At 43.2% G+C, this 101,944-nt stretch overlaps 2 protein-coding genes across 4 annotated transcripts; both read left to right on the forward strand.

Annotated features, from left to right (window-relative positions):
• The first annotated feature begins 1,589 nt into the window (after positions 1 to 1,589).
• On the forward strand, positions 1,590 to 42,312 carry HDX (highly divergent homeobox). Its single transcript, XM_014888235.2, has 11 exons — positions 1,590 to 1,677; positions 5,310 to 5,455; positions 9,227 to 9,373; positions 11,227 to 12,339; positions 16,070 to 16,123; positions 25,255 to 25,401; positions 28,788 to 28,995; positions 31,910 to 31,989; positions 33,496 to 33,579; positions 35,540 to 35,662; positions 35,872 to 42,312. Exons 3-11 carry the CDS (start codon positions 9,227 to 9,229, stop codon positions 35,995 to 35,997), a joined length of 2,082 nt encoding a protein of 693 aa, XP_014743721.1. The 5' UTR covers positions 1,590 to 1,677; positions 5,310 to 5,455; the 3' UTR covers positions 35,998 to 42,312.
• A 16,533-nt stretch (positions 42,313 to 58,845) lies between these two features.
• On the forward strand, positions 58,846 to 95,696 carry RPS6KA6 (ribosomal protein S6 kinase A6). Of its 3 annotated transcripts, none has more exons than XM_088173084.1 (22): positions 58,846 to 58,944; positions 67,043 to 67,102; positions 70,703 to 70,819; positions 73,332 to 73,413; positions 74,196 to 74,276; positions 74,758 to 74,837; positions 77,618 to 77,739; positions 77,998 to 78,035; positions 79,069 to 79,211; positions 79,968 to 80,038; positions 81,327 to 81,415; positions 81,826 to 81,890; positions 83,370 to 83,472; positions 84,510 to 84,634; positions 84,892 to 85,017; positions 85,470 to 85,559; positions 86,180 to 86,338; positions 87,337 to 87,498; positions 87,903 to 87,979; positions 88,663 to 88,780; positions 89,802 to 89,942; positions 90,800 to 95,696. In XM_088173084.1, exons 1-22 carry the CDS (start codon positions 58,870 to 58,872, stop codon positions 90,923 to 90,925), a joined length of 2,250 nt encoding a protein of 749 aa, XP_088029210.1. In that variant the 5' UTR covers positions 58,846 to 58,869; the 3' UTR covers positions 90,926 to 95,696. The 3 variants fall into 3 exon arrangements, with proteins under 3 accessions (XP_088029210.1, XP_014743702.1, XP_014743709.1); XM_014888216.2 differs by having other exon boundaries at positions 77,628 to 77,734; XM_014888223.2 differs by having other exon boundaries at positions 58,847 to 58,944; positions 77,628 to 77,734; positions 84,895 to 85,017.
• The last annotated feature ends 6,248 nt before the right edge of the window (positions 95,697 to 101,944 follow it).

Below are 101,944 nucleotides of genomic sequence, written 5' to 3' on the forward strand. Positions count from 1 at the left end.
TGTCTCACCATTTTTGTTCCCCAAGCTGCAGATAAATTGAGAAGAAAACGTACCAAGTTTCTCAAACCAATTATTTTCTATAGAAGTGGTGGTGTAGAGGTTTTGTGGCTGCTGTATTTAATTTTTACAGGGCGAGTGTTGATGGCATATAGAGGAAGGGAACATATCCAGGAGACAAAGCAGCACAACAGAAGATTTAAGGTTTAAATATATGGGCTATCCCTAAAATCCTGTTACTAAATTCAGGATGCTCACTACACCATAGGATTATAGAATGGTCTCAGAAGGAAAGGACATTAAAGATCATCTGTTCCCAACTCCCCAAAGGGATGCCCACCACTAGTTCAGAAATCAGTGGTAAAATTTTTAAACAATGTAAACAACTTCTTGCAATTTTAAAATAAACTGTCTGCTTTTCTCCTCTTTACCTACAGAGAACCAGCAGCGATTCTTTTACTTGAGCCCTGCAGAAATATTTACTGGTATTTCTGATTAAAGCATCGTGCAAAATTAATCGCGTTTAATATTTTAACATTGTGACTTTCAGACGAAAGTATTGGGAGTAGGGTATGGCCTGTCTAGAGACTTGGCAGCGAACACAGGTCTCAAATCTGATTCTGATTTCTCAGTGCTCCTGCAGCCAAGCCAATAAACAGTGATTTTACACGATTTCTAGCACACAACCCATCAGAAAGGGTCAGCAGTGTCCTTCCTGCTCCTTTGCTGAGGAGGTTTCCTTTAGGAAGGGAAATGGAGCCCGAAGGGGGGCCGGCACCTGGCTGTACCTGGATCCTGTAAGGACACAGAGAGTGCCTGTGTGTACCCACCGGGTACCTGCCCTGCAAACACCAGCATTTCCTCCCTTCCCAGACCAAACGTATCCATCCTGGGAAATAAAAGGTTTATTTATCGAGTGCCATAATATCGACGCAAATGAAGCCCTGGTGCTTCACGGAGTTTTTTGGGTTTCACTGGGCTCCTTGTGAGCCCAAGCTGCACAATCCAGGGGGGATCACAGGGATGGACATCCACAGAATCAGTGGATGGGGTTGGAAGGGGCCTCTGGAGATCACCTGGAGCAGGTGACACGGGAAGGTGTCCCAAAGGTGAAACACCTTGTCCCACACAGGTGTGTTTGGGATGTCTCCAGAGGGAGACTCCACACCCTCCCAGAGCTATGCCACCCTCATGGAAAGTTCTTCCTCGTGCTGAGGTGGAACTTGTGTTGTAGTTTATGGGCGCTGTTCCTTGTCCTGTCCCTGGACAGAGCCTGGCACCACCCTCTTGGACACATTTACAGGGATTGCAGACTCGCTCCCTCCCTCTCTCCCCGCCAAATCTCAGGGATGGCTCTCCAGGAGCACTCCCGGGGTGATGCGGGCCGGGCCCCGCGGCCCGGGGGCGGTGCGGAGCTCGGGGCCGGCGGGGGCCGGGCCCTGTGGCCGCCCCGTCCCCTCCGGTGCCGGCGCTCCCGTGCGCGCCCCCCCGGCGGGCGGCGGGGGCGGGCGCCGTCCGGGCCGCGCTGATCGCAGCGCGCCATTGGCCGCTGTCTGCGCGCACGTCACGATCATGATGAGAATTAATGATCGGGGCCGCTGATTTCATTGTGTGACGCCGGGACCGACCCAGCCGAGCCCGGCCGAGCCCGGAGCCCCCGCGCCAGCCCCGCGCTACACGGTAAGCGCGGGGGAGCCCCCCCCTTCCGGGTGGGGGGGGGCGAGGGGAGCGCGGCGGGGCCTTCGGGCGGGAGGGGCGCGGCGGAGGGGAGGAGGAGGAAGATGATGATGGTGATGATGATGGTGATGATGGTGGTGATGATGATGATGATGCCGGTGATGCCCCCCTCCCACGCCGGGCCCGGCTGTGGGGGTGGGGGGAGGCCCACGCGGGCTCGCGCGCGCGGACCCGCCCGGCGCGCGCAGGCGCTGCTGCGCCTCCCGCCCCCACCCCGGCGCGCCATGGGGGGGGAGTGGGGGGGGGGGTGCAGCGCCGGGAGCGCGCCGGGAGCTGCCGCCAGGGGAACTGCGCGTGCGCGCGCAGCCGCTCCGCGCGCTCCGGGGGGGGGGCGGGGCGCACCCGCGCGCCTGCGCCCGCCGGGGCCGCTCCGCGCGTGCGCGCCGGGCCCGGCAGCGGCCCCTGAGCCGCGGGTGCCTCCGTGACAGTCACAGGAACATCACAGTCACGGAAACATCGCGCTCACGGAGCCTGGCAGACACCCCAGCACAGCCTGTTACCGAACACCTCCCCGTCTGCTTAACTATGGCACTCAGTCCCGCGACCAGCCTTGTCTTAAACACTTCAGGGATGGAGACTCTGCCACCTCCCTGGGCTCCTCCAATGTCTGAGCCCCCTTTCTGTGAGAAATGTCGATCCTAAACCTCCCCTGGCACAGGTCCTATCTTCGCTGATTTCCTCATTCCCCTGTGCCTAAGTCACAGAATACCAGGATTGCTGAGGTTGGGAAAGACTTGTGAGATCACCGAGTCCAAGCTGTTCCCTGTGCCTGCCTTGTCACCAGCCCAGAGCACTGAGTGCCATGTCCAGGCCTTCCTTGGACACCAGGGATGGGGACTCCAAACCTCCCTGGGCAGCCTCTTCCAATGTCTTATCACCCGTTCCATGAAGAATTACTTCCAGTTGCCCAATCTAAACCTACCTTGGCAAAGCTTAAGAATGTGTCCACTTGTGTCACAGTCCTTAGTGCCCCGGTGTCCCCAGTGCCTCAGTGTGCCTGTGTTGACAGGGATGTGGAAGAACTTTAGTGAACTTTATGGTCCCTTCCAACCCAAACGTTTCTGTGATTCCATGGTGTCGACTTGCTGTGGTGCCAGGCACAGCCAGTCGTGGTGGTTGGACAGGGGCCTTGTGCTGCCACACTTTTATCCCTCAGGGGTTGGAGGATGAGCAGCAGGACGTGTCCTTGGCTGTGCTGTCCCCAGCCCTGTCCCCTGCCCTCTTAGCCTGGGCTTTCTCATTCTGTGGATAAGATCACACATAACTCATCTACAGTAGTGCTGTGTCCTCCCAACCAGAGTCCTAAAGCAGCTCACATGTTAGAGTAACACTGCATTTTCATGTTTCTTCCCTTTTTTCTGACATAGGTCTTACAAAACACGTCCATGCTTTATTTAAAACACGTGGCTGATCTGGCTGCAGTCAGGAGTCTCATTTACATCAATAAAGCAGGATGGGATGCATAAACCTGCAGTGTTGTGGTCATGGGTTATTATGTTATTAGGTTACTGAGGTCTGTCTTAATTTGTCCCTAATAAAGGGCTGCATTTTATAGGTAGGGCTGTAATCCAATCCTACAAATGCTGTACTTAGTGGAGAGGGAAGCAATTATGCTGCAAGTCACGGATATTTAAAAGTAGTTTTACAAGCTGGTCTGTACATTACACTCACCCAAGCATCAGCCTCATCTTCTGCACTTGGAATGAGTGGTTGTAACTGGTTTGGCCTGTGTAGGAAAGAGGCACCAACCTACAAATTCAGATTATTAAAGGTTGTTGCTTGATGTGCATCCAGTATCTCCACATAGCATGTGAGTTGAGGGGTTAGCTGGTTGGTTGATTTCTTTCCATTTGGGATGTGCAAAAAATTGTGAGCTTTTGGCAGCTTTGGAAAATGAATGAGATGACTTCAGTTCAAGTTTCTAAAGCTGGAGGAATAGTGTCACTACTGCAGTCTTGTTTTATTTATGTCTATAGTAGTTTTCTTACTATAATTCCAGTTTTGTCTCAGATTTATATTGGCACTGAGACTTGTTATTTTTGCCACTGGAAATCTGTGGAGGGAACAAAAAAAAAGATAAATTGAGAGTGTGCTGATTTTCTTGTACCTCTTACAGATGGAGAGACTGAAACAGAAATAGTCTTTGTAAGGTGGCTTTTTTCTAGGCAAATTACTTTTTGGAGCTGAAGTTAAAAAAACTGTCAGAAACTGATTGTTTCCTTTTATCACCCTGTGTTAATCCCTGACAGTTTTAGTTTTGGTTATACCATAAATATTTTTATACTTAGTTACTTCCTAGTGGCTTATACTCTTGAGTTAATTGATTTATTTATTATTTATTTGACATCCAAGACTAGTTTCTATTGCTGTTTGAAGTGACTATGGGTTTGTGTCCTATTTTTCAAATTAGTTATTATTAGTATAAAGATTTACCTTGTAAATGTTTAATTGATTCAGCAATCCAAACATTTAAGGACTTTTGGAGACTAAGATCATACTGCTGTATGTTGTAGGCAGAAATTATTTTTCCTTCTTATGCTCCTTTTTTTTGCCTTTTGTTTTTCCCCCCAGATCTCTCAAATAATTGCAGAACATCTCAGTAACTCCTGAATTATTTGACTACATTATTTCCCCCATTTCCTTATAGTCGTTCTTTCTTTTGTGGCACTCGTTGACATCGAGTTGTTTGCATTAGTTGCTAAAAAGGAATGACCTGGCTTCACCAGGTCTCCCTGGAGATATTCCTGATTTTGGAATGTTGGATGAAGTATCTGGGGTGCAGCAGACACTGTGGGATCATGCACTGAGTGCCTTTCCATGAGGCAAACCAAGGCTTCAGGAGCAAACTCTGCTGGAGGGCTGGAGCTCTCCCTTCATTCTCGCTCTCCCCAGAGAGGGGATGGAAGGGAAATACTGGGGAGAAGCTGCTCAAACACTAAAGAAGCCTGAAAACGTTCAGCTGTGAGAACAACCCCCAGTGTCATCTGCTGAGGAGCTGGTGGCAGTCACAGGGTATCCATGGAATTGTCCTTGGGACAAGCTGAAGGCCATGGAGTTCCCATCTCTGTCCTTATCAGTCACCACCTTGGGATCTCCCAGTGTCCCCAGTGCCTGACACCACTTGGACTCCATTTACACCTCCCAAACCATGACACAGCAGAGGGATCATACAATGAGCAGGTTTTTAAATTAACATTCAGTTCAGAAAGGCAGTGAAAACATCTTTACATTGTTGGGTTCACAGCAGGCTGAGGGCTGGGTGACCATGGGAGTGGAGAGTTACCAGTGTTGGTTGGCCTAGAAAAGTAGCAGGAGCGAGGGAAACCTTGGAAAACCTGCTTTCTCAGCTGTCATAGGTTATTTTCTGCACTGCCAGAGACACCAACACACTTGACCAAGGCTGCTTTATTTTATTAGAGCAGGCAGATGTTGAATCCTTAAATACAGCTTTGCCACCTCTGTCTTTTATTAAAGTGAAAATTCAACTTACATTCATGGAATTTGTTTGCGTAGTGCTTTACCTGATTTTTATGAAATTTCACAGAGTTCTTTCCTGTAACAAACTCTCTTTTCAGTGCCTGTGTGTTGCCAACCAGCTGGACACCCGGCTTCCCAAAAGCTCACATGCATGTTTGCTAAGCTTGGCAAGTCAAGATCAAAATGAAATTATGATAAAAATCCATGTGGATTTCTAACTTGGAATCAGAAGTTCAAGACAAAGGTGAGAAATCCTGAAGAGACTGGAGTGCTCTGTAGGTGCACAGATTGGGAAAAGAAGTTTATTTCCTTGGAAGTTGCTGAGGTTGTTTGAATAATAGTCTGTGATGATGGTGTGTGACCTGCTGATTCCTTTCATACTGATGTTCAGTAATTGTAGCACTTTGCAAGTTACTTCCTTGAAGAGAGGTGTTGAAGTGTTAAAGAAAATGTAAGAGTTCATATCTTATTCTAGTTATGAAAACTGATGCTGAACATGTGATACTTCCCACAAAAATAATCAGTGTAATCCTTTGATGAACGTATCCTGTGTTAATTTGTCTCAGGGACAGTAACGTTATGTTCTTTCAGGTTTGAATACTCAGTGTAGGTAAATTCCCATGTGACAGGCATGGGAAATGAGCAGAACTTGTTGCCTGTGCAGGTGGGATATGCAGAGACAGCTCTTCCTGGATTAATGGGATGGCTCTGCACTCTGTGGTTTTCTAGGGGAGCTCCCAAACATCTATCCATTGGTTTATTCAACACAGGGTACTGCTTTAGATACTCAGAATCAGCACTTCAGAGCTGCTGATAGCAAATTGATTTCCATCTGCACTTTAGGGGTGACATCAGAGAGCTTTAAACCTACCAGAGACAGAATATTGCCAGATGTCCTTCACACTGCTGTGAAATCAGTGGAAAATGGTACAGAACTGTCTGTTGACTGAGGATTTGATATATCCAAGACACAAAAAGCTTTAATAAATCTCACCTGCTGATTTGAAGGTTTAGATGTTGGAATGTAAACTACAGTTATGACTCAGTTCATAATTCTCTGACTGGAGGATCCTGTAATCTGTTTATTTAAATCGGTTTCTAATGGTCTCTGCAGGGAGCCTTTGAGCTCTGCTTTACTGGATTCAAAGCAGAGGCTACCAAGGAATCTTACCAGGGCTTTGGTTGGCAGGTGTAGTCCACGAGTGATTAAAACCCACTGCAAAAATGAGTTATTAAAGCAGAGCATGACCTCTCCTGAGCTTAGCTCGGCCAAGCCTGTCATGCAATACTCAAGGGTTTATCTGAAGTTCAAGTGATTTAATCAAAATGCTCCACCCTGTCTTTATCTAAATTACAGATGTCAAGTGCAACAATGAAAGTATTTTAACACAGAAGTGACCTTGGTTACAGAAATCCACATAATTTAAAAATGTGTCAAGGACCTGACACAGGTCTTCCCTCGCAGGTCATCAGGTCTGGCTTTAAAAATTTATCTTGCCATTGGAAGAGTCTTCAGTGCAGTTGGTGAATTGTTTGGAGAACATGATGTGATGAGCCTGTGTATGGAAACACTGGGTCTGGAAAGATGGAAGTTCCAGAATTATTTCTGATGAGGTCATTTGTGAGAACTGAGCTCCACTAAATAAAACAGGAGCACTGGTACTGAAAGAGGAGGAGACAGGAGTGGAAGCTGGGTCCTGCCAATCGTGCAGGAGGAAAAAGAATCACAAAATTAACTCTTCTGTGTTCTTCAAAGTGACGTGAATCAGTCAGTGACCTCGTCATTGTGTATCCACATGGGAGATCTGGAGGCAGTTCTCAACATGAGAAAGTAGATTATTATTAACTTTATTGATTTCTTAATGGACTAATAATTGTCTCCTCTGTTGCTTGCTATAAATTTCTTTAAGGAGGAGATTATTCAGAGCAAGAGTCTTTGGCCAGCTCTAGCTGTGACTGAATAAATGTTCTTGGGGAGGCAGAAATTGGGCAAACCTGACTTGTAATGCAACTGGTGCTGCATTTAATAATGCACTGGATTGAGAGGGTGAATAAGAGTTGAGAACAGAGGTAAAAAATGTGATTGAAAAATCATCTTCTATTTTATCTGTTATTTCAAAGAAACAGTAATTTTTACAAATTGGTAGTTACTGATTTTTCTATTGCCTGTTGGCATAGAGAGGAAAGTAAACTGAAGTCAAAGCTCTGGCCTACAAACGTTTTACTCTGAATTCTAAATATCAATTCTAAATTCTAAATATTACTCTCTTTTTTTATACAGGCCTCTTGAACTCTTAACATCCATTACCATTACATAGTATAACCATCTTGAAGAGTAAAGTGAAAGCAGTTGGATGTCTGCTTATGCTTTTGAGCCCTTCATAATTTTATTTGCTCTATATTAGAAGCAGTTCTTGTGCAAAGATTAGGTAGATCACCCCTCTCCTCCTGTCCATTCAGAATTTTCAAAAATGCTTGGCTACAAAGGGTTCCCTCATCCTCTTTATTTTCCTACTGGATTATGGCAGGTTTCTTGTCCCTTGGTTCATTCTGTTTCATTGTGATGCATAATTAATAATGTACTGCATTAAAAATAACTTGTGGCTGGTGATGTTTTTTTGCTTCCCAAGGCACCACGTTGGATGCAGGTCGTTCCTGGCTGGCCCTTGTGTTGTCTCAGCTTGTGTCCTCCTGTCTGAGACAGGAAAAGGCCCTGTCTCAGAAATCTGTGATGATGGAGCTCTTCCTTTCTGATAGATATCAGAAACCCCAGAGGATTGCATTCTTTGCCTGTGTAGATTGTGTAACAAGAGCATCAAGCTGCAGTTTTGCATTAGGACTTTGTTGTGGGCTTGGTAATATTGATAATATTGGCAATAATGTTTGCCTTTCCCAAGCCAGGCCATGAATTTTCACACATAACAAAGCAAAGTCTGGTTTAATGTGTTCATCAAAGTGCTGCCCTGTCCAGGTCACCTCCTGTGTCCTCACAGGGAAACTCAGGGGAACCCAGTGCTGGGAGTGATAGCATAGGGTTAAAATGTTTCTAAAATCATAGGAATTGCATCCAATAGATTCAGGGAGTGGAAAGGAAGGTTGGGTCTGGTAGGCCTGGGAAAGGGAACTGGGCCCTGGGAATGAATATTGAGCTTTGTCTTTTCTAGATCATGTGAAGCTACACCTGGGTAATCATCATATGATAAATGATCTGGTTGTTAAATGTAATGATTGTTTGGTAATTGAATATGATTATTGTTTAATTGTAACAAGAATAATGAGAAAGGATATTTGGGGGGCTTAATGAAAATTACAAGAATTCATACTTGGATAAGATCAATGTATACAATAGAAAAATATGAGTACAATAATTAATATATAGTTATATAATGAAAAGGGTGTAAGAACATGTTCATCTGGGATCCTTGTCAGAGTCAGATTTGGGTCTGCAACCCTGATTCCCAGAGCTCTTCTATAAAAGCACCTGCATAGAATCATTCTGGGATTATGTGTTCCAACACTAACAGAAGGACCAGCTCTTGAGAAGTGCAGGAATTGCCGAAGTTGGAGACAGTGGAAACTTTACTCGTGTCAGTCACCTTTATTTTATACCAGATTGTGTCTGGTTTTTTGTTGTTAAGGGTGGGAAACAGACCTGCCAATATTGGAGCTGCTGATGTTTCTCTGTTTTGCCTAATGCCTTTATTTCATTTATTTTTTTAAGGGAGAAACTTTTTCTTTCAAACTAGAGCCTCACGGACTTAGCAATATCATGGAATATTTATTTATTTCTGCAAAGCAGTCGCTGTTGTTCCAAACATCACCTGTTCAGCTTGAGTCTGTCACAGCACTGATTGCAGGAGGCTTTCTTGGAAAGTCAGGAAGAGTGTTGGTAAAAGATTCTGTAGAGAAAACATGTCAATCCTCAGCGTTATCACAGGCACAAATGAGAGCCTGTGCCTCCTGCAAGTGTTACAGTTTCCATTGCAGCTTTCAGAGCATCTCCTTTTCCTTTCAGATGAATCTGCGTTCTGTATTTACTGTAGAACAACAAAGGATATTACAGCGTTACTATGAAAATGGAATGACAAATCAAAGTAAAAATTGCTTTCAGCTCATATTACAGTGTGCACAAGAAACTAAACTGGATTTCAGCGTGGTCAGGGTAAGTACTGAGGCCTTCCAAATTTTTTAAGCATACACATTCATTGCTTTACATAAAATATACAGAAGTCTGGAGTCTCTAAGTTTTTCATTGTCTTAAATCAGACTTCAGTGTGCATGTGTGACATTCATTTTTACCCAGGGAGCCTGTTTAAGGTTTGTTTTCACTGAAATATGTTCACATGACTGTTGAATTTAGCAGGGGCTTGGATAGCACAAGGAGTGATTTTTGTTCTTTGTCCTTTGTTGGGATTTTTTAAATTATTATTCATAAAATTATAGGTTAGTTTGCCCTATGGAAACTTTGCATAATGTATTGTATCAAAGCAAGGTCACGTTATCAAGAAACTATTTAAAAGCTAAATAAATTCCTATAAATTAATATCTTTAGAGGAATCAATTGTGAAACTATTTCTTTTGAGGCACTCTTGTCACACTTGTATTCCACATCACAATCATAAATATTGTGGTCCCTTGTTATTTACAGTGAGGACCTTCTTTTCCTATTAAACAAGAATGTCCCAGTGCTGACAGGAGCTCTTCAGAGTCTATGAATTCCACGGGAAGGGAAATAATAATCCCTTTGTGAAACACTAGACAACAAAATGGCTGTTGTCTGAGAGCAGAAATAGAAATCCTGGGGCATTAGATGGAAAAGTAACAAAGGGTAGTGGAGCTCCCAGGAGCTGCTGTGACACTGGGCATGAGGAGGAGCAAGAGGGACCAGTCTGGGTTGGTTTTTAGTTGCTTTAACCGTGGCACATTGACAATAACAGCCCTGCTCCCAAATTCTTACCTGGATTCCCCTCCCTCAGAACACTCTGGAAACATTAAAAGTTTCTTTCTCAGCTGGAGGTGGTAGAAGCTGTGAAAGTCAGCCAGGGATTCGGGCTCCTGGGGCAGGCAGGCAGTTGTAACAGGAATCTGGATGCTGATGCTGCAGCCAGGGCTGGTTTGCTATTTTTGTGCTGATTGAATGTCCTAGAGGAGGCAGCCCAGCTCCCCTTTCCTTGCACTTCTCTCCATCTTCATGTTTCCTTTCCCTCTCCATTTCTCTTCCTGCCATCAAGTGCCATTCCTTCTGTTTTCTTCCCTTTCTGAGCCCTGATTTGCAGCACTTAAACTTCTTCTTACTTAGGAAGTGCAATGGATACAGATCCAGTCATATTTTAGCACCCCTCATTTCTACTTCTCCTAATTGCCCCCTGTTTTCCTTTTTTTTCCTACAAAACTCTTGGTCATTGATTAGTTCTTTGCAAAACGATACTTGAGTTCCAGCTGGCACTTGCAGATAGGATTATAACAGGCACATGAATTCCCTAAATACAATTGGTCAGGAGAATGGGACTCTCAGCAGAAGCAAAGCTGACCAGTTACTGACATTTTACTGCATGTTACAAACTGTGCCTCAAATTGGACATTTTGTAAAATTTGACAAAAAAATTAAGAGTGGGATTGTCGATGGCAGGGATGTTTTGTTTCCCTGTAGGAAATTGGTCACAGTAGTGTCAATGAAATAAATCTTGAGGGTAACTTCAAGACAGGAGGCACGAGAGTCTCGGGATTTTTGAGAAGCTGGGGCTTTGGAATTGAGGCTGGGGTTGTCCTGTGTGTATGAGTTATGGATCCCAAGGAGGAGAGGCCTGGATTTCTACCCTGTATTGTTCAGGCCTGTATTTCCACCCTGTCATGTGCACTGCATAATCAGTGCATGATTTACATATTTGTAAACTTAGATCTCAACTCGAACACTTAACGTGTCATCAGATCTGCTTAAAAATGGAATTGCTAATTTTTTTCTGCCTCTTTGACGCCTTGTTTTGTGTTTGCTGTCGTTGCTGTCGTGCTTTGCAGACGTGGGTTGGCAACAAGCGGCGGAAGATGAGCAGCAAGAGCGCTGTGGAATCTGGGGGCACCCCCCCAGGGACTGCCCCTGCCACTCCCTCCGTGCCCCCGGAAGCAGCAGTGAGAAATGTGGTAAATATTGCTCGATCCCAAAGCCAGCAATCCTCTTGGACCTCTTCAAACAACGACGTGATAGTGACTGGTATTTACAGCCCTGCCAGCTCCTCGGGCCGGCCGGGAGCCGCCAAGCACATGAACACCTCCATGGCAGAGCTCCACAAAACCTCCATCCCACGGCTCCCGGGCAAGAGTGACGCAGACTTCCAGCAGCAGCACATCCCTCTGGGACGGCAAGTACCCCACTGTAAAAACGCTTCCCTCTTAGTGGGGGAAAAGACCATTATCCTATCCAGGCAAACGAGCGTGCTCAATTCTGCCAACTCCATCTACAGCCACACCAAGAAAGGCTCCTCGGTGCAGACGGCGGAGCTGGTGTTACCTCAGAAACCCATGATTTGCCACAGGCCCTGCAAGGCCGAGCCCTTGGGGTGCCAGCGCTTGCACAAACCCGAGCACGGGGCCCTGGTGTCCCACGTGCCCCCGGGGCCGAGGGCTCACCCCAGGGACCCGGCCTGTGGCACCCAGAACCTGGAGATCCGCGAGGTGTTCTCGCTGGCCGTCACCGACCAGCCCCAGCGCCTGGTGGGCGGCACGGCACAGAAACATCCCCATCCCTCCCCGGAGGGCGGCTGCCTGTCCATAGCCATGGAGACGGGCGACGTGGATGATGAGTACGCCCGTGAGGAGGAGCTGGCCTCCATGGGAGCGCAGATCCAGAGCTACTCCAGATACTGTGAGGGCAGCGGCTCCGGCCGCGGGGACAACCAAAGCACGGCCGGGCCGGGCCGCAGTGGGGGCTGTGGGGCACAGCTGGGCAGTGCCAGGGAGGTGCCCGACAATCTCCTGTACCACAGCAGAGAGTTCCACCTGCCCGCACGGACCTCATTGCACACAACATCCAGCACGATTTATAACACCGCCAGCGCAGCCAGAAGTACCTTTTCTCCTCATTTTACGTCTTCGAGTCAACTGAGGCTGTCACAAAACCAAAATAATTACCAGGTAATCCATCAGTTTATCTCTGTCTTCAGACCTCAGAGCCGAGGTTGTAGATCAATGCTGTTTCCTTGCAGAGTTGGTAGCTATTGAGCAGTAGGTTCACCTTTCTGCAGGCTGTGCTCCTGTTATGCCTTTCAGTGGAGATAATTCCTTCTCAAACCCAGTGCAGGCAGCACTGCAGTGTGGTAGCACTTCTGCCTGTCCAGCTGAGCCCCTGGTAGCCATATATAGAAGATCAGTGAGGATTTCATGGATTCCATGGCTAAATTTTAGCTGCAGGAGAGTCATACCTATGAGCTGGTGGTTGCTCAAGCCTGTGTTGTCCTGCCCTGGCTTTCCAGCAGGTGCCTGGGTGTTCCCCTGTGAACACAAGTCACACATGGCACAAGGCGTGTTTTCATGGTGACATTTGTGCATTTGCTCACCCCATTGATGTCAGTTTGGAATCCTGTACCCCCTGTGCAGGTGGCAGTCTCTGGACCTGTGTTCTGTCAGGGATTAGGGTTCCCTCTCAGGGAGTTAACTCAGCTCCTTTCCCACAACCTCTAATTCAAATTATCAGTTTTACACTCAATCCCTTTATTCCTCTTCCTATACTAAAATCCCTTAAGTGATACTGAGGGGAAATTAAATGTAGATCATTGTAGAACTAAAATATATTTAGGGGAAACTGCAACACTTGACACATTTTTTTAGTTTTTGGTATCACAAGGGGAGAGATACTTGTACAGGAAACATCCAAATTGGTATTTTTCATGGATTTTACACCAGCTGGCATGACATAGCCTGGAGACACTGAGGTAAAAGTCTTTTAAGGCTGACAGGATGTGATTGTGTGTGTCACCTGCATGCATTTGCCTGTTATTACACTGCCTTTTTAGTTTATCCTGAAAATAAACCGTGTCGACAGCATATCAGCTTTTCCTGTGCTTTGCTCACCAGGATAGAGAACAAGACTTTGTGAGCCGTGGGTTTTTTTAGGTTTTTTTAGTTTTTCTTTTCCCTTTTCCTGACTTGATCCTATCTCATGTGAACATTTGAAAGAAAGCTTCTAAGTCCAAGTCAGTGCCATTTTTCACCTGAGTTATTACTTTTCTGGGTAAACCAGAGGCTTGATGAGCAGATAATTCTATGGAGAAGATGGCACATCAGATGAGCTGTTCTGTCCTTCACTCTCACAGTCTGTCAGTATTTGCTGTTACTTTTCTTACTTGGTTATAGAATTCCTGAAATGCTTTTCACTTTTACCATCCCAGTTTCACAGAAGAAAAGCTGTAAATATGCAGAACAGTCCAATAAAGGGTTGGTAAAAGTGCTTATGGTTGAGTTAAGGACATTTTTTTAAGTTTCATGAAGAGAAATCCTTTACTGGTGCCTCCATCAGCTGTGTGCTCATGGTGCTTTATTTCACTCTTTAAAAAGCATCAGAGAGGTTGATTTCTTCTATTTTAAATTCTGTTAAAATGAAATTCAGAATAACTTTATTTTGGTGTTTTATGGGGTAGGTATTGAGTTTTTTTGAAGAGCTAGAACAGTTGATGGTAGGTGATATTTTATCTGTCTATGTGGTGTTTTATGGATCAGAATGAGATCTCTGGAGCTTTGGTTTTTTGTTTTTTTTTTTACTTCCCCCTGTTGCAACAACATACCTGTTTTTTTCATAAGTGAGAAATTATCTGAACCCCAGCTGACCTCCCTGCCTGTCTCATACACCCAATTCTTTGGATTTGAAGTGTGGATGGAGGGAGCTTCTGTTTCCTGTCATATCCCTTTTCATTCAAGAGTTTTAAATCTTGGAAAAGCTGAGCAGGATGCTGTTAATTCCCTCATTGCTCACTGTGAGCTCCTGAGGTGACACTTCTGGGTATTAGAGACTTTCTAAGGTGCTGTCTTGAATCCTTTTAGGCTTGTATAGGATGATATTTCATTTTTTGTAGTCAGTTTATGTTAATTTTATTGCCCATGTTTAGCTAATTTATCCATCAGCACAGAGATGAAAATCCTTAAACTTCTTGAATTTAAAAATAGAAAATCTTCTTGAATTTAAAAATAGATTAAACCTGAGCTAAATGATTATTGGAGTAGTTGAACATCCAAGCAGATGCTTCTTCAAAGTCAGGACTGTGTGATTCATGTTTTGATGAAGTAATTACTGTCATATATTGGTGGGGTATCTAATTAGCAATTAGTTATAGCTTCCTTACTGGTTCAATTAATCAAATTCATGTTAGTGTAACTTAAGACTAAATTTAATTAACTGATCAATTTTAATGGCTGAGCAGTTTCAGTAAACAAATTCTTCAGCCTACTTGCTTGTTTTAGTTTGACTTTGAGTGTGTTGAAGTAGAGAGGTTGTCTGTGCTGTCCTCCAGGCTGAATTGGGATTCAGTCTTGGTTTCTTCCCCCAGCCTTAAGAGACAAGAGCACTGTTCAAAATCTGTGTATTTTTATTAACTTTGTTCCCAAGCCCAGTGCCATGCATGTTGTCTTTCAGGGAGTTCTTTTGAGATGAACTTGGCTGGTTTTGGCCTCATCCCTGTCAGAACTCTGTGCATTTTTCTTCCCAGCAACCCTTAATGCTCTGCCACATAGATTTTGCTTTATTCCCATAGAAAAGCACTTATTTTTTTTGAAGTCCCCTTTAAATTAGTGCAGAGGAGCCACCTGGTGCTGCCTTTGCTGTGAATTCTGTGGTGTGAAGCTGTTGTGTGGCATACAGGGTTGTAACAGACATAGCTTTACAAAATTTCAAGAAATGTGTATGTGCAGTGAAAAAAATAATATTTTAGGCTCAAATCCTGGTCGTTGGGAGGGGAGGGTGCTCCTTTCCAGCCCCCCTCAACCCTCTTTGTGCTGTAACTAGAAAGGGTCTGACCTTGGGTGAGCTCCAAGTGCTTCCAGCTAAAAGCTTGAATAAAAGTGTTTGACATGCTTGTACAGCAGACACCTGTACCAGAGCTGCTGTGCTTGTTGTGCTCATGCTGCAGGATCCATCAGTGAAGCACTTTGCAAATGCAAAAACTCCCAGTGCAGTTTGGTTCAGTCAGCAGAAGTGCACAGGTTTTTTCCTCACATACATGTGTGTAATGATTTGAGGTGATTGATCTCTCCAGAGCTGTGTGAACATGGGAATCTTAAATATAAAGCCTAAAATATTCCAGGCTATGACACACCTCAAATGGCCAGGGAAAACACTCTGAGATTTTTATTTAGTCAAGTCTGACCTCTGGGAATGATGGAGAAGCAATAGGAATGGAGGCAGCTCTCCTTTGCCTTCACTCCCCTTCCTTCTCCATCCTGATATCCCTCATTTTTCTGCTGGTACTCCAGTCTTTAACATCAGACATTGAACAGCTCAGTGACAAACACCAGAGCATTTTTTCTGAAGTTGAAGTGATGTAATTGAAAAAAATGTGAGGGCAGCTCAGTCCTCAGCCCTTGTCTGACTGCAGTCTGCTCATCCTGCCAGTTTGGGACAGATGGAAAAGCAAACTGCTGGTGTGAAATACAAGTTTTGGGGTACCAAAAGTACAGAAACACCCAAGTTGTCACTGTGTTATCTTGCCCTCACCCAAAGAAACAGTGTTTTATTCTTGGCAGTAAAGGTGAGTGTGACTTTGGTTTTGGATCTTAACCTGTTTATAGACATTGGTGTCAGAATTGAATGTACAGTGCAAAGTCTCAGTATTGGCTCTCACAGCAACCTAAGCTGCTCTTGTTTTCTGTTCTGCAGATTTCAGGAAACCTTACTGTGCCTTGGATTACAGGTTGTTCCAGAAAAAGAGCAGTAAGTACATTTCCATCTAAGTATCTAATGCATCGAGTGAAGCAATGAAAAAGTGGTAAAAATTCATTTTTTTTGAAAATGTCAGCTCTGTTTACCTTGGGTGGGTTTTTTCCCTTTTTCCTTTGATACAAACATTATCTGCAGGTACAATGTTTCAGTTGAGGTGAAATTGATGTCCATCTTTAAAAGCAGGTCAAGGTCATCACCCAGTGTGAGGTGATGCCCAGGGAGGAATTGTTCTTTTAGCTCAAATACAACATCTGAATTGATAAGGACTGAGAGTTTGGAGCTCAGAATGTGTTTTTTGTGTTGAAAGTGAAGTGGTTGTTAATTCAGGCAACTGAATGCTTAAGAGAGTAACTCCCTCTGCAGCTTCACTGCACATGCACAGAATTAGTCAGTGCTGGCTGTAGGAACTTGATCAAGTCTAATTTTATCCACATAAATGTCATTTCACAGTAGCAGAATCAGCCAGGTTGGTGTCCTCAATTCACAGAGAACTCCAAGCCATAACACAAGGTATGAAACAGCTTTTGTCAGGGGAGGAAAAAAAACCTCTGCCCAACGCTTTTGTTTAGTTGGTGCTCAGCATTTCCAGCTTGTCTTTGAAGAGGTGTCAGTGCTGCCTCCAGCCTCAGGTGGGATGGTCCAGCCAGGCTCTCCAGGGGCTGCTCTAGCACTCCTGCTCTGTCAGAGGTAACAAAACTGGGCAAGTGTCTGTCATGGTAACCAAACTCTCCAGGCTGTGGACATGGCAGAGTCCTGGCAGTGTCCTGGCAGAGCCCTGGCAGTGCCCTGGCAGTGTCCTGCAATGCCCTGGCAGAGTCCTGGCAATGCCCTGGCAGAGCCCTGGCAGTGTCCTGGCAGAGCCCTGGCAGTGTCCTGGCAGTGTCCTGGCAGTGGCTGCTGTGTTGGCAACAAGGTCTAGGTGATAGAAGAGCCTTTCCTTGCTTTCTCCTGCTGTAACCCAAACTTTTTCAATCCTTTATTATTTTCAGTTCTTTAGTCTTCAAAAGGTGAGAGTGTGGCAGTGTTTCCTGTATGAGTAGGAACCTAAGGACCATCACATGAATGTTTTCTTCTCTGAGACTTTTTCTAGGTCTCAACTGAAGCACTTCCAATTTCTGCAGAGTTTGGTACAATCACTTACTCCTTTTTATACAGAGAGCACTTTATAAGAGCATCTCCCAGAGGAACTGATACTTTTATACAAGTCCTGTTGTGCTCAACCCAGCTTTTTTCTTTCCTAAGTGCTAATTCTCTTGAGGAGGCTTTTTAAAATGCAGCTTTTCTCTGGAAGGCTCATCCCCTCTATCACTTAATGACCTTTTAGAGCATCTCACCAAGGAGCTGGGGAGTGTCCTGGGGTAGAGTTTCACAGCTAAATGGGGAGGTTTTCCCTCTCCCTCCCACTGCCCTGCCACCCCATCCGCAGCCAATATCCAGCTGTAAGGTAATCCAGGTTGAGTGTGTGACCTATCAGGTACAAATTCTGCTGCTGAGGTTGTTTTTAGAGTTCAGTGCTGTTCTGGGGGTCAGGTGAGTGCCAGAGCCAGCTCAGATCTGGCAGTGGGAGCACTGGGCTGGGAGTGGGGTGATGTTGGCCCCTGCCTGCAGCACTGGGGGTTGTTGGGCATTGTGGTCATGCTGGATACCTGACCCCAGCTGTAGAAGACATTCCTGGAGTAAATTTTAAACTTTCAAAGATGTGGAGGTGCCTGTTCATTAATCATAGAGTCCCTAAGATTGACAATACCTTTAAGATGATTGAGTCCAACCTTCAGCCCAGCACCAGCATGGTCACCACTACACCATGTCCCCAGGGACCACATCCACATGTTTTTAGAACATTTCCAGGGATGGTGATTCCACCCCTGCCCTGGGCAACCTGTCCCAATGCTTTACAACCCTTTCAGTGATGAAATATTTCCTGATATGCAACCTCACCTCCTCTGGCCCAGCCTGAGGCCGTTCCCTCTCCTGTCCCTGTTCCCTGGGAGCAGAACCCGACCTGGGGCTGTCCCCTCCTGTCAGGGAGTTGTGCAGAGCCACAAGGTCCCCCCTGATCCCCCTTTTCTCCAGGCTGAGCCCCTTTCCACCTCTCTCAGCCCCTCCTGATGCTCCACACCTTGCCCCAGCCCTCCTGTATCTCCAGGTTCTGAATGTCTTTCCTGCAGTGAGAGACCATTAAGGATGGTTATTAGAGAATTCTTTTTCCTTAGACCTTTACTCATTTGTCTTTTTAATCAATAAAGTGCATAAAACCCATTGGTTAATACAGTCTGACAACATCTGTGTCCACATTTGTGGTTGCACTTTCCCAGTCTGGGAGCAGAATCAGCCTCCTCCAGGACACAAGCTGGGGACTTGGCACTCCAAAACTGCAGTGTACACACAGGGGTAAGACAGCAAAGGAGAAAAAGCTCCTACTTCCTAGAAACTTTGATTTCAACTGTGAAATTCTTTTGAATTAAGAGTGTGAGGGGACAGAAATAGAATGGATAGAGTTGTAGAAGTGCCATTATGGCAATTACTGCCATTCAAACAGGAAAAAGGCTAATCTGTATTTTGGTTAAAATGAAGAAGATTGTCTTTTAGATGCTCTGAATTTTTAATCTTCTGCCTTGATGTTTTGTTTCCCTTGCCCTGTCCTTCAACTGTATCAGGAGAGAAATAAAAGCTGTGCAGTTCTGCAGAAACTCTTTCTTGTGTGCTCAGCTCTGCTGTAGGATGATGTAATCCTGATTGTTAATGAATATTAGTCTAGAAATATCACCCTTTCAGTAAGTCATGAGAGTGTCTTTGGAAATGACAGAGTTCTGTGTTCTGCCCTGGTGCATGTGCAGTGGCCTTTATGAATGCATTGATTTTTGGTTTTTCACAGGGTGGTGGAAGGATAACAAGGACTCAAAAATAGCAGTGAAGGTACCAGTTAAGGGGAATTAAAAGGGAGAAAATATCTCCATTTCTGTTCTTGAGTCTTGAGTGTACTGACTGTGCTTCAGATCATCTGAGGTCTGAGCAGAATGCTTTGTGTTTGTGGTAGATTTAAAAGTTCTGGTGTGCTCTGGAGAACATTTGTCACACAGGTGGTGACTCTGGGTGAGCTGTGCCTTAGTGGTGAAGTTTTATTTCAGGGGGCTTGTGTGCCCTGAGCTTCACTTTGGGGTGTCTGGGCTCTCAGTGTGGTGTATTTGGGAACAGGAAAGACCTGAAATGGGTGGAGAGTGTGCTAGATTTTGATTTTTGTATCACTGTTTGCACATTGGCTTTTGAATAAAACTCTGGAGATGGAGGCAATAAAGGTTCCCCTCTGTGTCCTGCCTGTCACAGGAGTGCAGACACACTTTGGGCAGGTGAAAGGGCTGCAGTGTGGGACCTGCCCCCAGCTGTTCTGGGCAGGGGAACACAGCTGGATTTTGTGGGGGGGGGGACACATCAGTACAACTCTAAAGAAAGCTCCTCCTTGGCCTGGGCTCTGCAAGGCTCAGGAAAACCAACGTGAGCTGAGAGCAAACAGCTCAGAGCAGAGAAGCCCCAGCAGGGATTAAAGCTGCCTGCAGTCAGAGGGCACCTCAGCTGTGCCTTTTGGTTTCAAACTATTCCAGGAGGAACTTGGGGAGTTCTCTCCACCTTCCTCTGCTCTCCCAGGAGGGGGGAAAATGTGGTTTAGTCAAGTCAGTGGGAGCAGGTCTGAGTGTGCAGTGAGAGGTGAGCCAGGCTGGAGGTCTCTGGATGGGAACACTGTGATTGTTCCCAATTTTGGCATTTTGAATACTGACTCAAGTGTTTCCTCCTTCTGTGAGATACTTTACTGTGTATCTCAAAAAGATATTTCTACATTGGTAATACCACCCATAGCATGGCCTGGCTGCTGGCTGGGAGCAGCCCCTCCCTGTCCCACAGCACTGCTGAAGGAATGCAGAGGGGGACAAGTCTGCTCATGTTTTTATTTCGTGATGTGCTGCATCTCAGTGCCACAAATCACCTTGGCTTATTGTCTGCTGTGAACCTGCAGGCAAGGAATTCATCCTAGCTGAACTGGAACTGCAAAACTTTCTGGCCCAATGTGAGGAAGACATTATTAGATCAAGTAAGAATCATGATAATTACCATCTAAAAATCAGTTTACTTTGAGGCTGAACATTCATTTTTTCACAAATCAGCTCAAAACCTCCAGAAGGGTGAGTGGTCATTTTGCGTGGTTTGAGGGTTGGTTTGGAAATTAGAATGAGATGACTGGGGCTCAAGAGTGTAATTTCTTTGCTAGATTGTTCATTGCATTGATACCTCTTTTTTTTCATCTTTTTAGTTGAGTTTAATTTAGAAACAGATATTAACAGAATAGCTGTAATTTTGGCTGAGTGCTGAAGCAGTTACAGCTCTTCTCACAACGGGGTGCTATGAAATATTTATCAGTTCTGCCTCCATCACAGCAAACTTCAAGCTTACCCAGCCCGTGGGGAAAGATGCAAAAAGAAAACTGCAGAAACCCAACAGTGTGTGCCCCAGTGGTGTGTGAGCAGGAGTTGAAGGGTGCCTGCAGACACCTTTGTGCCTGAGTTTGTGCAGCTGTGTGTGAGCAGCAGTGTCCAGCCTAAGCTCAGGATGGGTGGCTCTAGTGAAACCTGAAGCTGAAACCTCAGGCTGAAGGAATGTGAAATCTGGCACAGCTTTAATGAGGTTAAATATCTTGGTGTGTTAAGGGAAAATGCAAACCTTCAGGATTTGTTCGTGGGAAATCAAGACATAATAAACTGAAAAGCAGGGATGATATTAAATGGTGCAGATGGGAAAGGAGAAATGTAGTGGAATGATTCAGAAATCACTGTTAATCCATACAAATAAGAACTTGAGGTGGGAATTGATATTCTTCTGAAGAAAGCAGATATTAATTAGTGTCAGGGTTCAGAGAGCTCCATGCTGGTGTCACTGGGAAGGTGAATAAGGCAAAATGACACTGTGCTTGTACAGAAGAATCTGGGATTTGTTCATACTTTGAATACTTTGAGTGCTTCTGATCTTCCCATTCCTCCCAAAATATAACAGAGAAGAAGTGACAGGGATCAAAGGCGTGGAAAATTTGTTTGTGAGAGGTTTGTTTGCTAAAAATAACCATTACCTCAGCCCATTTCATCACCAAGTATCAGAACTGAATGTTGATTTAATATGATTTCACTGCAATTGAAATGAACACACGCAGTGCTCAGCTGCAGCATAAATGCAAGTTATAAAACCTCTAGTTCTTCCATTTTTTAGCATATCTTTGATTAATAATCTGAAATTTGTGTATAGCTTTTGTGCACGTGGCCTGAAACATTTTCAACTGATGCATAAAACCGGATCTAAAAAGGCAGGCTCGAAGAAAAGGCAGGATGAGGACACTCCACTCTGTGTAATTATTCATCCCAATTATAGACACCGGATTTGCACCACAGATATTGATGCACGGTGGGGGGGACCAGGAGCTTGGCAAAGAGCCAGGAATGTCTGACAAACTGGGTCATCTCTTCGAGGGATGTTGTTGTTACACTTGGGAGGCTGGGGATAAGCTGGGTTTAACCCTGCATGCAGCACAACTGCTGATTCAATTTGCTTTTCCTTGGGAATGGATAGGCTGGATTGAGCTGGACAAAGCCTCTCCTGCTTTTTAAACTGTGGCAAACACAAGTGGGAAATGGAAAGGACTCAGCCAACAGCCAGCATTGTCAAGGATAAAGCCAAGCCTTGCATCAGCAAGCTGGGTATCTGAAGAGAGGAAGTGAGAATTGTATTCAGAGCCGAGTTAATGGCATAAAAAATAAGAACTGAATTACTTACTTGCCTTCACCTATAAGTATTGTCATAAACATGAAGCTTGCCAATATTATATTTTGATATTTTTTCCTATCATGGTGAATATTATGATATTTGTAGGGCTCTGAGATTTTCCTCTTGGTCCCTCATTTCCTCTGATGATATTAAGCATGAGAAGGTTATTAACTAAATTGATGGAAGCTTAGTTACATGTACAATGTAGAAATTCTATCCTTTATTTTCTGACAAAAGTCATTATGTAATTTTTAAGCAGTTTATAATGCAGGAGTCAAACTTGGGTATGATCCTTGTCAAGGGGATGATCCTGTAATTGAAGGTAGTTTGTGATTTCCCTAAGAAACTGCTGGTAAGGCCCATGGCACAGCATGTGACACAAAGGCAGCTAATCTGGAGCTGAGATTTGGACATGCTCAAATGTCATTTACATCCCCTGAGCTGACACTGATCCCATGGTGCTGGTGCAGCAGTTGAGAGCAGGGTGTGTAAATGATGATCCTCCAGGATCTCTGAGATCCCATGGAGCTGCTCACTTGGCAGGGCACAGGGGCTCCTCAGTGCTAGGCTTGGCAGAACAAAATGGCTAAAATGAGACAGAGACTCCAAAGTAGAAAAATATAATTTATATTAACTTAATTATACAGCAGTTGTGAGGTGAAAACCACTGAATAGTGATGTATCTAATAAGATTTTTACTGAAACATTTGTAGTAGGTCATCAATATTAACATCAATCCACTAAAATGGAAAAGATCTGACTCTGCTTTTAACGAAAATTTTTGAAGGCCAGGTGCTTTTGCTAAATTTTGCTTTTTCCGTGAAAAAAAAACTTGCTCATTGTTTTGAGCAAGTAAAGGCTGAGCAGGCTCTGCACCTTCCTGAGCATCATCTCTCAGGGAACTCAAGGCAGGCACTGAGTGTCTTTGTCCAAGGCAGGATCCTCTTGCAGATCATTTTTCCTGCTACTGAGCCTTGCTCTGGGTTCTTTGAGAAGAGGAAGCATTTCTGAATAACTGCAAAAGCACGTGGCAAGAAGAAACCTGAGCTTCCTCCAGCAGCAGCTGGGCTTTCTTTGGGTTTTGTTCTAATTTGGCCAACACAACCACTGGGGTGGGAGAAGACAACCTGAGCAAGGCTTCTCCCTTCCCTGTGCTCGAACTCCAGGCACATTTCCTGGTGCTGCACAGAATTTCAGAGAACATTCTGAGCTGGAAGGGACCCCACAAGAATCTTTGTGTGCAACACTGAAGTGAATGGGCTGAAATGAGAGCGTTGAACCTGGGAGGGTAAATTTGGGTGTTCAGGAGGGGTTTAGGCTGTGGATGTTAAATGTGAGGCACTGCTGGGTGTTCTGTCCCTGCCGAGCACTGATCACAGGGAGCTCTGCGAGTTCACTGCCAGGGCTTGCAGCAGTGTGAGCTCTGCAGAGCCAGCAGGCAATGCCAGTTATTTATGTCTGAAAAACACCCACTGTCCTTTAGGAGGTGAGGTTGCCCCGAGCAGTCAGCAATGTGGATAGGCCAGGGTTCCTTGTTTTATTGTGTAGTCTGGGCATTGCTGTCACTCCCCTCTGCCTTCCCTCTCCTGGGCCCTGGGCTGTCACAGAGCAGAGCCCTTCCCAAATGCCAGTCTCTTCTGCCAGCAGCTATAAAAGGAGTTCTTGCTGCAGTGATCCAGGGCATGGCTGTGCTTTTGTTCCTTGAACGAGGCTTGGAGTGAGGAGGAGCTCAGGTCAGGCGTGCAGCCAGAGCGGCGGCAGCTCCGGGTGAACGAGCACCAGGGATTTGGATCTGGCATTGCCCAGGTCTGGAGCTGCACTTGGTTCAGCCTAGAGAAGCCTTCAGTGAGCCAAGTGGATTCCTTTGGGATGAGCATGGCCTGGGACATCGTGCCCAGGAGCATCTCCTGTTCTGGGCCGCCCGGGGCTGTGCAGGGCAGAGCGGCTCCAGGGTGTCCGGGCTGCTCCTGACCAGCCCCGCTCTGCTGTGGATGGGCAGGATGGGAACAGCCCCTCTAATTCCAGGCTGGGATGGTGGAACCACAGCCAGGAAAAACTCGGAGTGCCTGGTAGGCACCCAATTAATCGTGGATTCATTAAAGTTGGAAAAGATCTCTAAGGTCATGGCGTGCAACCAGACTGTATTTGAATTTATCTGGTGCATCTTTTTACCAGAATTACTTTAGGAATACAAAGGTTTAATGCCCCTGTTTTGTGTTCATACATTGAGGAGACTCAAGTGCTTCTAACATTTTGAGAAATAGTAATTTTTAAGAGGAGAAAATTGCAACAATTACAATATTCTAAAGATTAACAAAAGCTAGAAATGGGAACTGTACAAGGTTGTCAAATGATCCTAGTTCTGTAAAATTACTTTTTATTTATTCCACTTAAAATTATTTCTTTCTAGCTTTTAATGGTTTTTAAATGAGCAAATACAGAATTCAGCTATTGAAATCATGAACACAATTCAGCTACTGAAATAATGACACATGTGGAACATGGGCTGCACGTTACCCATGCAGACTTTGTGGTTGATTTTCTGTCCTCTAAAGAGCAGAAGTGAAAAACATGGGTTGGTGTAATGAAACTGTAGATTTCAGATAAAATTCTATGTGAAAAGCTTTTGATAAAGCTTGGAAGCTCTACTAGAGAAATACACTCTGTGCTCACCAGTTCAAACAGCGGTAAGATGTTTAGGAATTCTTTTTCAGTGTTACTCTTTTTATCAGTGATTCACTATCACATGTTTTGATAAACATAGACAAAGGGTTTGGAAACTCACAGATAAACAGTGGAACCAATTTAAACTCAAGCTCACCACATAAACATTAAAGTATTCCCTTTAGGAAGTCAGAATCCTTTGAATTATGCATGTGTTGTAGTTTGCAGTAAGATAAAAGAACTTTATGGGGGGAGGGTGAGAAACTTGAAAAGCCTTTAAGGAGTAATTTGCATAAATTGGGTGGAGAGAGTAAACAGCACGAGGGGGAAAAAAGTTATTTTCAGTAAGGCCTTATAGAATGAGATAAAACAAATTACCAAAAAGATCAGGTGCAGTTGAAACAAAGCTGAAGTGCCTTAAACTTGGTTAATGCTGCCACTGCCTTTACAGCAAATCCCAGGGAATGCTGAAGTGCCCTGGATGAAAAAAAGAAATAAAAAAAAAACCCAAATTCTTAAGGGAGACTTAAAAGAGAAGAAGAGCCATGGAGACAGTAGAACGTGTGTGTTACTGTGTGGGAGACCTCTGGACATGAATGCTCAGGATAAGCAGATTTTTTTTTTCAATCTAACAGTATTTTTTTTTTATCTTGCAGTTACAGGATCGCACACAATTTAGTGACCGAGACTTAGCTACCCTAAAGAAATACTGGGACAATGGCATGACCAGCCTGGGCTCAGTCTGCAGAGAGAAAATTGAAGCTGTGGCTGCAGAATTAAATGTTGACTGTGAAATAGTTCGGGTAAGAAATCCAGAGTCTTCCCTTATCTTGTTGCAGGAGCAGAAATAGGGACAGATGAAAGGCTTTAAAAATTTCATGAGGAAGCTTGAAATAGATTTCACATATTACATAATGAATGACCATGTTGGGAAGTGCTCTCCTGCTCTTTCTGCAGTCTATATTTAGTAAAAGCCCTCAGGTAAGAGTCTTATTGATCAGCAGCAGAAGCAGCACTACGAGCTGTTTGACATTCTCTTGAGTAAGATTTTAAGTAAAAGTGTTACATTTTTGAGGGAGATCCTAGAAGACTGAAAGGTCCTCTTTATATTGCTAATAAGATACCAAAAAAGGGCTTTTCTAAAGATACAGAGAAAATACGTCTCATTCATGCTTTTAGGGAAAATTGTGTGAAAGAAAATGCTCCAAAATAGGAAAAGAAATATTTGACAAGACTGAGGGCAGGTGGAGATGAGATGGAGGAATTCTGGGTCAGTTCAGTTTGATGGTCCCTGTAGATGCTGAGGGAGGCACAGGTGTGCTGGAGGTCACCTGGCTCCAGGAAGCTCTGCACATCACCCCTTCCAGAGGCTGGGGTGTTGTTGTTGCTGTGGTGAGCAGACACCCAGCAGCACCTCTGGGGTCTCATTTGCTCATCCCAGCCTCAGGAAATGGCCCCACTGTTTGCAGTCAGACAAGGACAGGAGCCTTCCTTTCCCTCATGACAGCCATGACAATTGGGATTATTCCTTTCAGTTTTCATCCTCTTTTTCCACCTGTTTCCTGAATTCCTGACACTGCTGCAGAAGCAGGGCTGAGAGCCCTTAGTGAAACTCTCCTGCTGTGGAGACTCTGCCTTGCTACATCGAAATGGTTCCAAAGCTGCTTTTAGGGCTGGACACCAATCTGGTTATTAGTTTTTGTGGGCACAGAGGAATTCTAAAAAAGCCAGTTTTACTTTTGGAAGCTGAAGAGAATCACTCTTTTCTCTGTAGAGAGCAAAGCTGCTGCTTGTTTTCCAAGAACTTCACTTTGCCCTCTGAAAGGTGACAGCACCTCCTGGCCGTGACACACAGGGTGTCACCCAGGCTGCCTTGGTTTGTCCCTTGGGAACATCGTCCCTGGCACACAGGGGGTGACACTGTGGAGTTCTGTGCAAACCTTTCCACCTGCTGGAATGTTTCTGTCCTCAGGGCAGAGTCTGGGGATGGCTCTGGCATCACCTGCACCACAGCAGACTCACAAATGAGCCCAAGCACTTCACTGACCTTGCTAGAAATCTTGAAGGAGAATGTATTTTAGGGATAGAATCTCAAGCTGATTTCCCACATGGCAATTCCAATCTGCTCCTGCCCTCACTGTTTTGCTGTTCCAGAATGTTCTCTGTTCAGCAGAGCACACAGGATGTGGAACCTTCCCTTCCCTATTTAATTTGAGACACTATCAAAACATGTTCATCTTCTCTGACATTCTCAGTATGTTGAATGAAAGATTTTCTGCTTTGAAAAGTCTGTAAAAAGATCTGCCTTTCCCAAGTGCCTTTTTTACTAAAAAAGAGATCGATTCAATTTTAAATTTTGTTAGCACTGTTTGTTAAAATCACAAGATGATGGGAAAATTTAAAGAATGGCAATACATTGCTTGGAAAAAAGAGACCCAGCTCTCAAAGGGCTGCTTGTGTGGGGGGTTTTCTTTAATTTTTTATTTCCCTGAAACTGTAGGTAATATTAAAAAATGATCTTGGTAGTTCTCTGCATACCTGTTGTGCATTCTTCAAAGAGGAAAATCAGCAAGTTGGGAAAGCAAATACCAGCCAGCAAAAATGATTTGCTAAAAATAATGTTCAGCATGTTATCTTTTAGCTTGTTACAGATGCAGCTTTCAAAGGGTTTTTCTTTCCAAGGCTGGCACAGCATGGAACTCTGTTTAGTAGTTGGGAACTGCTGTTAATATTCCTTTATTTTTTCTCTTTGGTAATCAAGGTATTATAAGCAAAAAGTTTTTTACTCTACTTTTTCAGAAGAAAAAGAAGGAACAGGTCAGGTATTTCTGAAATAAGGCCAGAGTGATGTTTAGTGTGTCTTTAAAGAAAATCCTAAAATATTTTAATGCCTAGGGAAACTCACTTGGAACAGAGGCCTCATGGAAAGGATGTGCATTTTGCCATGGTCTGATCATGTTTTCAAACCCAGGAACTGCTGCTCCTGTTTCTGGGGGTGTAGATGGTGGGAAGGGGGATGAGAGCCAGCCCAAGAAGGGTGGGAGTAGCAGTTGGTAAAGAAATGGATTCCTGCCTCTGGGAAGGATTTTTGGTTTGATGGAATGAAGGGTCTGGGGTACAGGGGCTGTTGAGCAGAGTTGAGATGAGAAGCTGAAAGCCTGAGTGACACAAGGGAAGGGAGAGCCTTAGGAAGAGAAGAGTTGCAGACAATTATGTCACTGTAAACTCTGAATCTTCAATAATTTTTGCTGTAGATGTTTCTTCATCAGAGAAGGCAAATTAATGACCAGGTACACAGATCCACTTGGAGAATTTAGAATGTGGGTCTTTTCCGTCTTTTTTTTTTTCTCCTTTGAAATTCAGTTTTATTGATGTAAGATTAAAGCATCATCTCCATCCCATCATGGCAGGGTTTGCAGGTTCCCTGGGCTGGTTTCATCTCCCAGTGTGCTCCTCTGCACTCACTGCAAACAACTTTTCCTAAAGCTCTGTCTTACAGCCAAAGGGGACTGAAGGATGAGCTGCTCTGAGCTTTAATTTTCCAAATTCCTTTCTGCCCTCCAAGGGGAGTGCTGTAGATCTGTCACCTTGGCCAGTTCCCTCTGTGCTGGAGGAAATCCTAGAACAGGGGGGATGTTTGGCTCATTGGGTGCTTCAGTCCCCTTATGGAAGTTGCAGATTAGAAGAACCTGGATCAAAGATCTTGTGTTAAATTTGTTGAATAATTTAGGTGGGCAGAGACCTTACAAAGTCACCTGGTGCTGCTCTTTATCTGGAGCAGGATTGACTTTGGAGTCAAGTCAGGTTTCTCAGGATGCTGTCCAGTAAAACACTGAGTACCTCAAGGCTGGAGGTACCAAGGCTTCTGTGGACAAACTGTCCCTCTGCCTCACTGCAAAGCATTATTTTTTCTTTTGTGTTCTCACTTCCAATCAGAGCTTCCCTTGCTGCCTCTTGTGCCCATTGCTTCTTTTCCTTTTGCTGTGCACCTTCCTGTTTCCCATGGAAAGCTGGACACAGGATTTTGGGAAGGAGCCTCAGGAGGGTCAAATACTGGGGAATAATCAGCTCCCTGAACTGCTGGCTGCACTCCTGCTCCTGTAGCCCAGATGTGCTGATGTCAATTGGTTGGGGGCCTGTTGCTTTTGTTATAGTTTCTGATATCATTCATGTTTATTTCTCTTACAAGACTTGGATTGGGAATCGAAGACGGAAATATCGTTTAATGGGGATTGAGGTCCCACCCCCTAGAGGAGGTCCTGCTGATTTCTCTGATCAATCTGAATTTGTTTCTAAATCAGCACTTAATCCAGGAGAGGAAACTGCTACTGAAGTGGGGGATGATAATGATAGGAATGATGAAGTATCAATCTGCTTATCTGAAGGAAGCTCACAAGGTATTTGGAATGCAGTTACTACTGTGCCTATATTTTCAATTTTGTGCAGTGTGCATGCTTTGGATTCTGTTGTACACATTCAAAAACGTCTGACAGAGTCACAAGTGCTCCACCCCGCCTGGGCTGAAGGTACTGTTTGGTCTCTTTCTTCTACCTGTGTGTCTCTGAGTTTTGTTTGGTTTGTAATGCAAAGTTTGGAGAAACCTTTGATCCTAAGAGCCCCATTTCTGCCAGATTCATCTGAAATGAAACCAAGAGTTCACGTTTTGCTGGTGCAAGTGAGAACTGGGCAGACAGTACATGTGGGGAAGTCTCACTTCCCAAGGAAGCCAGATTTTAAAAATAATCTCTGTCAACTGCTCAGTTCTTCCCAGCCAGCTGGAATGGCCATCCCTGGAAGTGTCCAAGGCCCAAGGGCTTGGGGTAGGGGAAGGTGTCCCTGCCTTGGCAGGGGTGGCACCGGATGAGCTTTAAGGTTCCTCCCATCTCAGCCTCTGCTGTGATTCCATGGTTCCATCCCTGTGATCCTGGCCCACCCCAGGCACTGCTGGGGCTGAGCAGAGCTGCTGGGACTGTGAATTCCCAGTTCTCCTGGCAGGGAACCCCTCAGCTCAGGCTGGAACAAGGAGCTGCCCAGGCCTCCTGCTGCTCTGTCTGACAGGCAAACACAACGAGCAGATCAAAGGCAGGAGCAGGGGACAGCTCAGGAGCCTTGGAACTGCACACGCAGGGGGTGTCCTCAGTAAACTGCAGCAGCTGCACTCAGAAGTGCCTACAACTTAATTCCCTTTTCCCTCCCAGGAGCACATGGGATCAATGTCTGCCCCTCCTGTCCCTGAGCCCAGCACATCCCCCACTCACTAATTGCTCCCAGTGCTTCTGCTTAGAGCAGATCAATGGAGCCTTTGCTCTGCCAGCCTAAAGAAAGTGTGACCTCGGGCCTGCTGCTGCTGCAGCTCCGTGTGCCACGCTTGATCCTGTCATTTCCTCAGAACAACTGAAAGGGAAGAGCCAGGGGAGCAGAGAGCAGCTGGCAAGGAGTTTGGGAGAGCCTTGTCATATTCCACTGTAGAGGGAATAAGATGATAAAGAAATGGGTCAAGTGATTGAAAGGCAAGTGAGATGAGGAATCTCAGAGTCCTTGATTTGCCTAAGGTGTGGAAGGAGCTGATTTAAGTGAGATGTGCTTGAGAGAAAATGATGACAGAGACGAGCTGAAGTGTCTGTGGTTCAAGTGAGGAATAATTCCGTGTTTGTTGAGTCAGGCAAGGTGAGGCTGAACACTTGGCTGCATTATTAGTGTCAAAGCCTAAGCAAGTGCAAGGAAACAACAGGATTTCCACAGCATCCAGGAATCCCACTTTAATTCCTTTATTCTCCCACAACAATTCTTTCTGTTCATTTCTCCAGTTCAAAGGAGGAGGTTTCACTGCTGCAGCTCAGCTGGTTTTGAACTTGTTGGAAAATATTTCCCCCAGTACTCATGGGTTATGTTCAGCCACAGATAGGGAATTGTTCTGATGTTTGAGAACTGTAGCTTTTGGTCCTAATTTATTAAAGAGCCAAAACCACAACAGCAAAAACCACTCTGAAAGACAAACAAAAGCAATTTTTGGTCACCTAGAGTGACAGTTGAGGGCTTCTGCTTTTAAAATATAGTGTGTAAATATAAAAAAAATAAGCTGTGCTGTGATGCAAAATGGATCATTAAAGCTCTCATATTGCCTCCCCTTTTTTAATTGTGTGTTAATTGAATCCACACTGTGTAGAGGAGGCCATTAGGGCTGTGCCAGGTTCCATGAGCTGAGGATGAATATTTAAGGAGTTGGGAATCTGCAGGGAGCTGTTGAATCCAAGGGGTGGCTGTCAGGGTTACAGAGTTCCTGGTGCCTTGGGATGTCCCCAGGTCCCTGAGGATCATCCTCACCTTTCCTTGCTCCTGCTCCCCAGTGCTCCCATTTGATCCCATGTGCTCCTGGCACAGATTGTCCTAAGGAGCTGTGACCACTGACAGATGGAGTTTATTTGAAACTATTTCCAATCAAATTTGCTCAGTTTATAGATATTTAACTTAAAAGTTGTTTAAAGCCATTAACTGGCTCTGTATGATCTGGCCTAAACATTATCCTGTCTTTGGTAATCCCAGGGAAATCCTGTTATCCCTGTGCTTGTGTGGAGGTGACAGACCCTGGAATCACCTGAACCTTGCTACCCCTTCCCTCTTTTCCTCTTTAGATTTAATATGTGTAATAGATTTATGTTTTAATATGCAGAAGTCAAGTAAATCTGAGAAACAGACTTCAATTTGAGGGGTAAATAGATTTACCTTTCTTTGGGTTTTGTGTTCTCCTGGGCCTCTGAGGTCAATGGAATCATCTCGTGCTTTGTGGTTGAAATAACAGGGTAAAATCTGCCCTGTTTTCAAGTGTTTATCCATTAAAAAGCACTTTAGGTTCACTAGGGATAAGCATTTGCCATAATCTGATCAGTTTTTGTTTCAAAACCCATCAGTGTCTGCAAGGGGTAAGTGGGATTTAGATATGTACCCCAGAATTTCAGGAATGCAGGATTTTTGATGTAGGAATTTATTTTCATTAAAAAAAAAAAAACAACTTCTGCACACGTCTGATGTGTCTTCATCACCTTTGAATATTCCCAAAAATGGGAAGGTTTTGGTACAGAGAATAACTGAGAGTTTTGTTGTTGTTTCAGGTCACAGTTGGTTTGATGTTGGCCTGAAATGCTTGTGACAAGATGTCTTTTTAATAAGGCAGATATTCTGTTTATGATTAGACATTGATACCATGACTTTGCTGTTGGATTTAGCAGCTGTGACATTTACTGGTAAACACCATTAATGGTCCTTCAGCATAAAATTGGAATGAAATCTGACAAAACCAATTTATTTCTGCAGAAGAGACAAATGAAGCTCTTCAAAATGAAGAAATTGGCCACAAAGATGATGACCAGAATCCAGTTTCCACTGATAATGTGGTATGTTCACCTTTCCTTTTCCACCAATTAGTAACTCCTTAATTAATATTGAGGTTGTCCAGCACCTGTGTGTGTTTTCACTAGGTGGCAACTTCAGTTGTGTGTGTGAGCTTTAAAACTGTATTAAAAATACTAAAACACAGCAGGAAAAAATCCCTGAAACCTTCAGTAGAAATGGTTTGCAGAGGTGATGTCCAAAAGACTCAGCTCCCCAACCTGCCTGAGCCCCAGATTTTGTCATTTGATACAACAATGGAACAAAACCAAGGAAAAGTTTCTTCCTACTTTATTCTGAAAACACTGTAACAAATTTTTTTTTAACTGCCCTTAAAATTGGACTAAAATACATTGCATTTGCATAAGAGATACAGTTTTCCTATTTGAAATTCCACTCTTTTCTTTCCCCTCTTATCTTAAAATGAGTGTCTAAGAAGGGGAATGAGAATGTTTGGCAGTTGTTTAGAGACTCTTTCCTCAAGCTGAGTCTAAAACCAAAAATGTTTGAGTCCCAGTGTTACTGGGGGTCTGATGGAGCAGCAGAACTCGGGGACATCAAAGCTCTGAGCTGTTGTCACTTCAGCTGGGCAGGCAGACACTGGAGCACACAAAATGTGCTTTATCCTCCCTGCCTTCAGCACAGGCTTGGTGGGACCTGCCAGGGAGAGCTGGGAGGATTTCTCCTGGGTGATTTCAGGGAAATTCCTGGTGTGCAGGCAGGAGGGACCACGTGCTGCAGGAAAAACCTCCAAAATAACACCTCAGGAATGACCCATGGACATGGATTGGGTTAGGGGTTCTTCCCTGCACTGGGTTAAACACCATCCCGAAAAAGAGAAAAATTGCTTTAACTTATTTTGGGCAGGTTCATAAATGTTCACAACTGTCAAAAAAATTAAAAACAGTAAAAAATCTCGGGATGTATTTCTGAGTCTTAGCCAGTGTTAAGCTTGGCCTTAACATTGTGCTTTAGATAGCTTTAGAAACCCAATACAAAAAGCTCCTCCAAAATTTGTGAATTAGGTGAAAATGTCCATATTTGTGCATTTGGATCAGCATCCCCTACAGCTCAGGGCATTTCCCTTGCCCTGTGGCCAGGGAAGGTCAGAGGAGAACTCCTTGATTTCTTTAGGAGAGGAGTAGCTCAGGACCTGCTGTGATGGCTGGTTTATCCAGAGGAAAACATTTCCAGACCCTCCTTTGCAGCAGAGCAGGAGCTGTGAGGGGATAAATGTGCAACTTAAAGTCAAAAAGCTGGGCCAGGGAGCTCCTCCTCTGTAAACAGCCCCAGTCTCCATGGCAGCAGCTCCTGGATTCCTGCTGGATCTCCTGGCTGAGGTGCATGATTGCCATCTAATGGGGGCTCAGAACTCCTCAGGAGCCAGCACAAAGCTCCCTTGCCTCCATCCTCCATCCTCCATCCTTCCTCCTTCCTGCCCCTTTGGGATGAGGATCCTCGTTCATTTGTCTCCTCTGTGTGTTGGAATGAGCTGTTTGCTTCTGTTTCAGAAAATAGAAATTTTAGATGATGAAGAGAGTGATCTGATCAGCAATTCTGAAGTGGATCAGATGAGTTCTCTTTTGGATTACAAGGTGAGTGATTGGGCCATGGGACAGCAGGATAATCCCCAGGGAGTTCAGGGGGTGGATCTGTCAGGAATTTCTCAGCAAAAGCTTGTGGGACCCTGAGTTCCTCTGCTGTGCACATCATGTCCTCATCCCACCCCCAGCCACTTTATTTGTGTTTCAACCCAAATGGAGGCAGGAAAATCCCATTTCTACAGAGCTGCAGCTCCCCCTGTATGTCCCAACAAAGGGACTTATGGAGCCACTCCACCAGAATTGTTCCTTGGAATGCTGCAGTGCTTCCCCTGGTGCTGCCAGCTGTGGAAGGGACTGAGCAGCTGGAATGCTCTGCTGGAATGGGGAGATCTGAGGAGAAGTCATTCCCCAGGACATGGAAGTGGTGGCTGTGGGAGGGAGGAGAAGTTGGATCCTGCCAGCTCCTGTCTCCTGCCAAAAGCTGGGGGTTGTGTGTGTGTGCTGCTCTCCCAGGAGCTGCCACAATTCCACATTTCCTTGAGTTTTTACCTCCATTGCTGATTTTCTTTTTCTTAGAAACCAGGTCTGTCCTCCTGACAGTAATCAATCACCAAAATAATAAACAGATCATCTCTTCAGAACAAAAATTCCTCCTTCCAGCAGCGTTTTCCTGGGAAGGGCAGTGGAGAATGGATCAGGAGAGGGAATGACCTTTTCTTAATGTCACCTGTCAGCCCAGTGAGAGGCTTGTTGTGACAGTGCCCTGCAGAGCCAGGGTTGTTTGACAGCACTGATTGTTCCCCGAGTTTTCTGCCTGAATCTGAGTTCTTCTGGGCTGGGCAAAATCCAGAGCTAAACAGGCAACTGCTACGTATCCATTGGGAAAAATTCAGCTGATTTTTTATGGAAGCCTCAGAATTGCAGCCCAAATATTCCTCTCTCATTCCCAGAGCTGTTAGCACCTGGAACAGTGTGGTGAGCAGTGCTTTCACTGAAAAAGAGTGAATTTTTTGGGGAAAAAAACAACAAAAATACAGCCATTTTTAAAGGTTTGTTGCAAACCTTTTGAGCATCATGTTGTCACAGCTTTTCATGTCTACTAAAGCTGAATTCCAGCCAGTGTGAGCATGAATATTGTATTTTTTTCATTATTCTCTCATGAGTTGGTGCTATTAAGCAGAGCTCTTCTGCAAAAATGAACAATGCTTTTGATCTTGTCACCTAACTAAACAGTTTGATTTTCATGTTCTTTGCAAAGATGAATAACCAGAGAAAATGAATTTTAGCTCTGCACTGATCAACAGGTTTAGCATTTTGAACCAGTATGTTTCAAATATAAGAGATATTTGGAATAAATGGAAATACTTATCAAATCTGAATTTTTAATTAAGAGCTAGTATAGATTGGGAAATGCCTTTTTAGCCAAAGCATACAAATTATTGATATTTCCACATTTTGTAATATATTACATCCAGTTCCAGCCATAAACAGCTCTGTGGAGGTTGGAACTAAATGATCTTTAAGGTCCCTTCCAAGCTGTTCTGTCACTCTGTGATATTTCACTCTGTGATATTCCTGGTTATTCTGTAACCCCAGGGATCCTGAGGAGCTTGGTGAGCTGACACTTGATCCACATCAAACCCAGCTGCACTGGAGGATGTTAGCTTTTAATTCTGAGGAATTTTCAAGTCATTTTCCCTGGTTTTTGTGTCAAGCCTTCTCCTGCAATAATGGAATTTATTTGCTGTCTCTTCTCACAGCCCCTTGATCACTTCTAGGAAGAGATCTGGGCTTTGGTTGTCATTGTCACTAAACATCGTTTTTAGTGACAATTTAGTTTTAACCCAGGGGTGTTGAGGTGTGGTTATTCCAGTGCTTTGTCCTGGGGACGTGCTCAGTGGTGGCCTTAGCAGTGCTGGGGAATGGTTGGGCTCAATCTTAGAGGACTTTTCCAGCTCAAAGGATCCCGTGGTTCTGAGATAATTCCCAGAACTCTCTGGTTTCCCCACAGAATGAAGAGGTCAGGTTCATTGAGAGTCAACTGGAGAACCACAAACAGAAATATTTTGAACTGCAGACATTTACCCGGAGTTTGATACTTGCAATTAAATCAGATGATAAGGAACAGCAGCAGGTAAATCCTGGAGCAGGTTTAATATCTGTGTTTAATATCAGAAGATGTTTGTCCTTCTGTGTTGTGTCCCTCCCTTGGGTTTATTCCAGAATCTCAAATTATGATTGAACAACTCAATTAATTTCCTCACTCTTTGTTCATAGCACTGCTGATAACAAACCCACACCTAATAATGTATATACTATATATTAGATGTTTTTCCCTTGTAGGCTCTGCTTTCAGACTTACCTCCTGAACTTGAAGAAATGGATTTCAACCACACATCCCCAGAGCCCGACGATACCTCATTCAGCCTCTCCTCCCTGTCAGAGAAAAACGCCTCAGACAGTTTGTGATTGCTTTTTTTGGTTTTTTTGGTTTTTTTTTTTTGGAAGAGACAGAACAGAAACCCCCCAAGGAGGTGCAGGGTTCAGGGGACAGAGAGGCTTTGGCTCTGCAGTGTTCTCAGCCCAGGGAGCCAGCCCGAGCAGGAGGAGCCTGTGCTGGAGGGCAGCTCCTCCCAGCCTTGCACTGCCCAGGAATTGGGAATGCTGGCTTTGGAAAATCAAAGAACTGCCTGAGGGAAGGGTTCACTGCTAGCAGCTTGGCCTTGGGTAGGATTAACTTGGACTCTCCAGAACAACTCTGGCTCTGTAGCAAAGTCTTTTTGAGCAGGAGTGGGAAACAAATGTGTGACACAGCGAATTCTCCAGCTCCACGTGCTCCCCAGGCCTGTTTATTATATTTTTCCCCATTTTTACTCAGGTAGGTGAACTAAAAATTGGGGATCCAAATAGAATAACAGGCTTTCTCTGAGTTGTGCTTGAAAACCTGAAATTAAACTGAAGTGTTTTTTGTTTTCTGACTTGAGATTGTTAAATCTTCCATTTTTCTGACCAAAATAGCTGAAAAAACTTTGAAAAGCTAACTGAAAAAAATGAATGATCATCAATAAATTATTAATGCAAGGAAGCAGTGATAAGTGTTGGAAGAAATGAGGTGGAAATGGGAACCCTGATAGCTGCAGGACACAACTTCCTAATACAGTAGCAATGGGATTGGATGTTTACACTCATTAGAGTTTAATGATTGTAGTCACAGTTTTTATTTGTCAAAGCCTGAATGCTAAAGTTCTTCTTATTATTTTAAATCTTGGTTATATATTTTTCCACGAACTTTGCTCCAGTTTACCAAGCCAGTCAGAATTCCACAGCTGTCATTGCATCCTGAAAGGTTTGGGAAGTGAGTTTTGCAGGTCTGGTTTGAAGCCCTGCCTGGTGCATTTTTTGGCAAGTGCCATTTCTAAACTGTGATCTCGACTGCAGGAAGGGACTGAACTGAATTTTCTTCCTTCCCAGAGCTGTTGGCACTGAGTCCCTTCACTCCTGTGGTGGCCTGGATGGCAGAGATGCTCAGGTGGAGTCACTGGGGTGTGTTGGTGTCCAGGGAGTGCCTGGCAGTGGTGACAGGGTGGTGACCAGTCCAGGGCAGGTCTCAATCCTGGAGCTCTTTTCCTCCAGGATGGTTCTGTGGGATGCTGCAGGTGCCTGCCCATGGCATTGATGCTCCAATTCCAACCTGGATATCCCTCAGCAATCATTTTTCACACAGATACTTCAGTCTGGTAAAAAAACTGATTTTCCCATTTTATGCCAAATAATAATTGACTCTGGGGAATCCTTGTTCATCAGTGAGTAATCCCCTTAATTTCAGTGGGAGGTCCAAGGTGTAGCTCAGAAAATCCAGAGAGTTAGGGAAATATTTACACCTGTTTTTTCTTTAATGCTGGGATTAAACGGGGGTTTTAGGGTTTTCTCAGTCTGATCAGTTCCTCCCTAATCACTTGTACAGCTCTTTTTGTTTAGTATCAGTAGTGAGCTCTGTTCTTTCAGGTTTTTAGTCTCTCCTCTCCTTGGGCACGAGGAGCTTTTAGCAATACTGTTAAATACCAGCTGCAGAAAGGGCAGGAACAGTTTTAAAAGGTGTTCTGAAAAACCAAAAGTCTCATAGTTCTACCCCTGTACAATTCTGTAAATTCCCAACAGAGCTTCCCTTCCACAGAGAAAGCCCCGAGTTCCAAGCTGCTGTGTGTGAGTTGAGGCATTAAAACTCAGAGTGGAAATGGAGTTTTGTGAGCAGAGCTGACAGTGCTGTCCTTCACTGGGGGGATAGAGCTGAGCTGGAATTCTGCTCACTCTGAAAAGCTCATTTATAAAGGGTTTTCTATGCCAGGCTGACAATGGTTCTTATTGCTGTTCTCTTTGGACAGGAAATTTGTGCCACTGACAATGAAACCTCTTGGTTTTTTGTGATTTTTTTTTTAAATAGTGCTGGGATTTGCCACTATTTGGACCCTGTTTTTCCTGCTTCTTCCACTTGAATTCCCATGACAGAGGGCAGGATACTCGTAACAGGAGTTCTCAATTTCATGGTCAGTTAAATCATCTGCCTTCCTGCAAGAAAAACTTCCACTGATGATTCCTATTTTGTTGTCTTGCTGCTATTTCATATCCAAACAAATGGAAGGAATTAATTTTGAATGAACTGTTTGCTAGATACAAACAATTATGTCAGTCCCTGTTCTCCAGGAAGCTGGAATCCTCCTGGATGTGCAGCTGAGAAGAGCAGTCAAGGCCCACCCCATCCCTGGGGGATGTTCTGTGGTCCTTTCTCCTGTGGGGAGACCAAACACAGCCTGGGTCACTTGACAGCACTACAGGATTATCAGGAAAAAAAAAAACAGTATAAATTCCATCCCTGAATAACAAAATAGGGGAGGAAGATGCTCCACTGCTCCTTGGCTGGGTTTTTTCACTATCAGTGTGTATTTCCAACAAAAACCTGCTGACTGTTGCCATCAGTGGTGGTTAAATGTTGGTGGAGAGCAGTGGGGGTGGCTCTGGGGTGGGTTTGGGTTCAGGGTGTTTCCCCTGTCCTGTAGGATGGTAACAAATACCTTCATTAAGTGCAGTTCATCATTTCATAACCTTCCACAGGAGATAAAGCTCATCCTGTACTTTTCAGGGTGACAGAACCCAGCCCCCTTTCTGCCCAGTGAGTGACTGTAATGTGAATTATCACTGCAGCACAAGGGCCACGTGTTGGTGGTTTTATCACCTTTCTGTGGCCGTGGATCTGTGTTTGACCATCCTGCAAAGCCTCTCATTTGCTTTGTCCATGAACAATGCTCATTGCTAGAGCATCCATGGGAGCATCAGTGGTGTCTTTCTGAAGAAGGCCAGGTGGGAAGGTGGCCCAGAGCAAACTCTTTACCCAGAGGCAGGACAGGCTCTCCCTGGGGGCTGTTTTTAATGCTGGGCAGTTTGCTCATGGTTAAAACCTTGTTTCCTGGAGCTCTTCCTCCTTTCCTCTCCCTGCAGGTGATGCTTCAGTCACATCCATAGGTGTGACAGGAGTAACAGTCACAGGAAATATTCCAATAAAACAATAAATACTCCAGTAGGTGAGTTTGGGGCAGGTTAAAGGTACCTGAGCAGATGAACCCTCAGAGCTTTCTGGAGTGCCTGGCCCTGGAGGCAGCTCTGCACTTTAATCTCTCCAAGTATTTCTTTTCACTAAGGCAATAAAAGGTGTGGAATGAGGAGTTTGGGGTTTTGCAGCCCTGTGAGTGAGGAAAGGAATGTCCTGGTTGTGTCTTCCCTCAGGGGAGAAGCTGTGTGTGCTGCTGGGCTCAGACAGGTGAAGTGATGGAACAAACCAGCAGCATCGAGGACATCTGGCTTGGGAATGGGAATCTCTGCTTGGAAGGGATGTGCCCTCCCCTTTGGGATCTGCTGAGTCCCTGACCCTGAGCACAAAGTCCTGCACAGTGTGACCTTCCCCTCAATCACTGCTGGCCTCTGCTCTCAGAGTGCCTGAAGGGAACAGCACAGAATTCCTGGCACAGGGACAATTCACAGCTTGGTCCAGCCCAAAGCTTGATGTCCAGCCCTGCCCAGCTGCCCCAGAGCAGGGGCTGAACCTGGCTCAGACTCTGCCTTTTCTGTCCCAAATCCTCCCAGCTCAGCTGGGAGGTGCCTGAGCAAAATTAGGGAGTGAGAAAACTCCACCTGGATTGTGGATTTGGATTGTGGGCATTGGATTTCTTTAATCAAGAACATTTTACCGCATTGACCACATGTGAAATCTGAAAAGTTTTGGGGAAAAAAACGTAGTTAGATCAGCACTACAAAATGAGTGTTTTCCATGGAAGAGCAGGAGTTTAGTGTGAGTATTTATTGCTCAGAAAAACAGCAGCTGCTTTGGTCAGAACAGAAACAGGGCAGAGCCTTGGGCTTGTGGGGGTTCTTTTCCCACAAAGGGGCAAATCCTCTTGGCTGAGGAGGTGTTCAAGGATGCCCCTGGAAGGAAAACAGTTCAGGTCAGTGCTTTGGCTCTGGGAACAGTGTCCCATGTTACTGAGCTAAGTCAATGACTCTTTTCCAGCTCTGATTTACATTTTACACAACACTACCTCTGAAACGTGACACCCCTTAAACCCACACAGAAAATGTGAATTTAGGATTTTTTTTTTAACCTTTTATAGGCAATAAATTATTCCCAACGTGCATCCTTCAGTTTGTGCTTGGTTTTTGCTGAGTGTGAGCCATCACTTTGTTTTTATTTTATGCTATTTTTCTGTGTTTGTGTTCATCACAATCTATGGAGAAGGAAATAATGGGATATTAGGGAGAAAAGCTTAGTATATGTTAATGGGAGAAAATATTTCTGTTAAAGCTGAAGGATGGTGGGGTGGCTGTGCTGGTTTTGGTGCAGTTACTGTGAGAAATTGGTATTATCTTTAATTCTGGTATTAGTAATTGTTGGAACATTGCTCAGTGCATCAGATAACTTAATCTGAGAGAGGAGTCAGTGATCTCAGCACTGTAAGGAAAAGGATTTTACACTTCCTGAGACATCACAGTTCATAAATACCTCTGCAGATTTTTGTTTCAGTTGTCTCCTTTTTTTGGCATAACTTTATAGAGACTTTGTAGAAAGAATTTTGAAGTGTTAAATGAAAATGGGTCAGTAACAAACTGAGGTCAAATGTAGATTTATTTAGACCACATTTGTATTCAAGTTTCATCTGAAAAGAGTTCCTTGAATTCCCCCCATCACGTTTGTCTCCCTGGAGTGCAGGGGAAGGGTGGCAGGATGCACGAGGGGGATGGAGGGAATGAGGCACCAGGAGGCAGAAATGAGAGTTCTGGGTTTTAGTCAAGAAAATTTCAATAAACTAAAATGTTTCTGTGCTGTGGAAAACAAGAGCTCCTGCTTTATTTGCAGATTTTGTGAAATACGGTTCAAAAAGTCATTGGCAAATCCACTGAGTTGTGCTGGGGGAAAATTGTCTTCTCCAGTAGGAATTTTATAATTTCTGGGGTTGTTTCTGGAATTACTGAGTGTGTGGACAGTCAGATGCAGATTTGCAATGTGCACAGGTACACTCAACTTGATCACAGTAGCCCTACAAAGATGTTTTAACTTGAAATGTTAATGGAGTTCTTCTCAAATACATTTAATTTGCTCTTATTTTTCTGTCTTGCTGCATATCAATTGCATAGTTCTGAAAAATTAGTCAAATACATCCATACAAATACAGTTTATTCCTTATGTCCTTGCAACTGGTAACTTCTAGGCTTGGAACTTCATGAAAATGCCCATAATAATATTTCTGAGTAATCTTGGCAAATAAACAAACTGCTGTATTTCTGAAGAGATAATGAATCTTCTGCTATGGTAACTTCTGCTTTATTTTCACTGTAGGAATCGGTTTCATTTAAAAAAAAATATTCTGAAAATCTAATATTATTGTATAACTTGGATGTTTGCCTACAAAACAGGATAATTGATGATTTTAAATCTTTTATCATTTCCTTCTGGGCCAATTCCTTAAGCTTTGTAACCTGAGCATATTCCTGAGTTTCTGTGTGAAAAATCTTTATTTATATTGCATTTTTATGATTTGTATCAGTACGTGTAGCAAAGAAACTACTACAAACCTTCAACTGAAGTACCTCCACTAAGGTCCAGGACACCTGATCTGGGCATTTGGAGTGCCAGATGCCCAGAGAAACAGTCCAGACATTTGTATTGAGTTGCTTTTCTGTGTATATAAAGGGTATTTATAATCTTGTATTAACAGAGTCATCATTGGAAATGCTGATTTCCTGCTTTAGAAGCCTGCTCAGCTATTTTTATATAAAACGTTGGTCTTCGCCTTAATTTTTTTTTTTTGGTAAAAAGTTGTGCCATAGATATTTTAACTTATCCACAGATCCTTTACAGAGTTTGCTTTGACTTCTCTTAATTAATTATTTTTTCCTCAAATTGTCCTAATTTGTTTTCTCTTCCAAATGCATCTCAAGATTGGTTTGCTTTCTTAATTTTTTTTTTTTTGGAAATTTTTGGAAGATCCCTTCATCTGCATGCTTTGGTAGCTCGAGTTTTTCCTCTGTAGTTTATTGTTTATAGTTTAGAAGAACCTTTTATTGAAACCCCTTGAAGTAATGCTTGTACAAATGTATTTAGGGTGGCCCAGATGGTCAGAGAAAAGGGCTATTTAGCATTGGTAAATTTGTCTACTGACTCAAGGATATTTTTCTACGTCTGTCAAGTTTGGGACTATGGAGAAATGAAATAAAAGTGAACTAACTCCTTTTCCTATATGAGCTTCTCCGTTTCTGTCTTTATTATGTAAATGTTCAGTTCTGTTCAGAGCAACAAGAATTAAATCCATGTCAGGGTTCAGCCCATATAAATTAATTTCTTATTTATGGAGTGGCTTTTCAGAATTAGAATTTTATACAGAACTTGGAGCCCTCTGTCCCAGGAGCAGTGAAATGTCCCTTCCCAAAAAACCCAGCACCGACCCAGCTCAGTTCACCCGAGGGCGTTGAGCTGTGGGGCTTTTTTAAAGCTGGTTTTAAGCTAAATGTGAGCTCTTTGTGCTCTTTTCATCCCATCCCTTGACATTCCCTAAATTAAAGATCTCCAGAGCTCAATCCCGTGGCCTCTGACCTCATCCCCAATGCACGTGGATGGGAACGGGACAGGTTTTGGAGCTGATGTTTGATGGCTTCAGGAGCAATCCTGGTGTGGAAGGAGCAGCCCGGGGGTGCCCGAGGGACAGGGACAGGGACAGGGACAGGAGTGAAACGGAATTGAAATTCAGGGATGCTGAAAGAGCCGGAGGGACCGCATGGAAACGAGATTTGCTGCGGGCTGCATCCCCTGGGGTCGGGCAGGGACACGGGAGCGAGGTGCGGGCGGATCCCGCAATTCCCGATCTCGAAATTACAGGCTCCCGAAATTACAGTCCCGCAGTTCCCGGATCTCACAATTCCCAGATTCCGCAATTCCCGGATCCCGCAATTAAAGGGTCCCGCAAATGCTGGATCCCGAAAATCCCGGGAAGGGCAATTCCGGGGTCCCGCAAATCCCGGATCCTGAAATTTCAGGGTCCCGCAATTCCCGGATCCCGCAATTCCCTGGTCCCGCAGCTCCCGGATCCCGCAACTCCGGGGTCCCACAATTCCCAGGTCCCGAAATTCCAGAGTCCGGCAATTCTCGGATCCCGCAAATCCCAAACTCCGACATTCCCGGGTCCCGCAGTTCCCGGCTCCGGTGCTGGCACGGGCTGGCTGTGGCGATGTGGCCGCGTCCCGCGGATCCCACGGGCTCACCTGGCTCCTGCAGATTCCCATAATCCTGATTAATTAAACTCCCCAAAGTCACCCAAACTCCGAGCTCAGCCGCCGTCCGGCTTTGGAATTTCGGCTGCAGAGCAGGAGGGGAAAACCAGAGAGATGGATTTGGAGAGGAGTTAAACCTATCTGATCCTAAAGATTTAGTAACAAATGTTCCTGGGACCCTAAACTCGGGTGTTTTGGGAAAAGCCCACCCGGGCCGGGCGGTGCTGCAGCTCCATTGCCACCTGGTGGCAAAAAAACCCCAGGAATTGAGGAAAAATGCCTTGAACTGTCGCCATACTTCACATTTCGGAATGAACAAGTGGTTTTGTTTCAATGAAAAATCAAATATTAAAATAGTATTAGTAGTATTAGAGTATTAAATATAAAATTAGTAGAGAGGAGACTGAGATCAGACTGAAGGTGCAGCCATAAACCAGGAGCATATTCCAATTTGATTTCCTCACGTGGATTTAGGTTTGGGGTCACCAAAGTTGCTCCATGGGATGAGGTGATGTGTGACCAGCAGGGACAGCTGCGTGGCCACTCCAGCTCCATGTTCCTGCTGCAAGGAGTGAGGGAAAGGGCCATGGGAGGAGAAAGAAGCAGGAAAAAAGGTGTTTTCTGGTTATGTACTTGAAGTTGTTATTTTAGTGGAGAAGGAAAGGGCAAGAAATGTGAAAATTTTCAGACTTTGCCTACTATTTGATCTTGCTTTTTGGTTATTTCTTGCTGGAAATCTGAAATAATCTTGGACTGTGTAGAATATTTTCACCAGAAAAAGCTCATTTGGCTATTCTGGAAGGAAGAATTCTCCCCAGCCTCAATCTTCCCTGGCTGTCTCCTCTTTTCAGAAATTTTCAATTAAAAGCCCTGCTTTCTTCTGAAGGTTTTGAGCTCGATTGGAATTCAGGGAAATTTGAAGTGAATTTGGAGGAGTCACCCAGCAGGTCCCAGCCCCTCAAGGATGGCCAGAGCAGGAGAGCAGCAGCCACACCAGGAGAGCCCATTCTGGGGAGGCCAAATCCTTGGAATTCCTGGGAACAGATACCCCATCAAATCAAAGACCATGGGTTAATTAATTAATTTAATGTTCTGTTAATCATTTAACAGTTGCAAACCCATTGCAACCAACTCCCCCCCCCGGCCTTCATTCCCATAATAGTAATAAATGGCTCACTGTGATCAGAACTATAAACAGATTTCATGAATTCTGCCAGAAATTGAATATTGAATTATTTCTTTATGCCCACATGTCTTTCCTGGTTTGCTTAATTCTGCCAAATATTTAGCTCAGCCTTCTCTTCTCTCAGCAACCCACACTCTCCCAGCTACATCATCCCATTTTTGGACCATTATTTAAAATTTCAGGCTTTTTACAGAGCCTGGCCAAGGAATCCAAAGTGATCAGGGAGGAATGAAAGATCTGAAGGTCTCAGCTCCTGTGTGGGGATCAGGCCGTGGGTTCCTCACAAAACACCTGCACAGCCAAGCAGCAGAGTTTGACCCCAGTAACGCTGGCACAGGCTCCCTGCTTTAGCCCTTTTTGGGAAAAATCCCACTGGGATGTGTCTTTTGCCAAATCTGGGCCGTGGGAACAGGATGGACACATTTCTGCATGTTCTACAACCACACTTCAGAAATAGATGATTTTCTGAGTTTCCGTTCTTTAAAATATTAATTAATCGATTTTTTTTTTCATACAAAACCCTGGAGTGTGTGGCTGAAAATGCCATTTCTAGCTGCCATGGGGGACTGTGAGCTGCTGTGATCTGTGTCCTCTGCAAGAACCAGGACTCTCAATTTTCATAGTAAGTGCTGCTGATGGCCTGAAGACAGGTAGAAAACATTGACAAAATGTCAGCAATTAGCAGTAAAACCCTTTTAATTTGTGCAAACATTCCCAGATAAAGACTCCTATCACCTCTGCAGATGGTTTTCAATTGGTTTTCCCCTCTTTAATTCAGCTGAAGGAGCTGAGATAAGAGCTGAACCATTCAGTGCCCTGTCCTGGGGGAGCAGGAGCAGCTGGGGCTCCCGGAGCTGTTCCCTGCCGTGCTCCCAGCCCGGGGACAGGTTTGGGGACAGGTTTGGGGACAGGGATGGGGACAGGGACGGGTGGCAGCGCCAGCTGCTCGCTGCTCCCACGCCAGAGCCATGTGTTGATTCACTCTGTAATTGATTTGGGCAACTCGAGGCAATCGGTTTCCAAGATACCACATCCTTCAGATATTTCAAACCCCTCTCCCTGGCAGTGTATTATATTTAAATGTCGATGGATGATCCGGGTGTGTATTTATAGCTCCCATGGGCTCTGGGAATGGGCTGTGCATGGCTGGGCAGGGAAGGGTGTGTGCCTGGAATTCCGAGGGGGTGGGGGCAGTGGGGGCCCCTCTGAGTCACCCCAAAATCGATGTCCCACCGTGGGTCAGTGCAGCAGAGCTTCTGTTGGCTCCACCACGCTGGGGTTCAGTGCAGCTCCAATTAACAGCCAGGCCATGAGCAGTAATTAGAGACTGATTGCAGATTTTTTTCCCCACAACAGTGATTCCAGATTTTCCACCCAGGGCAGTGACCTGTCCAGCCGGGTGAGGAACGTTTTAATTGCTGTTCCTGTAATGACAGGGACATCTCACTGTCACCTCCCCATCTCCACAGCACTGCCATGGCTCACACAGGGATCACTCCCTTCCAGCAGTGAATGTTGGCTTCCTGGAAAAAGGAAATTTCCAAAGAAGACAGAGGAAACTACTGTGATGTTATTCTGGATGTCCAACAACAACAACAAAAAAAGTGGAAATATTGGTTTAATTGGTTGAGTATTATGAGACCTGGAGCTGCACACACATCTTGTGAGCTCAAGGATTTCAATGTGTGGAAAGAAAATTTGTGTACATAGAAGAGGGGACAGCTCAGCACGCAGGAGAGGCAGAGGTAACCTGGGAGGTGGATGGGGACAGGGACACACAGGTCACCCCATCTTAGAGTGGCTCTGCAGAGCAGGAACGGCAGGAAATGCCTGGAGAGACAGAGTTCCCAAACTCCTGCTTGGTGCTTCTCCAGCAAGAGGAACACTCACCCAAATCCTGAGGCCTGGCATGAGCCCAGCTTGGCAACGCTGAGCTTTCCTTGTTTTAGCCCAAAACGAGCTGTAAAATACACTAAGAATGGAGATTAAACAAAGGCTTGGATTTGTGGCCTCCCACCTTTGCCACCATCATGACCTGGGCTTAAAGAGGGGATCCAAGATCCAGGATCAAACATCAGCCAAAGGCTGGGCCTGATGACCTCAGAGCTCTTTTCCAGCCTGGAGGATTCTGTGGAATCTTCCTCTCATCCATCCCTTGGGTGTGTGTAGCCTCAGGAGGCCACAGCAGGAAGGGGACAGGACCAATCCAGCTTGGAAAGATTAACAAAGGTGAAACTGAGACACAAAAGTGTCCGTGCATGATGGAGAAATGGAAACTGGTAAAACAAGAAGAGCTGGGGATGCTCAGAGTGCCAGCATGGACATCGGGTCCTGGGGAGAGAGGAGGAGCAGCAGGGATGGGAGCACAACACAACAGAGCCCTGGGGTGGGAGGGCTGGCCCTGGCTGGGCCTGCAGGAGGCTCGGAGCAGTCACCTGAACAGGACGGTGTCACCTGAAGAGAACAGTGTCACCTGAACAGGACGGTGTCACCTGAACAGGACAGTGTCACCTGAAGAGAACGGTGTCACCTGAACAGGACGGTGTCACCTGAACAGGACGGTGTCACCTGAAGAGGATGGTGTCACCTGAAGAGGATATTGTCACCTGAAGAGGATAGTGTCACCTGAACAGGACGGTGTAACCTGAAGAGGATGGTGTCACCTGAAGAGAACAGTGTCACCTGAAGAGAACAGTGTCACCTGAAGAGGATGGTGTCACCTGAAGAGAACAGTGTCACCTGAAGAGGATAGTGTCACCTGAAGAGGATGGTGTCACCTGAAGAGAACAGTGTCACCTGAAGAGGATAGTGTCACCTGAAGAGGATGGTGTCACCTGAAGAGAACAGTGTCACCTGAAGAGGATAGTGTCACCTGAAGAGGATGGTGTCACCTGAAGAGAACAGTGTCACCTGAAGAGGATGGTGTAACCTGAACAGGACGGTGTCACCTGAAGAGGGCTGTGTCACCCGGTGTCACCCGGGGCCGCCCCGCTGGCGCTGGCCCCGGCTCGGCAGGAGCAGCTCCCGGGAAGCAGCGCAGGGCGGGATGTGAGAGCGCTGACGGCTCTGCCCGTGGGAGTAGCCGTGGGCAGGGATGACGGGTGATTTTTGGCTCGATAAGGAAAAAATAAAACCCAGCCTATTTTTTTTTAATTTTTTTTTTTTTGTTTGCTTCACTATGAGCTTCATACTGTGGACTTTTCACTGGAATGGTTTAGCGCTGGAACACATGCAAGGAAAGGAGAATCCGTGCACAAAATAAGGGTTTGTATTAAAAGCTGTGTAGTAATAAGCAAAAATTAAAATACAATCCATTAGAAAATCCCCTGCTTAAGAGGTTTTAAAAGCTGTTTTTACCCTTATCTACTAATAATGTTGAGTTATTTCTATTTTTTTCATATCCTAAAGGTTTTACAATGATGAGTATTTTTGCTGGAAGCATTTCTTAGTTCAATGTATGAGAGCTTGAACAGATCTCACTCATGCTCTGGATAAACTGAGTCATTCCAGCTTTCTCATACCAAGATCTGACCTTTGATAGCTTTAATTTATGTTTGTTGGGTGACTCCTTGAACTGCTTCATCATTTACAATAGAACCATTGAGGCTTATAAATGTGTTTGGGGCTGATCAGCCTGCTGGTCACTGAGGGGTTAAGGACACCTGTGAAAGTTCAGACCATAATTTACAGCTCAAAAATATCTTGAGGGAGGAGAGAATCGGGTCCTTGGGAGGTGCCAATAGGACACAGCGTGGGTTGGGGTGGGAGGAGCCTTAAAGCCCATCCAGTGCCACCCCTGCCATGGCAGGGACACCTTCCAGTAGCCCAAGGTGCTCCAAGTCCCATCCAGCCTGGCCTTGGAGACACTGCCAGGGATCCAGGGGCAGCCACAGCTTCTCTGGGCACCCTGTGCCAGGGCCTCATCACCTGCAGAGAAAAGAATTTTTTGCAAATATCCCATCTAATCCTACTTTCTGGCAGCTTGAAGCCGCTGGAAATAGCTTCAAACTCTCCCCATCTCCCCTCCTCTATCCTCCCTCCAGGCACTGGGAGGCCACAATGGGATCTCTTCTCCAGGCTGAACAATCCCAGCTCTCCCAGCCTTTCCTTGCAGCAGAGCTGCTCCATCCCTCCAATCATCCTGGTGCCTCCTCTGGAATATTTCAGTCCTGTTGACTGCAATGCCATCACAGCAGTTCTGGCAGGTGCTTTTCCCAGCGAGCCCCCAGCCTGTGTGAATTCCTCACCCGTTCCATGGCCAGGAATGGGAGCAGCAGCCAGGGTGTCTGCAGGGGAGCTCTCGCTGTTTTCCAGCTGCACGGAGCAGAATGAAGCAGAGGTGTCACTGTGACAAGCCAACAGCTCTGAAAAAGCACTCCCAGAGTCTCCAAGCGAATTTGGAGGAAGCCAGAACTGCGGGGTTGGAGTTAAACAAACAGGCAGACAAACAGGGAATGACAATTTTGGGTTCCCCTGAGCTCCCTGCAGCTCTCAGAGGGTTCAGCAGATCCATCAGAGTGACACGAGGGGAGTCAGAGGGAAATGCTGAGCAATCAGAGTGGCATTCTATGGAGGGAAAATCCTTTGTGGAGAAAATATTTATGGCAAAATGTTCTGTACAGAAAACTGATACCATGTGTTTATCCCATTAAAATCTTATCTAAGGGGTCTTGGGGTCTCCTGCCGGTTCTGTGCTGAGGTAATAATCTCCTTCAGTCAAAAAATAACATTAATTGAGTCCATTGGGTGCAAAAAAATGCCATTAATTTAATCCATTGGGTCCACTGGGTCCAAAAAAATGCCAATAATTGATATAAGATGGATTCATAGTTTTATTTGTAACATTAATACAGATGGAATCATCTCTGAGTGAAAACATCTTCCACCTAGAGTGCTAAATAACCAATATTAATAGCTAGGTGCAACATGAAATACTTTATAAGTGTCTTATTAAAATGCATGAAGCGATGAGGACTTTGCCATAACGGAAGAAATATGTTACTTCTGTTGCTGCAAGCTTAATGATTGTTCTTAATCACCCATTGTTTGGTGATTGAAAATTTGGAAAGGTGTTTTAATTTAAATTTTGAAGCGTTCTCAGAGTTCATGTGCTTCTGAAAGGCATTGTTGGGAGGCAGTTGTGGCACTCACAAAGGCACAATTTCACAGTAAATCCAAGTTGCTGCTCGCCCAGCCAAACGCTGCCTCGAGCCCTCGCTGCTGAGCTCAGGGACAATTTTAGATATCATTTAACAAGGCTGGCTTCTTTCTTTGAGTTAATTTGAACTCCAGCCCTTGATCATCTGCCTCTGTTTATGTGCAGTTATCCACCCTTGAAAATTTTCAAATTAATATTTCGCTGTGAATATTGGAAGTATTTTAATTCTGACTATCTCTTTCAATGGTTCCTGTAATTACAAGGTATGTCATTCATTTGAGATTTAAATCTGCTTCCTTCCCACACAAACCCAGCATTATTTCTTTTTTCCTCGAGATTACTGTTAGCAGATTTTAAAAGTGAGGCTTATTAATTTTTTGTATTAAAAAAAGCAGATCCTCCTCTTTTGTAGAGTCCTGCCCTGGTGCTTTTTGCTGGCCTTCCAGAAGTGGTACCAGAGGCATCAGTACCACACTGGGTTTGTTTGCAGGAAAAAAAATCAAAGGTTGTTCCTCCTCCTTTTACGAGATAAATATTGATGCTCAGAATTACATTCTTTAAAGTTGCTTCAAAACACCACAAACTGGTGAAATGCAGACTGAAACTAGGCTGGAGCTGAGGTTTTGTAGCTTCACTAGGGAGGTTGAGGTACCTCACCGGAATTATTCTTGTTGTTCACAGGTGATTTATTGCTCACCCCTGGCTCTGCTGCTGGGCTGGGCTGTGGTAAGAGCCATTCTTTACAAGTCTGACCTCATCCTGTGAGATGTTTCCTCCACGGAGTGCTCCTGTTTCTCACTGGAGCCAAATCACAACATCTACTAAAAACCCTCCCATTAAGGGTGGTGAGACTCTGCCTCTCACGTGGTATGGACTGGATTTTTTTCCTTATCACTGAAAGTCTGCTCGTCTGTCAATTTTTTACCACTTTCAGCTGTTCTTCCACAGCTCCATCAATGCCTGTGACAGCTCCTCAATGACAGGACAAGCAGCTCTTTCAGTGTCAAAGTCAACTTGTTGAAGACTCCTCATAATTGCTTGTCCCTGTAGATTTACAGCAGACGAGGGAATACAACTGGGAGTGGTGCTGAGCCCTGTCCCTCCTTACTCAGCACTCGGCTGCCCCGTGGATGCTGTTGGTTATTAAGAACAAGGTAATGACCTGCAAAGTGTTTTGTGGCATTTCTCCGTAGGAAAGACACTGATTAAAGATCCATTGCCTGGCAATTGCTGCTTCAGGTTTGTCCTGGAAAAGTACAATGTGACTGGGACAGTGATGACTTTGCTGGCAGTGCTACTGCAGTGAATTCCTGCAGAGCAACTCAGGGCCCAGAATCCCTGGGGCTGGGAAAGACCTCTGGGATCATCGAGTCCAGCCTGGGACCGATCCCTACCTTGTCCCCAGCCCAGAGCACTGAGTGCCACATCCAGGCCTTCCTTGGGCATCCCCAGGGATGGGGACTCCAAACCTCCCTGGGCAGCCTGACCACCCTTTCCATGGAGAAATTCCCGCTGATGTCCAACCTGAACTCCCCTGGCCCAGCCTGAGGCCGTTCCCTCTCCTCCTGTCCCTGTTCCCTGGAAGCAGATCCTGACCCCCCTGGCTGTCCTCTCCTGTCAGGGAGTTGTGCAGAGCCAGAAATTCCTCCTGATCCCTCTTTTCTCCAGGCTGAGCCCCTTTCCCAGCTCCCTCAGCCTCTCCTGGTGCTCCAGCCCCTTCCCAGTTCCATTCTCTTCCCTGGACTCGCTCCAGCCCCTCAGTGTCTTTCTGGCAGTGAAATCAGGAGCAGGTTGGAGTTCTGGCACATTGGCATTCTGTGTTTAATACACCTGTGGAAGCCCAGCTGAGAGAAACAAGAGATAGAGGCAACTTGCATCGTTCCTTAGTCTTTTCAACAACTCTGTTGGGGCTCGAGAGGCTTCTCAGCCTAGTAAAGAGTTTCAAGTAAGTTCTAGTCATTTATCTGCTCATCTCCATATAATACTGTTATTTGTCTAATTGTTTCTATTCTTGTGTGTTTGCTATGTAAAAATGCAGTAAAGCCATTATGCAGGAAAAGAAAAGTGGTTGGGATGATTATTCTGTTATCAGTCATGACTAAGATGAAGAGAGATACACTAGCAAGACATTGTTCCTAAAATAGAGATCTTGCAAACAAGAAATGTCAGTCAAATGAGGTTTAAATTAAATTCCTGATAGCAATTACTTACAGAATTATCATGCTCCCATTGAAATTATTATGAATATTGTCACCAGAGTTAATGGGAAAAGAAGTTGGGCTAAAGAGACTGATTGTGAAACATATTCCAGAATGTGCTCAGCTTGTGTCCTGCTGAACCCAAAGTCACAGGGCCACAAAGAGCATCCTTGGCTGAAGAGTGGCTCCAGCTCAGGGCAGTGGGAAGCAGTGAAACTGGGAGCTGGGCACTTGCAGGAAGTATTGAATGGCCACAAACGAGTGACCTCAGTGGGAGCAGAACTGATGAAGTGCAGAAATGTGATGTGTGTTCCAAATAAAGAACTGATGAGTCAAGATGTGCCCCAATTGGAACAGGAGCAAAGTCAAGACGGCTGGAAAATAACCTTGACTGTGGTGGAGAAGAAACAGCAGTGGAGCTGCGGTGACCCCCGGAGCAGCAGGGGGCTGGAAGGGTGTGGATCTCTGTCCCTTCCAGCACTCTCTGCTGCTGCAGCAATTATCTGAAGACCCAAACTGATAGCCCTGAAGTGGCATTCACGACCTCCTCTCTGCTCCTCATGCAGCTATTACTCATCCAGTCAAGTCCTTTTGTTACACAATAAGGAGAAAACAACTTCTAAATATGTAGTTTTAAATCAGTATCTTTCTACTGCAAGACACAAACAGCTACTGCTGAATTATTTCTGACAGATACTAAGTTCCTATTTAATCTTTCAGGTTGAGGCATTTTTCTAAGCATGGCTCAGTAGGAAGTTAATTATAATCTTCCAAAATGGGAAGAATTTTCACCTGGGATGATTAGGATACTGGTTTGAGGCATGGTATGTGGGCTCCTAGCTAAAGTTAGGAACTGGCAACATCTTTGGCTCTCTCTCACTGCAGAAGTAACACCTTCTGCTGTCACAAGAACTACCCTGAAGATGGAGATCACGATGATTTTGGATGCAATCAATCCCTTAAGTATTCATCATTGTTGATACATTTGCATATTGGAACATCGTGGTGGTTTATTCTGCGCTCTGAGGCAAAATTTGCTCTAAATTCCAGTTGGATTTTTCAGGCTTGGTTTCAACCCCAAGGATAAATCAGGTTTGAAGAACTATAACGAAGCAAGTTCTGGAACAAGACAAAAGTGTGTGAGATTCAGGTTTCTTTAAAAAAAGGATCAATTGCTTGTGGTAGATTTGCCATCTGTTGGTGTGTGCACACTGCTGCAGTGACTTATTTCAGTATTTAATTACGTTTTCTGACTGCACTTGGCTCAGCTAACCTTGGGAGTTTCTGTCAGAAATACAGTTGGTCATGTTTTCATCAGAAGCTTTTGGAAAGAGATGAATTACCAAAGCAATTCGTGTTAATGAGTCCTTAGGAGGAGCTTGGACAAAGCTGGGCCTTGAGGTTTTCACTGAGTCATTACGTGGAGGCTGCAGGGTTCCTGTGGTCTGTGCTGGGCTTTCCTAAGCTCAGACTCCAGAAGTGCCCACAAAGCCTGAGTGTCCATCCCTGCAGTGCCACCCATGGGTGTAAAACCATCCCCCTCCTCACTCCATCCCTGCTGTGCCCTCGTGGTGGTCTGTGATGTGCTCTCAGGGCCTTGTCATTTCCACAGCACTTGGGGAGCTGGTGACTGCTCATTACTTTCCTTCTCTTTGTCATTTGTGCTCATTATTGACAACTATTTTATGTTTATTCCAAATCAGCAGTGAAAATGTGTGCAGAGAAACAGGAATTTCTCCATTCTTCAGCTCTGAGTGAGTGAAAGCCCAGGAATCCCCAGCCTGGGGAATGGAGCAGTGCCCTGTGGGGTAATGGAGGTGGGATATACACCTGTGTGAAATCCCAAAAAAATGTGCAGAGGATCAATCCCTCTCCCTTGCAATATAAAGCCAGGGAACACCAGATCCAAATAACCAACAGGCTCAGAGTGAGGTGCTTTGGTGATAAGGGTGGAATTTGCAAAGTGTTATGAGCACTGTAAATGTAGATATTCCAGTAAACTTGGGTGAACTGATGGAAGAAATATCCCACAAGATTCTTCTGTGCAGGATCTCACCCTTGGTTTATGAAACCTGAATTGCTTCAGCCTGAACACAAATCTGGAGCTGTATTTTTAGCTATTGCTTACTCTGTTTTAAGTTCTGTCTGGCATCTGCTTTCCTGGCCAGTGTGGAGACAGGATATTGCATTTTTAATTGTATTTTTCTTTGAGGTTAGAGAAGAACTGAGATGCGTCAGTTGGCTGGTTTGTAGCATTCACTCAGTTTTGGGGGAAAAATATAAACTACAGGACATTTGATTTCAAAATGCGTTTCAAAACGAAGGAAAACTAAAAGGTTTTAAGTGAAAGCAAGTACATACAAGCATTAAAAAGTCTAGTAGGATCTTCATTCACTGTGCCTATCTGCAGTTTTCATCCCCTACTGTCAAAGCACTGTGATCAGCAGAGATAAATTAATTGTATTTTCCATATGGCTGAGATATTTCTTGAGCTCATTTTGGACAAATGTGGCAAAATTTGCTGCTAAGTCTGTCCTGTGGTTCCAAAATATCCCCCAAAATATGTTTGCTTTGACGGTGAGAATGAAATAGTAGATCTTCCTTAAGGTGTTGATCTGGGAGCATCATCTCCCAATTAGGTTCCTTTTTTTATCCCTAAGTGAGTTTTTAAAACCTTGTTATGGAAGCACAAAGATGAGATGGGGAAATAGAATGAAGCTGAGGCAGGGATTCACCACGGGCCTCTTCCCTCCCACTTTGTAGTCTGACATAACCACAAGAGAGTGGAAGAGAGGTTCTGGCTGTTCTATGTGAGTGACTCCTCTTGCCTTCAGAGTGGAGCAAAGCACACAATAAACTCTTTAACAAGTTCACACTGTTTGTGTTTGATACCACATCTCTGTGAATACACATAAATGAGCTTGGCTTAGGTGCATATTTTAAATGTCAGAACGTACAGGGTGGGATATGGACTCTCACACTTCTGTTTCATATTCACACTAACATAGCATTGACCAAAGATTTTGTCATGATGCTGTTCCATAATTTAATCTGTATATAGATGTTTGGTATTGGGATACCAGTGTCTAAAATTGTGGAAATTTTGCTGTATTTACCTGCCTAGGCCCCGAGCAGTTTCCTCTGTGTGCAGAGGATTTCCACAATTTAATGGTCTCAGCTGTCCCATTGAGCCCATGTGGGAGCTCCCCAGGCTCTGTGTGAAGCAGTCCCTCCTCTGGAGCAGTTCTGGCAGGGACTCAAGGATGCAAGGACACATTTTTGTTGCATCAGGGCAGTTGTTTTTCCTCCTTGTAGGAGAGTGAGTGGCACGAACAGGACGTGCTTTGTACCCATGAGCATTCATCCACACAACAGGGAAGGGCTGTGCTGCTCTGACTCTGAAAATGTGCTGAAATCGTATTGTCCAACAGATTAAGGGTGAAATGATGATGAACTGGAATAAACTGGCCCTGAGGAATTAACTGTATCCCCCCAAACCAGCTTCACAATCAATCCTAGAGTTCAGCTTGCCTTGAACTGAACCCCCAAAGCCAATTTTGTACCTGTTCCCTTCCAGGGGCGTTACCAGAGTCGTAAAAGCAGAATGAAACAAGCAAGGGCAGCTTCCTCAAACTTTGCTTTTTTGCAGTTTCCTTCCTGAGCTCTTGCTAAACAAGGCACCATACAGATACTCCTCTATTCCCACTGCTTGGCTTTCCAGGGGAAAGCTCTGCTGTCCTTGCTGTGGTTCAGGTTCAGTGTCACTAAGCTGGGGAAGGAGAGGAACAAAAGACACTGGCCTGATGATAATATTCTTATTTTTCCTTTCCTGGAAAACTTACTGGGTGAATGAACACAAAGTTTGCAGGACTCTTCTGAAATAATCTTGTTTAGGGAGAGGGAATGTCAGTCTGTAATTGGCCTCTCTGAGAAATGTCCTGTTAGGAATGACATGCAGGAAATGTGCAGGGGTTTTTAAAATTCATAAATAAGCTGTTGCTCATATGTTCAAGTGTATGATTAATGATTTTCAGGGAAATTGAATAAGTAAAGTAAGTATGGATGCTGTCAGGTGGCTGCAGGTGCATAAAAGGGACAACTGAGTGCTTGGATTTCAGGGTACTGATACTGAACAAGCTGAATTTTGGCTGCAGATCCCATTTATTACTATATTATTATTACTTTTTATTTTTTTTATTTATTTCCTATTAGGCTCAGTAAAATACTACTCCCAGCAATTTTACCACTGTAGAATTAATTTTGAAGTGAATCTACATTAAGAAACTAAATATTTTGAACCCTTCATCTAATTACAAGGACCTGCTGAGGGGTGGAATGGACAGAACCTGCTGAACAGATGAAGGTGCTGAAATGTCAGAAATATTCAGCTGCAAATTGCACAGCAGGGATGTGATACCCCCAGCTGAAACCTGGGCACCAAATGAGATCTGATACCCCTACAGGCAGACTAGATGCTCTACAAATAGGGGCATATAATATCCAGGTGTATAATATCTAAATATTCATTTGAAACCCAAGACATGAGGCCCTGGTCCTCCTAAATCAGTGATTTGCTAATATATTTTTGATGGTTTATTTCCCTGTGAAAGAGCACTTGAGGGGGATCCTGCTAATTTTTACCTTTCAGTGACATATTGTTGCCTTTTTATTGAATACATTTTGCTTGTTTGCTTGTGAGACCTAGAGTAACATAAATTCTGAATTTCCTTTTTCTTATATCTACATACATAATAATTTCCCTTTTCTAGCCTTTGACACAAATAACAATTCTAACTCCTTTAATTATTGCTTTACTCTGAATTTCTCAAATCCCTGGGGATGCAGAGCACTCATTTACAGCCTGTTATTATTTGGAGCAATGGGAGAAGTCAGATGCAGGAAAACAGCATCTGCTACAGGAGTTTTAGGCAAAAGTTCTTGTTGAGCACTCCAAGAACTTTCAAAAATCACTCCTCAGTTGATTTCCTTTATATTTAAATTAAGTACTTGATGGCACTGATGAAGTATGTACAGATTTAATCTCACAGAAGATTTGGCCACACCAGTGTCACCAGTGAAGCACTGGGATATGGCTGTGTGCACCAACAGTCTGCAAAGCTGTCCCTTCATCTCCTGTCACTTAATTGCTGTAAAATCTCCGTGTTCACACACTCCTACCACAACAAAAATAAAGTGACCCAGCCTGAACAATTCTATATTTGAAGCATAAATTCTCTGTCGACATTAACTACCTGTGACTTTGCTCCTCCATTTTCTCACCTGATTTTTATTTTCTGAAGGACAGACTTTCCCGGAGCACACTCCAAAACATTTGTCTTCCATGGTTGAGTTCCAGACCTTTAAAAATAGGCTTGCAATGGAAATGCTGACGTGCCAGCTGGCGGCTGCTGCAGTGACACATTCACAATAGGCAACTCTTCAGCCACGGGGAACTGGGAATGGGCAGCTTTGGGGGATTGGGAATTGGATTTAATCAAGGGCTGGAGCAGCACAGCATCCTACACTTGTCTGTGCAGTGGTTGACTTCTGAGCCAAAAAAAATCAGCATGGAAAGTGTTTGAGCTATGGGGTGCAGCAGCTTGTTCCCTTGTTTGTGCTCATTTCATCAAAATTATTTGGCAATTTAAGAACGGTTTGAGTCTTTGCTTTTTCTAAAGGGCAGGGCTTATTGATAAATCATACAGCATGTTCAAATACAAACTGTCACTGAGGCAGTTTTCTGTGCTTTAAAAACATACTTTTGACAGCATCATCTAGTGTCTTCCAGCTCCTAGGTGAAGGGGGAACGTTGTTTTTTTCATGCTCTTTCTCCTGCCCCCGTCGGGCAGTGCTGCTGTGCTCCTCTCCCATCACAAGCCTGCAAACAAAGGGTCGGGGCCGGTTTGTTGTAACCAGGGCGAGGCGGCTCCTCCTCGCTTCCCACCGAGCCCGGGCTGTGCCTCCGCGCCGCCCGCGCTTCCTGTCCTCACACCTCGCCAATTCGAACAAACAAAACCCAACGAAACTTTGGGGTTTTTCTCTTTTTTTTTTTTTTTTTTTTTTTTTCCCTTCCCCTCTGTCAGCTCTGTGGGAGGAAGAGCCTCCCCGTGCCGGGCCCGCAGCCGGTGCCCTCAGCGCCGATCAGTGACAGTGCCATCCCTCATCCTCAATCCTTATTTCTCCAAGCCCTTGATCCTCCGTCTCCTCAAGCCTGTCCCCCAACCATCCCTGTCCCTCAGCCCCAATCTTTTTATCACCGAGCTCTTCACCCTCCCGTCCCTTCAGACCTGTCCTCGCAGCCTCCTCACCTCCAATGCCTTCACCCCCGTCCCTCACGGCCAATCCCCCTCAGACCTGTCCCTCACCCCCAATCCCTCCATTCCCAATCCTCTCATCCCAAATCCCTCCATCCTCAACCCCCCTCAGACGTCTCCCTCAATCCCCAACCTCTCCATCCCAAATCCCCTCCATCCCAAATCTTTCCATCCCCAACCACTTTATCCCCAGCCCCTCCATCCCCAATCCCCCTCAGACCTGTCCCTCAATCTCCAACCCCTCCATTCTCAATTCCCTCACCCCCAATCCCCTCCATCCCCAACCACTTTATCCCCAGCCCCTCCATCCCCAATGCCCCTCAGACCTGCCCCTCAATCTCCAATCCCTCCATTCCCAATCCCTCCATCCCCAATCCCCCTCAGCGCGGCGCCGCCCGCCCGCCCGCGGCCCCGGTGACGTCACCGCGCGTCATTCCCCCCCCTCCCCATGCAGGGGATTCTCCGTCCCGCCCTGACGTCACCGCGGTGCGGCGCAGGCCCCGCCCCCGCGGGCCGCCATGTTGGGGGCGTGCGCGGGGCAGCGCAGCGCGGCACCGCCCCCGCCGGCCGGCAGCGCCCGCACCCCGCGCTCCGCTCCGCGCCCCGCGCCCGGCCCCGCGCCGCTCCGCACGGCCACCGCCAGCGGCCGAGCCGCCGCGGCCCCACAGCCGGGACATGGTGCCGTGCGCGCCGCTGGACGACGAGCCGCAGCCCTGCCACAAAATGGAGCTGTACGTGAGCGGCGCCGAGGTCAGTGCGGGGCGGAAAGGGGGGGGAACGGGGCGGGCCGGCTCCGAGCCCCGCCGGCACCTGCGCCCGGCTCGGCCTCCCGCGGCCGCTCCGCGCCGGCCTCGCCCCGCTGCCCCCTCAGCCTGCCCGCCGCGCCCCCGCCTCCCCCGGCCCCCCGGCCTGCGCTCGGCCGCGACCCGCGCCCGCCCTGCCCTGCCCTGCCCGGTCCCGGCCCGGTCCCGGCCCGCAGCCGGCGGCCCCCGCCCGCCCCCGCCGTCCCGCGGGCCCGGCCGCCGCCGCCGCCGCGCAGCCCCGCGGCCGCCCCGGGCCCTGCCGTGCCCCCCGGGCGCGGGCCGTGACACGTGTGGAGGTAGCGGGACCGGCGCCCGGCGGAGGCCGGTGCTTTGTGTCGCCTCTCGGTTGCTTCGTGTCACAGGTGTCCGACCCCTCGTAGCATCCAAGGGGTTGTAAACTCACTTTTATGGCCGTAGCTCCTGTGAAAAGTTACTTTAAGTTCTGCTGGAAATTTGCTCGCGCTAATGTGGCTGTGCATCCAGGTAGGTTGTCAGTACGGAGGTCTCTTTGCCTTCTCCTGGAATAACTATACGTTAATTATCGTACACACAACGAGCAGAGAGAACCAGGAGTGCCTCGCTGAGGTTTGGATGCTTAAACGTTGAATAACTTAACTCTGCGTTGATTATCATCAACACAACGAGCAGAGAGAACCAGGAGTGCCTGGCTGAGGTTTGGATGCTTAAACGTGTTAAAGAACGAGGAACGACTTCGAGGTATTGCTTAGTGCTCGAGGTGCTTCATCAGCAAGGAGCAAATGCAATTTAAAAGAAAATAAAAGGTAAAACTGGTTCTGTTGCAATGATTCCCGTGTCTCAGCAGAACGTGGTGCTGGAGTATTAAAACTCTTGCACTTTGAAATCAGAAGTGAAGGGTTGCGTATCAGGTATCGTCAGCTATGACAAATAAAAGATTACACCTAGGTCTGTTAGACACACAAAAGATGTTATCTAAATAAAGCTGCTTAAAACTGGTCAGACTTGCTTTCTCTAGTGCACCAGACTCTTCTTATTGTAAGTGAAAAGGGTCTGTAACAAAACCATCTCAAAGTGTGGACGAGTGAAAGGACGTCCTTTAAAGGGTCTTGTTGAATTTTTTTTTCCCCTGATACAAATTGAAAGGGAATAAAACCCCAAATTTCTTAGCGCTTTTAAAATTTGGGGATTTGAGTACTGTCATTACTAGATATGCGTTTTTATACCGTGGCTGCTACACTCTAACACTTTAAAATGTTCTAATGATTAACAATACTTACTGCAGTCCCTCTAACTTATTTTTTGCGAAATCCTGATTATGTTAGTGAAGCTACAGGATCAGAAAGTCAGCAGAAGTATTAAGGCTTATTTGTTCATATTGTGTGTAAAAGCAGTTTGTTGTAATTGAGGTATGAAACTTAGCAAAGGTCTGAGAACTTTTTTGGTCCTGTTGATCAGTTCTTTAGGAAATTATGATGCATCAGTGGTAAAATTATCAAGTGTAGAGTGCTGCAGCTGAGTTGGGATGTGCAACCCTGGGTGTTTTTTGGCTGGACAAACTCCCCCAGCACGGGGAGCCAGCAGAGCACAGGACAGGGGTGTCCAGCTGAAAGGGCTCTGTGTGTTTGTAACATCTGAAGGCGACTGTTCGCAGCAGTCACTCTTTAAATTGTATTTTCCTCAGGCCTGAGCTATTTCACAAGGTCTGTGTAAAGCTCCTCCAGTTGTGCTCTGGTTAACAGGAGACCTGGTGTTTGTTGTGTCCTTGTTAGGTTTGGCCAGGAGCACTTAAAGCCCATTTGTGCCAAAGCAGTTTCTTCAAGTTGAGTGTGAAGTTCCCAAATTACAGGAACAAATACTTGTGTTGTTATAACCCTTTCTATAAGTGATCTCAGGGGTGTGCTGCACTTCTCACTTGCTGGATTTCTACATCCACGTGGCTTGGGGATTCAACAAAGCTGTATTTTATCTCAAAATGAATTTTAGTTTGCACTTTCACTTAAATTTTATGGAATTAAGCTTTGTATTGGCAGTCTGAGAGATCTCTGACCTTGGCCTTGCTGGAACTACAGTCAACAGAGCTAATGTGAAATAGGTTTTTATTTTGAAGATTAACTTGTGCCTTCTGGTGCTTTTGTCCATCAGCTGTGGCACAGGAGGAAAAAATCCAAGAAATGGTTTTCTCTGAGGACTTTGCTTGTTGACTAAATTTAGGATTATGTTATTAGCAGTAAGTGCATTTCCAGTAGCACTTGTGTTGACTTGGAGTAAAAACACCTGGCAAGGAGAGGAGGTGATCTTGAAAGTAGGAAACAAATTTTTATGCTTCAAGTCACAAGAACAGCATGAACTTTTGGAAGAAATTATTGAAGGTCAGGATGGATTGATTTTGCCCCTTTTTTTGGTGGTGGTCATGGTGGTGGAGGGGTGTCTTTGAAGTGCTCAGGATTTGGGGCTGTGCACTGTGCTGTTCCTGTGTTTGTATTCCTGTGACAGTGTCCCTTGTGAAGCTGTTCTGTGACTCTGGGAATTCCTCAAGCCTGGGTAGGAAGGATCAGTGTTGTGCTGTTAAAGTTTCAAATATTCAGTGACCTTCTTTCCCTCTGGATATTGGATTAATAAGTATTTCCATGGTAATAAAAATAGGTATGAAGGTGTTGATCATAATCAACTGTTGTAGATTATTAAAATGTAATTACAGTCTACAAAGAAACAGGAAAGTACCATTAACATTTTACTGACCAAGCTGAATGAAATGCAGAAATAGTTGGAATTTGGGCACTTTCTGCCCCTTGAACTGGGAGGATTGCATTTACAACGAGCTGTGTAATTGCTGTAAGCACATGCTGTTTGCAAGACATGAATATTGTGAATTGCATAAATGCAACCTCCTTCTCAAATGCTTATTTTTGCAATCAATACTTCAGGAACCAGTTGCTTAATTGCCTGATTGTGACAAGCAAGACAAGGCTGAAACAAAAAAGTGACTGAGAACCAAAGTATTCTGCTGGAAAACGGGGCTGCAGTGAAAGTTGCTGCTCTCCAAAAGGCATTTTCGTGAGCTGAGCTCTGCTGCTGTTGTGCATAAGCTGCTGCCTTTGCCAGTTGAAATAAATTCATCTTTGATTTTGGCCAGTGTTTTCAGGCCATCCTCTGGAGCACGTTCTGAGCCCGGTCTGTCAAAGGCCACTGAATTTTGTCAGTGTTAGGAGTTGCATAACTCCTTTGTGAGTAATTACTGGCAGTGACGTGGATGACTCAGCTCTACCTAGTTTTGTGCATCTCTCAGAATCTCCACAATCGACTGGTGTTCTGTTCAGGAGAGAAAGTAAAACCCTGCTCGTAATTTGAGTGCCCTCAGCCATTGCAACAATGTACAGATTTTGTAAAGATCTTGGGGAAGAAGTTGCCTTTAAAAAAAAAAAATGCACATTAATGCTCTTAAAGGGAAAACAATGAGTGTCTTTATGCATTGAAAAGTGCTGCAATACTGTAATAATGATGGTGGGTTTGTATCCTGCTTTGGAAATTAATTTTGGAAATCTGCTATAGTATTCCGAGTCTCTGACAGGAGCCAGGAGTCTGTTGCAGGTAGCTCCCCTTGCTTCCTGCAGGATACTTTGGAGACACTTCACAATAACCCTACATCCAAAGAATGGTATGATTTGTTTACTCATCATAGGTAGAATTCTGGTATTTATGTACTACTTCACTACACTAGGAATAAAATTTGAAATAATTGCTTTCCTCAAGTTTAAATCTTAACCTTTTCTGGAATTACCTGCCATTAAACATGATTTGGAGACTGGCTGCTTTATACCCTTTGATTCTGGAGTTAAGATCATGTACCCAGTCAGAAATGAAAAGATCTCAAGTCCTTTGCTAATTCAGTGATCCCTGTGCTTGGGGTCAGCTTTGTGTCTTGTCAGAGCTGTGGCTTGTTGGAGGCACACGTAATTCTCCCTTGATCTGATAATGGGAAGGATCAAAATATTCTTTTAAAATCACTAATTGTAAGGTTTGGTGTCCTGTCTGAATGTACGATTCATTTGCCACAGGAAAAGAACTTTGTAGCTCTCCCTAGCAATTGATTATGGGTTTTAGGTGTTTTAGATTGCTTTATCTCCATCTTACCTGGTGTGTTAAAGAGTGTGAGGGAGTTTAGAGGCCTCTTCCCTTTGTGGGGGGAATTGAGGGACTGGGGCTGGTCCAGGGTTTGTGCAGGTAGGATGTGGATGTGCCCAGAACCCTCAAATTCCTCAGACCTATCTCAGGAAATCCTCAGTAGGCCAATGTGTTGCTAATTAAATTAATGATGCAAACTCTCTATAGATGTAATTAAGAATAAATGAGGAACAAATGTGGTCGTCCTGTCAGGATATTTTTTTCCGAAGTCTTTTTGATATAATTGGGATTTCTGATGTCAGCTTCCACTCAAATATTTTGAAATAAGTATTTGCAATGTTCCTTCTGTGTGTGGGGAAGGAAACTGCTTATTCCTGTTCATGTGGGAGAGCTGAGGTGCAGCTCTGGAAGCACCACAGAAACTTCCCAAATGGAGCCCAGGGAAGGAGAAGCTGTGGAGGATACAGGAGCTCTTGGTGATCCTTGGGTAGAATTTTACCTTTTTGAAGCCAGACAAGATTTTAGGTGAGTGGTTCTGAATACTGCTTTTTACTTCTAATTATAGTATAATGATAAAATTCCCAGGTCTGCTTTTTCTAAAATTTTTAAAATTCTGTTTGAATGCCTCAGTGAAGATGTGTAAAACCAGGGCAGGATGAACCTGCTTTACATCTCCCACTGCTTTTCCTGGAATTAGGCATTTTTGCTGACCTTTTGCCTGGCTTCTTTCAACCAAAACCTGTAGACCCACCAAATCCTAAGGCATTTACCATGTAAACAGTGAAAACATCCTTAATATGGGAAGGGGGCAGGTGGTTCAAATCTTTGGTAATACTGGGAATCCTGTGCTCTGCTGTACTAATCAGAGGAAGAACATGTGCAATAGTCATGAAGCCTTTCCCAGCCCCCAGAAACCCTTTGGATATTCTCCCCGGGGAGCAGGGATGGTCCCAGCCATGGGATCCATGGCTCTGTTTAAATCCAGAGGCTCATTGCTCCCTGTGAAGCAGTTGGGACCCTCAAAATTGAATTTCTGAGCTGCCAGGTGCTCTGACCTAAACTTTGAGCTCATCTATTTACATAGTTCCTTTTGTTATTTTATACTAATCAACAACACGGAGTACTTTGTGTCATTTCCAGAATGTGTGTTTGGAAAGTGTTGTCAATGTTTGCCCAAATGTCTGAGTTCCGTTTGAGTTTTCCTGAGAGTTAATATTTAAAATGTTCAGTTGTAGGACTTCAGCAGCACTGAGCAGCAAAATGATTGAAAGATACAGGAACATCTTTGACAATCATAGTACTGGCTTCTTTCACCTGTTCTTTTTATAGAGAGCTGTGCTTTTTAATTCTCAATAACAAATTAAATTTGTGCATTCGTAGATATTTTGTAAATAATGACTTAGAGGTTAAAATCATTCTGTTCTATGTATGTTTGTGCAGAAATATTCATGATTAAATCACTAAAAGGAGCCTCACTTGGCTGTGGAAACTGCATTTTGTAGCTGGTTTCCACAGAGGTGGGAAATAAGTATTAACTGTCACTTTTCTTTTTTTGCCAGCTTCTGGTTATTGAAACTTGGCCAATTAAGTGACTGTACAAGACAGCAGTGATTTGATTTTTGTCATTGACTTTTTTTAGCTGAATTACTTCATGAGGTACTAGACTTTGGGTTATATTCCAACAAGTTTGCAGATTTTTGTTCCTTGTTTTGTTTTTGTTTTGTTTTTTTTTAAATGGACAGTGACCAGGCTTCACAAACAAATATGACAAAAGTGTAGTTGTGTGTATCAAGCAATAAAAGCAGATTCATGTCCTTGAACATCAAATTCTTTGGACTAGAAATTGGCAGGTGTCCCAGTCTGTATCAGTACAGAGAGACTGGACAGGAAAAAACAAACACAAACCAAGGAGCAACAGTGAAGAGGAAAAGTGTACGATAGGAAATTGTTAATTAAGATGATTACCTGCCATAAAAATCCAATAGCTTAGTGTACTTGATTTGCCAGCAAGTTGAAAGTGCATTAAATGGTGTTCTCAGGAACAACCTAAATGAAGTAACACACTGATTTTGGGTTCAAAACCCCATTCCAGCCCCATTTTTTGTATCTGAATTGTTTTCTGGCTGGTACCATTGGGCCCAGAGCTTAAATTTAAGTAACAAAACTTGGAAAATGTTGCCCATATTTATAGAAAGAAGAGATGAAATTCACAATAAAATCACTTTGAATGGAAGTCCATGAAGGAACAATGTTATTACATTTCTGAGCACCTGGAGTAGAAACCCAGTTTATTTCTAGCTCCAAATAAGCTTTTTGGACAATTTTGGTGGGCTTCACATTTTTTCACACTTGAATGTAATCTTATGGTGGTGTGAAAAGAAATTGCATGGAAAAGAGGTTGGAGGTCAGAGCTGGGCTGAACTTTGATGTTACTTTGGATTTATTCAGTTAATCTGCACAGTAATGAGCAGAGTGAGTGTCTTGTCTCTCCCACTGTCTATTTTGGAAAAAAAAATTGTGCAAAAAAAGAAATAAGTTATGTGGCAGATGAGTAGCTTTGGTTTCTGGATGCAGGATAATGCATGAGTGATTTTTGGGTGTTAGAGTTGGGGTGGCAACACATGAGAGATGAGTGATGGGCATGGGTTTGAGGTACCATTGGCTCAACTGAGTTGTGATAAATAGAAAATTGAGTGAAAATAAATGAAGCTTTATGCTATTTCCTTGATCTGTTTTTCTGGTTTTTGAGTTTTTTTTCCCAGTGAGGATATAGTAAAAAAATAAGTGCCAGTATCTTGCTACAAAAATTGGAGATTTAATTTTATCACAAGCATTAATTTGTGAATTAACTCTTAAAAGCTCTCCTCAAAGCCAGGAGTCTGTAGCAGCAGTGGAGGTGGTTGAGGGTGTCACAGTCGTGGGACAAACCTGTCCCTGCAGCCCCACCTGTCCCTCCACATTCTGGGTTTGGTTCTGAACAGAACAACCTGTGGGGCATTTCTTTGTAGTCCTGTGTTTTACCAATGCTGACAGTAAAACCATGTTCCAATATCTTAGACAGGGATTTTAGAAAAATTCAGAAGTACAAGAAAAAATGTCATTACCCAGCCTAAGAATTTAATTGGTTCAGCTTCTGTTTTCAGAAAAAAAAAAAGTTTGAGTTTTCTTATGTCATTTCTAGTTAGTATTTTAGTGGGAGACCTGTGCCACATAAAGGTAGAGATGTTGAACAATTAATATATAAATAAATTAGCAATTATTACTAGCAAAATCCATAGAGGCATTCACCCATTTTTGTCAGGTATTTCCAGTTTTTAATGAATGCTTTGCATGTCTGAACAGAGCAAGTCCTTCGTTTTTCTGGAGTATATTTTTTTTGTTTGTTTCAGCACTGAATTATTTGCGACTTAGGGAGTGCTTAAACTAAATTTTGAATTTTTTTTTTACTGCAGCTGTGGACTTGGTATTTTCAAAAAGGCTTGGAATCACTTTTGCATCTTTTCTCTTTAAACTGCAAATTAATTTTCATTAGAAGACTCTAGGATTCTGAAAAGCATTTGCAGCATAAGTTTTGTGCATAACTGAGGAATTCTGCGTTAGTGTCATCCTGTAGGGGTGGTATCTGTAGCTTTTAAAGGAGTTTTAAATTAATCCCAATTAAATAACACTGGCATCATAATAATAATGATGGCATTTACAAAGGGAGATGCTAAATGATACATAAGGGAGATGCTAAATATAACTACTGAGTAGTAGTGTTTGTTTGAAACTACAGCTTTAAATTAGAGCAACTCCACCACCAGTTTTCACTTGTGTGCTCTGAAATGTAAATTGGTCAAATTTTGAGCTCTTATTAATTTGAAATTGCTGGGTCTTAATGATGTTTTTTTTTTTTCTTTTCTTTTTTTATTTTTATTTCTTTTCCCCTGCATTCCCCTCTCCAGCTAAATGGCCTTAAAATGGCAGATGAGCCTATGGAAGAAGGTGAACCTTATTCCTACCACGTAAGTGTTTGATTCCTGCTCACTTCAGCCACCCATTAGCATGACCTCCTGTTAAAGCAAAATTTATGCATTCCCTGCTCTTTAATAACTTCTGAACCCATCATTTTATTTGAACAATATCTGAGGAGACTCTTAAGTCTCAAAGATGGCTTTGGAAATTAGTACTTGGGTAGGGACTGGAAATGCCCTGTTTGGGAAAATCTGCTGCATGAGGCAGAGCTTTATGGAAAGAAGCATTTGCTGATCCCTCCACCTCAGAAATGCTCAGGCCAACCTGGAACCTTTCATACAGAGTGCTGAATGCTGCTCTTGCTACAATCATTTATTCTGCCTTTGTAGTTTTTAGTGTAGCTGCAGTACTTTCAGCTCAAAGGTACTTAATTCTGCTTTTTTTGGAACAGAATTAATGTGTACACCAGTATGCTAATTTTGATTTTATGTAGAAATGTTCCGTGTAAATGTCCCCCTCTTGATCATGGGTTTTGTTCAGTGCCTGTTTAGGAGATGCTGAAGATGAATGTTCTGTGTGCTGGCTAAACCTTGGACTAAACTTCAGGCTCATCCTGAGTGTGGTGAAATGTCTGACTTGCCATGGAAATATTGGCCAGCATTTCTCAACACACTCATCCTTGCATTTTTGAGCAGGGTCACAAACGTGTCTGTTGCCCAGAGAGTCCCGGGAAGTGTCCACAGTTGGACAGGGCTTGGAGCAGCCTGGGATAGGGGAAGGTGTCCCTGCCCATGGCAGGGGGTGGCACTGGATGGGCTTTGAGTTCCCTCCAACCCAAAGCAGTCTGGGGTTCTGGGATGAGTGGATCTTGTCACCAGCTGTAACCACTGCTTGGTGTTACAATAACAGCATTTATGAGGAAGGGTTTGGAGAACCAAGACTTGGGCATAGACCCAGGTGGTGCCTGGACATTTCCTGCTGTGGGGTGGGTAAATAAAGTGTCAGAGTGTCTCACGTGCAGCAAAGAAAGCAGCAGTGGATTGTCTGAGTTTTCTACTGCTCTTGGAGGAGGAGGAGGAGATTGCTGAGCTCTTGGGTGCTTGGTGCCACATTCCAGGGAGCTGTGACAAAGCCATGGCTGATCCCAGTGTTTCCCCTGGCTCCTGGTGAATTTGCTGGGACTTTTCCCCTCTTGTGCAAGGCCACTGGGTAGGAGCTGGTGCCTCAGCTTGGAAAGGAATTTGCTGCTCAAGCAGCAGAACACAAAATGAGATAACTAAATTTGCAGTTCGTGGAAGCCAAAGTAGAAATGAAAATGAAAGTGGCTTGGAGCTGCTCAGCTTTGTGTGCTCGTTCCTTGGTGGTGATGGAGAGGTCTCTGTACCTCAGTCATGCCAGGTTTTAGTACCTTAATCATAGGTAAGTAAGTGAAGTCATATAAACATCTTTTGTGGAGATAAAACACTTGATAAAAAAATAACTCATTTCATCCATCTCAAGTTAGTCTTTATTTGCATGGAAAACATTTCTCTGCTGAGTTCACATTTAGAAATCCTCTCAGTCTCCGCAGCAACCAGGTGTGATGTCACACAGGCTAATGGCTCGAGGTGGGTGATAAACACAGGAGAGGCTGAACTCTTAAAGAGCTTTTCTCATGCAAAGTTTCACGGTGTTAAGGAATACAAATTGAGATGGTGAAGAAAAAAGGCTTCTAAATAAGAGTATTTACATATTTCATAGGAAGAAGCAGCCATTAAGTCTGTTGTACAACTTGGTGTGTGATTAGACAACTCGAGGCTTTCATCTGTCATCAGATGACTTCGAAGTGCTGCTGTTCTTACCTGCCTTAAATTAGGCATGTGTTTAAAAAGTAAAGGAAAATGAAAAGATAGGTGTATCATTCCTCTGAGTGCATAAATGCACAGTGACCAGGGGGAATGGATGAGGGGAGGTTGGGATGTTGACAGTGTGTCATCAGTGTGTGATGGGGCTTTGTAACCAGAGAGGGAAAGAAAGTAGCTTGGTTGTGAATTACAGAATTAACTTTGTTTTCCAGCAGTGTCTGGTGTTAATACCCACCTTTGTGTGGGAAGCAGGCAGAACAAACAGGCCTTTCCCAGAAGGAGGATGAAATAAGAGAGAGGAGGAGAAAGAACTCCAGTGCAGTAACAGCTGGACTGCAGTTTGGGAATACACCAAGATGTTTTTTGAACTCTTTCTTTCCCCCTCTGGACAAGCAAAGCAATTAAGGCAGAAGCAATTAATGCAGTGTGATGATTGCCTTTTTTTTTTTTTTTTTTTTAATATCTGCAGTATGTACAAATTCAGATGAGCAGATTTCTACTCTGAATTTTTGTGTAAAACCAGAATTTCATCCAGGTCCTTCTGAATGAACTGTGATAAAGCTGATTAGAAGTTTTAATGCACAGTCTTGGGCAGTAAGTTCACCTGACTACAGAATGATGTTATTTCCAAACCCAGCTCTTTCATCCAGTGCTCAGGTCCTTTCCTGGTGCTGTTTGTGCTTCTCCTCGAGGGGCTGGAACTCACAGGAGGTTGGTGGGGTGTTCTTCTGGTCTCTGCTAAGAGAAGCTTTCAAAATGAGGACCTGAAGAGAGAGGATAGGAGACAGCTGACAATCATTTGATGCCCCAAAATTGAAGTACTGCAAATCAGATGGGATTTTCACTTGTGATTTTGTTGTGTACAAAAACTTTATTGATATTCTTGATAGGGCTGAGGGTGCTGCTCCTTTTCACCTGCAAGCTGAGGTTGCTGTTGTGGGCCTCAGTTTTTAATTTCAAGGGTGCTTATTTTGACACCTTGCTTGTTTTGGCTCTCAGAAACTTCTCTTACACCATAAAAGCTGCAATCCATCATGAGATTTGTTGTCATCAGGAACATTTGTCTTTGCACAACTGGGGCTGCTGTGCCCTGCTTTGCTGAAGATGAGAGGGACATGAGAAATGAAGAGAACATTGAATCACTCACCTAGCTCAGAATTATACCCTCAGCTGTCTGAAGGAGGTCCCCACACAGGATAATCTTCCCAGGAGCTCTGCACCCCAGAGCTGTTTCTTCTCTTGGATGCAAGAATTCTCAGAGTCCTTAAGATGACTCATCTCTTATTTATGGTCTTCAAATGCTGCCTGTTCCTCCAGCTACAAATGGATGACCAGAGTTATTATTTGCTGCTGTGAAAAGCAATAATTACCCCAAATGATGAAATTCAATTTGGCTTTCATTAAGACTTATTTCAGGAAGGGGGAAAGATGAGAAGAGTAATCACTGGGAAAGCTAAAGCTGCTAAGCAGAGGTGAAGCACAGAAGTCTTGGTTTAAAAACCTATGCATTTATTCCTTTCATGTAAAATAATCCAGGTTTTCTGTAGTTGAAAGGAAATGACCGTTCTTTCAGAATTTTCTTTCAGTTCAGAAATTTTAGATGCATCTATTTAAGAAAAGATAGATGGGAAAACTCTTCATTTGAACAGCTTAGTTCTTAGTTTTCCAAAGTCTTATTAGAATTTCAAATATTTTAGTAAAATAAAACTAAACAACATAAAATCCAGATATTTACATGCATTTTTAACAAGACTTAGTTACTGCTGGCCTGTTCACTGTTGTGTTTTGTTTGCTTTGAAATCACAGGATGAAGGAAGTGTGAAAGAAATTCCTATTACACACCATGTGAAAGAAGGATGTGAGAAAGCAGATCCAGCACAGTTTGAACTACTTAAGGTTCTTGGACAGGGATCATTTGGAAAGGTAAGATGATAAACTTGTTCACAGACCTGTCCAGACATTCCAGGGAAATAGTGGCCAGCAGAATTGCTGGGAATGTTTGAAAATGTATTGAGCAATTGAATCCTTTCCCAGCCTTGCTCCAGTGCCATGGGCAGAACCTTCTGAAGGAAATGCTGGTTTGTCTTTTGGTGATGGCTCTTGACATGCTGGGAATGTTTGGCTTTTTTCAAGACACCAAATCTGTGTTTGTGTAGCTACAGAAAAGCTGATTGTGGCAGTTTGGAACTTAATGTAAATAACCTGGGAAATGTATTTCAGGTTTTCTAGTTTGCTGTAGTAAGTGATCTACAGCTAAAAGACACTAATTATTCAAATGGCACAGAGAAGAAATATGGCAGGGTTTTTGTTACAATATTTTCCTTTTGTAATGTGCCATTGGCTGTCACTTAGCAGAAATGAAGTTGAAAATCTGATCCCTCAGTCACTGTGTTGAAACACAGTAGTTGAAATATTAATCCTAGTGTATAGGAAGGTAATTAATTTTTAAAAACCAGATTCAAACTACATCTTTTGCAACATCTAAAGTAGTCAATCAGCTTTATGTTCCTGTTTTAATGTTCTTCTGCTGGTTCTGTGTGTGACTCTAGTCAGGAGCAAACCTCTGCATGGAGTGCAGTGAGAGAGGAAGAAATTGCCATTAGGAAGGCATTCTGTGCATGAGTGGTAGTGTAGAGAACAGACTAAATATTTCTTAATATGTTGAGATTTCAGAATGTTGGTTTCCAATTCCTTCACACACTTCTCCATATATTTATTACTCCTGACTTGAGATGTCTGAAGCTTCCTCAGGGTTGAGCACAGCTGGCACAGTCAGCCCTGACTCAGATTTGGCTTTGCAGAGCTCAGGGTTCTGGCAGCCTGAGGAGTTCTCCTGCCTGGAGCCCCTTGGCCAGGCCTGCTCTGGAGCTTTGGAGCCCTGGCAGTGCCTCTGCAGGAGCTGCACCAGTGCCTGCTGCACAGCTGGGCTCACAGCTCTTTGCCTCTGCTCTTCCCACTGCAAAGAGAAACAAACCAGGAGGATCAGTGGCTCTTGCCTTCATGGTGTTTTCTCAGTTTCTATTCCCAGGGTCCTTCCTTTGGGCTTGGCAAACACAAGGGTGGTTTTGACATCAGTGCAGGATTGAAGGCTTCCACAGACATAAAGGGTTAAACGTCCTGAATTGCTGAATTTTTTCATTGTTTGAGGAATGATGTGCCTTCTAAAGCAGGCATGGAGTTATGGAGGATTTGTCTGCAAATTAAATAAATAATAAATTTAAACTACTTCAGTAGTTTTCAACTATTTTGAGTTTTATTAGCTAAAATTTGTCGCTTGAACGTGAATTCCTTATGTTCTCAAGTTGTTGGTTATTAAGACTAAAATTTTTCTATCTACTTATTAATATTTTATAATTGTGATTGTTTTCATCTACAGCAGTTTTCTTACTTCTTTCTGTTGCTGGTATTCAAATTACTCCCTTTACTCTTTTCTTTCACCTTGGCCTATAGGAGAGAACTGTTGTAGGTCAGTTATTGGGCAAAACTTATTAAAACAAAAAGCCAGACAACCTTGAAACATGATGACATTTTTCTTCTAACCAGAGCTTAAAATAAAAACAACCCCTGTCCCAACCTTGTACAATTTAGTCATGACAGTGCTTGAATTTACAAGATCATTGAAAAACTAGATATAATTTCTAGATGAAAATAAATTAAATGTAAATGAAAGTCTGGGTAAGGTGAGATCAGAGAGGTAATTTTGGAGAGCTCTTGGCTTTCTCTTGTGACTTGTAAGTTATGTTTTACAGCAAAACCTAATCATTCATAACTATTAATTGCTGTTACAAGAAGAGCAATTTAGAAGTAGGAGCACATATCAAACCATTTTGTAAATTGGAAGATCTGGTGGGTAAAAATTAGTGTAGCTCCATGTCTTTGTACTGCAATATTTTATCTAGTATACTTTTCTCAGTGTCAAGTTATAGCCCATCTATCTTTAAAACTCTTCTGGAGAGAAAAAAGTAGAAAAACCTGTTGGAGTTGCTATTCCAGAGGGAAAGGGTGCTTTGATCTTAAATGGTGAGGTTTCCTTGCTTTCATCTCACCACTTGTACAGAATTCATTAATAAAAATGAATGTTTCATATTTGAGACTTGGGTCTTAAACCTCAAAAACCTCTTGGGAGGTGGCAGACCAGGCAGAATTGTCGTTCTCCAAGAAAATGATAGAAAGAAACATCTTTCTGCAAGAAACTTCTTTGATAAATCAGGCAAGAATCCAAATTTTATGGCCAGTGTCATGCTTCAGAGGGCTTGGTGCTCTGCAGATCTGATCTGATCAAGGAATAGAGTTTTGCTCTTCCTTTCAAGGTGTGTGCTTGGAGCAGAGCACTGGGAGCTGCCTGGCATTAATGGGAGATTTGCAAATGTTTTGTGACAGTTTGGGTTTGATTACCAAGCTTGCAGTGATTTAAAAATGGACTTTATATTGCCAGGTCTTCCTCGTGAGGAAGATCATTGGGCCTGATGCTGGGCAGCTTTATGCAATGAAAGTGTTGAAAAAAGCTTCTTTAAAAGGTAGGTTTGTCTTTCAACTGACACTTTGGACCATGGGATTTAGTGCACCTGTATTTAAAAGCTTTTTGGCATCTTAAATATTTGTCAGTGAGTTCATAACTCTTCTCTGACAGGAGGTTTTTTTTTTTTTTTTTAGAGTAACTTGTAAGTTCATGTTTAAGTATTATTTTAAATCTGGCCAGGTAGCTTTAATTATGTGGTCAGAAATGCTCTTTCAAAGTTTAAAATTGGATTATTTAATTCTGTTTAGACTTTTCATTATATGAAAACAAGTTAATTTCATAAACAGTTTTCCTTTTGTCTTTTGTTAAGTCAGAACTCTGCTGTGGTTAAAATTAAGTCATTCCCTTGTTCCAGGAGCCAGAACAATTTAATTCAGTGTTTTGACTTCCAGGAGACATTTGAATGGGTGCGAGTCCACTGTGTGTAAATAGGACTGTTACTGTTAAAGGGAAAAAGTAATCTTAAAAATATTTAATATTCAGCACAGAGAGTTAAATTGGGAATGTAGATGGGAGCTTTTTTCTTGAAAGCAATATGGATTATCACAAAATACGGAGATGTGCTGGAAATAATGATGAAGCAAAGAAGAAATTGGGGCAGGCAAGAAACAAACCAGAGTTTCACTGTCTGAAAGGAGGAGTTTAGTGGGAGACTTGAACATTAAATAAAATGATGAGGGAAGAGATTCCTTTAGGCAGCAAAGCCTTTCTGCTGAGTTTGTGCTGTGAACTGTAAATGCATTTGTTTCAGTGGTGTTGTTTTTTCCTGTGTGCCCTCAGTTCGGGACCGAGTCCGCACCAAGATGGAGCGCGACATCCTGGTGGAAGTGAATCACCCGTTCATCGTCAAACTGCACTATGGTTGGTCCAGCTTCCTTTTCCCTTTGCCTGCTTGGGGCCCAGCTGCTCTTGTTCTGTCTCACTTCTGGAGGGTTAGGTCCTAGAAACTTGGGGGGGGAAAAAAAAAAAAAAGGAATGTAAATACATCCCCATATAAAAGTTTTAGGTTGTGCCCTCTTGTAAGAACTTTCCGAATCTTTGCTTTCAAGTTCTGCAGAGATTTTGTACTTTCCATTGATTTCAACCAAACCACAGTAATTGATGTTCTTGCTGTTTCTCTGTTTGACAAAGGAGAAATAAAAGAACATTATTTTAATCCTCTCTGATTTTCTTCTGTGAAGAAGTGAGGAATCATTCAATAAATTACCTCGTGTGCTGTTGAATTATTTCAGTTCCACAACAAAAGTATTACCTGTGACTGAAATTTCCTAGTTGTAAAAGCATTCTTATCTCTTTTGTAGCTTTGTCATACAACTATTGATTTTTATTTACTTTTTTAAAGCCTTTCAGACTGAAGGGAAGCTCTATTTAATATTGGATTTTCTCAGGGGAGGAGATGTATTCACACGATTATCCAAAGAGGTAAGTACCTACAATTTTATCTCCACTCACTCTTAGACAGGGGTTGGGTTTTGTTGGTACAGGATGGGCTTCTAAACCTGTTTTCCCCCATATTTCTTGTCATGGTGAAGTTTTTAATAACTTTTGGGCTTTCTTTACATATTCTAGATTTTGTTCTATCCTTAAGAAACCCAAGTGTGTATTGATGAGTAGCCCAAGTTTTAATTTGGCATCTGCAAAGTACAGTTCTTTTGTCTAAAAATGTTTTGTTGCTTGGAAACACAACTGAAGTAAATGAATATTTAGCACTGAAGGAAGGGGATGTGTAGTTCTCATGCTCTTAGTCAGCTTAGGTGCTCCTGGAATCCTGCAGCCCTGAGAGCTTTCTGCTGCACTCTAAAATTGCCTTGTGCTGCAATCCAAATGCTCATCCTCAATCCCACAAAGTGGGAACACAGAGTGCTTTGAGCCCACTCCCCTCCATCCAGCCCTGGCACACAAGTGGACCTTGAATTTTTCATTTCTATTTTTGTTTCCTGGAGGAAGAACTCCAGAGGAGGGAATGGGATACAGCTACAGGCTGTTCTTTTTTTTTAAACATTTGCCATTAAATATTTATTACATGTTACCTTAAGTGTTATGAACATGTTTAGAAGACTTTTATTTTCTTTTGGCAAACCTTTTATAAAGATCTAAATTTTTAATGGCAGTTTCTCAACAGCTTCACAGCAAAAGAGGTTTTCAGTGTTTTCACCACTGTAAATCCATTTATATTGCCAAAGCACAGGAAAAGCCACTTTTTAAAATGACAAAACTCTGTTATCTGATTTTTTCATGGTGTGGAGGAGATTGTTTATTCCCTGTATGTAAGACCAGGAGAGAGGTTTTTTCCCCTTATACTTCTCATAAAAATAAAGGTTTTACTTTAGGAACAGGCAAAAGAGAATTTAAAGACATTTTTGTTAAAAGCTGAGCTCGGTAACACAGTGATTATGTCTAAGAATTGAGCTCAAAATTAATTAATCTGGAAGCTAAAATGGCTGTTAAAAACTCAAAGTGACTGACTTGTCCTGGGTTATTGGAGCAGGAGGTGGGAAAGAGGTGAGGCTCTGCTTTGATATGTAATGTCTAATTCCAGAGGGAATTCTGGAACAGCAGGAGGAGCTGTTCTCTTGCACTGCCCCAGCTGGGATTATCCCTATGGAACATGCTCAAATAAGGGATGCAAGGCTGTCCATAAGAGCTCCAGTAGGGATTGAAAGAGGGATGTGTTCCCTGTGGGAACCAAGAAGTCATAATTCTCAAGTTTCTTTACTGCTAAGACTCCGCCTGTTTTTTGGAACACTTCAGTTTACCTTTTATACTGGCTTTTATCTATACAGATAGGAAAAAAAAAAAGAAATCAGTTTTTTATTTTCTGGTGGGAATGTGAGGTGGTTCCAACAGTCCATGGTAAAACACAGCCTATGGACAATGCAGATGGGGATAACTTCCCTGTGGCATTCCATACTTTGCACACAAGAATTATTTTAAATTAATTTGGTATAGTATGAAGTTATTAAAAGACTTTTGTTGGTCTTTAAATTCTAATGTGGGTATGAGAGTTGCAGCTGTGGCAGTGAGATGAGTGTGTAATGAAGTTTTTATTGGTAATACTTAATGGAGCTGACTTGCATCATGTCTAACTTGACCCAGAGAACAGCTTTAGATGTCATTATGGGGAGATGGTAAATTAGCATTTAGCATCATTATATTCTGAGATTTGCATTTTGGCTGCTCCAAGGAGTAATGAAATCCAAGGAGTAATGAAATCCAAGGAGTAATGAAATCCAAGGTTTCCCTTTGCTCTTTTGAAAGAGATGAAACCCAGCATGAGCATTGCTCTTTAAAGGTGTGAAGGTGACACAGTGTGGAGTGTGACAGCTTCATTGTTCACCCCGGGTCAGCACCTGTCATTATGGAAATCAGGGAATATTCTGTGCCTGTAGAACAGATCACACCTGAGCACTTCAGAGTCCAGAGCAGAGGCACTGAGTCAGGGAGCCCAGGTACCTCCATTTCAGCCTCGCTGAGTGGCTGCACTCCCCATTCCTGCTGGATTCAGCAAAAAAGGGAATAATTCCCTTGAAGTCCCTTAAATTCAGTCCAGCCATTTAAAGATTCCAAGCTCCTCCAGTAATTTGTAGAACATGACAAGAGCCAAAGCAGGCACAGTTTTTGTATATTAAATTAGAAGCAACCTGTGGAGTGTTCAGGGCAGAAGTAACATCAATATTTCAGTGTCTCGCCAGGATTCTTGAATTTTATTTTTTTTTCCTAAGAGCAGAGTAGCTTCTTCAACTCCCAGGCTGTCACTGTCATTGGCACTAGTGTTTTATTCTGCATGCTTTTTTCCTAAGTGATTTTTACTTTTTTTTCCCCCCCTAAGTCTTGTTAATGTGAATTTGCACTCACCCAATACAGCAGCTGTGTATTAAATTTTATGATGCAGTGGAAAACTGTCTGGGATTGTGGCAGGAGGAGTGCTGGATACACCAGTATAGCAATTAATTTATTATCTAAAAGTTAATTAATGCTCTGCAGTAATGCTGATGGTTTTATTTAAGTGTATTGCAGGTAGTTCTTTGTGTACTTTATAATTAACAGATAATATTAAATCTTTTCTCTTGACTGAACTCATGAATTATGAGTTCACAAGGGACTTTTAAAACTAAGTTTGAAATTTAGGCAGTCAGGACTATATTTTTTTTAGATTGCAGTTTTAAAAACTGAAGACAAGATCAGAAGGTAAATCTATACAGTTCTTATTAGGTTATGTTTACAGAGGAAGATGTGAAATTCTACCTCGCAGAACTGGCCCTTGCTTTGGATCACCTTCACAGCTTGGGAATTGTGTACAGGGACCTGAAGCCAGAAAAGTAAAGTAAAATGTATTTTACCACTATTATGTGTATTTTGCTTGTTGCTTTGCCTTTTCCACCGTAAAAAAAATTAAAACTATTTCTGTTAAGACTTGAAACAAATACGAAATGTAAACCACGTATTTGTAGTTTAAATGGAATAATATTTGCTTGTTAAAGTAATAACAGAATTGGATATCATAATTTTTAACTTATATTTTAAATGTTTTATGCATCATTTCTCTTTATGTGTTTTGGTGAATGTGAATTTTAATTTTCAGCATTTTGCTTGATGAAGCAGGACATATCAAGTTAACAGGTAGGCACCACTCTTTAATATAGCCCTTTGTAAATAAGTTTTTTTTGAGTTTCTGTTGTATCAATTTTAAATGCACGTAAAATTGCAGCAAATAATTCTGTGAGAAACAATCCAAATATATATATACGAGAAAATTATGTATATAAAAGACTATTTGGAAAACAAATTACTATAAATTTCTGAGAGGTTCAAATTACATTGAAGGTGATGATTTTGTACTAGAGATTTCATCATATATTTTAATCTAAGATATTGCTGTTAGATTCCAAGAGAAAATGAAGTTTTTTAAACCCTCAAAGACTTGATAGAATAATGGTGATGGAAATCAGGTTTATAAAATGCATGTCTTCTAAAATTCTGCTATATTTAAATACAATTCAATCCTAAATTTATCACTTCTTTCTGAAAGTAGAAATAATGGATGGGATCATTGATTAGCAATCATTTTTCCCTGTAAAAAAAAGGATGTTTGAGAACTGAGCCAGTGTCAAGGACTTGTGTATTCACTGTATTCAAAATAGGGAAAAAAGTGTTCTGAGAATGAAATATTCTGGGAATTCAGGGCTGTTCTGTACTGAACTTGAGGCAGGTTACAGATCCATGTTGCCTTATGTAACAACAATATTTTTAGTGTGATTTTATTTATTCATCATTCAGTAAGACCAGACCATGCAGGCTGCATTCCCTTTGAAACTGATTTTTACTTCTATTCAATTTTTTGTGTGAATAAAGCAGGCAGTAAACAGAGAAAATGAGAACTTGAGTGTCTGAGAGCTCTAAACATGAAGGATTTTAAATGTCAGGTTATTTCAGTAATAATTTTGATGGCTAATCATGAATTTAATGACTTTTAGAATGGTTTTGGAGGTGTGTAGTAAAATAAATGTACTATCTCCAGCTAACTGCAACCTCTTTCTAATCATATTTCTGAAAACAACCAACCCAAACCTCTCAACGCTTGCATTTGGAATTAACATATATTGATTTATTTCTTTTCCCTGCCATTCTTTATTTTGTGATGCTGTTGTTGTAGACTTTGGACTCAGCAAGGAATCAGTAGACCAAGAGAAGAAAGCCTATTCTTTCTGTGGTACTGTAGAGTACATGGCTCCTGAAGTGGTAAACAGGCGAGGGCACAACCAGAGTGCTGACTGGTGGTCCTTTGGGGTCCTCATGGTACTGTATTTGCCTCTTGCTTCCCTTGCTAAGCTCACAAAAATGCACTTAGAATAAGCTTGTCCAGTTTCTGATGAGGGATGTTTGGGTAAGGGGGACAATTCAATGACTGATTTGCTGCTGGGTGGAATAAAATTGGCTTTTCACCTCTAAGGAATGTTTATCAGGCACCTGAAAAATCCTTTGTTGTCCTTTAGTAGTTAAAACCAGCTGTAGTCAGTGTGAGACTGTAATGTTTGCATTACTTGATAGTTAAATTTAAAAACAGACTTGAAAAGACTTTGTTTGAAGGAATATTAATGGCATTTCCGTGAGAGTGAGCCGTGGAAGGAATGCTGGAGTGCAGTAGTGAGATAAGTCAGTAACTGCTGCCACTTCTGCCCTTCCTGGGATGTGTTAGAGCATCAGCCTGACACAGAGATGGACTTGAAAAATAAATTACTGCTCTAGAATTTACCATTCTTGCAGTTTTTGGAATATAGCAACATCTAAAACCTGGTTCTGGAGGAGATTTTATTACTTTCAAGTGGCTTCTTGATGTGTAATATTCCTCCATCATCATCATGCTACACTTGCCACTGTTACCATCATGTAAACTGCAAGTGAGAGCAGAATTTTAAATGTGGGAACACTTCCATAATCTTTTCAAGGTTCAACCAATGTGATGTAGAGGTAGGAAAGAGTGCAGTGCTTAACACTTTGTTTCAGCAGTTGGGGGAAGAAGTGTTGATTTAGACTAACATTTGTTCTTTCCAGTTTGAAATGCTTACTGGTACCCTGCCATTTCAAGGTAAAGATCGAAATGAGACTATGAATATGATACTGAAGTAAGTATATCTCCTTCCTTTCTCAGAAGTAAGAAAATGTCATTTTAAGCATGTTTTAACAACTTGTTGTAGCTCCTTGTGCAGCCTGGTCTTGTGGAAAGTGTCCTCATGTCAGGGGGTGGAACAAGATGAGCTTTAAGGTCCCTTCCAACTCAAACCATTTTATGATTCTGAGAGCTCTGAGCTGCAGCAGGAGCAAAAAGCAAAGCCCCTTGATAAGCTTTAGATCCCAGCCTGTGAAGTACCATTAAGAATCCCCAGCAATTAAAATCTCAGGGATGAATCTGTACTTTGATTGTGGGCGTATAATAAAGATAAGAACAGTGCAGTGGCTGAGAGCAGCTTGATTTTCACTCCTGTTGTTGTTACACTCCCTTGCTACTGTTACAGCACACCTTGTTTTGTAAGCAGCAGGTGATCAGGTGTTGCTTTGTGTACAGATGTGTGGAGAGCCCTTACCTGCTCCAGTTCTCATCTTAAATTACCCCAGTTACAACAGAAGCTGTTGGACTGGACAAACTGGGTGAGCTGGTGCTCAGTGAATGAAGCTGTTGGGCAAATATGTTCTCATCTGTGTGTGCTGAGCTAACAAAGAGTTTCCTCCTGGCACAGGCAGAGCCTTGGGCTCTTTGAGGGGTGATGGGGAAGGAGAGGAGGGAGAAACTCTGTTTTTCCCAGCACTGGGCACTTGGAGCTTGCCCTGAGTGGGAGCTCATGGTGGTGCTGCCTGTGGAAGGATGGATTGGACCATGAGCTGCCTCCCTTGCAGCTCCCAGTGATGCTGCAGCTCTGCACAAGAATTTCCTGCCTTTGCATTAGAGTTTCCATTAAATCTAATAAATGGTAAAGTCAGTGAGCTTCTATATGATGGCTCAATGAGCCCTGGAGGAATAGTAGCAGTCACTTCAAGGGCAGGTAATTGGGAATTTGGTAACCTCTTCTGAGTTACTGGTAGTTATTTTGGTAAAAACCTCCTGGTGACATGAATATGTCTTTGAAAATACTTATATATTCCTGAGATAATTATTTTATTGTGTTTCAGCATAAAGCTTGCTTTGGGGGCTTGGGTGGGGTTTGGTGGTTTTGGTCTGATGTGTGTGTTCTTTGTTGGGTTTTATTTTAAACCACTCCTATAATAGGAAACTTAAACAGTTGATGAGTTAAGTATGTGCACTCTACAAGGCTTTGGAGTAGATCCTAGGTACATCAAACTGTGCAGTGAAGTCTATATAGACATTTTTTACTAATATAAGTTTCTTCCTCTGACTTGGTCTCTGTTTTCTTTTAGAGCAAAGCTGGGAATGCCTCAGTTCCTCAGCCCTGAAGCACAAAGTCTCTTGAGGATGTTGTTTAAAAGGAACCCATCAAATAGATTAGGTTGGTTCATTTGTTTGGATCTTTAAATAATCTACTCAGCCTAACTTTTTCTTAAAAAAAAAAATAGTTGCTAGAGACTCTCAAGCTCTGGGTGATCAGTAATATTTGGGTACCATTTCCTGTTAGTTTGGATCATAACTTCCTGGGTTTGGACAAGGAATGTGGGATCAGTGATTTAGGAGTGAGCCAAAGCTCTGACAGTGTCACAGTGAAGAATACTGACACTGTATTTATGGGCTCCTCGTGCTCTCTTTGCCTCCCTGGGTATTTTACATCCTTGGAATATTTCTGGATTCACAGCCCTCAAATAATCGTGTCTGTGCAAACTTCTTAGAAATGAACTAATTTTTAGTGCATTCTTCAAAGACTTTGCCCACAAGTGTGTTAAACACAGTATTTCTTGTGTTCAGGAGCTGGTTCAGATGGAGTTGAAGAAATCAAGAGACATCCTTTTTTTTCTACTGTTGACTGGAATGTGAGTACAGAAGGATCTGAATGATAAAGCTGTTGTGAATTTTTCTGTGTGGTGTAGCATTTGTACAAGTATTTACATCTGAATAGGGCACAGCAAACACTGCATTAGTGCTGACTGGCACATCCTGGCTCCTCCTGTAATTCCTTGGCATCTGGAGCTGCAGTATTTACTGCAGATAGAGAGTATTAATTATAAATTGTGTATTTGCTTTTTAAATAATTAAGAGTTGCAGCATTCTCAAGCTGAAATGGTCCATTAGAGCATTTGTAGTTGGGAGAGGCTGCTGGTGTTCCCAGGAATCCTTCAGGACGTGTCTGTCCAGTGCTCCCCTGCAGGGCACAGCAGCTCCCTGTGGCTGGAGCTGTCCTGGACTTCCCTCTGCATCACTCCCATCCCAGTCACAGGTCAGGAATTAACTCAAGTGCTTCCAAGATGATCCAAAATCTACAAGATCACAACTCCTGGCTTCAGTTTCTCATAAGCACCTTATGATCCTGTGTTTCACTCATCCTCTGAGCTGTGTTTGCCAGAAATGTTCTCAAAGCCAGGGTGCTGTGTGTGAAATAAATCCCCTTTGCTGTGATGCTGCAGTGGTTGATGGAATAAATAAGATGTGGTTGTGCTGCCAGAGCTGCAGCCACACAGGGCAGTGCTGTGCTCAGCTGTCTCTTCAAACCCCTCATCATTATCTGTCTATTTCTTGTATTTATTTCTGAAAAGTGATTTTCTAGTTGTGTTCATGCAGCAGCTACCTCAGAGTCTGTTCAGCAACAAGTTTTTAGTAACAATAAAACTTCACTGCTTTATGTGAATACACTTCAGCAGTTGTTGTCTTGTCTGGCTTGATTATTTACTTTTTTTCTTTGAAGGGACTGATATTAAAATAAATACCAGCAGGGAAGTTTGAAAGCTCAGCAGTTCTAGCTCTTCCTTTTTACTTTTTTTTTTCTTTTTTTTTTAATTTGATAATTATTTGTATTTATTTCACTCCAGTGGTGTTGATGACACTTCTGTATCTTACCTCTTTATTTCTTTGGGATGAATTTAGGTCCTCTTTTCTTGGTGTTGCTTGGTTTGGTTGTTTTGTTTTTCCTTACTAAAATATACTATAAGTTTTTGTGCAGGAAGGCTAAATTAAAAAAAAACCTGCAAAAAATAGGACTGAAAGGAGGAGAGAAATGGCAAGGAAATGCTCTTAGGACTCCCTGAATTTTGCATGGGGATTCAGCATCTTTTGCTATGAAGTTTTCTGTTCCTTAGCTGTAAATGGGATTTATTGCAGATTTGAGATCTCTTCCCTGATTTAGTTTGGTGGATTAGGAAAAGCCTGGAATAGAGCTTTGAGAAGGGGCAGTTCCTTGCTAAGAGGGATGTGCCTGACACTGGTTGAGTGCAATCTTTATTTACCCTTTATTTTGGCAAAATAACAGCACCCATGGAAGCTTCATTGACTCTTGAATCTTGGTCCTTCCCTTTCAGAAACTGTTCAGAAGAGAAATTCAGCCTCCATTCAAACCTGCCTCTGGAAAGCCAGAAGATACTTTCTGTTTTGATCCAGAATTCACAGCAAAAACACCAAAAGGTAACTGTGCATGGCTATAAATTGGTGAGGTTTGTGGGTCAAATGAATGCTGAAACAACAAGCAGAAAAGCCAGGGACAAAGTTAAAAGGAAAGGATGCACCAGGGTTCCAGTGCTTTGAAGGAGGATGTTCCCCTCAGCAGGTTTCTATTCTTTGAATATTGTGCTTATCTTTGACTCAGGGAGGAAAATACAAATGGAATATTAAAAGCTGGACTATGGTTTCTGGTTGTGATTAAGGTCAGGCATGCAGTGTTTGAGGGGAAATATTTAATATTAAAGTAAACTCAATTTGATTGCAGCAGTGATTGTTTTTAGGGTCAGTATTTCATTGAGAATGCCTTGCTTTAAGAAACATTACCTACTGTCATTATTATTGCTTGGTCTGCTTCAAGTCTCACTTCAGGTTTTCTTTTATGAATTTTTTTTCTTTCCTGCTGCATCCAGCTTTTAAACCCATGTTTGTTTGGAGAGGATCTGTGCTCTTAATAGGCTACACAAAATTACTGAGCTGTGCTCACTGTGAGATTTCAGACAGTGAATTCACAGAATATAACCTGAGGAAAACTCACTTCTAATAATTCAGGGATTTTTTTTTTTCAGTAAAAATTTACTAATTGGATAATCTTGTGTTGCCTCACTTGTGCCTTGCCAGCAGCTCATTCACCACTGAACCAGCACATTCTGTTGTTGCTCTTCTCTGTTAAAGCTGTTGAGCACAAGACAATAATCTTTATTTCTTTTCCATAAGTAGTTTTGTTTCAGTAAACTTCTTCCTTAAAACGTGTGTTCATACATAAATTCCTGCAGTGCTTTGTAGTTTTAGATAAAACTCTGAAATACTTGCTTGTGTTTGTTACTGAAGTAAGAGAGCACAGATAACAAATTAGAAGTTTTTATTCATTATTGCACTTTGGTGTTCCTCTTGTTTGCTTCCCTTCCCTCAAGATGGTTTTTATAACATAGTTCTCCTGAATGTTATGAAATGGCCTTGCTGGGATGTCGCCACACTAATCCTGTGTGTCTGTGTGCCCCCAGATTCTCCAGGGGTCCCACCCAGTGCAAATGCCCACCAGCTCTTCAAGGGATTTAGTTTTGTTGCCACCACTACTGTAGAAGACCATAAAATATCACCCCTCACCAATATCCTGCCCATAGTCCAGGTAATGCTTTGCTTTTGGGAAACTTCTTTGGCATGTCAAAGACTGACCAATATTTAGTATTTACAGTTGTTCTTGCTCTGTTATAAAACGTGTCTTATCAAATACTTCCGTGGGATATTTTAAATTTTCAAAAGTGAGTTACTGTTGCTCTGGAGGCAGAATTTCAAAGAAAAGTCATGAGCAAGCAGGAGAAATTTCTGCTGTTGGTACAGTGTACCTGTTGCTTTAGATAACCACTTGCCTGTGTTTTTTTAAAGCAGCTTCATGGAAACAGTGCCCAGTTCACTGATGTCTATGAACTGAAGGAAGATATTGGTGTGGGCTCCTACTCAGTTTGCAAGAGATGTATCCACATAGCTACAAACATGGAGTTTGCTGTGAAGGTATTGGCATAAATTCCACTCTGACTTTCTGAAAATATTGGCTAGTAGATTTGAAAACTTAATTTGTGAATTTTCCAGTTACTCTGTTTTTATGTGTTTATTAGTTACAATCTTGAAAGCTGAAAATCCTGTACAATGATGGGAGCACCTGAAATAAAATGAGATTCACAAGGGTGGAACTGGGCTGCAGGGAATTAGTGATGCTTCAGACCAATGCATTTCCTTGTTCAGTGGAGCAGGATAGGCTGCATTAATGATGGAATTTTACAAAGACAGAGCAAGAAATGAATAAATAGGATTAGAAGCTGGAAGATGAATTACTCATCATTAGTACGAAGTAATGAACTCTGTATTTTTAAATTCTGATGTTAAAATGAGAATATAAATACAAAAAATGTCTTTATTTAATAGACATTGTTTATGCAAGTTGTTTTTCCTTTTATATTTTTCAGATAATTGATAAAAGCAAAAGGGATCCCTCAGAAGAAATCGAGATTCTCATGCGTTATGGGCAACATCCAAACATTATTACTTTAAAGGATGTATGTACCTCCTTTTCTGCTGCCTCTTACTAGACAGTGCTGAAAAAATAAATGCAGATGTGGGCAGTTTATTTGGATTCATTAAATTTCTTTTACATAGAAAAATCTACTGGGAGAGCAGTACGTAATATTAGAGGGAGTGTTTCAAAATACAATGTTGTCCTGATATTAATTTTTTTCTAAAGGCTGTTTAACCAGCCTGAGGTGAGAAATGATGTAAAGGTTAGAAATGCCAGATTTCTTCTTGTTTCAAAGGAGCAGCCAATGTGTTGGTAACCTGAGGAAGCAGTGGCCTGCAAGCTGTCCTGTCCATGCCAGCATGGCCCTGGAAGGGAAGAGCAGCAGGGAGTTGTAGGGCAGCTCTCCTCTTCCAGCAGAAGTTCTTACACTGAAAAATGTAACTCAGAGTGATGAATTAACAACTTGAATTGGGAGTGATGAATTAAGAGCTTGAGTCATGAACTCCCAGGATGACACAGGAGCTGCCTTGGCAGTCCCCGCTGTTTGTGCTGCCCGCTGCTGTGGGAGGAGGGGATTTATGGGCATGTGTAACCACAGATGTTGCCTTTTCCTAGCTCTGAGTGGATTGTGTGTGAGGTCACTGTTAAACCTCTCCCCAGGTGTATGATGATGGCAGATTCATCTACCTGGTCACGGAGCTGATGAAGGGGGGGGAGCTGCTGGACCGGATCCTGCGGCAGAAATTCTTCTCGGAGCGGGAGGCCAGCGCTGTGCTCTTCACCATCACCAAGACCGTGGACTACCTGCACTGCCAGGGGGTGAGTGAGCCCTGGTGTAGAAGGGTTAACTGCACCTCTTAATTAGTGGCTTGTCTTTATTCTGTCTTCACTCAGAGTCAGGATTAAAAACACAAAGGAGATGAATTTTCTTGTGTTCGGACTTGGTTGTTTATTAAATCTTATCTAAAGTACAGAGAGTTCTGCAACACTGCCAGCAACCAGCTAAAAGTGAGCAAAGTGGAGGTGAATCTAGCTAGTTACAAGGTCTTTTAAAGCTAAACAGTTAATAAAGAACTAACACCTATATTATTTATACTTTTGACCTAGTAACCAACTCCTGTGACCCTCAGTGCAGCCCTAACTGTCCAACCAAAAAACTACTACCTGAAACTCATGAAGAAGGAATAAGAAAAGGAAGATGGGGCCACACCCAAGAACCTCCATCTTGTCCCATACCTATTACTGTATATTAAAAGCCCCATCTTCCAACCTCTTCACCATGTGACGCCACACACTTCTATTTAACTACACACCCTTGATTTTAACTCCATCACCCAAATTTGGAAGCCTTCTCCAAGGCCTCAAGTGAAAAGCAGTGTTCTCCTGGGGGTCAGTCAGAAAGCACAGAAATCCCATGTTTCTGGGTTCCAACACCCTGGCACAGCTCTGAGATTACCACTCCTTTGCCCTGGGTGCTTTGCTTGCTTTCATGCTACAAGGTTTTGTATTTTATCACAAAGGTGAATAATAGAAACAACTTCTCTTACCCTGGCAAAGCCTTTGGGCTCTGCACTTTATGAAACAGATTTTTGTCCTGTTCTCTTTGTTGCCAAATGATGTTGTTTCCAGTTGCATTATGAACCAGAGGTTTTTCTTGCATTACTTGAACTAGAATTTTTGGGTACTTTAAAGCTATATAATAGTTTAAAACTCTCATATGTATATTAATCCAGAGAACAGCTTTCTTAAATTGTGAATTACAAACAAATGTACCTGCTCCTTCTCAATGATGGCTTTTCAAATGTCTCTGTTGAAAGGTGGTGCACCGAGACCTTAAACCCAGTAATATTTTATACACTGATGATTCAAACAATGCTGATTCCATCAGGATTTGTGATTTTGGATTTGCAAAACAACTTCGAGGAGAAAATGGACTACTTCTAACTCCCTGCTATACTGCAAACTTTGTGGCACCAGAGGTATTTCAAGCTGCTCTGTATTTTCTTTATGCTGTTTTTGGTGCATCAAATGCTAAAACTTTTCAGCAGTGCTTGGGAAAAATCCTCAACAATTCTGCTGCTTTTCCTGAAATATAATCACACATGCTTTTTAAACACTGGTGCATGTGTTTATCATAAACCTACTTTAAAAACAGCAGAGTCCACCCTCAAAAATAAGACGTGAGCCTGGTGAAAATCTTAAGAGATGATCTGGGAACGAGAAATATTGTTGGTGTTTACTGCAAACTGTATATTAGAAAATCAAATCTCTGACATGATCCAGGGGTTGACTTACCCTGGGATTGACTTCCTTAGGTTGTGCTGTTGTTTTGGGGTGTTTTTTTTTAATAGGTGACAAGTCTTTAACACTCTTTGTTTCATAGGTTCTCATGAGACAGGGATATGATGCTGCTTGTGACATATGGAGCTTGGGAGTTCTCCTTTACACAATGCTGGCAGGGTGAGAATATTTCTGAGCTGTTTTGTTTACCTAAAATCCCAGAATGTTGCCTGAATCCTTGCTTCCATAGAAATGGTGAGGTGTTGGCTCATGGAATGACACAGACTCACAGGTGGGACAGGCAGCTCTGAGTCAAAGCCAAATAAACCACGTTTAGCTCACAAGTAGCATCAAGGTTTCTCTTCCCATAGTGCAGGACTTGGGGGTGCCAAAGACTTCCCCCAGTTTTCAGGAGGGAATTGAGTCTGTGAAAAAAAAATGTGGTGGGTTTCTTTTTACCCTCCAGCCTTTTGTCCTCCCACCCTTTCCTCACCTCGTGTCTCCTGCCCCTGCTGCATTCCTGTGTAGAACACTCTGGGTTGTGATCTCTGGAGTTTCCTAAACATCCAAACCTCACGAAGCTCTAGGAAGCATCTAGTGGCCAAATGAGAGATGTTTGCTGAATCCTGCTCTAACAGGAAAAGAGCAGGTTTTTAGTCTTATGGCTAAATCCTGTCTATTGGAAATTATTCTCTTGAGAAATCTGTACTTTAGGAATATTGTTATTAGTTTGTGTATATATTCTGTGATATGTTTCTGTTGGCAGTGGGGTATTGCCTCTGCTTCATGAGATTTTACCAATTTCTTGCAGTTTTTATCTATAACAAAGTGTTTTTGTTGTTTTTTTTTTTTTTTTTCACCAGCTATACTCCATTTGCCAATGGTCCCAATGATACTCCTGAGGAGATCCTAGTACGGATAGGCAGTGGAAAATTCTCTCTAAGTGGAGGCAACTGGGACACTGTTTCAGATGCAGCAAAGGTGTAAATGTGTTCTGGTTTTATATTTTTGTGGAATTCCAATGAAATCTACTGAGCTTTTATCAGCTTGACTGCTCTATAAGTGTAGTTTGTTATTATTATCTGCAGACTTTATAACATTTTATTTAAAGATTCCATCTGTAATCAGTATGGATTCCCTGGGATGGTGTTGACCTGCTCTGTGGGTATCTTAATCACCACTGTTACCTTTTAAAAAGATCAGCATTAATATTAAATATTAATGTTTAAATATTTTTCCAATCCTTTGGAACTGCACTATTTGTTCATTTCTGTAGGAGTGATTCAGAATGCTTGTTGGCTGCTGCTGTCTTAGCATGAGAAATTCACTTCTGTGTATTCAAGAATGCTTCACATTTTGTACCTAAAACAAAGGGAACATTCTGTCAGCTTGCTCATATTTTGGTTTTATTTCAAACTGTTGCTGTCTCTGTTCTGTGCCCTTCCCACCCACCTCTCCTTTGGCCCAACGTTGTAATTAATCAGTAGTTTATTGCTAATGCTTCTAACAGGCAAAAACAAGTGTCCATTGCTGTTGGCTTTATGCTTTATGTGCTTCTTGAAGGAAAAATTCCTTGCTGGTGTCTCACTGTCTCAGAATTCAGTTGTTGTAGTAAGGAGTCAGCAGAGCCCAAAGTGCAGAGTGAGCAAGGAGAGAGATTTGCAAATAATAGCTTTCCTCCATAAAATCTGCCTGCTACATTTTAATGGGATTTCTAGTCTTTTAAAGATTATATTCATAATAAACATGAAAGGCACAACAGTGAGTTGCTGTGCAGTCAAGACTGGCTCTGTTGAGCTGCTCCAATAGTACCACACATTGTTCTCAGCCTTCTGCAGTGTCAGGGCACAGAATGATCCCGTTTGTCTGCTGTTCTCTGTGTGTTGGCATTGTGTTAATCCCTCCACATCGGGTGCTTCTCCCATTGCAGCCATCCCTGCTGCTTTAAAGGCCTCCTGGGATGATTTGGACTGAGCAATCTTTGTGTTTCCCTCCCCTGCAGGACCTGTTGTCACACATGCTGCACGTGGATCCCCACCAGCGGTACACGGCCGAGCAGGTGCTGAAGCATTCCTGGATTGCCTGTAGGGATCAGCTGCCTCATTATCAGCTCAACAGGCAAGATGCCCCACATCTAGTAAAGGTAAACTCACCTGGGATGCTGCTTCAGCTGGGGGCTGTGCAAGGAGTTCAGTTGGTTTAGTTAGTTTGCAGACAGAAGTCTCATTTTTTTTTCTATTTGTTTTCCGTAGTAACCACACATTTAAGTTACACAGTGAGACAAACTCGTGGAATGGTGGAATGGTTTGGGTTGGGAGGGACCTTAAAGCTGGGCAGGGACACCTTCCACTATCCCAGGTTGCTCTAAACCCCATCCATCCTTGGACACTTCCAGGGATGCAGGGGCAGCCACAGCCTCTCTGTGCACCCTGTGCCAGGGCCTCTCCACCCTCACAGGCAGGAATTCCTTCCCAATATCCCCCCTCTTCCAGCCCCCTGGCAGTGGGAAATCACTCCCCTTGTCCTGGCCCTACATACCCTCAGATAAAGTCCCTCTCCAAATTATTGGTAAATAATTCTTTACAGCCTCTGTGTAAAGAAAGAGATTTTTCTGAGTGTTTTCTTTAAGGGAGTTCCTGAACTGTGTCTGAAGTGAGGACCTGAGCCACCTGCGGTGGCTGTATTTGAGAAATTGGTGTTAATCATGCTTGAAAAATACAAATTCTGACCTACATTAACAGGTTACCCCTGCATCTAAGGGATACAAAAGAAATATAAAGGAAAGAGAAGTGTCAGCCATGCTTTTAGACACTGGAAGGATTCAACAAAAGATGTTGAATGTTTTGTTCCTAACAAATTTTAGAGAATTCACATGACCTGGCATAAGTCTTGTTTGGTTCTAACGGAGTTAATGGAGTATTTAATGTTTAGTTGCTTTATTTTCTGATTAACACTCCTATATATATATGAACTATTATGACATATTTCCTTTTTCTCTAGGGAGCCATGGCTGCTACATATTCTGCACTGAATCACAAGACATTTCAGCCAGTGCTGGAGCCTGTGGCAGCCTCCAGTTTAGCTCAGCGACGGAGCATGAAAAAGCTCACATCCACAGACTTATAGATCCACTGGGACACCTGAGCACACACAAGCAAGGGGGAAACCCAACAAGTGGCTCTATTTTGCCTGACCTGTGATCAAAAGGCATCTATGGTTTCCTGCTACACTACTTGAATTCTGTAAAAGTCCTTTTTTTAAAAAGAAAAAAAAAAATCCACAGGTTCATACTGTGTTTGTTTTACAGGCCGTATCTGTTAAGTTAATTTAAACATCAGGTACACCATAATGAATTTCTCTACACTGTCCTTTGAGATCTGTTGCAAATATTCTTTCACATTCTGTATAGTTTTGCTGGGTTCAGTTTAAAAAAAAAATGGTTTAGGGGACCGTTGCCAATGACCAAGTTGTACATAAAGTGTCAGTGTGAGTTTTCTTTGCTTCACACCTTTAGACCCTGCTGTGAAGGGCAAATTCTTCATTTTGTAATTGGGCACTTCATTGATTCAGCTCAATTCCTTTCCCTTGCCCATGACTATTATGCAGAGTTGAGCAGTGTGATGTGCCAGAGTTAATTCATCACTGTTGATCTGCTAGATCTGTGTGGAAATACAAACCCAAGGGATGTGCAAGATCCTGCACTTAAATTTGATCTCTTGTAACCCAAAAGAACTGCTCTCTAACAGGAAAATGAATATTTCTGGTTGCTACCACAAATTGTGTTCTGCACTGAGCTGGAGAAAGTCAATATGTGCATAAACTGTCAAAATTCAGGCTCTCAGGAACATTGGTGCCACTTCAAAACAACATCATGCAGCTCAATCCTTTGTTATTTATATTTCCATCCATTAGTACAACTACTGTGTTATTTTCCTCAGCAGTCTTTCCACTAAATACACCCAATATTAAGTTTGTTTGGTATATGAGACAAACTGACACTTTATAATAACCAACTTGGCACTTGGGGTTTATTTTTTATTTATTTTGATTTTTTAATAGAAGGTTGCTTCTCTCTGATTCTCTCGCCGCATGTACAAATATTACAGAACAGAAATGCAAAATTCTCTTTGCCTAACTGTAGGGGTAGCTTGGGAAAATAAATAAGCCTTGCTGTGTGTCCAGATAAGGGAATTCTGACCAAGAAATTTCACAGTTATGGACAAATTCCTTTCAGCATCCTGTGGCCAGCACTCACTCGCCCTCTCTGTCTGGTGTTAGGACTTCAGCTGTTCCTAAATGCTGGGATGGAGAGGAAATTCATTTCAGGGCCAGAATTACCTTGGGGTTTCCTGACTCAAAACCAATGCTAACTGCTGGTAGTTCATTCAGAGATACACTTAGAAGTGTTTTCACAAGTTGTAGACGCTGAGCAATTGTAGTGACATAGCAGGATGATTTTAAATATTAAATATATTAGTGACATTAGACTGTGAAGTGACCAAAACTCCAACATAGTTCAGACTCATTTGTCATCATTGGATTTTCAAATACAAGACCCTAGGGTTGACAGAAATCAATGTTTTGAGACAGCAGAAAAAAAACTTCCAGGAGAATTCTGGCCCAAGCACCAGGAGTGGTGGTGATAACTCAGATCTCACAAGAGGTCTTGGCTGGTTTTTGCTTATAGCTGTGAAGGACTTGGTGGTGTTGGAAATACTTTTAGATAAGCTGCTTTCTTCTGTTGTGGTGGGGGAAGATGGACATTATCTGGCCAAATAGTTAGGTATGAATATATGTAGATCTGAGAATTAATGATATAGCAAACATAGCTCACATAGGTGTGCTCTTTGTATCACACAGAACATCCCCCAGATGGAATTTCTTGAGTGTTTGATAGATGTTGGAAGCTTTAGGGGCCATTTGTGCCTAGTTTTGAGGTGCCTGTTTGAAATGCTTGAAAGCTTATCAAAGAACACAACTGCTTCCTGGAAAGCTCCTTGTTTAGTACAAAAATCTGCCCCTTTTGTAACTGCTTCAACCTCCTTTTCCTTAAAGGAGACCTTTTCCAGAAAGAATGCCTGGAAACCTCATGTCTACACTCTGTCTGGGTCATTTTTATGTAAATTTAGAGATGACTGCCAGAAGAATTTGAATTTACTCAAAAAAAAAAAGGAAAAAGTGGTGGAAATTAAAGCCTCTGAGCCCAGGTCAAGGTGTAATGTGGGCTGAAATGCAGTCCTAAAAGCTGTGTTGGGAATAAGAGGTAATGCAAAACCTGGAATACAATGAAAATGTCAAATTTGAATTGTCTTCAGCTTTCCTGTAAGGCAGCAGCTGGTCTTTAATGGCTTTACCCATGAATCATTTAACAGTGTTTCTGTTGGTATTTTCTTTTAGCTTCCTAGAAGCACCACAGTATATGCACCTTAAAAGCATTTTGCACAAGAGCAGTTGGAAGCAGCTGAAGGGACTCAAGTTGTTCTTGATGTGCAGCACAAAGGTGGGGAGAGGAAAAGAACACAAACAAGGTGGATGTTCTGATTCATTGCAGAGTATTTAAAACATCTCCTGTCAAGTTATCCCTGTTTTATAGCACTGCTGGCCTTTAGTGCAAGTGGTACTCAGGGGTAAAAGCAAAATTTCAGTGACTGCAACATTACAAAGTTGTCTTATTGTGGGGAAAACATATGGATGTGTTTATATCTGACAGGCCAGTGTACCCTGGTATGCCAATTATAATCTTTATTTTGGGGGGAAAGTTCCCTTGCTCTGACTATTTCAGCATATCAGTCTAGGAAATATTTGGGATATGCAGGAACATGAAAGAGTTCACTTGCAGTTTACTTTTACTGTATTAAATGATCATCTTTGTGAGGCTCCTTTGGGCATCCCTTGCCTATTTCTCATCCCTTTCTTTCCCAGCTTAGGTTTTGATATCTAAAAGTAGCATGGTCTGCTCATGAGCTGTCAGTTAAAGGTTTGAGAGGGAAGAGCAGGTACTGGGAAAGTGCTCTGGCTGCAGTGAAAGGTTAGAGGAAATGATTTCATATCCTCTGGGCACAGTTCAAGTTTACAAACTGGTGATGCTCTTGCTGCCTTACTGAGTTAGAAAAAAAAAAGGTCAAATTTTCACAAAGGCTCATAATTACACAACAGTAAGCATTCAGACTAAAGGAATTTCCACAGAACTTAATCTTAAATGATAGAATATTTTGGCCATGGCTTCCTGCCAAAGAAGCTCCTTGTCTGGTGTTTGGTGATGATCTCTATCAGTAAGTTCCAGCTCTGGAGTGGGCTCAGGACCTCTTTTGCTGTTCTTTCACTCCAGGATATCTCAATTTGTACTTTCAGTTATCCTTTGGATATAAAGTGAGGAACTCTATTGTATCCAAAAACTGCAGTGGCACCACGGTGAGCTCCTGAGAGTTTTCCTGGTTGGGTCCAGTCAAGCCACTCATCTGTGGCTTGTGTGGTTTTCTTCTTTTTCCCATTGTGCTCCAAATCAATGAACTCCCCTTGCCCACTGCAGGAGGTGCAGGGGGCTGAGCCTGCTGTTCATTTGAGGTCTCTGTTGTTTGAATGTTCTTGCAGCCAGAGGAGGCATCCAAAACCTCACCCAAGTGAGTCATGTTGAGCTTGAATTCTGTCTTCCATGTTTTAATTCCTTTTCCAAAGCTGATCTTCAGCTGTCCAATAGTTAAAATAGCAAACTTCAGCAGGTGGGAATTCCTTTGCAATGTACTTAGATACTGGTCTGTACAGCTGTGTTAAATTAATTACACAAGGTTATAATAATTCTCCTGGTTTGTGTCAATGAAATTAGGCTAAAACATCAATGCAAACACAAGGTTTTATGTATTTCTGTAGCACTTAAGCTTTTCAGTCCTATCCAGAGCTAAAAGTTTGCAAATATTTGGGGGAGGGGAGGGAGGAGCAGGTTTTTCTTTCTCAGAGTTTCCAGAAAGCTTCTGAAGCTGTGATCTTGATAGTCCCTATGTAATCCTATAGGAGCTCTGTAGGGTTAAAAACATAAAATTCTTCTTAAAAGTTTGTTCCAAAGCTCTTTTAGGTGTGAACTGATAGCTGTTGGTAACACCCCTGCACTTCATTCATACCACACCAGCCTTCTGCATCAACATCTCTGTCCCTGCTCCAGTTATTTTTTTAAATATTTGCTCCTCCAAATTTGACTCTTCCTTGGGATAGAAGAATGGATGCAAATTTGAAAACCCCCACCCTTAATGAATGGCTGAAGCTGATTGAATATTGTAATAATTTGCATAATTAGAAAGTCCCCTGCAAAATCATCAACAACTGGTTTTCTTGAGATTTTTTCCTGTATAATGAAAGCAAACTTTCTCTGAAAGCTTTAAAAGATACTTAATTGATTATATCTCTTAATTACTAATTTTTGGGCAATTGTTTATTACCAATAATGAGTTTGAATAACCCTGAATCCTCTTGTGGGGTTTTTCACACGAGGACCGAGGATGCTGGAGGTGGATCTGCTTTGCAGGACCAAGTGTTCAGGTTTGGGTGTTTTGCATTAGGCTTTTGAGCAGTGTTTGCTAATTAATTAACTAATTGCATTGTCATAATGTCCCAAGCACTTTGGCATCTTGCACTGATGCTCTGGTTAGAGCTGAAACTCTCCTGGCACGTGGCTAAATCTCCATAAAGGGCATTAATTGAGAACAGTGTGCAATGAATTCCATGCTCTGAGGTACTTCAAAGATGAAACTCTTCACAAGGTCCCCGTTATCAGATATTGTAACTGTCATTTCTTTCTCTTAAGCATATTGTGGATTTTGTATCATACTGTATTTATTTCATTTAATTTTAAAAGAAATGTTTTCTTTAAAGCTCTGTATATATTGACATTAAAGTTTGCATTGTACTACGTTCTCCTCTTCTTGCAAGGCTGGGTCTGGCAGTGCAGTGGTGTTTCTCTTGGCACTGCTGCCTTCAATTACAACACACCAAAGACAACCTTAAAATTGTATTTATTTTTGTCAAACTCCCTGAATAATCATAAAGGTACAGTTTTAATTAGCTGGCAGTTCCTTGAGTACTAGAATAAGAAGGTTGAAAATTCATAACATTTGGTAATTGACAGAAATCCATCACTTCTGCTTTGGAAGTTCACTTGCTTCTGTTTGTCAAATGGGTATAAAAAACAATGAGCAAACATTCCTAAATTAAATGTAGATGAATTTTTTCATAAACCTTGCCAAAAATCTCACATACATCAAGAGCTATTTATAAATTTATATTCAGTCAAGTGTTCCATGCCACACTTGCAGCAATTCAATGGTAGGATTGATGTGTTACCTCGGGGTGGGATCATCTACCTCTGTGTTTTTAGGTACCTATTAAATTTGCCTCCACATATTAAGAGGAAATAATTTTCCTGCAAGGATCTGATCCTTTGAAAATAGACACTTGCAATACAAGTGGCAGGAATGACATTAAAAACTGGGTTTAAAATCCTCCTGAGGTATTTGATAACTGCTGGTGCTGTTGGTATTCACAGTGGTTTATAGATTATTTTTTGAAATGCACAGGAACGTTTTCCCACCTTTGCCTCAGGTCCATCTCCCAGGTGCTGTTTGCTCACACAAGACACAACTTTTACCTACACTGGTGGCCACAGAGGAGGCAGCAGGTACAAGTTTCCCAGATTGTGATGGGTCGTCTGATTTCATTCAAGGTAGGCAGGAAAAACGAATCAAATTGGACAAAACCATTAAAATACATTAAAAAATACATTAAAATACTTTTTAAAAGCCCTGAGTCTCAGGTATTGAGATCTGCAGGCTTGGTGAAGGTGTTGCTGGGTGGGAGGAGACAAAGCATGGATTAAAAGCCAACCTTACTGAATGTTTGGAGAAACCAAGGACAGGGATGAGCCAGGTGTTAAAAAAGAGACTCCAAAATGTGCCTTAATTTCATCCTGCTGTTTGTTGTCCTGCAAATTGTGGTTCTCAGAAGCTGTGTTCCCTATGATTCATCTCTGAAGCTTTATGACTGTAAGAGGCTCCTTCCCACGTCTCTTTTGTGTTTTTTATGGGGTGCAAAATGTTTTAAGGTGAAGATGTTCCCACCTTTGCTTGCCCCAGCCATAGCAGGAAGAGGGAACAGGTGTCTGCTGGCAGTTTTGCCAAAATACTTATTTAACTGTATTTATTTTAACTTTTGTTTAACAATTTCCCTCCAGAACCTCTGGGGAACTTCTCTCAGAGGCTGGGGCTTCCCGTGGGCCTCTTGAAAGACACAGAAAGCTTTTGGCAGAGCTGAGCTTAGTTCTGCAGCCCCTTAAGGCACTGTTTGGGTTGGGGCTCCCTTGCAGCTCCCTGCCCTTGGGGTTGTTTGCATTTCCAGCCTCGGAGCAAATCTTGAACTCTCCAGAGCTGTTTTGGGGCCTGCTCTTTGATTTTTGGCATGGACAGTGTTCTACTCCAGAGCGTTCTGTACCAAGCAGTGTTTAAACAAGAAGTGTAATGCCCTAATGCTGGCTGGTTGTGCAAATTCCTTTATTCCTCAGCCAGGTGCATTTTGGGCTCTTGTGGCCCACAGCATCCAGGTTTGTGTGCTGCTCTCTGCAGGGATGGCTGGAGTTACAGAGGGAGGGATATCTCTTAATTTAAGGGCGTTTTTTGCTTTTAAGGCTTTTGTGGAGGAATCACAGTATAATTTTCATGGGCTTATGCCTGTCCCACCCCTGAAAGTGTCCAAGGCCAGCGTGGATGGGGCTGGGAGCATCCTGGGATAGGGGAAGTGTCCCTGCCCATGGCAGGGGGTGGAAAGAAATGGGCTTTAAGGTCCCTTCCCATTTTATTGAATCTCAAGTCTTTTTCTATGGTAGCTGCAGTTATGGAGTGCAGATCCAGGCCCTGTGCTCCCTACCCTGGCTGTGCTGAAAGCCTTGGCTGGAGGTCTTGGCAACTAAACTGAAAGTTGGTTTTGTAGCAAGGCTGTAGAATCAGGTACTGTGTTATCACCTGCTTGTTTGGGGCTGAGTTCAGCCATTCCAGGGGTGAGAAAGCAGCGAGGGGGAAAGGGGGACGCGATTCTTTATTGCCGTTCCCTGGGGGAACAGGTACCGCGTGTTACAGGGTCACAGTGACCCCAAATCCGCTCGGGATGCCGGCGCTGCTGTGCTGCTCTGGGACTCGCTGGCCCGGGGGATGTGCGGGTCCCGTGCCGGCATTCCCGGTGTTTGTTTGCCGTGCCGGCATTCCCGGTGTTTGTTTTCCTTGCCGATATTCCCGGTGTTTTCCTTGCCTCTCCGGGCAGGTCCCGGTGTTGGTCGCGGTGGCTCCGGCGCAGCCGCTGCGCTCCCCGCAGCACCCAGGAGATGGAGGCAGCGCCCCGCAAGCGGCCCCGGAGCCTTCCCGAGCATTTCTGAGCCTTCCCGACCTTTCCCGAGCCTTCCCGCCGGGATTGGTCCCTCCAGGGCTCAGCGCGGCCGAAGGATGCTCACTTGCGCCATTGGAATTAGTTTGTGCTTTATTTTATTTATTTATTTATTTCTCCTTCTTGACAATGTCTTGTTCTGCTGGTTCTCTTGTTTCGCTGCCTGTGGGATGTGGCTGTGTGATCCCTTCATGTGCACATCCCGAAGAATTTACTAGAACAGCTTCACCTCTGCTGCTCCAGAAGCAGATCTCGCTCCTCCTGCCGAGGGGCAGAGAAGCAGCAGCAGGACCAACCTTGGAGCATCCCCCTGAAGCAGAGGTCACACCTCGGCAAGGAGTCCCCAATATCGGGAATAAAGGAATCGCGGGTTCTCCTGATCTGGGAGGGATCCACGTGGATGTGAGTCCAGCTCCTACCCCTGCACAGACCCGACAACCCCACCCAGTGCTGGGAGCTTTGTCCAAATTGTCCCGGAGTTCTGCAGGGTTTGGGCTGGGAGCATTCCCGGGGCTGCTGCTCCATCCAGGAGAGCACATGGATCCACAGGGAAATGTCTGGGCAGGGCTTGGATGTGGACTTTCCCCCTTTCAGCTCTTCCTCTGCTCTTCCTGGTGCAGCCAAGCACTAAAACTTCTGATTTGGAAACAGCAGCATAAGGTAAACCTGGAAGTTTCTGATCTAGAGCAAAAACCTAAAAATGCAGATTTTGGAGGTAAATACAAGTATTTTGCACCCAAATAGAAACCAGGTGTCTTTAGTGATTTTTTAAAAAAAGCTATTAAACCCTAGGAAAGGTGATTTAAACACCTGTATGCTTGTAAACAGAACTTTGTGCACGTTTAGTATTTTCATTAGGAAATTTATTGCTATTTGAAATGCTCTGACACTCCAGGGTTCAGCATCTGGAGTAAACTGTATGATAGAAAAACTCCCATTAAATTTTGATAGCAAGACAACAATTTAGGAATAAAAATTAGTTAAGATCTTGCTTTGCCAGGTTAGAAAAATCACATTGTGATCAAGCTGAAGATGTTACTGCTTGTGGCAGGGAGGCTGGAGTAAATGAGTTTTAAAGATCCCTTCCAACCCAAAAGAAGGGATTTCCTTGTGCTGCTCAGGCTCCTGCTGCAGAGGGGGGAGCAGAAAATGAACCTCAAGTTAATTAACAGCTCCAGCTGCTAATTCCCCCTGCACCAGCCCAGGAAGAGTGGGTTTGCTCATTCCCTGTGCCCCATGGAAAATGATCCAACTCCAAAATAGCTGAAAGAATTAATTTAAATGAGCTGGCAGTGCTTGTCAGGGAGGGAATAAGGGCAGATTTGAGGAAATTAATAACGTAACTCAAAGTTCCCAGCAAACTCCTGGCATAGGCAATGTAAACTTGGTTTCAAATTAATTATTGCAAATAAACATTTGAAATGCTACAGGCCAAATTAATATTTCAGAATTCTTCAGTATTTATTACTGTGCTTAATTTTCTTACTTAAATATAATTTAGGCCTATGGCTGTTAAGAATTTAATTTTTGAGGTACTTTAATGAATTATAAAACATGCTTTAAACAGAAATGAATAGCTAATAAATGCCAAATGTGATTAATTTTCTGAAATGAGTGAAGGCCTTTGTATTTGATTTTTTTAAAATGCCCTAAATTATTGGAAAATAAAGAGAAAGAAAATACAAAGTGGATCAATTGAAGTCTGGAATAATTTACTAAATCACAAAGAGTTTTCACTTTGCTGTGGCCCTATGTTCTTCCAGGAATCTCCAATCCATTTTTTGTGTCCTTTAGACAAGGTGGTGACAAAAACATGCTCTGAAGACACTTTGCTCTGAACCCCAACTCCCTGGATGAGCAGCACTTTACCCTGTTGAAAATTGATATATCCAAGCTTTTCCTGGGATGATACAACATCAAAAGTACGTGTTTTTATAAGCCCGTGACTTTCTGATTGTTTCAATATATTGGGGTTTCTTTAAGTGAAAAATGAAATTGTGAGAATGAGCTTTCCACACTTTAAGTGAGCTTTTAATTCAAATTTTGAAACTGGTGCTTGTGTGATGTGTAAAATTCCACAAGGTGGGATTGCTGTGCCCAGCTCCCTGCACGGTGGGATGGCAATAGCTGCCATTAACTTTTTTGTAGCTTGGAACTGAGCTTGATTTAGATGCTTTCATCCCAAGGGAAGAGACGTTTTCTGAAACCAGCCCAGTGATAATTGTTTGGAGTTGAGAGTGAACTCACTGAAATTCCCCAAGAATCAATTGTGTGCTGCCAATGATTTATGCCCCAGCACGAGCCTCCAAACGTCCTTACAAATAAATTACCCAGGGCTGAGAAGGGGATGATTTGCTGCCAGTGACACTTTGGGGACTGTGCAGCACAAGTGTTTTCCTGCACAGGGTCAACAAAACAAAAATTCCTTCCAAAATTCCCTTTTTTTGGGAGTGCACAAATGTGTGAACATCCCATCAACAAGGAGTAACCTCTGAGCAGGGCTGGGTTTGCACCTCCCAGTCCCTGTTCCTCCTCAGCAGGGGACACAAACCTTGGAGAAGCAACAAGGTGAGATGTGACCTGGGTGTCCCTGCTGCTTGACAAATTATTTGGGATTTTTGGGATACAGGGATAAAAGGCCAGTTGGAATTCAGTAATTGGAGGAGGTTAGAAAGGGAGATTTAAAACAACAACAAAAAAGTTCTTGAAGGCTTAGAGGATAAAGTTATTCTAAAAAGCATCATCAGGAAAGAAACACTAGAAAATCTCTACTTGTGAAATTTTTGCATTTCTTGGCAAGTCTCTTTACTCTGATGTATTTTCTCCATATTTTTTTTAAGCTAGAATTTATAGAAAACTGATTAAGTTCTATTTTTTGTCCTCTGGGCTTTGAAATTTCCTAAATTCTCTTTACTTTGAAATTATTTTTCTTCAGAGCATTTTGAATGCTGGGATCGATTTCTGTTTCTTTTCTTATTAATGAAACCATTCATCCAAGAAAACTTTGGAGAAGAGAGATCTAATTTACAGCCCTACCCCAGTGAAAAGAAATCAGGTGAACAATCAGCTGGACCATCCAAAGAATTATTACTATTGTAAAGTAAGCTATTTAAGAAAATGTCTACGGGGAAATATCTGGAAATGTAATAACTTAATCCTAAATATCAGGAAAACAAAGCAAATTACTGAATATAACAAAAATGGAGAATGGAGCAGAGGCAGATGCTCACCTGGGAGATCTGTTTTAGGCAGGGAGAAAGTTTTTGTTTGGCAGCAATTTCAGGTTGAATGTGGCCAGGATGGCTCTCAGGTTGCTGGTTTATTGGGGAAAAGCTCTTTTTTAGTGTTTGGATGGTGTGGGACTTGCACATGATGTGCTGCAAGGCCAGGGAGGTGATTGATCCTAAAGGTGAGGGCGAGTTGTGTTTGCTGTGCCAGGTGCTGAGCTTCTGGCTGAACGAAGGCTGACACTTAAATGGAGAAATTCTGCTCACTTTGAATATTTCAAATGCCAGAATATCAAGGATCCTGCACACTCTTTGTTAGTACAATCCCTTATCCTTTAGAAAGGTTCACATTTCCATCTGGGCCGTGTTGTAGGGATGTCAGGAATTGTGTAAACACATCACAGCTGACCCAGAGTTGGTTTCATTATTTATTGCCTTTAACCAGCGTTTTCATCCCCCCCTTTAATTAACCCTGCCAAAAATGGCTTCTCTTCCTGGCTAA

This window comes from Sturnus vulgaris, chromosome 14, assembly GCF_052056855.1.
Source record: "Sturnus vulgaris isolate bStuVul1 chromosome 14, bStuVul1.hap1, whole genome shotgun sequence".
Lineage (NCBI taxonomy): Eukaryota > Metazoa > Chordata > Aves > Passeriformes > Sturnidae > Sturnus > Sturnus vulgaris.

Bases quoted from the DNA above. Each gene is read 5' to 3' on its own strand.
- HDX (XM_014888235.2), top strand. From the start codon at position 9,227: ATGAATCTGCGTTCTGTATTTACTGTAGAACAACAAAGGATATTACAG. The intron at 9,374-11,226 runs GTAAGTACTGAG...CGTGCTTTGCAG, and splicing joins TGGATTTCAGCGTGGTCAGG to ACGTGGGTTGGCAACAAGCG. The intron at 16,124-25,254 runs GTAAGTACATTT...TTTATCTTGCAG, and splicing joins GTTGTTCCAGAAAAAGAGCA to TTACAGGATCGCACACAATT.
- RPS6KA6 (XM_088173084.1), top strand. From the start codon at position 58,870: ATGGTGCCGTGCGCGCCGCTGGACGACGAGCCGCAGCCCTGCCACAAA. The intron at 73,414-74,195 runs GTAGGTTTGTCT...GTGTGCCCTCAG, and splicing joins GAAAAAAGCTTCTTTAAAAG to TTCGGGACCGAGTCCGCACC. The intron at 74,277-74,757 runs GTTGGTCCAGCT...ACTTTTTTAAAG, and splicing joins CATCGTCAAACTGCACTATG to CCTTTCAGACTGAAGGGAAG.